This window comes from Canis lupus, chromosome 35, assembly GCF_003254725.2.
Source record: "Canis lupus dingo isolate Sandy chromosome 35, ASM325472v2, whole genome shotgun sequence".
NCBI lineage: Eukaryota > Metazoa > Chordata > Mammalia > Carnivora > Canidae > Canis > Canis lupus.
In genome coordinates, this window is record NC_064277.1 from 8,730,156 (window position 1) to 8,867,438 (window position 137,283).

Genomic DNA, 137,283 nt, shown 5'->3' on the forward strand with positions numbered 1-137,283 from the left:
AAATTACTTACTACAGTTTAATGTGCTCTTTCAAAACAGACAATCCTCCAGTTATCAAACATGCTAGTGTTTTTGAAATTTGCAATTTAATAACTGTTTCTAAGGATCTTTTGGCAGCCAAGGTTTAGATCTATCAAGAGAGTTTGAACATTCATGTCTGAGATCCTTTATAAGCTTTTATTTTACATTTTTTGTCATTTCCTAAGCACAAGGTCTTGACTATTATGTGGAGTTTGAGTCAATCCAAGATAAGTAATATGAGTTGCCTTCAAAATCACCCTCGTGTTATTCTCCTTATACTGGGCCACTGCCATACCCCTCTTTTCTCAGCAAAGGCAGCTGGAGCTAATGCTTCACTGTTGCTCTGGATCTTGTCTTTGTGAGTCAGAACCTCATCTACAATTGCTTCACAAGCATCTATAGAACTCCTCTCTTTAAACATACTCAGTTTCCATTATCCCGAAAGCCAAGCAAAATTCCGTTATCTGATATTGCTCATTACTGTCACCATTATTACTGTCATGGGTGCCATACTTTTTCTGCTTTCTTTTCTTGCCAAATTAAAAAATATTTCACAGCTCATTGATTTACTGGTACATTAATTCTTAGATGTAATCATTTGGTAAGGATGTTTATCAGACCTGATACTGTGTTAGGTCAGTAGAGAAAACCGTGTATGTACATTCCTGTCCTTGCCACCAGGACATGCTAAGAATATAGTAAACGCCAAACAAACATGTTCTTTTACCTACTCACCTCTCACTTTTTCCCCACATTTACCGATTCTCTTCCCTGTTTATTTAAATTTATTTAAGATAGCCAAAGTCATACTTTCTATGTGTAAATGCCACATATGCAAAATATAAGTAAGTTTTAAAAAAATTAGTACCTAGGGGTGCCTGGGTAGTTCAGTTAGTTGAGCATCCAGATATTGATCCTAGGTTTTGATCTCAAGGTCATGAGTTCGAGGCCTGTGTTGGGTGTGGAACTACTTAAAAAGTATAATAAAAAATTTAAAATTATCACTTATAATCAATCATACCATTTAAATACTACTGTTTATTTTTTATCATTTTTTTCCAGGAGTTACTTACATGTATACACACTCTTATGTCACAGTTTTTTTTTTTTAAAGATTTTGTTTATTTATTCCTGAGAGACACAGAAAGAGAAGCAGAGACACAGTCCCTGTGGGGAGCTGGATGTGGGACTGTGGGGAGCCAGATGTGGGACTTGATCCTTGAACCCCAGGATCATGCCCTCCGCTGAAGGCAGATGCTCAACTGCTGAGTCACCCAGGTGTCCCTCATGTCACAGTTTTATGTTGGAATCACTGTGGCCTTATATTCAGCCATGCTGCCTTTTGCTTTATCATTTCCAGAAACTCAAACAAAGAGAATAGTGTATAACACGGAACAAAAAGGAAGTGAAAATCCATCACCCTGAGATATCATCTCAATATTATTTGAAGTGTTCAAACATTTCAAAATCATGGTTGTAATATTTGAAGACATTGTAAATATAAAAATTTCAAGGAACCAAACTTAAATTGAACTTAGTCTAAGTTCCTCCTATTGGGTTGCTACCCAATAGGGCGGCAAGGATCCCATTCAATGTGGATCCTTCTAAGTCTTTTTCAACACAAAAACATATATGAGTAGCTATCCAAGTATTTAACTTTAACAACATAACTGAGATTGTATTAAAAGTATTTTTCTGTAGCCCACTTAGTATTACTTACTGTCTGAATACAATATCATATCAATGAATCTATATGTATTACCTCATTCAGTGTTTTCAATTTATTAGTTTTAAAAAATATTTATTTATTTATTTGGGAGAGAGAGAGAGAGAGAGAGAGAGAACAGGGGGAGGGGAGACGGAGAGAGAGTCTCAAACAGACTCCATACTGAGCATGAAGTCTATGAAGGGCTCCATCTCACGACCCTGAGATCACAAACTGAGCTGAAACCAAGAGTCTGATATTCAACTGATTTCACAACCCAGACACCTCTCCATTTTTATATTTTAACTAAATAATATCCATACATGTTTTTAAAAGCACTTACTAATTTCAATAAGGCTTGAAAATAAAAACAGCAGTTGATGGGCTCAAAGTACTCTAAACTAATGCCTCAGAAATTCTTCTGAACATTTCTTCTACATTCAAATCCACTTTTCAAAATAACACTATAATGCTACTTTAGACTTCCTTATTTTAGACATTGTCTATTGATTCCTTACAACAGAATAAATGCAATTTATTGTTCGTAGGCTCCCCATCCTTTCCCCTTATCCACCTGCTACATTTCAATCATGTTTGTTAGTTCACTAGTCACTCTTTATAGCATTAGGACCATAGTTCATGGTTAAGAAGTGCAAAGCATCACCATTACATTCCTGTTCTATTTTGTATTTTTTTTTTTACTTTCCATCTATATTTATTATTGACTTATCTGCAGATTCTCCGATTGGACTATCTCATCCCTATCAACTTGGTGGAGCTTTCCTGGGAGACAAACCACCTGTGAGCATTTGAGATCTTTCTTTCCTAGAGGCCTAAACTTTTTGAATGATGCATTTTTTAATTGGGTTCTTTTTCATTCCATGAGTTGAGTGCTTCACAGGCCCTTCAACCTGATAATATTTGGGGTTACTTTCTTTGCCAGGAAATTTTTTGCATTATTTCTTGGAATAAATTTTTCCTTCTGTTTTTGTTTTTTGTAACTCCTAGATTGATTCTTTCTGATACAATGTTTCATTTTTATATGTCTATTTTATTGTCTCATAAAGTTCTTCACTTTTATTTTCTCCTTAAATTGCATTTTCAACTTCTCTTGTACTAGTTATTAATTTCCAAGAGTTTTTTCTTTATGAATTTTTCTTTTATTTAATAGTATCCTTCTTTTTTCATAAATCTTTGTATATTGTCTTACTAGGTTATCAATTCCAGGGTTGTTTTGCTGTTTGCTTTTTAGTTTTCCCTTCTTCTATTAATGGTCTTATTTTCTCTGAGTTACTTTTCTCTATTTCCTTTAATCTTTGACTTTCTTGTTGGAAGCTTTAAAAAAATGTTTTATATCTCTGGCTCTCTGCTCATTCTTGAAAATGATGCAGCAATCCACTAGCAGGAAGTTTGAGGTGGTAAGTGGGTAGATTTGTTAACTCTCCGGGAGCTTGGTCTTTGGTTGGAGGCTTTCAAATGCCATTCTATATAGGTATCCTCTCTTGGACTGGGAAATTTTCCCAGAAATAAATTTTCCACTCTGCTGACTGTGAGGCCAGGGCAAGGATGATGTAGAAGACAGAGTGATTTTAGCGTGGCTGCCAGGGCTCTGAAAGCCAAGCAAGGGAAGAGGAGCCTAGGTTCACAGTGTAATATGCACTTTTACTCACTCTCCCCCCTTTGGTGCTTAACTCTAATGTTTCACTTTGTGTGTCTGGGAGCCTTGAGCTCCTCTGATTCAAAATATTTCCAAAGTAAACATCCTACCACCTATAGGGTGACAGAGATGTAGTGCCCTGGTGGAATCAGATAGGAGAGGGTACCTGGGAAGTAGTTACTATTTATGCACACTTATAACCAATCTTTGTCTTTTTTTAAATCCCATCCTATGTTCTTGCCTTCATATGTACCAGTTGCCTCCATTTCTTGAGATATTCTTGAGTAAAGATGGTAATATTTAAGTCTGCTACCACCAAGCTATTTCACTTCATAGTTTCCTAAATATCCTTAAAGTTTCTCCTCTGCTATAATGTGTCCTCTAAAACTTTTTTATTTTGTGGTGTTTTTCTTTTTAATTCATTCATTATTATTTGAATAAAATTTCCTAAGAGAACCAAGATACAGATCTGTGTTCAACTTCCCATTCTATTCCTTTCCCAATGGTAAATCATGGCCTGTTTATCCTTAAATCATTGCTGATTTATGATGTTCATTCTTAATCTTTCTGCAGCATTTAATATCCTTTACTATTTACCTTTGAGTTCCATGACTCTTTTTCTTCCTCCATGACTCTTCATCTGTGGTCTCTTTTGCAGATTTCTCTTCAAATGTCTGTCCTCTCAATATAAGAGTTTTCAGAGGCCCTGTTTATATCCTCCTCACTTTAAGGATTAAATTAGATAATATATATCAGCCACTTATTGTGCTATGTAGCTTTAAACAGGAGCTCAATAAACAAACCTTGGGACCTAATCTCACCTGAATTTTTATTTTATCCTTAAAATGATGTTTACCAAATTTGTTTATCTTTGTGTGTTCAACATTTAGAATCATGAACAACATGTTTGTATCTAAAAACATATAAGATGGTCAGTAGGTATTTGTGGAGGGACAAAGGAGAATTGGTAGAGGCAAAAGAGTGATAATATTTACAAAATTTATAGATTAACTATAATTACTTGTAGTTATTTAAAAAGAATCATGATGGTTTATTTGGCTTGATAAGGAAGAAAAGTGATGAGGTAATAAAATCTTAAAAAGACTTACATCTTAGGGCCACTGTTTCACATAAAGGAGAAGTAATATCAGAGTCTTTATAATGACTTATTGAGAAAAATTTAGCTTCATTCAGATCCAAGATTTCCTTACCTCACTGCTGAAATTGGATTTACTCTTCCAGATTATGTAGTACAACATATGCCACAAACACACACACACACACACAGCCAAAAAAAACCCCAAACTCCAAAATAACTCAAAACTAAAACCTACCAGAAGTAATGCATCTTATTCAGCAAGATTTTAACAAGTCAAATGCATACACAAATAATTAAATAAACTTTCTCATTTAAAATTTCATTAAAAATAAATAAAAATTGCATTGAAATGGCTGACAAAAGAGGATACCATAAGATAATATCCCCAAAACTTAACAGAAGTGGAGGGAGGACTGTAAATTACTGCTACAGGGTAGGGACGGTTAGGGCATGCTCATAAGTATTGTGGACAACAAGTAAGTTGTAGATTTCATGGAGAGAAATTACTCTTCGGTTATTGAAAATGTCAACATAAGATAAACAAATATAGGGCATATTTCATATACCATCTACATCTACCTAAAGCATTTGAGCATTATTGACCTGAATGTGCTCATGCTTTATAGTTATATAAATATATATATAAATATATATATATAAATATATATATATCTTTTTAAAGATTTTGTTGATTTATTCATGAGATATAGAGAGAGGGAGACAGAGGGAGAGGCTTTGCAGGGAGACTGTTGCGTGGCTCAATCCCAAACCCTGGGATCAGGACCAGAGCCAAAGGCAGATGCTCAATGGACTGAGCCACTCAGGCACCCCTACATCTTTTCTCTTTGAGATGCTTCTGAGTAGAATGCTTCTTAGGTGCTAAACAAATACATTAAAAAAAAAAAAAAGATTTACTTGTTTATTTGAGAGAGAAAGAGCAGGGGTGGGGGTTGCAAATTAGAGGGAAAGAGAATCTCAAGCAGACTCTACCCTGCACGCAGAGTCCAACACAGGGCTCGATCTCAAGACCCTGAGATCATGACCTAAGCCAAAATCAAAAGTTGAATGCTTAGCTGACTGCACCACCCAGGCCTCCAGGTGCTAAACAAATACTTAAGAACCCATAAAGATACCCCATTTCATATGCCTCCTTTCTCCTCAGTAGGAATGGCTTGGATATTTCTGTCTAATTTTTGGAATAAAACTTCTGGGAAAGGCAGTTCACAATATCTATCAAAGCAAATGAATTCTGTAAAAGGAGAGATTTGCAAGAATCCTGAAAATCCCTGCAATGTGAGCTCATTGCCAGGACCAGACCTTATTCATTTCTCATGCCACCAACTGACTGTAGCCTAGTGGTGATTTCCTCAGGATGGCGTGGTGGTGCTTTCTTTGTTGACTCTAGAACCATTGTGTAGCCTACATTTGGCAGTTTCAAGGGGTGGTCTTACTGATCCCAGCCATATCATTTTACAATTTTTTAGTCAAAATAGTTCTTTGTATATATAATACCTAGGGTGTTATTTTTCTAAGCAACACCAGAGCACTGAGGAATTAGCTTTAGGATAAATCTTGAACAGCCTTGCTTTTTTTATGATTTAATTCTGAAATTATAGATTAAACTAAACCCTATCCTCAAATAGTTTTCTCAAAAATAGAGAAATACATTTTTTACTTCTGTTTTTCTCTGTGCCTGGTCCTCTGTGACATTCATAGGTACTAAAGAGACATCAGTGAGAAATGGATGTAATTAAGAAAGGAGAAATATTTATACTAATTTTCATAATTATTAAATTGCCAAATTTTGTAGATTGATAAGGGAGCTATGGGTTTAAATGTAGACAGTGTGTTTTGTCTCCTGTTGGTCCAATGGAACATTCCATAATTTTGGATTGGATTGGCAACAACAGATTGTCAGAGTTCGCATCCAATACCAATGAGTACATCCGTTTGGGAAATATAGTAGAAGACCACATATATCCGAAGAAGGGACTCAGAACATTCTCTTCTGAAGAATTCAACTTCATATCAGTAGAGGTAAAGTGGATATAAGAAAAATGCCGTGTCTGTGGAGAGCATTAGGAAAGGTCATATATTTCAAAAAAGAATATTGTTTACAAGGAGTGTTAATAGGTTTCAGGGGAAATGTTAATTTTTTTTTTCCTGGATGAAATAGCTACTGTAAGTTTTTAATGGTTAATCATTCATTCCTGAATTTTTATATTAAGCATTTTATATTACTTTATTGACTTAACTTTTATGCTCTTCTTCATTTTGACAGTAAAGAATGACCAGGCAATACTCTTTGAAAATTGGAGACCATTTGCAGCTGCTCTCTGTTGAGGAAAGTGAATAATAGGGTGCCCTCAAGGAATTTCAAAGGTATCACTCAACAGAAACTTTTGTGTCTGAAGAAAACTAGATCATTTTATCATGGTAGGCATACTGATATGTTTGCTTTAATAAAATGCCATATTTCTGCCTTTAATCTCTTGTCAACCAGCTATTAAAAAGCCCCAAAGTGCATGCGTGCAGCACATGTAAACACTTGTGGTTTTGAGGTTACTACAGAACATACTAATAAAGCATGTAATTTGTGTTTTGTGCACAGACTGTAATAATTTATTGAGTGGTAGAAAGAAGCTCGAAAAGGATTTTCTCTAACTTTAGCCAGCAAGTCAATTTAATTTTAGGGCTCTATGTAAAGGTGTATGTATATGCATGTTCATACAACAAAAACATGTTTAAAAAGCTCCACGAAGCCTTCATAACAAAAGTAGGGCAAACTGTAAATTAATGTCACACACACCAAATATATTTTGTCAAGTAATGTTGTTCCTTTAAGGTAATCAGCTACGAGGGTACACTAATATTCTTTCCCAGACTGTGTGCGCGTGTGTGTGTGTGTGTCACAAGCTGATGCTACCTTGGCAGATGTAGATTGAGCTAATTCAACAAAATGAGGACAAATCACAATAGCAATGATTTCTTACACTTTATGAACAGGGTCTTCATAGCCCCTGAGAAGAGAAGGCAGGGAACGGTTTTGTTTCCCTTTTTTATGTTGAATAACAAAATGCAGGGAGATCAAATCACTTCTACAGAGTCACAGAAGAGCCTAATGTCTGACCACAGCTTTTACCACGCTTATCTGAGAGTTGACTTATCTATTTGTGCATGATCCTTTCACGTAAGGATTGTATGTTACTCATATTTCAAGTCTTGCTTGTTCCCTTATGAGATACTTTGCACACTACAAATAATCAAGATCACTTGAATGGAAAGGTCTTTTTTTTTTTTTTTTTTTTGAATGGAAAGGTCTTGAATGTGTGGAGGAAGTGAGAAGCTCACTCTATATAGGTCATATTTCTGAAAATTTTTGTGAAATTCTATAATTAGGGAATAAAACCATACCTTATTTACTCCAACAAACAAAAGCGTATTCATTTTGGAGAAAATGTCTGTGTTCAGAGGAAATGGGTGTTAGGAATCTTTTTTTTTTTTTTTTTTTTTTTTTGGGTGTTAGGAATCTAAATATGTTCATTCCAAAAGGATGCAAGACTTCTCTCCCAGAAAATGACCTACCATCTTCCATGCTTTTTTGCTTAAAACATATACACATATATTAGTTTTAAATGTGCAGACAAATCTTTGGTGATTCAGAATCTTCTAAATTTGAGGACAGATTGAAATGAATCTTTTATGCCACCTTTAAGTGATAACCCACTTTTTCATTTTATACATTTACTTATATCTAATCAATCAGTTACAATTTACCCTGCTAGGGATTGCAGAGCTTCTTGTGGCCTTTGGAAAGTATAGAGGCATTTTGCAAATCTGTAAGGAGACAAGAGCGAAAAGCACCTGAGATCCTTAGTATTTGAACTAGAATTGAAATTGCACCGTGGTATGCAAGATTGATCAAATCTGCAAAAGGGTTTTCTACAAGGGAGTAAGTCTGATTTCTAGTCTCATGAGAAGGAAGCCATGTACTCGATGGCCATTCTATCATTTCTGTAGTCTGAAGTGCTCCCCCAATTATGTGCTTATAAAGTAAGTTTAGAGGGGGAAAGGAAAGAAGGGGAGAAGGGAGAGAGGAAGAGGACATAGGAAGAAGAAGAAAAAAAAGGAAAAGAACAAAAAAAGCCCTGTGCATCACCAGGGTGGCTCACTGGTTTAAGATTCTTACTCTTCTTGGTTTTGGCTCAGGTCATGATTTACATTACTAGCTGTATTTGGTAGAATGTTATAGTTTATATTTGCTCAACTTTCTTTAGTGTCTACATTTCATATTCGAAATAATTTGAATGAACTTTTAAAAAAATAGTTCTAGGGTCTGTCAGTTTTGGGGCCTGATTCAGAATATCAATAAATTCAAGTGCAAGATCTCCTAAATTCTGGTATTTAAAAAAAACTACATTAATTAATGTATTCATTTACTCATTCATTTCTCTACATACCATTGGGAGGTTCTAGATAAATCATGTGGGATGGAAGAATGAGTGAACCTGAATAAAGTTCCATTCATCTGGGGTGTACACCTTTTATATATGAAATGATCTTTAGTTCTGAATGAACTTTGTTTAAAAAAAAAAAAACACAAAAAACAAAACAAAACAAAAAAAAAACATTCTAGATACTGAAGATTGTGTTAAAACATAATGGATTAAATTTCTTGCCCTCATGGAGATTACATTCTAATGATAAAGTTTCATTTAAAAAAAAGTACTCCCACATGTCAAACTAAACTCTATGACAACTAGGTAAATCCTTTTTTCTTTTTCTTTCTTTCTTTCTTTCTACTTTTTCTTTGTTACTTTCTTTTCTTCCTTTTTTTTTTTTTTTTTTTTTAGAGAGAGATGTGCATGTGGTGGGGGAGTAGCAGGGGGAGAAAGAAGTCCAAACAGACTCCACACTCCGCTCAGAGCCTGAAGCGTGACTAGATCTCACAACCCTGACATCATGGCCTGAGCCAAAACCAAGAGTCAGATGCTTAACTGACTGAGCCACCAAGGCGCCTGTCTTTTTCCCTTTTAGACTGGTAGTTTCCTTTGCCTTTCACTGGAAACAAACTGCCTTAAAATTAGTTGATGCAGTTTTCCAGGTGAAGGCACTTGCTACTACTCTTGACACATGCACTTGCTCATGATGGCATTATTAAGGTATAATCCAGGTCTAATCAAGAAAAAAAGAGATTTCTCCACAGCAGTAGAAAGTTGAAACCAAAGTAAAACACATTCATCAATTGTTTTCCCCAAGCATTCTCGCTAGAAATGTCAACACCTTAGCACATGCCAATGACCATCTGTGTACAGATGTCTATACGAGGCATGTGTGGCGCATGTCTTTGAGATTAGATTAAAGCTGACCAGATAGAAAGGGCAGGAAGCAATCTTTCCCTGGAGCATCTATCACTGCTTCTTCTATATTTTCTGATACAGGAGTAGCAGGTAGGCTGGCTACTTCTTGAAGTCATGTTTTATTTTTCTAGCAAGACCATTTAAAGGGTGCCTGGGTGGCTCAATTGGTTAAGCATCTGCTTTTGGCTCAGGTCATGATCTCAGGGTCCTGGGCTCAGTGGAGCCCCTCCTGCAGCAGGGAGCTTGCTTCTCCCTCTCCCTCTGCTCCTCCCCAACCCCTGCTCATGCTCTCTCTCTATTTCTCTCTAGTGCATGGGCACATAAATAAAATCTTAAAAAAAAGAAAAGAAAGAAAAAAGAAAAGAAAGAAAAGAAAGAAAAGAAAAGAAAAGAAAAGAAAAGAAAAAGAAAAGAAGAAAAGAAAATAACATTTGTTGCCCAGAACTTCTATAGTGAGATTGCAATGACTTTGTCACCAAGAGGAAGGACATCAGGTGTAGTGGGGGCCCAGGATTCAGACGTTGGAGCAGACTCCTGAGTAGCCTTTTTGCTTGAAGTAGGAGGAGAATCTTTCTTACAAAGCTCACCTTCAGATTAAAAGAAATCAAAGCACAAAAGTTGGAGCCAAGGAAAATGACTCATGATCGGAAAGGGTTATTCTAGATCAGAGGAGGCTTTGTCATCCATATTCTCCCTTCTGCCCCCAATTTAACCCTGTGGAATCATGCCTGAGTGTTAGAGAGGGAACTAGGAGGGAGGAAAAAAACAGAAAAAAATTTTCTGTTCTGCAAGAACACTTACAGCATGGCTGTAAGGGCCAGGGAGAGGGTAAGTGCAGTGGGTGGTCACACGGCAGCAGCAGGCTATCCATGGGCAGCAAAAGCTCAGCTCCTAGGTGGCTATTTAGGGGCCTTAGGGAACCCATGCCTGACCCGCATGCATTGGTGTCTGAGGCTGGGATGGTTGTGGAGAGTTTCAAGTCACATGAAGTTAGTACAGGGCAGCTTCAGCCGCAGCAACCACAAGAGAAAACCAGGTTGGCAACACCAGGAAGCTGGAGTAGAATATTGTCTTTACTCATATTTGAGCTCTATGTGCCTAGAAAAATTCTAAGTGTTTTACTTGCATTAACTCTTATAATCCTCAAAACAACTCTGTGAGTTAAGTCTTTTTTATTATTCTCATTTTATAGGCAAGGTAATGGAAGCACAGAGAGGTTAAGTAATTTGCTCAATGTCACACAGCAATAAGTGGCAGAGCTGCTATTTTAATCTGGGTGGAAGGGGAAAATGAATTATTGTTCTAAGATCAGAAAAACATTGCATTGGCTGAGAAGAAGGGATTTTGCTTTGAAGGTGGCATCAAAGGGTGCTAAAATAGCCCGGAAGGATAAGAAACCTATTTTATTTTATTTTATTTTATTTTATTTTATTTTATTTTATTTTATTTTATTTTATTTATTTTATTTTATTTTATTTTATTTATTTTATTTATTTTATTTTATTTATTTATTTTATTTTATTTTATTTTATTTTATTTTATTTAATCTATTTTATTTTATTTTATTTCATTATTTTTTATTTTATTTTATTTATTTTTTATTTTATTTTATTTTACTTATTTTATTTTATTTATTTTTTTAGTTAAATTAAATTACATTTTATTTTTTTAGTCCTAGGTTAAAATGGCCTGACAGCATTGCTCTGGAAGCAATGGAACAGCAAATACCTTTTCCATAATCGCCGTCTTTGGGAGCTGAACTTCAGTTAGCTCTAAGAGAAAAGGAGAGAAGGTTTTGACTAAAATGCCTCTCATGAATCAGGCCCTGGCCCAAGTGTGATACCACTCAGCTGATGCTACAGCAATCCTGCCATGGACCATTTTCATTTCTATTTTGTAGTTTAGGAAACAGGGTCAGAGAAGCTAAGCAAATTTCCCAAAGTCTCACATCCTACAAAACTTCAGAAATGAGTTCAAGGACAGGTCTGAAAAATTCTAAAGGCCATGCCCTTTACAGGGGCATGTCTTGTTCTTCGCCAGAGAAGAAATATATCAGAACGGGGGCGGGGGGGGAGTGGATTTAAAACATTCTTTTGTTTAAAAGAAGAGGTGAAATTCAGCACAAATATTACATGATTAAATTGATGATTCAGGGGAATTAAACTTTCCTCAGAAGCTGGTGGACACAAGGAAATAAAGTCATAAACAGTGTTGCAAAGACTTGAGTTGTTACCCAGAGGTTTTCCACAAATCATTTGTGCTGCTTCTGATTAGGGCAAGGGCACATGCTAACCCAGCTAACTTGTCCCAACACAAGCCCTTTGAAAACCAAACTGTAACGACCTTGTCCAAACTGGTAGAAATCATCAGAACCTCTGCTGCACGAGGGGAACCATCAGAGTCACCCATACAGTCGGTCCCTAAGTGTTTACATTAACCAAGTGGCCTGCTCTGGCTCTAAAGTGTCCCCCTCTTCCTTCTCCCTTAGCCCACACACTATCTTAAACACCAGGTATGACGATGCAAAGAGCAGTTTCTGATTTTCATAACTTATGTTCCAAAAACTGTTTGGAAATCAAATCCCTGGTCTCAGAAAATAATGGTCATAAAAATGGCTAAATATTCCGTTAGCCCACTTACCCCATCTAACCCATAGTGTAGATTGAGAGAGCAAACCAGAAGCAGTCTAGAGGAGAGAAAAGGTTGGTACCATGAGAACAGGAGTAAAAGAGCATCTCTCCTTCTATAAATCATGTTCTGGAAGCCTCCTTTGTAAGTAATAGTGACACAAGCAACCAGGCTCCAGCTCTTTCTCTATGCCACACATGGTTCGGTGTACCGTGCGCATTTATTAATCCTTTTAGTCCCTGAAGGTAAGGATTAAAATTAGTCCCATTTTACCAAAAGAAACATGAGAAACAGAAAAGTTAATTACTTCACCCAAGGTCACACAGCTGGTGAATGGAACCAGAATCTGTAAAATGGGGGAAAATTATACCCATAACCACAGTTTGGAGATTGATTTAAAAGATATATATGAGAGCACTCAGTAAATTCAAAAAGGTGTAGAAAGGGTTGTTTTTTAAGTTCAGAGTTAAAATGCCATTGAGAGTAAGGATGGGGGAGGAAGATTTCCTCCTGTTCTGATGAACACAGGAACAGATCAAAGACAAAATTGATGTGCAGCTTGCATATGGAAATCCCACTTTATTCTTAGCATTCACTTTCTTTTAAAAAAAAAAAAAAAAACTATTTTAGAGGATCCCTGGGAGGCTCAGCGGTTTAGCACCTGCCTTTGGCCCAAGGCATGATCCTGGAGACCAGGGATTGAGTCCCTCATCGGGCTCCCTGCGTGGAGCCTCCTTCTCCCTCTGCCTGTGTCTCTGCCTCTCTCTCTCTCTCTCTCTCTCTCTCTCTCACTGTGTGTGTCTTATAAATAAATAAATAAATAAATAAATAAATAAATAAATAAATAAAATCAATCTAAAAAAAATATTTATTTATTTGACAGAGAGATAGAGAGAGAGCACAAGCAGGGGGAGCAGCAGGCAGAGGGAGAGGGCGAGGGAGAAGCAGGCTCTCGGCTGGGCAAGGAGCCAAATGTGGAATTTGATCCCAGGACTCTGGGATCACGAGCTGAGCTGAAGGTGGACACTTAACCGACTGAGCCACCCAGGCACCCCTAGCATTTCACTTTCCATCCCCTGAGCTTCTTCTGTCCCTCCTCACATTCTTCCTCTGTGCACAAACCTCATCACTGAAGGCCTGTTTGAACTTTGAGGGGAAATGGGGTGATGGGAAGAGAGGGCTAGAACTCATATTTTTCTGATGCTTTGACATCAGTGAGAGAAAAACACCTAATGCACTAGATCCGGGGTGCCTCGGTGGCTCAGTCGGCTAAGCATCTGTCTTCAGCTCAGGTCATGATCCCGGGATCCTGGGATCGAGCCCTGCATGGACCTCCTTACTCATCAGGGACCCTGCTTATCCCACTCCCCTTGCTTGTGCTCTCTCTCTCTCTCTCTCTCTGTGTCAAATAATCAAATAAATAAAAATCTAAAGAAAATAGAAAGATACTAGATCAGTGGCTGATCCTTGGAGTTTTTGCTAGGCAGGTCACAGGAGCACGATGTCCCCGTCCTGCAGCAAGCCTTGTGGGAATGGACTGGTGTTCAGAGAGGTGGTCATTTGGGTTGTTTGTTAGGCTCTTAGTAGTAATATCTCTGACAATTTTTCATAATTAGAATTAAAATATAAACCTCTTCAGACTATTGAGGAAGTCAAATACGAAAACATTTTGAATAAATAAAATTAATTAATAAAATTGCTCTTATTAAAGTTTGATTTTAAAGATTATTTATTTATTTATTTATTTATTTATGAGAGATACAGAGAGAGAGACAGAGACACAGGCAGAGGGAGAAGCAGGCTTCCTGCAGGGATCCCAATAGGAGACTTGATCCCAGGACCCTGGGATCACGACTTGAGCTAAAGGCAGACGCTGAGCACTGAGCTACCTAGGTGGCCCTCTTATTAAAGTTTTAATCTCTTGTAGCTCGTACTGAAACTTGACAGACCAAAGACTTCTAACACTACAGTTTTAACTTCATGGATTCATAATATTAAGGAAGACATAATCCTCTTTCAAACCAAAGTTCAACAAACACAAAATATAATATTTACATATTTCAAACACTATCACATTTCATTTTATATCCTACAGAAATCAAGGTAATTCTGTTGATCGGTGACATGTTAATTACCATTACATGTTGATGGTCCTTTAAGACTAAATTTAATATTTATTTTCTTGCATAACCTCAATTGCTGAAAACAGAAAAGTCAAATAATTTTTCTCTCTAGGTGTTACCAATATCTTTGTGTGTGTGTGTGTGAAAATGTGCATTATTACAAACCACCTTCTCTAATCTTTCCCCAGAGAGAAATGGCTCACTATAAAAGAAGACGCTGGTCTTTTTCTTGGACTCAGTGGTGAACCTTTGAATATCTCAATCCAGTTTCTTTTGAATATGATATTAGTTTTTTTAAAAATGCCACAGATAATGTAGGAAACATGGACCTAAGAATGTTTGCCTCCTTCTTATTTTTGACTGCAATTTTATTTTGGTTATCACCTTGGCAATAATCAAATAGCAAATATGAAAATAATAAAGAGCAAAAGATATTTTCTTTATCGTGAAAGTGGTGAAAAACCAAAGCCTTTAAAAATCTTCAAATATCAATTAATATGTTTAAATAAATAAATTCTGCTTTATTTTTGTTTTTTAGATTTTATTTATTTGAGAGAGAGTGTGTGTGTGTGTGTGTGTGTGTGTGCAGAAGCAGGAGCAGAGGGAGAAGCAGACTGCCTGCTGAGCAAGGAGCTTAATGTAGGATTTGATCCCAGGACCTTGGGATCATGACCTGAGCCAAAGGCAAGCGCCTGACTGAACCACCCAGGCACCCCATAAATTCTGCTTTAAAATGAATAGTCATAACTGTAACTATTACAGTTATGATGTTAAGATGGCTCAGTTAAGATGGCTCAGGCATACCTGAAAATTTGTGAGGCTCTGTGGGGTCACCATAAGTCCACATGCCCTTATAATGTGTTTTTTAGAGAATGAAGACCTTTTAAGGATTAGTAGACATATGAAAACCAATGCTTGTTTGGCTAAGTGAAATTTCTCAGAGATTTTTTGCTGGATGCCAAAGAGGAATGATGACCTGGAACAGAGTGGTCCTAGTCAAATCAATGTCAGGCAGAGGAGGGTATTTGGCAACCAGATGTCCCAATGGCAACGCTTATAACACATTGCAACAGCCTTTAGTGAAAGGCACAAGCTTATGAAGCATCTGTCTATGGTCATCTAGAAGACTCTCCAAATTAAAGGCTGGGGGTGCAGTGGGTTTACTGTCCCATGCTAAGAAAGTCTTAGCAGCTGTGCATGGTAACACAGTAACAGTCTCAGGAGAAAGAACAATGCCTATATCTTCATGGTAAACTTCAGCCTACAAAAATCCTAGGGATTTGGCCATATATTGCTGAGCACAAACCTAGTATGGCATAAGGCTTTGTAACCGATTTCTGCAAATACATTTCAAATGTTTTTCTTCTCCACTAGAACTTTAGGGTTACTCTTTTCCTATCGCATTTCTATGGAAAACAAAAGGGTTGATTCTTATCTTTCACCAGGGAGCCTTTCAGGTCTATAAATAATAGTCATAGCCATGTGTGTTTGATTTATTGCTCAGAACATGGTAGTGTTCTGCATGGCCATTGGTGTTCAAGGCTTAAGGGTTGCCTGTCTCCTAGTGGGACTATTATATTTTAAATACAATTCCTGTAATTCTTTTTTATTCTTCCCCTTATATTTAATCTCAGATTATACCATAAAGATAACCAGCTGTGGAAATGGAAGGGTGCCCAACGTCCTACAGAGTGGATAATCTGAAAAGGGCTGATAAGATCTTCTCAGACTGGGCGGAGCCAGGCCAGAGGGCAGTGTGTGGTTTGCTTTTTGCAGACCAGAGTGCTCTCCTCTGGTTTCGCACCAGAGGCAGGCCTGTTAAATTGAGGACACAGTGTTCTGAAACTAGAGAAACTGTCTCTTTTTAGTTATTATGTGTGAGCAAGCCTATTCTGCTTAATTACAAAAACATGATGATGCCAGAACTCTGATAAACTATCAAGAGATTGAAAATCAGGTTTCGGGCATGTCTATTTCCTCTGATGCATCCAATTCCATTGGAGGAGCATGGTATGGATAGGTTAATCTGGAAATGCCTCTAGGCAAATTCAGCCCTTTGCTGAGGACTTGAAGCACCAGAATCATTTTATACCCATGGATTATTTGTGCAATACTTTTCCTCGGTAAGTTAGTTAATGAAAGTAAAGCCTCTAGAGAAAGTACACTTATATCTTGCTTCTTTATTGATCCATTTAATATCTTTCCCCTTTCTTTTTGGGGGAACTTAATCCAGTGTATGGTGTTTATGTCAGTGACAGTGTGACTAAAATAAATCTCAATTTTGGGGGAGGGACAGAAAGTATCTGGAGATATGTGTCCTTTTCCCATCTCTGCCACTAATTAATTGTATCATTTCAAAGAGGCACCAAGCATTCTCCCTCCATTTCTTTGTTTGAAAGTAGGATCATTCATGTGGCTGAATTTCTAGGAAAGAGGGTAATACTTTACATACGGTTGAGGAAAGATACTTAGCTGTGTAGCCAGCTCACTTTTCCTGCATTGGCTACTTTTATTCCCTATTTTTCTACTCAATGCATTTGTTTATTCTATTCACAAATATTTTTTTTGTGTGCCAGCTATGTACCAAGCCCTGTGCTAGGCACTGGAGATAAGGCATTCCATTTTTCATTGAATTTACATTTTATCAGGGAAGAGAGACAAATAAATGGGGCCGATAATAAAATGATAGGTGCTTTTGTAGGAGAAGTATGGGGTACTTTAGGAGCACATAAAGCCTGTCTAATCCAGTTAAGAGTCTAGGGAAGTCCAGGAAAGGGACATTTAGAAAGAAACCTAAAAAGGTAAGCGAGGGGCATACAGAAAGCAGAGGAATTACCTTATACTGAGGGCATGGGTATTGCATACGTGTCAGGGTGAGAGGTCATGTTTAAGGAAAACACAAGAAATTCAAAGAGCATGGATAATAGAATATGAAAGAGATGGTGCTAAGTAAGAGATGAGGCTGGAGAGGCAGATTCACCATCCCAGTGAGAAGAGTTTTGGAGCCTTGAACTGGGAGCATGTCATCAGTTCCAAGCTTTGAATGATACCTGTGGTCATGGCATGGAGGTGGATTGGGTGAAGCCAGGTGCTTTTAAGGTACTTAATGAATGGTTGCTGGTGCATGGTGTCCTTTGAAACTCGGAGACATAAAAATTTTACTAACCCCCACATGAGTCATTGAAAATGGATTCCTAGTCTAAAGTTTCATCATCTTTCTTGGAAGAGTGTATGCTATATAGAAGAAAAATAGATAAAAATATTTTAATTTCTTCCAAGGCACCAATAAGAGAAAATACTCAAAATGGAAAGCCCACTTCCGTGGGCATATCTATGTTAATTGATTAATTTGTTCGTCACCATTACTGTTATTATCATTACCATCATTATAACCTAGTCATGTAGATGAGAGATAGGGGTAAGCTAAATTTTGGTGACATCCAAGCCATATTACGTTTAGTTATCTTCCTGCCCTTTTTCCTCCTCAATTTAAATATTTGTACCAGGACTCTGTAGCTGAGCACTGCAGATTTAGAAGCCCTTGCATCTTGCACCATTGGGAGTACTTCTTCTGGTTATCTTATCTTCTTTGTAAGCTGATTTATTTTCCACTGCCTTGTATGTCCCACTTGTGTTCACCAGTTTTGATTTACAGTGCATTGCTGATTCTATATTCCCTTTCTGGTTTTCTTTAATTGAAACCCTGGTCCCGATCAGATCATACTCTTTTTATGGTTTGGGACCATGCTGGTCCCTGGTAGTGTCTCATTCTTACCTATCCTCAATCAATGAGGGAACAAAAACCTAAAAGGTTGGAATAACAACATTGAGGAAAGTGGTCTTTCTTCATCGTCCCCTGCCATTCTTATGTTTTCTTTCTCAGCCCTATTTATTTGTGTTCTCTGACATTCTTTTTTTCCAGAAACGGAAGTAGAAGAAACATGGAACCAGTATGTGACTATTTTAAAAATACAAATAGAACAGATTTACATGGGAATAGGACAGGGTTTTTCACAAAAAAGTAACTGTCTTTGAACTCTTCTAGAGTTTATCATAAATGCATTTGCTTATGAACAATACAAGTCTTTGTTTAGGAAATACTCTTGCTTCAACACGACAAAAACTGTAACAGAAAGCTATGAGAAGTAGAAATTATAATCTTGATTTTTGATTGCTTCATTTACTTTCCTAGCCTGAATAACTACATATGTAAATATGTAACTGAATAACTTTCTATATCCACCTATTATCAATCTATCATCTATCTATCTATCTATCTATCTATCTATCTATCTATCTATCTAATCTATTATCTATCTATCATCTATCATCTATCATCATCATCATCTATCTATTATCTATCACATTATATACAAATGACTGATAAAATCCTGAGGTTCAAAATAGAGAAGCTCGGATAATTTCATATATTGCAAAAGGCTTCATTCATCAGTTTCCAGAGTCCTGGACTGAGGGCTTTTTAAATAAAAGAGCACATTTAAGGCATTTAAAATATTTTAATATACTTTACATAACCATTTTACACATATAGGGTCTTAGATTTAGTGGGAAACATTAATATTATTTAGTACACCCATACCAGAAGAATGAGTGCTTTCTATAACATTCATAATAAGAGGTCACTTCATTTTCTCTATATTTCTAGTAATGGGATCAGAACCATCTCCTTTGAAAGTCAGACATAATTTCAGGTGAAATCTTCCTTTCTGTAATTTTCACCTGTTTGGCTTTTGTTGCTTTCCAAGGGTCTCAATGAATTTATCTAACCTTTGTCCCACCTGACAATACTTTAGATATTTAGAAATGACTACTATATTCCTACTCTTTTTCCATTTCCTATTAAATACCCTTAAAATTTTCACCTGTTACTCAGAATTTTGCTGGCCAAAGGTTTATTGAATCCCAACACCCAGACCTGAACACAGTGCCTCCAGGGTAGTCAGAACATGACGGTGGAGAGTCAGAGTCAACTTCTTTACTCTTGAAATAACAACAAAAAGAAGAAAGAAAGAAAAGAAAGAAAGAGAAAGAAAGAAAGAAGAAAGAAAGAAAGAAAGAAAGAAAGAAAGAAAGAAAGAAAGAAAGAAAGGAAGGAAGAAAGGAAGAAAGAGAAAGAAAGAAAGGAAGAAAGAAAGAAAGAGAAAGAAAGAAGGAAAGAAGGAAGGAAGGAAGGAAGGAAGAAAAAAAGAAGAAAGAAAGAAAGAAAGAAAGAAAGAAAGAAAGAAAGAAAGAAAGAAAGAAAGAAGAAAAGTTTTGTTAAAAGTTTTTTTCTGACTAATTTGCAAAAGAAGATATCTATTGGATTAGTAACTGTCCTTATACTTGTGATTTTGTGGTTTCCCATTCTATTCTTGATGAAGATTTGTGTCAAAAAAGACAAATATGATTAAAAAAAACAGACAAAGAAAAAGGAAATCAGAGATAACATCGGATTTTCTTCTTGGGAAAAAGAATACAAATTGTCGCTTAGATTAAAGAGCTTCTTTTTTTAAAAAGATTTTATTTACTTATTCATGAGAGACACGGAGAGGCAGAGACACAGGCAGGGAGAAGCAGATTCCTTGAGGGAAGCCCGATGTGGGACTCGATCCCAGTGCCTGGGGACCACATCCTGAACTGCAGGGAGACATTCAACCGCTGAGCCACCCAGGTGCCCCAATGAAAGAGCTTCTCATAGGAGGTTTCTCTTCAGGTTATCAAATGGAAAATAAGAACTGTAAAATGTACCTCATGACATAAGAATTTCATAAATGGGGGCTCCCCATTATGGCTTAGTCATGTGACTCTTGATCTTGAGGTTGTGAGTTTAAGCCATGTGTTAGGGAAAAGTTTAATATTTCTATAAAATAAAATTTAATTTAAAAAATAATTTCACAATTGTTTTTTCCTATAATTTTGCTATTTCATCTCTGAATACTTTTTATTACTACTTAAATTTAATTTACAGAAGTCAGCATTTAAAAAATATTTTTTTCCCTCAAGCACACCTGAATTCATTTCTTTTTTTTTTTTAATTTTTTATTGGTGTTCAATTTACTAACATACAGAATAACCCCCAGTGCCCGTCACCCATTCACTCCCACCCCCCGCCCTCCTCCCCTTCTACCACCCCTAGTTCGTTTCCCAGAGTTAGCAGTCTTTACGTTCTGTCTCCCTTTCTGATATTTCCCACACATTTCTTCTCCCTTCCCTTATATTCCCTTTCACTATTATTTATATTCCCCAAATGAATGAGAACATATAATGTTTGTCCTTCTCCGACTGACTTACTTCACTCAGCATAATACCCTCCAGTTCCATCCACTGTTGAAGCAAATGGTGGGTATTTGTCATTTCTAATGGCTGAGTAATATTCCATTGTATACATAAACCACATCTTCTTTATCCATTCATCTTTCGTTGGACACTGAGGCTCCTTCCACAGTTTGGCTATCGTGGCCATTGCTGCTATAAACATCGGGGTGCAGGTCCCCCCCGTTAAGATATATTTTTTAAACTCTGAGTTGTAGTATTTCCTTTTTTTTTTTTTTAATATTTCACTTATTTTGGAGGAAGAGGTGCTGAAGGAGAGAAAGAATCCCAAGCAGATTCCCTGCTGAATGTAGAGTCCAATGCAGGGCTCAATTTCACAACCTGGAGATCATGACCTGAGCTGAAACTGATTGCTGGATGCTTAATATAGTGAGACACCAGGCACCCCTGAGTTTTAGTATTTCTAATCCAGAAAACTTGCCTTCCTAACTTTAGATGCAGTGATAAATACCTGTTGTTCTTAAACTCCCACTTGAATATTTTTTTCTTCAATTGTCTTTTCCATTTCTTTCTCCATTCTCTTTCCGGGCATTCTTTCACTTTCAGGATTTATCAATCTCTTTCTTGCCTAATTGTTTTAAATTATATTCTAGTAGATGCAGCACAGATCCAATCTTCTCTGACTTCAGTATGAAATACTTTGCTCTCTTGGTTTATACTTACTTTCTATAGAGAAGGGGAAAAAAAGATAGGGAGGAAATCTATAGTAGGGAGACCGCTTCATGGCAGAAAAATAACTATGCAATAATGTTTACATGCACTGGGTAAATTGATAAGGAAATTGATTTATTAATTTGGACAGTCTTACATATTCTGAGGGCTTTGTACACACAGAATAGGAAAATAAAAATGACTATACACAGATTTACAGTAATTAAAGATAAATAGTAAACTACTCTAACATTGTTATTTATTTTTATTTTTGAGAGAGAGAGAGAGAAATTGAGCATGCAAGTGCAGTAGGGAGGAGCAGAGGGAGAGGGAGAGAGAATCTCAAGCAGGCTCCAGGCCCAGGGCAGAGCCAGACACAGGGCTTGATATCATGACCCTGAGATCATGACCCAAGCCAAAATCAAGAGTCAGTCACTTAACTAAGACACCCAGGTGCCTCCCCCACACTATTTTAATTGAAAAATCATTAAGAGTATTCTTTCACAAATATACATGAAATTTCTATTTTGCCATTCCTTTTGTATTTCTGTTAGTTTTTTTAAAGAATGATTTTATTTATTTATTTGAGAGAGAGTGAGAGTGAGAGAGATCACAGAGGGAGAGGATGAGGGAGAAGCATACTCCCTGCTGAGCAGGGAGCCTGAGCCAAGGCTTGATCCCACGACCCTGAGATCATGACCTGAGCCAAAGGCAGATGCTTAACTGACTGAGTCACTCAGGCGCTCATCCACTAAGCTTTTGATAGACTATGCATTTAAGCATAAATATAATTGTTTCCTATACAAAGAAACTTCAAATTAGTTTTGTGAGTTTGTAAGCAACTTCCCATCTCTTTTAAATTTCCATTCCCTCTTTTTCCATGCTTAAACATCCTTCTAAGAGATTATCTATTCTTTGCACTTACTCAGATTTAGGAGTGGTGTAACTTCATATTTTTTATTGTTTGATCAAAAAACTAATAAAATGTATTTACATCTAAGCTTCAGAAGCTATTGGAAGAGTATAAAGGTTATTTATTTATCCATCAAAACATTAGAAACATGGATTACATATCAACATCATGTACCTCTAATATGATATACTGAGAAGGACGCATCAATTCCATGACATTCTTGCCAAAAATGTGGTCATAAGACATCAAATAAATCCAAACTGAGGGATGTGAGATTAGGATTCATTCTGCAAAATACACTATCAGTACTCTTCAAAAGACTATGTTAATGTCATAAAACATACACACAAAAAGATTGAGAGACTGTTGGACACTGGAAGAGATTAAGGAGAAAAGACCATTAAATACATGATTGGTTCCTGAGACAGAAAAAAAGACAATAGTGGGAAGAGTAGTTAAATCTGAATAAGGGCTGTAGTTCAATGAATATAGTATTGTACCCATGTTAATTTCTTAGTTTTAATCACTTTTTAATGGCCATGCAGTAATATCAGGAAAACCTAGATGAAGAGTTAATGAGAATTCTCCATGCTACTTTTGCAATTTTTCCATCACTCCAAATTTGTATTAAAATAAAATTTTTAAAAATCTTACACTTTTCTGAATGTTCTATAGAGGCACACTTATGCAGGTTTATTTTTCTCCTTATTTGAGGATTGAATTTATTTCATATTATAGATGGTGGCATAAAATCCTAAGTAACTTAGACTTGAAAGGAGGCTGATGATCATGCAATTCAATTTTCCTATTTTATAGACCAGGAAGACAGAGAGCCAGGAAAATTGGCGGCTGAGCCGAGAGACCAGCATTCAGGAAGCCTGACTCTCAGGCTGTGTGTGTGTTTCCACATCATTCTGACTCTAGACTGAGGAGGGCTATTAGCAGAATTTATGATTTAATTACTTTAGACATTTTTTAATTACAAAGAAAAACTTAAATAATTTAAGACCTGCTTTGCACCTATGATCTACTCAGAGCTTAGTTTTTGTTTTTATCCATAAAAGTGTTCACTGGCTTTGTGTTACTAAATGAAATTTAGAACTAGTGATATACAAGCATATTTATCAAAGGCAAATATTATTTTATTTATTAGTGTTCTCTAATGGCATATAATTCAAGTACAATCTATTGAAAAAATAGATTGCTTCTTTTCTATTGATTGTTTCTTTGAATTTTCTGAGGATAATTTATTAACAAAAGTCTATCTTCAGTATTACTTCCAACACATCTATTTATTCATATACTTTTCTCACTAAGTGAAAATGGAACAATTGAAGTTTTTCAAAGTTTTCCATAATTTTTACTTCAGTCTTATTGAAGCAAGCCCATGAAATTGTTATTTCTTTGCATATGTAAATGTGTATGTGTGTTTTTCTTCTTCAAAGTACAAGGCCTTTGGCTCTTTTATAGAATTGAAAGCAAAAATTTAAAAATCCTAGATGTTGCTAATCTGAGCCAGTTACTAGGATGCTAAATAGCAACCGTATTTGGTTCATAGCAGTTTCATATTATACTTAAATAGTTATTCATGATCTTTAATAGTATACTATTAATGTTAATAGAATGTGTCTAGTCTTGAACTCAAGTGTGGAGGAGGCAGTGGTTATTTACTAGTCATAGACATTTACTTAATATGGTGGCATAGTTCTTCTTCTTTAACTTTAGCTTATTATTTTTACTGAAATACTATTAAAACATTTGTGAATGAGTTTGACAGGTTTTTTTTCCTATAGAAGGAAGTTTTCACATGCAATGCTGACTGTAATTCAATGCTATCATCCCTTGGAGGCTGCCTGACATCTGATGACCAGACATACTATTTGTAGAAATGCCCTATAGTGTGGTCAAGGGGAAGGTTTTGCTTAAAAAACTGCTCAGAAGAGGATCAATAAAGTTGATAGCCTCTAGCCAGGCCAAGAAAGAGAGATGACACAAATTATTTTTTTAAAGATTTTATTTATTTATTCATGAGAGACACAGAGAGAGAGAGGCAGAGACACAGGCAGAGGGAGAAGCACATTCCATGAAGGGAGCCTGACGTGGGGCTCGATCCCGGGTCTCCAGGATCACACCCTGGACTGAAGATGGTGCTAAACTGCTGAGCCACCAGGGCTTCCTGACACAAATTATTAATATCAGAATTGTAAGAAGGGAAATCACTATAGATCCCATGGACATTAAAAGGATAGTAAAAGAATACAGTGAACAACTCTATGCCATAAATCTGATAGCATAGATGAAATAGACCAATTCCTTAAAAGACATAATTTATTAAAACTCGCATAAGAAAAAATAGACAATCTGAACAGGCCAATATCTTTCATAAAATTAAATCAGTAACTAATGGCTTTCCAAAAAAGAAAGCATAGATGAGTATAGATGAGGCATAGATGAGTACACTGGTAAGTTCTACCAAACATTTAAGAAAAAAATTATACCAATTCTCCACAGTCTCTTTCAGAATATATAAGCAAGAGAGAATGCTTTCTAACTCATTTTATGAGGCCAATATTACCCTAATATCAAAAATGAAAAATATAATATGAAAAAGAAAATTTACATATCAATGTCTCTCATGAAGATAGAAGCAAAAATCCTCAACAAAATATTAGCAAATTGCCCAGACTAATGTATAAAAATAATTATATGCCATAATAGAGTGGGATATATCTCAGATATGAGAGGCTGATTTGATAAACAAAAATCAATTAATGCAATTCCATCACAGGCTAAAGAAGAAGAATCACATTATTATATCAATAGCTACCAAAAAAAGCATTTGATGAAATCCAACATTCATTTATGACAAAAATAACTCAGCAAACTAGGAAAAGAGAAGATCTTCCTCAACTTGATAAAGAAAATCTACAAATTTTACCATTGACATCATACTTAATGGTGAGAAACTAGAAGCTTTCCAGCTAAGATTAGAATCAAGGCATGTTTATATCCTCCCACCACTCCTTTTTAACACAGTACTAGAAGTACCAGCTAATGTAATAAGATAAGAAAAAGAAATAAGAGGTATACACTTGATAAGGAAGAAATAAAATTGTCTTCATTTTCAAGTGACATGTTATCTATGTAGAAAATCCAAAAGAATCAAGAACAAAAAACCCCTTCCTGGAACTAGTAAGTGATTATAACAATGTCACAGGACACGGGTTAGTATACAAAAGTTAATTATTTTCCTTTACACTGGCAATGAATAGATAAGAATGTGAAATTAAAAACACAATACCATTTTTGTTACCACTCCCAAAAATCAAATACTTAGGATAAATTTTGCAAAATACATACAAGATTTATATGAGGAAGGCTGCAACACTTTGATAAAATAAATTAAAAAAAAGAACTAAGAATGAAGAGGCATTCCATGTTCATGGACAGGAAGACTAAATATTATCAAGATGTCAGTTCTTTCTAACTCGTTCTGTAGATTCGACACAGTTACAATTAAAGTCTTATTATCTTGTAAATATCAAACTTATTTTAAAGTTTGTATGGAAAGGGAAGTCAACATAATATTAAATAAGACAAAGTTGGAGAGCTGACACTACGCATCTTCACTACTGACTATAAAGCTATAGTAATTAAGACAATGTGATATTGGTGAAGACAAGTAAATACAGTGAACTGATCTTTGACAAAGGAGGAAAGGGAATACAATAAAGAAAAGACAGTCTTTTCAATAAATGGTGCAGGTACAATCAGACCTTCATCTGTAAAAAAAAAGTAAATTTAGATACAGACCTGGTACATGACATTACACATTTGTCGAAATCTATTGAATGTAAGACTCTAAGAGTGAATGCTACTGTGAAGTATGGACTTCAGATGATAGTGATATTAATGTAGTTTTATTTATTTATTTATTTAATGCAGTTTTATTTATTGTAACAAATGTGTTACAATATTGTTTTAATGTAGTTTTATTTATTGTAACAAATGTGCCATTTTGGTATAGGATATTGAGAGTGGGTCAAGTTTTGCATATGTAGGGGCAGGAAATATATAAGAGCTCTGTACCTTCTGCTCGATTTTGCTGTGAATCTGAAATTTCTCTAAAAAAGTATTTCTATTTATAAGGGAAAAAGGAAAAGAACGAACTATTAATAATTTAATAATCTGGAAGGATCTCAAGGATGTTATTTCTGAATGGAGAAGGCAATTTTAGAAGGTCATATAAGTTGATATATATGTAGAATTCCATTATAATATTTGCAACATTCTGGAAATAACAAAATTATAGAGATGGAGATTATTGATTGTCAAAGCTTAGATATTGGGGGGAAGGGATATTGGGTGCAACTATAAAGCTGTGGCTGGAAGGACATCTTTGTGGTGATGGGACAGTTTTGTATTTTGATTGCATGGTCGTTATGGCAATGTATACATATGGGAGCATGGAATATAGCACACAAACACATACAGTATACAAATGCCAATTTCCTGGTTTTAATATGGTACTGTAGTTATGTAAGGTGTGCTACCATGCAGAAACTGGGTAATAGTGTACATGGAACCTCTCTGTATTATTTTGCAACTTTGTTGAATCTATAGTCAATTCAAAGCCAAAAATTTAAAAAACAAAACAAAATGAAACGATGCTCTAGGTCTTGACTGGAAGTGACTTGCAGAGGTTTGAGGAGCCCTGGGAGACATTCAAGAGGGGTCTTCATAGAAGAATGACCTGCTGTCCTACATCTTCTATTAATTTAAAGGGAATCTATGTTTGGGTTTATTCTTTCTTCCTTGTGAAGAGGCTAAGTTTTACTCTCCTTTTTCTGAGATAGTCGACTTAGAAGATTCAGCTTATTGGACAATATGATTAAACCTCAGAAGGTAATTGTTTTCTGGTCGGGATTCTCAGAATGGCACAGATCCAGCTTTATATTAAACATTTGGAGAAGAAAAAAAAAAATAGAGCCCAGCACCCATTACTCAGAACGTGAAGCAAAGTGAAGGTGTCTTAAAAACATAATTACTAACTAAAGAAAGAAAGGCTAGAGCAATGCTCAAAGAATTCATGTTTGAAGTAGTGGATAATCCTGTAATTGCCACTTCTCAGAATAGTCCTGTGTAAATGTGGAAGAAAGCCGTTATTTAAATCATGGAACATTACACATCAAAGCTGTTTCTGTCAAGGATGTTTAGCTGCTTTAAACACGTTTAAAAAAAAAATAAAAGGACAAGACTTAGGTCCAAGATGTCAGATGAAGCTGAAGAAAGGAAAGGAAAAGAAACTTTCTTTGTATTTCCAAGTGCATTCTTTTCTAGCACACACACAGACACACAGACACAGACACACACACACAAACATAGTCCTTAGTAATGAGTTAAGATGTAAAAGCAACATTACCTAGTGGCAGCTAACTTTTTTGAATCTGTCTTTTCCTCATTTCTCTGTTCCCAATGTGGGCCCTTTCACATGGCTCTGATAGGCAGTTGGGGATAGGTGAGTAAAGTGTAAATATGATTATGACATTTGCTCCCTTAAAAATTCCACAAATGACTCCACATCATAGATTTTTAACTTTTCAAATATCTTTATGTCAAATAGAATCATCTGTCAAAGTATCTACTCCTATTTCCACCTCTACATCTCTCAAACCTGGTTCTCTACTAGTTGTCAATTCAGTTGTTTGCTCTTTAGGATACCATGCTGTTTCACACAGTGAGGTATTGGACTTGTTTTTCCTTCTTTCTCCATGCTACTCCTCCCCTAAAACACAGGCACTCTTTATTTCCTTGACTAAGCCTGTTGGTGCTGCTCTAACAGAATACCATAGGCTGAGTGACTTATAACCAAACAACAGAAATGTATTTCCCACAGTCCTGAAGTCTAGGGAGTCCAAGATCACAGTGTCAGCACATTCAGTGTCTGCTGGAAGCTTGCTTCTTGGTGCCTGGACCACCATCTTCTCTCTGTGTCCTCATGTGGCAGAAGGGGCAATGGAGATAACTGAGGTCTCTTTTATAAGGGCGCAAGCTCCACTCTCATGACCAAATCACCTCCCAAAGCCCCCACCATCTAATACCATCAGCCTCAGGAATTAATATATGAATTTTCAGGGGGTAGAAATATTCAGTCTGCGACACCAAGGTAACTTTTGCTGGTACTCACACCTGAGTGAGTCATTCTTGAGCCCTCCTGGGTATACCCATGTTCCCAGTACCTCTCATTTAAGGCCCTTACAATGAATGAGAATTACTTATTGATTCATCAATTGCCCCTTTAGACTGAGACTCCGTAAGAGAAAATGCCATATTATCCACATATCTCAACAACTCAGCACTGAGTATACACCTAGTGAATAAAATTAAGTCAAGCTCTCCAGTTGATAGTACCTCCTTTCTTATGCTTTATGGACTCAAGAAGCAGTCGGTTGGTTCCCAGGAAATTTTGGGAGCTGATTAATTTATAATATATTCATATTTTAGATTTCCCCAGGAAACTCTTTGATGTTACTTGTATGATCTCTGTGATGCTCCTTTATTTTTTAAAGGATTTATTTATTTATTTATTTGAGAGGCAGAGAGAGAGCACAAGCAGGGGGAAGGGAGAGTGGGAGCAGGACAAGCAGACTCCTCACTGAACAGGGAACCTGAAGATGGAGCTTGATCCCAGGACCCTGAAATCATGACCTGAGCCAAAGGCAGTTGCTTAGCCAACTGAGCCACCGAGGTGCCCCTGTGATTCTCCTTTAGCAGTAATTGGACTTCACAATGAATTTATATGAGGCCTCTTTTCATAGAAGACTTTTAATTTTTCTGTTAAGAATATAGGTTTTGGCCATCAAGGCATCTCTGGTGTTTATAAACATCCCAAAGTAGTCCACAACATTCTGTACTATGTGCATTTTGTGAAGGAGGCACTCTAACCCTTCCTTGAGAAATTACATGTAGTCTGGAAAGAAGGAAAGAGGAAAAAAAAGGAAGAAGTTATCAAATGGAAGTGAAGGGTAGATGTCTAGGGAATGTAGGAAGAAAGGAGGACAGAAACTCAAAAAGTGTAAAATGGTAAATAAAAAGAAAGTAAATAGGGCCAAGGACAAATCTCACTCAATCAGACTTTGTCCAAATTTAGATGTAGCATTATACTTAACCCCTCTTTTGCGGAATATTTAAGTGTAAGCATAAAGATATTCCCTTTTCCCTGCCAGAGTGAGAAAAGCCAACTTAAAAAGAATATGACACTCAGGAGCTCAGTGTCTGGCTAAATACTAACTTTCTTTCTTTCTTTTTCTTTTTTTAAATACTAACTTTCTAAGTCATGGCATCCAATAACTATCACTAAAGAGAGAGACGTATGCTATTTGTGACATACTTGCTTTTGTTCAAATGTACATACAACATCTAGTACCTGAGCACAATTATCTCCAGAAAAGCTATTTCATGATCAAAAACTGAAGTTAAAATATGGAAAGCTTAATTTCCTTTTGAAATGTCCAAAGATCAGGACAAAATTCAGTATCATTCCAATGACTGGAACCCAGGACTCTACAAGCGTGTTCAGGTGTGATCTGCACAGACATTTATTTTATCCTTGGGGACCTCCACAGATGTGAGAATTTCTGTAGCTATGGAGGAACCAGCCATTGGATTTCAAGTTCCAGAGGAAAGGGGAGAAGTGAAAAAAGATTATCTCAGAACTCTGCCTTAATTAAATTCAATTAATTACAAAACAAACCAAAACTCACCATTGGGAGGAATAATCAAATTAACAGATTTCCAAAATTCTAACTTAAAGAAGGAAATGTATAGCATTCATAAATGAAAGGCAAGACATGTATTCAACCCCAAAACTGCATGGCCTGGAGGCTTTGAGGATGTTCACCAGGCTGCTGTTTGGTTGACTGCAGGTTGAAGACTTTTGACTACAGGATTTAATTTACTAGATTCACAAATGTGTCAGTCACTCAAGTAAGGAGGCCATGTAGAAGTATTTTTAGCAAACATTCCTAGAATGTGCACCTTAATTTGTTGTCTTATAAAGGATCAAGAACAGCAGGGCATGCTTTCAAACAATCCAATTTTACATGCATTTTTAATACAATATGTTTCATAAAAACCTTAGAGAGTAGTTACATTTTGTTAGTAATGGTCCTTCATCCCAAATCCCTGGAGGGTTCTTTATTCTGGGAAAAGAGTATCTAGGCACCCCCTGGGTACTATTTAGGAGGAATGACTGTGTGATCGTCTACTCCCGTGTCAGTTCAAGTTAAAATATTTTATGGCACTGTCAAAATTTGGTCAATAGCAAATAACTTATTGTCATAGTCTATTGCAATAACAAGTAAGTATTTGTCAATAGCAATGCAAAGAATAGCTTATCCATCCTGAGTTTCTGTGTGGGTGATGCTAAATCAAATGTCTACAAAGAGAAGAAGAGAGGAAGATATTCTAAGATTAAATCTGGTTATGGAAGGCATTTGATATGTCCATCAACAGGAAGATTCAGCTCTTAAATAACAGACAAATAGAGCTTTCTGGAATGAAGAAAAATAAGTACTGAAGTGAAGATTTTCTCAAATAGAGCAAAGGAGATTTTTTTAAGAGTTCTCAAGTTGGAAGGGTATTTGAAATATTTTATGGAACAATTTCATATTTATTCTACATATAGACTCTTATAGTGAGGTTACTTTTGTGATGTAAATTTTAATGAAAATGATGATGTTTTGGGGATCCCTGGGTGGCTCAATGGTTAACACCTGCCTTTGGCCCAGGGCATGATCCTAGAGTCCCGGGATCGAGTCCTGTGTCAGGCTCCCTGCATGGAGCCTGCTTCTCCCTCTGCCTGTGCCTCTGCCTGCCCACTCCCTCTCTAGAAAAAAAGAAAAGAAAAGAAAAGAAAAGAAAAGAAAAGAAAAGAAAAGAAAAGAAAAGAAAAGAAAAGAAAAGAAAAGAAAATGATGATGTTTTTGAAGTCACGGTTGCCAGGGATAGACAACGTACAGAATGGGAGAAGATATTTGCAAATGACGTATCAGATAAAGGGCTAGTTTCCAAGATCTATAAAGAACTTATTAAACTCAACAGCAAAGAAACAAACAATCCAATCATGAAATGGGCAAAAGACATGAACAGAAATCTCACAGAGGAAGACATGGACATGGCCAACAAGCACATGAGAAAATGCTCTGCATCACTTGCCATCAGGAAAATACAAATCAAAACCACAATGAGATACCACCTCACACCAGTGAGAATGGGGAAAATTAACAAGGCAGGAAACCACAAATGTTGGAGAGGATGTGGAAAAAGGGGAACCCTCCTGCACTGTTGGTGGGAATGTGAACTGGGGCAGCCACTCTGGAAAACTGTGTGGAGGTTCCTCAAAGAGTTAAAAATAGACCTGCCCTACAACCCAGCAATTGCACTGCTGGGGATTTACCCCAAAGATACAGATGCAATGAAACCCTGGGACACCTGCACCCCGATGTTTCTAGCAGCAATGGCCACAATAGCCAAACTTTGGAAGGAGCCTTGGTGCCCATTGAAAGATGATGGATAAAGAAGATGTGGTCTATGTATACAATGGAATATTACTCAGCCATTAGAAACGACAAATACCCACCATTTGCTTCGACGTGGATGGATTTGGAGTGTATTATGCTGAATGAAATAAGTCAATCGGAGAAGGACAAACATTATATGGTCTCATTCATTTGGGGAATATAAAAAATAGTGAAAGGGAATAAAGGGGAAAGGAGAAAAAAATGAGTGGGAAATATCAGAAAGGGAGACAGAACATGAGAGACTCCTAACTCTGGGAAACGAACTAGAGGTGGTGGAAGGGGAGGTGGGCAGGGGATGGGGATGACTGGGTGACCGTCACTGAGGGGGGCACTTGATGGGACGAGCACTGGGTATTATTCTATATGTTGGCAAATTGAACACCAATAAAAAATAAATGTATATAAAAAAAAGATAGAGGGACACTTTACAGAATTGGAAGCTCTTATTTTGATTTCCATGCACCTTGGTGTCTCCTTGCCCTCTTCACCTTGTGATGGTCCAGGAAGAAAACTTCTGTACCCAAGCCATAGCTGGGATGCTAAGAGATGGAGAAGATATTTGCATGCTCCTTGCCCCTAGCTGTCAAATTCATTTTACAGACTCTCTTCTGAGACTCAACAAAACACTCTAAGGCACTGATTCCCTGAAGCATGGTCATATGGTAAAGTCTGAGCATTCTAATAGGATTTGGGATCATCCAACCTCATACCTCTCCTTAAAATAATACTCTGGACTTCAGCCTGTGTGCTGGCACAGCAAACATTCTCCAGGAACAGAATTGTCTCTTCTTTCTGGGTAGCATTTTCATCGATGCTAATGCTGTGTTGACAAGATGTCTTTCTTTCTATTGGTATTGCTTCCAACCACATCAACTTTTCCACATCACAGCCCTTTAAGATATCTATAAGCTCCCCTCCACGTTTTTCCTCTTTTTCTTTATAATGGCTCCATAGATAGTGTGGTTTCCAGACTTTCCCTCATGTGGTGATCCTCTCCTGTACATAATTCAGTTTTTCACAGTAGCTCTTTGTAGCTAGAGACTTATCTTCCATGAGCATTTTGACCATCGGTGGCCAAGGATCCTCACCTTTACGTATCTAAGCACTGTAAGGGCAACATGAGTTTGTCTTATCTTATTATTAGTTACCTATGACATAGACTTCTGGGGCACTAATGACATGACCTCTAAAAAGAGTGAGCCAGGTCTCTATTTTTTTTAAACAAAAACTGGGGCAGTGGGCATATTATCATTATAGAAATTCTAGAATGTAGCCACAGGCAGAAGACCCACCCATTAGGAGAAGCAGAGCACAAGGGATAAACTTGAGCCAAAGGATCATGCAGAGCCATTACAGAAGAAAGGGAACACTGTGTCAGAGGCTGACTAGTAGAATACTTTATTGAATAAAAATATATTTTTTGAAGAATTTATTTATTTATTATTATTATTTATTTGAGTGAGAGAATTAAAAGGAGGAGCAGAGGGAGAGAATCTCAAGCAGACTCCTTGCTGAGCACAGAGCCCCACTTGGGACTCAATCTCAATACCCTGAGATCATACCTGAGCCAAAATCAAGAGCCGGATGCTTCGCTGACTGTGCTGCCCAGGAACCCCTGAGTAAAAATATAATTTTATTCATAACAACCACCAACTGCTATATGTAAATGTTTCACCTACTTGATTGCTTTTAAATCCTTATCACAATCCTGAGAGGAAGATATCATTATCCTTCTTTGACAAATAAGTCATCTGGAGCCCAGAGTAGTTGTGTCCACAGCCAAGGTTACACAGTGCATCAGTGGTGAAGCTGGGCCCAGGTAGGTCAACCTGATTCCAGAGCACTTGATTAGAACCAAAGTGCACCAAGCCTATTATATATGATTTCCTCATTTTGGGATTAATTAAGGGATCTGGGGGCTTCCCTGATTGTGAAGAACAAGTTGAGTGGATCAGAGCTGGTTAAAAGGACAGAATAGAAGGGACTGGGACTGGTGAAGCCTAAAGTGTACCATTGACCTACAAGGGGATTTACTATCACACTTCTCAAGTGACATTACTGGATTCAGAGAATGACATGAGGTGCCTCAAAGCAGATAATCCATGGTCACTTTGCTGCCTGTCTCATAAAGAAGGTCAGCATTAAATACGGATTGAAAAACAAAATTGTTTCTAAGGAAAATCTGTCCTCTATCCATGCGAAAGGAAGGATCAAATCTGTGTAATTAGAAACACAAAGACTTTAAAATAGGCTGCCCCAAACTGATGACTCAGCCTATTTTGCAAATAACGATTAGAATTATTATTCAAACCAGCAGTTATTATTTGCCTTCCACAGTTTTAAGTGCTTTTCATGAATTTATTGGTTGTTCACAATAACTCAATAAACTAAATGCTAATTATTCTCATTTAAAGCAGGGTAAACTGAAGCACAGATAGGTTTAAGTAATATGTCCAAGTCACATAATTAGTAAGTCACAGAACTGGCCCTTGGACCCAGGTGTCTCTCAAGCTCCCATTCTCTTTGTCCCACATTATAGAGCCCCTCTATTTGGCATGGTAATATTTTTCAATCTCTCGCTAGATTATTTCCTTGGGAAAATGCTCCTAGGAGACATCAAGATAAGCCTGATGAACTTTGCAGCTGAACCCTACCCTGTCACCAGGAACACTCTGGTTCCAGGTTGGGAGTTCTATTTATTTTTTTAAGATTTTATTTATTTATTTATGAGAGACAGAGAGAGAGGCAGAGACACAGGCAGAGGGAGAAGCAGTCTCCCTGCATGGAGAACCTGATATGGAACTCGATCCCAGGAGCCCGAGATCACGACCTGAGCTGAAGGCAGATGCTCAATCACTGAGCCACCCAGGGGCCCCAAGTTGGGAGTTTTAAACTTTGAGTGTTTCTGAGTGATTCCCTTCCTACTTTTTTTTTTTTTTTTTTTTGGTGTGTGTGTGTGTGTGTGCGTGTGTGTGTGTGTTTTTCTTTCAGAGCTTCTTTTTAAAGAAATAGCTGATGTTCACATGGTCTTGCATAGTTCCCAGGAAGTCCATTCTATGGTAACTAACCATCCATGCTATGGCTATTATACAAATTTTTCCTCTATAACCTAGTTAATTTTCTTCATTTCACCTTTTCTTAATTGCCACCTTCTAAAATTTCACCGACCTCAATTCCTGTGAAAAAAAAAAAAAAAAAAACCCTTGCCCTGGAAAAATTATTCCTCCACTTAGGTTTCCTTATTCAAAGAGTACCTTAAGGAATTATCATGATGATCACAATAATTATACACAACAACGAGTTTCAGAAGAAATGAGTAGGCCAGTAGTTTTCACTTTGGTCTCTTTGCTTTTTCTTCTCTTCCTTCTTTGCCTGCGCCTATGTTTATCGAACTCTGTAGAATGCCAAGACAGCATTTGTAAAGGGGGATTTATTTAACTGTGGGTGTGTTGTACAAATGCAATAATGTGGCCCAACTCTTGTTTAATTTTGAAGGCTTTCTCCGAGACAACATTGCTCATAATGGACGGTTCAAGCCAAATTATCCATTATTGTTCGCAAAGTTTACAATTAAACTATCGATCAAAACTGGCAGTGATTCCTCCAGCAGCCTGAGCAGAGAAGCTGCTGAATTGCATCAGAACCTGAGTGTGCGGAGCCAGAAGAAGGTGATGCAGACATACAGATCCCAGACTGACAGACAGACACGCCTTCCACCAATCACCCTGGGATCCAGCCCTGGATAATATTCCTTGAGCCAAGAAACAGGCCACAAGCATGGGTACGTAGTGTGCGTGTATGGTTTTAATAGCCAGAGGTCCCCACAATTTGTGACCCTTATCCCTGGCTGTAAAAATTGGAGTTTAACAGGTTCGGCTCCGTAGGGAACCAACCTCAGCTTTTAGGCTCCTTCAGACACTGCAGAATGCATCTTTTCTGGGGAATTCCACAATAAAATGACTGTTATTTATCATTACAAACCTCTTTATCATTTAGTCAATAAAAGGCCTCTCTTTCTCTCACTTTTTTTCCTGTGGCGTGCTCAGAGTCAGAAATCGGTATTAGTCTCCCCTGGCCTGAAGGCAGGAGATGTCAAAAGCTAAATCATGATCTACCCTGGCTTCCTGGCTAAATTGTGTATGAAGGCCTGAGGCAAAAAGGTGCACATGCTCATTATTTGAAACAGAGATTTTTCCCCCCTTTCTTTTAGTTTTTCTTTCTTTCCCTCTTTCTTCTTTTTACATATTGAGACATATAATAAATACGTGTATGACTCAGAAGACATTGGACATGAAACAAGGCAACAAGAACTTAACGTGTCACCTTCATATATTTTCTGATCAGGAAATAAAAAAGTGGATTGTCATTTAAGCAACAACACAAAAAAGAGCAGTGGATTTCACCTCTTGAACTTTTTGATCATAGTGGGGAGAAGAGGGTGTTGTTTATGCTTGAGTATTGGTAATAGCTGGCTTCAAAATGGAGAACGGAACTCAAGAAAGGCAGATTTTCAGTTAAGCATTGTTGGTGGTATTTTTCTTTGTGCAGAGAAACAGATGCAGAGTTCCTAATGTGGACAGGTAAGAAGGATCCATGGCTTTGCATCTGCAAACAGATTTTTCCTGGAGGATTCCCTCACTTCCGACTGTCCCTTCTGTGGCAGACCTGGGGTCTGAATGGCCAGCATCCCAGAAGGTCCACAGCAATGTGGCCTGTCCAAAGTGTCATTGGACATAATGCTTCTGAGGTACGTCCTGCAAAGCCTGCAAAGCCAGATATCCCGAGTAAGTCTGAAGCATGACACTTTAACATAAAGAACAATTTGGTGGACTAAGACCTCCTTTTCATTGAATTGCTGTGGGTATGTGCTCTCTTCTGATTTTTGCATGTGCTAAATAAAGACAGCACCCCACAGGGGCATGAGTATGTTTGTTCTCCGTTGTCTTATTTATTCAATGCATAATCTGATCTCATCCTATATGGCAGATTCTATATCCATGATGGGAATATGGCTGTGAACAAATAAGGGAGTTATCCAGGACAATGAGATGGACCCAGGACAAACTTTTAATGACTGCAGTTATATAGAGCCATGGCCAGTTAGTTCATTTATCATAGGTCAATTTACAAATGAAGAAATAAGATTTCATGGTATCTCTGATGCTAAAACCTTGATATTTCCCCTTTCTAATTCCTAGAGGAAATAACATGTAGAACTATAGAAACCGATATTTTTAGAGCTGAAAATATTTTAGAGAGACTCTTGTTCAATACTCCTATTTTATAGGGGAAGAAATTAGGGCTTTGGAGATTAAACAACAAACAAAAATTGTACAAACCTTCAACTAGCAAGTGCAGTGTGGGGAGCTGAAATTTGGATTCCTGTCCATATGTCTTTTACGATATCTTCAGCCAGGTTTTTCATATAGCACTTACTGACGATGCATTCAAAGTTTGCTTGACAATGGCAAGAAGACAGAGGGAAAATGTTGTCTCAGTGGTATCGAATGGTTGGATATATTGTCATCATTTGTTCATCTGAGTTCTTAAAGATAAGCAAGAAAGTATGTAGGTATAGGATGTTCTGTTGAGTTCAGTTGAACTACTGAATGTACTTATTTTGGGATATATATATATGTACATATATATGTATATATAAACAATATATATAATATAAAATAAATATATAAAAATACATATTTTTTGCTTCACTTTGCTATTGAGCATGCCCCTAAAAGTAATGAGGCTCACTTATTATCGTTGACGTAATATGGACAAAGATTAAAAGTATCTGTGTTAATTTTGACCTTCTAGCCTTGTTTTGGCCTGTGAGCTGCTTTTTAACATAATCTCTAGTATAGAGCAATTGTATAGGATTCAAATCTCTAAGGCAGAAGAGCCAATCCCAAAATAACTTAGTCTTAAACAGGCCCCTGCTAATCTTTGAGTCTATATCCACAAATTTTCGAGATAAACAGATCATTTTGTAGGAGCCCAAGAGTGTGTACAGCAGAACTTCTATTATGATGAAAAATGATGTGAGGTCAAACTATTTCTCTCCCTCTCACCAGACCATAAGACTGCCCAAAGAAAGTCAAGAACAGTTTGCAATCTTCCAGTTATTAATTTATTTGTATTGGAAACAATGTGGAATATTTAAAAATATTTACCAAAAAAAAAAAAGAAAAGATTGCTTCTAGACTGAAACCTTATATTCTCAGCTCAGGGTGAAATCTTATGACTAGTTACTAACCATTTAAAAATAAGATTGTTTGTGATAAAGATGCATACGGAAGATTTAGCAGCACCTTGTTGCAGACGTTACTAAACCATTTGTCTATTCTTCTGTCCTGAGTATGATGTTTAAATCAAATCTTGCCGTTAAAGCATGCAGGATTAGAAAAGGAAAAGAAAAAAAATATATATATATATTTCTACACCTTTCATCTTTTTTCTTTTTTGTTTTTGATGCTATTAAGAGACTTCAGCTTGTGCCTGCCAGCTCTAACTTGCAAACTACAACAGCCTTAATGTTCTCAGTAATTTTAAAAAGTATTCAAATTGTTTCTCAAAGTTATAATTATGCCTCTTTTATCATCTAATTCTAAATCCACATCTCCTACCTATACCTGTCACACAGGCACAGAACAGTGGCTCTTCCATATAGCCCATAAATAAAAGGACTCTAAGAGTATCCGTGAGTTGATGTAGATGTCTGTTACTTTATATCATAAGCACCTGTTTCTAACTCACATTAATCATTGGCTTCTTCAGCTGCAAGTGGCTTGGTGGTTAAGCATGTGTGATCCAGTTGCCTAATGAAGTAGGCAGATACCTACCTCAGAGTGTCAGACTGGACAGTGGCATTGGAGCACCTTTCTTGAAACTGATGAGTGTATTTATGGTGGGCAGCCATTAAAGTAACATGGTGGCAGGATTCCTGGGTAGCTTAGTCCATTAGGTGTCTGCCTCTTGGTTTCAGCTCAGGTCATGATCCCAGGGTCATGAGATCGAGCCCTACATAGGGTTCTGCACTGGGCATGAAGTGTGCTTAAGATTCTCTCTCTCCCTCTCCTTCTGCCTTACTTCTCCCCTCCCTCCCCACTCTAAATAAATAAACAAATAAAGTAGCATGGTGGTTTTCCGTAGTGGGGAGGAATGCCTCTGCCATCATGTGTGAATGCTGGGATATTCTTCAGTGTGACCAGGGCACCCAGCTCTGCCTTCATGTGCCCTGATTCCCTTCTGAGTGTGAGCTCTTTGAGAAAAGTATATTCAAAAAGTACTTTATGTATTCAGTCAAGTTTGGCATCTTGATGGGCAGGGATAGACTGAATCCTAATTGAGATGCTATTTGGAATATTTTATGTTCAAATTCTAATCCCAATATGTAACTTCATAAAATTGTTGGTGGATTGCACTTTTGAGATTGGTGGACAAGTGTTGTTCATACATAAGTTCCCAAAGATGGTAATACATTTGAAATATTTAAAAAATACCCCGCAGGATTTTGGGTTATTATTCTGGCTAGATACATTTTATACTAGATACACATAAAATGTACATGTGTGTTTTATTGAAAGTTCCCTTAATAATCACTGCAGTTTACACAGTCTGAAAATCCCTTAAAATGGAAGAGTTATAATTCCGGTAGATACTGCCAATATACTCAATGATATTTTCCCTTTCTGTAAAAAGATATGCCCCTGCTCATTGCCACATGACTGTTCGTACCTCCTCGAGGCTCCAGAAGTAGGGTTTGGTCATGTGACTTGCTTTGCCAATGACAAGTGAACGGGTAGTCGTATGACACTTATAGAAATTGGATGAGCCATTGAGTGTTTTTGACAATTCTCTTGCTTTTTCTCTTTCTATGGGAACAGTATGTCCCAAATAGTGTTCCTTCACTCCAGAATTTTAAGTTGTGCAAAGAACCACAAATTCTTCAGTTTGCAACATTTGACACAACTGAAAAATTAACAGTTGTTAAAGGCTACTTAAATTTTAAGGTATGTTTTCAAAGCAAAAATAATGATTATCCTATTATTATTTATTTTCAAAACGATTATTTGGATTTTCAAGACACAGAGATAGAAAGAAGAGATTCATAGAAGAAAAATTAAACAAAAAGGGTCTTTATCGCGGATCTTTGCTAATGTGTATATTTAGTTAGGAAATTCAAGCTGAACAGAAGAAGAGTATATTTTTAATATATAATTTAATTATGATATGGCAATATGTACCTTTTATTGTAGTTCATTAAATATATTATGTGGTGGTTACACATCATTAGCAAATTTGTCCTCATATTTTTATGTGTAGTTTACCTGACATTACTGTGTGGTTAATATTTGAAAGAGAAGAATGATGACAAATGAATATCTTACTGTGTTTATTATTTACTTTTCAAAATTGAGTATGCTGCCACTGTTTATAATGTCTATATTAAGGAAACATGTTTCTCTACGAGAAAATTGAGGCTTATTATCTTGATATTGTTTTAATTTATTTCCTATAAACTAAAATAAATTTCCATTGCACCGTAATAGGAATGACTTTGTTTGCATTCTTCGTTTTGTTTTGGCAGATAATCATTTGAGAATTTGAAGTTGCCCTGACATTTTATTCCGAACAATAGGTTTCTTCAGAGGAATTTCACACCTAACTTTTACATACAAATCTTTGTGGTAGATTTGCAAAGTAATGACAGCAGAAAGTCTTTCCTTTAATTTCTCAATTTTTTTTTATTCTTCATATCCTGCTTGTCAAGGGATATTTAATTGTGAGGGTCCATTTCATTTTCTGCATGCATGTTGCTATATGCATAGAGTACTAACTTTGTAAACCTTTTGTTTTAGAATCACTGAAGACCAGTACTTGGTATTGAGAGGCAAGGGTGATTGAGGATATTCAGAGTGTATGCTTCAGAGCTGGAGCTGGTTTTCAAGCATTCCACATACAAGACATAAATGGATAGATGGATAGATAGGTATTGAGATAGACATGTAAAATAAATGTATATCATAAGTATATTTACATATACTATAAATAAATTAAGAGAGAGTTTGAAAAGTAAAAATACCTATCACATTGTCTTGGACTGTGATCATTCCAGATCTTGTACTTATTTTGAGTGTCATCATAGCTGACAGAAGACTCTTCGAGAGCAGATTATTGTAACTAACATGATATTTACTGCAGTTTTTGCCACTGAAAATGTCTAATTTTTTTTATAGACGTACCATCACTCCAAATTCATTATAACATCTTTGAGGACAAGAGCTACGTCTTTTTCATCTATATATGTACATCTCTTAGCACAGTTCTTGCCTTATAGTGAGGTTTAATTAATAATACATTATAATTATGATAATATGGTATATTATTAATACAGTGGGCCTATCAGAATTACAAAGATATCCAGAAGCTTAATTGCAGGGATAAGCTATCTTATGCCTTGAATAATTGACGAAAAAGAGAAGGATGAAAGTATTGAATTTATTATTTGTTATTTCAGGGAGTAAAACAAAAAGAGATAGAGTTCAGCTCAGTATAAAAAAGTTTTCTGGTCTATAGACTTTCCAAGTAACTTTTCATTGGATGTGCCCAAGCAAAGTTAAGATGCTCATTTATCAGAGATTTCAGAAAGTGGACCTCATACCATGAAGCTGGTTAAACTAAACCACCTGTTTTGAATAATCTTTTCTGACTCAATAGGTCCCATTTTTGGGTAGGAACTGTGTTTTGTGTTTTGTGGTATTACTAGTTTCAAACTTTCTCCTATGTGTCAACTGCTCGATAAATACTGTGGAATGTGATGATAGGACGCTCCTCTGATAAGACAAGATCAAGAATAGCACAAGGCTCACTTGTGGGAATAAGAAGAGATTGGCCTTCAGAAGGAATCTATGCAAAGTGGTGCCTTTCAAAGGGGTGCACGATGGGAGAGAGCCAGGCTAAGGGGAGCAGATTTAGAAAGGAAATTATGGGTTGGATCTTGGACTTGTTGAAATTGCTGTACTGGGAGAAGATAGACAGTAGGAAACTGTGTAATGGGTCTGGAGCTTAGAAGGGAACTCTGGGTTGGGAATCTGTAATTTGGTAGGCCTGAGGTCCAGTCTTGACTCCAACATTGACTAATTCTGTGGCCTTAGACAAGTAATTTTACTACTATAGGTCTCAAGTCCTTATCTGTAAAATGGAAATAAATCATTTTGTTTATGTTTTAGAGTTGCTACAGAGATATTCTCATAGTGCCTCCCACAGAGTATAATTTAATCATGATTTCTTTACTATTATAGTGGTTTTCATGATTCGTTTGAATTCTAGGGAGAACTCTCCCAATAAGGTGAGTGCAGAAGCCATATTACAGTGGTTAAAGCAACTATGATTGTTGACTAATCCTTTTAAGAAATTGAGAAATGAAGAGATAAAATAACTAGATGTGAGCAAAAGAAAACTTTTGTTTAAGGTAAGAGTAATGAGCATTTTTGTATGTTGAGTTGAAGGGCCCAGAAGAGAGGAAAAAGTTGAAGAGAAGAAGGAGTTAAGGGAGCAGTCCATTGCAGGAAGGAAAGAATGAATGAGGAGACAGAGTTCAAAGTAAGTCTATAGGAATGGATTTGGTCTAGCAGGAAAGGTGAAACATTCTGGTGATGGAAGGTGAAGAGGTAGAGGCACAGTGAGTGGGGATGAAAAGATTTCTTAGCTTACACTGTGTTTAAAAAGTGAAAGTAATTAAATGGCTTGCCTTATTAGTATTCCAAATTTGGCTTATTTTTATTACTTTACATGGGGAATTCCTCACTCTTTATTTTTTAGGAGACTTGATCACACTTGATTCTCTAAATAACTTTGGAGCTGAATGGAGGGAAGTTGAAATATCTGCTCTTTTAATTTAGTGAAGAAACAGACCCAGAGAAAGAATGTGACTTATGCCAGATGATGAAGGTTCATGCTAGCTCTGTAACTGGACACAAATCCCACCCACTTCTGTACTATGCACCAGCTTTTCCATTCCATCATCATTTGGCTCTGACCTCACTTTGGAACCTTACTTTTTCACTCCAACTTCTGGGTTTAGCATCTGAATTTCATCTCTCCTCAAAGACCCTTGGCTTTCCCTCACAGCCTTTGCCTGTCTGCCCTTCTGGATTTCACCTATTTGTCTGGTGTAGTAAAGTAACTCTGTATTCAGCCCTACAGTATCAAAACTCAGACCTATCACATGGCTATATCCTTATCAGGCTGGCCTTGGGCCACTGTCCGCTTGGTAGGATCAAGTTGGTTTCAATTTGCAGCTAATTAAAGTCAGAAACTGAATTAAGAATGATGCCTCCTAATCTGACTGGGAGCAGGGACATATATCACTTTAATATATATTTGTAGGTATTTGTATCAGTCAGACTTAAGAGGACAAATACCAAAGGAATGTTCGCCATTTAAAGCTTCTACAATAGGAATAGTACTTGGCTGCTTCTACATGGACAGTGACCTGAATGGTCAGCTGATCTTTCCTGAATTCATTTTGTACCTTCCTATTTCTGAAGATAAATACTCTCTCAATCTGCTTGGATATTGAGATTGCTTTTATTTTGACACCCTTTCTGACATCATTACTTCCACTGTCTGACACATTTTGTATTCATTCAGACTACACATTGCTTTGGAAAGTGTTTGGATGGTTTGGTCTACAGGGTCTCCATCCCACTCTCAGGCCACACTTCCAACCAACTCACATACCATGGGTCCAAAATAGAATCATTTAAATTCTGTTTTGTATTTTCTCTGTGTGCCTGAGAACAGTCTGCTAAATTAAGTAGTATTGAAATTATTAACACACTTAGACAGTATTTGTCTTTAGCAATGGTTGGTTCATTAGGCATCATGAGAAATACGCAAAGAAGTAAAAAGACCCTTGAGTCAAATTTACATCATCTCTTTGTCCAACATGAGATACATCTAAATCCCAAAGGAATGGAGAGGTGAGGCCCAGAATCTATTCTCAAGACAAACTAAAACAATATGCTCTCATGGATAAGTAAACGTAAAGCAAGAGGACCTCAGACTTTCAGAAGTATTGGTACAAAACTTAAGAAACTCTCATTTTGCAGTTACATGATATTCTCAAGTTGCAAAAGTTAGTATTTACTTTGGAATAGAAATTTTCTTATGCTTGCAGATGATGTCTAGATGCCAGGATACCTAATTTCTATTCCAGTTGTTTTCTTGTATTTCAGCTGTGACTTCGGCTAACCAGCTCCCAGTTGTACCAACCATCTGCATTACAGTTACTGTAATAAAATCTGAAAAAAAATCCATTAAAGGTGATTGGAAATACTGCTTAAATTTGTTTTAATCCACTGATGCTTGTTTTATACTTTATGTTTCAGATCTGACTCTGTTCCAAATGTTCTTTTCTGTTCTACAGTTAAAGTCACTTCTTGTTCCTTTCCCAGGCAAGAGGGAACAAACATGACTATATTGTTAAGTGTATTCTTTATTTGACCAAATTTGCAAGATAAATGTTTATAATATTTTTCTGATTAAAAAAGTGTGTTATAGAAAAATGTAAAAACATAGGACAAATTAAAAATAACTCATAATTCCACTTTTTGGAAATAATTTAATGTAAGAATTCTGTTCATAGCATAATGATTAAGATTTGGGGTTTTAGAGTCATGCAGACTTAGATTACATATATGCTCCACCAAATAAACAAACCAAACCAAAACAAAAAAAAAAACCTACCCAAAATCCGATCAATCAAAAAAACAAACCCCACACAAATTATGGAAACAGTCCTCAATCGCAAACTCCCTGAGCTTTAGTTTCATTATCTATAAAATGGAATACTTTGTATTCCAATGGAATAATACTTTGTTTATCCAATGGATAAAATGCAATGCACTTACGTTTATAAATGTATTTCATGAATGCTCCTTTTCAGGATTGCTTAATTATATTACATGTAAAATTTCAATAAATGTTTATAATGAATCTACAAGGTAATATGGTTGAAGTTATTCTATGGTTAATTAATAGTTTTTAGTTTATTTACTTATTTATTTTAAAAAGATTTATTTATTTATTTGAGAGAGAGAGATAGAGATAGTGACAGAGATGGAGAGAGATAGCATCAGATAGAGAGAGATAGCAAATTTGGAGAAACAGGCTCCCCACTGAGCAGAGAGCCCAATGTTGGGCTTGATCCCAGGACCTTGAGATCATAATCTGAGCTGAAGGTAGACCCTTAACTGACTGAGCCACACAGGGGCCCAATAGTCTTTATTTTAAAACATAGAAAATTTAAATTTTATCATGGTTCTATCACCCCAAACCTATGAAATTTGTAAATTAGGGACTCCTTGTTAAATTCCCTTGACACATTATACCACTGTTTTGCTTGACTTCTTATTTGTAACTGTTTGATTGTGTGGCTCTTAGGTAGTTGCCAGATTTAGCAAGTAAGAATCTACAGGCTACCCAGTAAAGTTTGAATTTAGATGCACAACAATTTTGTTAACTATAAATGTCTCTCATGTATACAAAAATATAGTTTTTAATTTGACATTCAAATTTAACTGGGCATTCTGTATTTTATATGGCAACCCTACTCTTGGGATTTCAAATCTTCACCGCAGCAGATCCATTCCAGCTGGTATTTCTTTGCAAAGCCCAGAAGGTGGGCATGGCCCACATGAGCCCTAAGGATGGCAGTTCAGGAGACTCACAGTACTTGCCAAAACACTTCAGTTCTTACCTCGACTTCATGCCGTGAGTTTTGCAGGACTCATTCCCTGAACCTCAATTTCTTTATTTTTCTCTTTCAGGTAAGAGTTGTGCACCAGATGCCATTGACGTGCTCTTCCTGCTTTAGAACTCTCCTCCCCCTTTACTTTATCATCCTGTATAATAGATCTTTTTTGATGACCCTCCTCAGCTTATCTTCAAAGAGTAAACTGGTTAAAAAAGAACATTAAGTAAAATATTTATATATCTACCTCTGCTGCTATATTTCTCTCCTGAGCACACAAAACAGTATGAGGAAAGAAACTGAAAACAAAAGCATTAAGACCTCCCTCTCTGGGAAGTGATGCTCTTCCTGGGAGACCAGAATAATGAGAGAATGACCCATTTTAAGTGAGTATGTTTTCAGATTTTATTCACCACTTGTTCTCTCATAATGAAGGAAGCAAGTCATGCAGATCTTACCAGATCCTCAGTTTCTCAGTGTGCACTTAATCCCATTGATAGCCACATCTCTTGGTGGCATACCAAGACTTTTTCCTAGTTCCACGGTAACACTGTAGCTCTACTTACATCTCAATATCCTGCCATAGCATATTCCCCATATGGAGATTGCGCTCTCCCAGAATAGAGGCCAGAAGAATCTCAGAGTTCAGGGATTATACTGCTGCCCTGACATTCATCCTAAATTAGAACTGTGCCCTACAATTTGAGCCCAGGAAATAATTTAAAGATAAATTCTAACTGCTGTTTTTTGTTTGTTTTCTTTTTAATTACTCCTTTGTCTTTGTTGTCATGCCATGTATATCACATATATTTTGCTTTGGGTTAGAAATCCTTCTTTCTGTCTTGAAGACTTTTTTTTTTTTAATCAAAGACAAAACAGTCATCTCATAAGCAATCAAGAGAAAACAGTATTTAGTAGATGACTTGGTATAAGTGAGGTTGGGTGACTGAGTTTTCTCACTTTTTAGTCAGTTTATTGGCTAATCAAAAAAATTAACTTGATATCCAGGAAGGTCACCAGGAATTTATTAATTCATAAAATGATGAAGAATTCTGAGCCACTTATAGGTAATGGATAAAAAAGAAAAAAAGATGCATCAATTTATAATTTTAGTGGCATTTATTATTTTTTTCTGATGATGTATTTCATACATGTACATTAAAAATACTACGACTATGAATGCCAACTGATAAGTGTAGAAGAAGTAATGAAATTAGAAAACTTCAAAAAAAAAAGAAAAAAAAAAGAAAACTTCTAGTGGGCAACCATTTTCAAAATACTTGATTCAGATCAGGAAATGTCAATGGATGTTAAAACTAGTGGGCCATACTGATGAGAACATGATATTTACATGTCAAATATTTCAAAATATATCAAAATATTTTTCTAGATGACACTTGTTAATTACAAAGGAAAAAAAATAGCAACTTTAGCATGGAGAAACTAGCAGACACCTCCTTAACCAAAGAATTACAGCTGAAGTCACCAGAAATAGGGCAAACTTGGCATCATGTGACTCTTGAGATACTACATTGAGACAGACATAGATAGTATCACAATGATTTTGTATCCTCTTGCTTCTCTAACTTTAGCATGGGTTAGTGAAATGTTCCCACATGAGGATGCACTGTATTTACATTTTGTTCTAGTTTCATTGGTGAAAATGGCATATTTTATTAATTCAATGTAATGTATTTAATGTAAATAACAAGTAATGTCTATTGATTGTATTTATTATTTGTGGTTTGTCTTTTAATGTATTTTGCTTATTTTTCTTTGGAAATGTTAGTGATTTTCCAATTAATTCCTACAAATGATTTTTAGAAATTTGTTGCAAATAAACGAGTTGTGTTCTTGTGGATGCTACTTGGTTTTAATTCTGGTGTGTGTGGCTAATGATTTGCTGAATGAACAATCGCAAGTTCTTTTTTTCTTGCATTTAATGCTGAAAATATACATGAATATACAAACAGTAGCTCCTTTCTTTGGGATTGGCAAATCTACTGATTATAAGCCAATGATGTCTATGCAGTTATCTGAAAGCCACTGAGGAAGGAGACTGGTTTTCAGGTTTAGAGGCTCATTTCCTAAGCCTAGAGACCAAAAAGAAATAAATTAAAAACCAACCAAGGAAGCATAACGATAAACCTCACCACTACGACTGTCTACTTTGTGTTTCTGAGCTGTTTTTTGGCCTCTGTGTGTGTGTGTGTGTGTGTGTGCGCGCGTGTCTTTTGTTTTGGCACTGTATCTTTCATTGTACCTTGTTTTCTTCTTATGTATTGGTAATAGGTGTTTACAAATTGATGAACAGCCTGAAGTAAGTTCCAGGAAGGCCCGAATCTTCTCCTGTTTATTTTTTATTTGTTAATTATTATTATTATTATTATTTAAGATTTTATTTATTTATTTGAGAGAGAGAGAAGAGAGAGAGTGAGCAGGAGCAGGGGTAGGGGGGAGCAGAGGGAGAGGGAGAAACAGGCTCCCCACTGAGACAGTAGCCAGACTCAGGGGCTCAATCCCAGGACCCTGAGATCATGACCTGAGCTGAAGGCAGATGCTTAAATAACTGAGGTATTCAGGTGCCCTCCTCTTCTGTTTACATTTGTGTTCTCAGTACCGAGTGCCTAGCACATTGTAGGCACTGCCTGCGGATTGAATTAATAATCGAAGGCACTCTGACCCCTGGATGATAAAGAAAGACATCTGGGAGAGAAGAGAGTTTGAAAAGAAAGAGGAACTAAAGAGGGATGCAGAAAGGTGACGAAGAGAATCTTGACAATTATGCCTAAAGCCAACTCTACTCTCAAGTTTTAACAAGGTTTTCTTTCACTGCCCAAATTCCTAGAATTCTATTTCTAATATTTTTGTTTTGTGCAAATAGTTTCCACTTGGGAGAGGGAGAAAATTCACTTGAATAACAATGAAGAGACTTTAATAGAAGATAGTTTGGCTCAGGCTTTACTCTGTAATTTATTTACGGCCCCATGGGATCATCCTTATAAATTATTCCATATCTCTCCTCTGTCCTTTTTATAATGTAACTTTTGTCAAAAATACACAGTTTTACAAACTTCACAGATTTCCATCTCAATCAATTTATTTTTATAAAACTGTAGCTCATGCACAGATTATATCAACAGCTATAGAAGGGGCATCTATCATCAAGCACACAGAAGAGGCCAGTCTCATAAAAATAACCTTGGATTGAGGTCACTAAACTTGTTCCTGAGGGAAGGAAGTAAATACTGGTCTGAGAATTAAACAGCTCAGAATCCTTCTTGGGAAGAGAATGTCCCTATTATCTCAGAAAATACCTTACTGGGTGTGATGGTTATGGCAGAAATGGCCTCCCTCCTCCAAAGTTCCATTCCAGGACATTCTGGACAAGAGAAGATAATTTGCTTTGGGTCAGAAAGTGAGAAGAGGTTTTGATAGGGGCTGGGAAGTCTGAAGTCAGCAAAGGACTAGTGAAAGACAAGAAAATGCTACTGAGACCTAAAACCCAGCATTCAGAAAAAACAGGGAACAGACGTGACGGGAGAACACCACGCCTAGCATTCACTTTTACTGTGCTCTAGACATTTTTCTGAACACTCTGAATGCATTGCTAATTTAACCCCCAAATAATCCTATTTGATTAGGATTTGATATCCTATCAAATAGGATATCCTATTTGATATTATTAATAATATTACACAAATCCTATTTGATTTGTGTAATATTATTTCCCTTTTATAGATAAGAAAACTAAAGCACACAAAATTTAAGCAACTTATTTAAATTACACAGCTGTATATGGCATATTACAGATTCAAACACAGTCTGACTCTAGAAACTTGCTTTTAAACCACTGTGCTATATTGCTCTGAGCCATCGACTATAATCTTGGAGAGAACATTAATTCTCCCACTGTGCATGGGATGGTGACTCCAGTTATTTTATTTTATTTTTAAAGGGTTCTATAACTCCAAATGTCTGCAGGGCTGGTGACTGTCCAAAGAGTATGTAATCAGGTTATGGGTAGATTTATCTATTTATTTTTGACTACTAATTAACTGGTACCCTCAACTGTTCTATAAGCTCTGTCCCTATTCTAAAATGAAATCACTGTGAGCCAAATACAGAGACATTCGGTTATTTATTATTCAGTCTTTAATATGGGTAAGGACTGAGAGAAAACTTCGTTGCATGTTTTCTGTGTCTTATAGGTGTCTCTCCCACCCCACCTCAGAAAATGCAACTTAGAGGAAACTCAGGGACCCTAGAAGGTAAGCAAATTGTTTTGGAATGAGTAACAGATGGAATCAAGATCTCTGTGTATTATTTGGCTCTCCTACTGATATTTGACTAATATTCACAATGCCAGTTGCCTCCTTAATGGATTTTTGCAAGTCCTATGCACATAAAATATAAATGCCCACCAACACTTTATGCCCTTGCTCTTCAATATGCTTCTCTTTCTCCATTCCTTCTTCAAATCAAGCACCATCCTCTACCTAATCACCCAAATGAAAACTCTTTAATCCTACTGGCATTACCTCTTGATATTCTCTCAGTGTGTTATCCTGCCTTTATTTCCACTCTCTTTGCTCTTATTCTGTGACTGGGTGACTGCACCAGATTCTGAATTAGACAGCATGACTTCAGACTAGCGCTCTGCAAATCTGACCTCTCCTCCACACCCCTATGCTCTTCTCCTCCATCTACCAAAGGAACAGAAACGGCCCACCCACTTCCATGCCAGACTATCCAGTGTCTGCTATTATGGAGTCTAAGCAACTTACCATGATATCTATAACTTTCCATATTCAAACCCTCTCCATCTGCAGTCATTGTCCTCTTTTTGTTTTATGTTCTAATGCACCAAACTACTTCCACTCCTCAAGCTCTATGCATTTCCTTGCATCCACACCTAAGCTGGTCTCTTTGTATGGGTGTGATATTCCTTTTCTTTTCCTGGTTAGCTTCTCAAGGGCTCCTTTGTTCTATTTCCACAGCATGCTGCAAATTCATCCTAATACCACATCATAAAGAATGTGTCTGAATTGATCTTGTCCACTGTGATAGATGATAAACTTTTCAACTGCAGGGACCTCATCCTGGTCACCTCCTTAGCCCCACGGTGTAACTCCATGTCTCAGACGTGGTAAGTGCTCAAGAAATTGTCATGAATCATTAAGATGAAATGATCATAAATGAGTCACCTCCCCTTCCAGTTCTCATTGGACTAAAAATAAATAAAAAAATTACAGTTATATATGGCAGATAATATTCTGCTTAAGACTGTAAATAATACATCATTTTGAAAATCCTCTATATGTAAGTTTATGTGTTTGAATGTTTAAATAATGAGGTGTATTTGGTACTTTGACCTCATTTTGCTTAAAGTTTAAGTTTTACAAACACAATCTCCAACTCATGTGTGTTTGTATTTAGTTAGTGATATCAAACTCCTCCTTATACTTGGTTTTTGAAAAAGTTTATATTAACTTTCAAATCAAATGATAGTAATGAAGAGCTTAAATCAATATCTTTGAATATGCAACATTGGTTGGCATTTGAGATTTTAAAATGCAATAATATCCTTTTGAAAGCAGTGTTAGAAACCTGTTGCACTCAAATATGCATTAATACCATGAGCTCAGAAAGTTCAGAATCACATTGATTTGGTTAAAATACAGAATCAACCATTTATCATCAAGTTGATTTACACAAGTTACAACCATAAGAAGACATACATTATCCTTATTTTTGAGCTGGAAATAGATACTTCTTTTTCCAGATTATGCTAGGCATTAGAGGTGATTTCTATAAAGTGCATAGCATGGCCCCCAGTAGCTCTACTGTAATGTTTATAATGACACTTGTGATACCAGTGGTGGTGATGCTGCTGTAGCTGCTGCTGGTGGTGGTAGTGATGGTGGTAATGGTGGTGGTGGTGGTGATGGTGGTGGAGATGATGCTGGTAGTAGTGACGATGGTGGTGATGATGGTGGTGGTAGCCTTCCCTACTTTGTGCCTTTGTATTTAGCTTTATCTATATAAAAATCAAGTCCCCCCCTTCCATGGGCTATCACTCCCTTCTCCATCTTCCTTCACCTACCTAAGTCCTACTCTTTAAACATGTGGTCTCTATCTGACATCATGCCCTCAGAAAAGCAGCCGCTGCCCCCTCAAATCAATGAAACACCTCTATTATCATCTTTCTTGGCAAGTACCATGTGCTTTTCTTTCGTAGGGCTTTTTAAAATGTAATCAGTTTATTATTTAAAATATTACCATAAAATCCCCTTCAATGTAACTTGGTCCAGTGTTCTCATCCTATTTCTGTAACCCCATAATTCAGCACTGCCCCTGACCCAATTCTAGTCTCTCAATACCTAACATGAAGTATGAATAACATGGAGACAGGAGGAAAGACAATGACCACCAACTGAAATCATGGTGAAAGGGAAACATGGTGCCTTGAAGTTAATTCAAGAAGTTGAAAAAAGTGACTATTTTGTCTGTAGTTTAAAAAGAATCCCCAAGGTGAAAACTATGTTAAGTATGATACGGACATTTTGCAGAATCTATATAAACAGAGTCTCAGGGCGCCTGGGTGGCTCAGTCAGTAAAGCATCCAATTCTTGATTTCGGTTCATGTCATAATCCTAGGGTCCTAGGATAGAGCCGTACATTGGGCTCCATGCACCGCAGGGAGTCTGCTTAAGGGTTTTCTCCCTGCCCCCTCCCGGTCTCCCTCTCTCTCTCAAATAAATAAATATATTTTTAAAAAGAGTTTCAAATCAAATACATTACTTAAAGGTATGTTGTAAGGAAAAGAAAAAAGGAAAAAAGAGAGAGCAGAGAAATGAAGACAAATAATTAAAAAGAATCATTCTTGATTGTTCTTTTTGTTGTTTTTGGTGGGTTTCCGCAGGTGGAAGTGTCCCCTAGATAATGAGGGTGACTGAGTGACAGTGGGGCATTGTGGGGCATCAACGAATCCCTCGATGCTTTCCTGTCTGAGGCCACAGTCGCTGTGCAGGACAAGAAAGGCCCATAAAGATGACATGTTTGCTTGGCGGCTCCCTGTTGGGGCTCCAATGTATTACCTGGATCTAATTATCTCATCTCCAGCTGACAGAAGGGCTTCCATAGAACCTTTCCATCACTGCTGCCTCAGCCCAGCTTCCAGGGGCCTGTCTAAGAGCTTGATATATTTTTGGATCCCCTGCTCATTGGATGAACAAGCTGAAGCAAATCATGTATTGACCTCAAAGCATTTATAAACTGTAGAACATTATATTCTCATCAGAGCCATAGGGGCAGTAAACTATAGTTTCTCTGCTGTGAAACATGGTTTTGCTTATGCACTGTGTTACTGGGCTCGTACCTAAACAATAATACATCATTTGTGGCACATGTCGCCTTCTTTATTGAAAGGCAAAACAAAGAGTTGAGGACAAAAATCATTACTTCTTTAGCAATTTTTCACAAAATGCTTTTCTTTTGTACTTGACACACAGATGGGACATTGTACTGTGAGGGAAATGATGTATGGCGGCGTGACAAATTTCATTTCCTTTCGAAAACCAGAATCAGAAGGATGCACAAATTTGGAAAAGTTGTGTTTCTTTAAAAAATAATAATAAAATAAGCTTTCAAAAAGGAGTTGGGGCTGCGGGGGGAGGGGGGGGCTTTCATGGGTCTCCCTGAGAAAGCATTTGTATGCTTTAATAGACTTGTCGGGTATTGATCAAGCGCTTAAATGAAAATATTGGTATCAATAAACCAGCTTGTGCAAGAGCTTTTGTATCATCTTGGAAAGATCACCTAGGACTGAGGCTGGAATGAAGAGTGTGCTGCCTTAGGAACTGGATACGCAAAGGCAAGAGACCCAGAATCCACTCCTTTGAGCCCAGGGAAGGTTTTATGCATGAACTTTCTGAGCAGTAGAAGAGATAAGGCAACTGCTCTCAGTTCTTGCTATTCCTTCTCTATCCTTCTTCTCTCTCTCTCTCTCTCTCACTTCATCCTCAAACATTTCTCAAAGCTTGTCTACCTACCACCTGCTTGTAAATCCCTAGGGTGCTCCCTTAAATGCAAGGTTCCAGACACCACAATCATGCTCCTGAATAGGGCCGAGTGGAGGTAGAGTTGGGGATATGCATATTTCATGCATCCCCTGGGTGATGTTTCCATCCTTGCAAGTCTCTGTGGGAATCACTGCCTATATGTCTGGTCCCGGGCAGTTGTGAGAAGCACTCATGATGAATCTCTATAATGCGAAGGCCTAAACTTTTTTTTCTGATTTCCTTCCCTTCAGAGTCCGTTTCCCTCACTGTCTGTACTGTGTGACTTTAAAAAAAAAATATTTATTTATTCATGAAAGACAGAAAGAGAGGCAGAGACACAGATTGAGGGAGAAGGAGGCTCCCTGTGGGGAACCCGATGTGGGACTGGATCCCAGGACCTTGGGAATATGCCCTGAACCGAAGGCAGATGCTCAACTGCTGAGCCACACCAGGTGTCTCTACTGTGTGACTTTCAAAAAGTATTCCTAGCTATGATAATTTATAGCGTCCCTCTTCAGATAACATGGTTGCATTTTATCAGGATCTTTTTGCTCATTAATTCATCGTTTTTCAAATCACGTTAGGCATTGCTTTTTCTTTTCCTTTTTTTTTTTTTAAGATTGTGTTTATTTATTTGAGAGAGTGCATGAGTGAGCAGGAAGAGGAGCAGAGAGAGAGAAAGAAGGAATCTCAAGCAGACTCCATACTGAGCATGGAGCCTGATGTGGGGTTCCATCTCATGACCCTAAGATCATGACCTGAGCTGAAATCGAGAGTCGGACACTTAACTGCCGGAGTCACTCAGGCATCCTATTCAAATAGGTTCAAATAGGTTTAAGAAGTGATGGGTTAAGCTTAGTTAAATTTAGTGAAATATCCCAACCGCAGATCTTGTTAGGGGCTTTAATATAGGTACATATGCCAGGAATATTCAAATCAGCATTTCTTAAATGTATTTGATAGGAAACTTCTTTGTCCTGAAGAATTTCATGAAATTTGAGTTTCAAAGAACAGACTGGAAAATACTGCTTAACTCAAAAGGAACATTAAAGAGTAATTGAGGAGGCATCTCGATGGCTCAGTGGTTGAGCATCTGCCTTTGGCTCAGGGCATGACCCCGGGGTCCCAGGATCGAGTCCCACCTTAGGCTCCCTGCAGGAAGCCTGCTTCTCCCTCTGTCTGTGTCTCTGCCTCTCTATGTCTCTCATAAATAAGATCTTTTTTTAAAAAAAATAAAGGGTAATTGGGAGTTCTGGCAGTATGGGCAGGTGGGCTGTGGCATACGGGATATTTGACGACTCTTAAATGTGACTTTATACACTCATAAGAGTTCTGTTGATGGAGGAAAAACAGTCTGATAACTGAGAAATGAAGCATAAGTGTGTTTTAGTCTGTTCGGATTGCTATAACTAAAATATTATATACTAGGTGGCTTATAAACAACAGGAATTTATTTTTTACTCTTACAGAGGCTGGGAAGCCCAGGATGAAGTCCCTGGCAGATTTGGTGTCCGCTGAGGCCACTCTTTTTGGTTCATGGATGGCTGTTTTCTCCCTGTGTCCTCACATGGCAGAAGGGTTGGGGGAGTTCTCCGGGGTCCTATATAAGGATATATTATATATTAGTGACCTTAAAAGGGCACTAATCCCATTCATGAGATTAGTGAGAAAGCTCCACTTTCAGACCTAATCACCTCCCAAAGATCCCCACTTCCAGATATATCACGTTGGGGTTTAAGTTTCAACTCAGACTTTGGGAGAGACATAAATATTCCGTCTCTAGCAACATGTTTGAGAATTTAATATTTACACCAAACGGATTCACACTACGAGAAAATAGTTTCTGGGCAATGTTGTATTTGTTAAAAACAAAATAGTTGGTGCCATATATCTAAATAATATGTCTATAATATTTAAGCTCCTTTTATTCTTCTAACATTTTATCAGTTACTCAGATTATGAAAAATACAACAAACTTTTAACAAACTTTTTAAACACCCATTTAAACACTGGTGACTTTGAGTGTGTTTAGCCCATCTCTAGGATGCTTCTACAAATCAGGGCCATCGAGATGGTAGTTTCTAACCATCTTGAGGTCATCATGGACTCTTTTGTGATTTCTAATAACAAGGGGATCTCTTCTCCCTAACCTTTACTGATTCAGATGCGAATGAAATTTCCCACTATAGTTTCTAGCGCCCTATGAATCATCTGAAGGAAATTCCAAATGCTGTAAAGACATCTTCCCAGAGGATCTTTGGGCCAGCATCTCTCCCAGAGCCCTTTCTGCAACAATGTTCTGTGATTCTCTAACCTGTCAAAGTCTATGTACTTCCACTCAGATGTCTTCCTTTTTTCTTTCCTTTGTGCAGTTTCTGGTAGCAGCAGCCTGAATCTCTATCTATAAAAGTTCAGTTACGATAACTGGTCAAAACTTCAAGAAGACACTGTAAATCCTTCATATTAGAAAATATAGCATAATTTTTCTACTTATCAAAGTTGCTCTTAGCCATTTCTTCTGGGTAGTTAGGGTTCATAGTTAGGGACTGATTCATGGTGATCTTCCACAATGAAAACATTTTGCAACAATTGATATAGAAAAGCTATTTTTCAGGACTGTCAAAAGTGCATGGAATCAGCAATCCAAGTTAAGAAATATAAGTCACTGTTCTATTTGTGATGCAACCCAATAAAATTGTAAATACTTCATCAAAACTTGAAATGACAAGCTGCTATAACCACATACAGTCATCTGTGCACCATTCCCCCTAATATTTTTTAGTAGATTTTATTTTTTAGAGCAGTTTTAGGCTTACAGAAAAATTAAGCTGAAAATACAGAATTTCCATATACTCCTGACCCCACACACACACAGCTTCCCTCACTATCAAAATCCCACACCAGACTGCTACATTTATCATAATCGGTGAACCTCCGTTGACACATCATAATCACCCAAAGTCCATAGTTTATGTTAGTCTTCACTCTGGTGTCATATATTCTATGGATCTTGGTAAGTGTATAATGACATTCATCCCCCATTATAGTGTCACACACTGTATGTACATTTCACTGTCCTAGGAATCTTCTGTGCTCTATCGACCCCTGGCAACCACTAATCTTTTTTGCCTTTCCCCAGGTGTCATATAGTTGGAATTATACAATATGTAGCCTATTCAGATTGGTTTCCTTCATTTAGCAATAGACACTGAAGTCTCTTCCGTGTCCTTTCATTTCTCTTTAGTGCTGAAAATATTCCGTTGTTTGGATATACCCTAGTTTATTTTACCTATTCACTTACTGAAGGATATCTTGGTTGCTTCCAGGTTTTGAGAATCATGAATAAAGCCACTGTGAACATCTGTGTGCAGATTTTTGTGTGGACATAAGTTTTCAACTCCTTTAGGTAAATTCCAGGGTACACTATAGGGTAAGAGTGTATTTGGTTTTATAAGAATCTGCCAAATTGTCTTCCAAAGTGTACTGTACCATTTCACATTCTCACCAGCAGTGGGTGAGAGTTTCTTTTGCTCTACAACCTCATCAACATGTCATTTTGTCAACGTTTTGGATTTGGTCATTCTAATAGAAGTATAGTGGTATCTCGTTATTTTAATTAGTAATTCCTTAATGCCATATGATGTTGAACATGTTTTCATATGCTTGTTTTCCATTTGTATGTCTTCCTTGGTGAGATGTCTTGTCCAGGACTTTTGCTCATTTTTAATCATTTTTTTTCTACTATTTTATTACTGTTGAGTTTTAAAAGTTCTTTTTATATTTTGGATAGCAGTCTTTTCTCAGATATATCTTTGCAATTATTTTCTCCCAGTCTGCAGCTAGTCTTCTCATTTTCTTGTTCCTCCAACATGTGAATCATGCCATGCTAATGACAATAGAATATTTGTAGTGGTGTTTTGCATTTCTTGATAAGAGTTTGAGACACAGAGAAAGTTATGCTTTATTTTTGTCATTTCAATATTATTTTGAAAAGAATGATTTCAATAAATTAAAACCAAAAATATCATGATTATAATTATATCCAAAGTGTTCTAAAAAAAAAAAAAGAAAACTAAGATCTTAAATAACTTGAGGGATATATCCCAAGTAACCTAAAAAGACTATATTTCTTCCTTTAAAGAGATTATATTTCTCCTTTGACTAAAAAGAGTATGTGTGTGTGTGTGTGTGTAAACACACACACACACACACATATATAGTCTGCAAGGCCCTTTGAAATATGGCTTTGCTCTGCACATCTCCATTAGTTCCTTTTGAAGAAACTCAAATTTTTAAATCCTACCCTGAAATGTGAGATCATGTTCCCAAGTATACTATTAACCTTGGTTTATTACTTTGGAATGAATATTACATATAATCTTTCCTTCTCTTCATTTTAAATAAAGTATATACCGTATGGATAAGGCAAATAAAAAGGATTATGCTAGAATCTTATGGATTGCAATTTATTTTCATATTCCAAGTAGAAGACTGATAGAATGAAATTATTAAACTGATATTCATCCTAATTGGTCATTTTAGCATTGATTCTGCTTTAACTATTTGAAATAAGCTATCTTCTATCCAACAAATCTAAAAACCCAGATGTGGTTTTGGAGTGCCCAGAAAAGATGAGAGTCAATGTTATCAGAGACTGTATTAGCACTTAGTGACCTTCTGATGATTGATTCATGGTCACGGAGGCCTGGCCAGAGCTAACTCAGGAAAACCCTTAACTTGTAGGTAGAACATCTTGATATCAAACAATAATGACAAATAATACTGCATATGTTCTTTTCTGATCTGAGTTTAGAAGAACATTTCAAGGTATGTGGCATACGTTTTAGTGTCAGACATTGCAAATATATTGATCACATAAGCACTTTGCTATGGCTTTTGTAGGATTTCTGGTTCCAGGTGTGCAAAATTTGCCTTCCACATCCATTTATTTTGGTGTCGCAGACCATTGAGGTCAGGTGTCTTGCCTCATCTACTCATCAAAGCTTTTAAGCCTATATCAGAGGAAGTAGGAATGCATTATTTTCTTGGCTCAGTCTCTTGGAAATGCCTCTAGCACCTGAATGGTCAGCTGTGCCAAATTCAGCCTCTCTTTAATTCTTTCATGAAGGTGTCTATAAAGTCATTGGAGCTTTTCTCTCTCTTTTTTTCTCTTTCAAGTTTCTACTTTACTTTTATCTTTGTCACATTTATCCCAGATTTATTGTTTCCAAATGTTGCTCTTGGAATGCCATCATTGATTAAACTAGAAGAAATACCCTGTTTGAGAATATATTAAAGATGAATCTAAAAAATGCATTTAGTATTATTTTTGCTATGGTTAAACAGGTTATATTTATAAAGTAAATGAAAATGCTACGAGCCTTGGCCAGAAAACACATGTCATTTGCACAAGTAGAAAATTCTGTTTTTTTGTTTTTTGGTTTTTTTTTTGGAAATATTACAACGTGAACATATTTTGCCTTATTCATGGTCCAGCTATTGAGCTGCGTATGGTTCAGTTAAGATAAAATGTATACTTATTGTTCTTTTATATATCAGTTAATAAAAAATTAAAGCCATTAAGATTGTAGCATTTAGACAAGAGAGAATGATATTTTTTTAATGTCACACTCAAAACCGCATCTCTTTTAATCAACATCTGTTCTGTGTTAAGCTGCCTATAAAATCTGGTGCCCTGTTGACAGTGGAAGATGAAAACAAACAAACAGGAAAACTACAAAAGGCATGGTATTAACATCAAAGCAGAAAACCCCTGTTCTCTTTCTTTGGCATTTGAAAAACGTCTTTATTTTGACCCTAAACAATTGGATTTTCTCCCTACCAATCTTGATTTTGGAGCTGTGGATTAAGAAGGCTTGCACGTACACTAAAACATAAGAATAGTGGAAACTGACAGTGAACAAGGACCTGTTTGACCACATTCAACCACTTGCAATTGTAAAACCTCCTTTATTGTTTGGGACAATCGGAAAACAGCACCACATTTGTTTGTAGGTTAAACTCGTGCTCTTTAGCTACAGTGACGGGTACCATGCAGAAGGCAAACTGTAGTCTTATAACCCTGCAAATAAAGCAGTTCAAAGGTTTAGGATTATGGAGAATAAAAGAAATATCTCTCGGAATTTTTTTTCTTTTTTTGGTGGATACTGGAGCTTAGGAACCTCTCCTTTTTTCTCTTGTCGAATGGGAATGGAGATCTAGATTTATCTTAATGCTTTATGGCTAGCTATGTCTATACTAAAAACAAAATAAAATTAATGCATGGATTGTCCCATGTTAGAATATTGCTGATTATAGACACATCCGCTGTATAGGGATTATACTTATCAGTGCCTTACGTGGAGTAGTTTGCTATTTGTTTATTAACTTATCACGATGTATTATTAGCTAGGAACTGGGTACAGAGATAAACAAATTTCATCCTCTGACCTCATGGAGCTGGTGCAAGAAAATGAGCTAGCTCCTCACCACCCCCATTTTGGCCAGCAACAATAAAATCCTTTTATTGTACAGGATGTGTACAGGCTGTGAGAAGGTGTTGAGAAGATCCTTCCTTCCAATCATGACTTTTTTCAGAAGATGGTACATTTTTTTTTCTCACGATATAACTGAGGGATTCACATATTAGTGATGGGAGGATAAATTAGGCACTAAAGAGAATAATGCATATTAAGCATTTTTTTAAAAATAAATATTTTAAAAATTAATTTCCTTTTTTGAAAACTTGTGTTTCACTACCCATTGATAAGACTGAATCCAACTGTAAATATTTGCATAACACTCCCCATAAAACTCCACAGAATCATTTATAGGAGGACTCCAAATTTGTTCCTCTTGGGATCATTAAATTCTAAGGCCATTTTTCCTCCTTTTCTAATTTCTTCAAAATCTCTTTTGTAAAGACCTCAAATTGCCAACAGGAAGGTTATGGTGAACTCAAGTTTTTGACATTTTTTTAGTCCAAAGAAATGTGAGAGAGCTTCCTGGAGGAGACCTATGAGTGTCCGTCCATTAAACGTCTGAGCAAGAGCACAGATTTTAGAGTGTCACTTCCAACACTCTTCTCTCCCATAGTTTATGCCTTTTCCTGAGATGAAATTTGTCCTCTTATCTAGTACATATCTATTATAAGCATGAATTTGAGAGAGGACCATGGAAGAAGAGAATTTTTGAGGCCAGTAGCTGTAGTCAGGAAAATCAGCGAAGGACAGAACACCTCCGTGTTTCGTAAGGAAGTTGGAAGGTGGCCCAGAAGGGAATGAAAGGTTAAAGGCATCCTGCATTGTTTCATTCACACATTTCTTGGGTCACTAATGGACTAATGGTATCATTGAACCAGTTTCCCCTTACTGATTCATATTCTCCAGCATTAGCACAGTATGTGGTGAATTTTGGTGCTATGGGAATAGTGGCTGAAGAGGAGAAAGGAGGGGAAGTATTTCACAGACCCTTAAGAGTCACTGGTATGGGACCTATAAAAGTCACCTATTCAAGACCAATAGCTGTAACTGAACTAACTGCACCAACCCTTCGGGACTTTTGAGCTACTTTTTAAAATCACTGACCTCAAAGTTTATTGACTTCCGGGTGCATTGAAGTCAAGCTTCAGCAGCTGCATTTACATTGTTCATGGAGGGTGATTCTGAGAAACCACTCAGCCACACAAAAAGATATTTCTTTGTGAGGTGTTTATTTTCAGATCTTTCACGTAAAGCTCCAAGTCTGAAAACAGAAGAGATTATTTTACTGTGGCTTTTTTTTAATCATAAAAGGAAAGAAATTTAGTCCTGTTAGGACTATAGATACAGGTAAAGATGCAGATAAAAATAGATATAAAGAGAGTATGTATGCTACGTGTGAAAAATACCCAATCTGTGTTCACCTTTTTCACCTGTACAGAAAACCCAGAGTCCTTCCCTCCCATTCTGAAAATTATTCAGATTATCCAATTCCTCACTAATAGAGGTTCAGGAATACTTAAAGTCAGCATGAATAGCAAAAATTCCCTATTGAAACACAAACCACCTACCACTTATTTCTCACTCATGCAACCAATTTAATTTTTAAAACAGCCTATTCCTCCTCACTTGTTTTCCCTGCCTGCTAAATTCCTGTCTCTTCTTCCTTTTCTTAATATCTTTCCGCACTTCTCTTTTTCTTTGTTCTCATTAATTAAACAATGGCTATTAGGCAGCTATGGCTGCACAAAGTCCCATTCCAGCCTCAGGATCCACATGAAGAAGGTATCAACAATAGCAATTTTAATAGGTGAATATTGCAAAAGAAAATGCTACATTGATGCATCACATGTACAGTGTAACAGAATGTATACGTATTGTAGAAATTCTTTCTCATTTGTCTCTCTCTTTCTGTATATTTATATTTATCATTATGTGTATTTTATAATATATTGATAAGCCTGTTCAAGATTATAGCATTCAATGGGTGAGAATACCCAAGAGTTTTTCCCTCTTAATGGTACTCAGATAAGCCCCTTTCTGAGGTAATCCATTTTCCTTCATGCTATTTAAAAATAAAACAAGGTACATTTTTAAATTATGCACATGAAGGCAATATTCAGCAGGCTGCTTAACATTCGGAGGGAATTTCTGTGATCCACCTTGTCACTGCCATTCCTGCCCTCTCTCCACAGTACAAGAAAACACTGTTATTTACCCTGGGACACAGGTGACTGAACTTATAAAAATCACTACAAGACAAGATGTATTGAGGCCTGGCATGGAATGACAAATTCTGGTGAGGTTCACCAAGAAGAGACATATTGATTCTTAAATGATTAATAAGGAGAATATAATTGTATTTCATTAAGATGGATGGGATTTCATTTAGTCTGTCTTCTCCCTTTCCACTTCAGATGCGAGAGGAAATCAAGTCATCATCAATGGCACCTCGTGTTAGCCTGCCATGGCAACAAGCTCATTGATTGAGTAAAAGAACTTTCAGATGCACTAGCTGGTCTTTAATGGGCTGCTGAAGGCACAGATAGCACTGCCGAAAGAGCTGACCGAGTTTCCGTGGATATATAAAGAAAGATTGGAAATTCGCAGTGAGATTTCTCAATGGTTCCTAACAGAGTTAAGCCCTTTTACAAATCTAAGAGTGGAGTGCAAAATGATACCTGCTTCATTCATTTGGTTATAGCTATGAAGGGGGGGCGGGGGGGGAATGGAGGAGGATTTGTCCTGGAGCATGATCAAGTCTGTGGATGAACAGAGCTTTGCATGAGGACTTGATTAAATTACCCTTGTATCATAATAATAGCTAAGGTATTTAGTGTGTCCTGGATTTTCTTTGTCTGTGCATCACCTCTGTTACTTTTCAAAACAGCCTCCAGTGTGGGGAACTGCAAATATACTATTTGCTGATGAGAATGTTGAGGTTCAGAGTGACTTCCCTGTAAAAAGCATCATAGGCAGCTTTGAACCCATTATACTTTGATCCTGTTTTTATTTTTCTATTTATATATACATATTTTAAATTTTTATTTTATTTAAATTTAATTAATTAACATACAGTGTATTATTAATTTCAAGGGTAAACTTTAGTGTTCATGAGTTGCACATAACCCCCAGTGCTCATTACATCACATGTCCTCCTTAATGCCCATCACCCAGTTACCCCATCCCCCTACCTACCCCATTCCAGCAACCCTGTTTGTTTCCTAGAGTTAAGAGTCTCTTATGGTTTGCCTCTCTCTCTGATGTCCTCTTCTTCTATTTTTCACTCCTGTTTTTAAAGTAACTTGGTTTTCTTGCAAGGGCTTTTTGCATGTGGAGAAACCAATCTGAGGTCAGCAATAGTGACTAAGTGTGTATATGCTGAAGCCAGACTCTCTGAGACCAAGTCCAGCTCTACCACTTAACAGCTACATAAACCAGTGAGTTATCTACAGTCCTGTGCCTCCATCTCTTCATCTGTATAATGGGGCTGTTGAGAGGCTTGAATAAGTTAATGTATGTCAAGAGCTGCAGATGCACTGTCTCTAGTAAGGACACCTAGTAAGCAGGACACCTAGTAAGCAGCAAGACACGTGAACACATGCTTGGCTTGGACAGATGCCCAACAGGAAAGTTCCCTGTGACAGCCCCATTTCAAGCCTAACTTTCCCCTGTTCCAAACCAAATTCTGCTGCCAAGCTCAACCTCAACATGCAGGGAAAATACATTCTGTCCATTGTAAGCAGGACAGTGAGAATATTTGCTGAACAATAATCTAGCTATTTGCTCAACTTTACAGGACTTGTTTTGATCTTCCGTGAAAGCAAAAGAGTAATAACGTTCAAGGCATGTGTGACAGACACATGGGGATAAGGCATGTAAATAGCTCAGCTCTGTGCCTGGGATGTGTTAAGTACCCCACGAAAGTTAGCTCATTACTGTTATTACTGCTGTTATTATGGAGGCAGCAAGGTAATAGTAGCAATAGTAAAATAGAACAATCTACTTAATCCAAAATTCTATTTCAAGAGAGAATCACTACATACAGCCCCTACGGTTTCAAAGAGCTTTCAGAGAATTAGCATATGATAAAATATACTCAGTGACAAAACTGAACAGAATATGGTAATTTGACCAGGCACATGATATTTGGAATTCCTCAATTATCACTGTACTTCCCATATTCGAAAGTGTAGCTTGATGGAGATGTTCAGTGCATGAAATGCTGACAAGGCCAGCCTGGTGGTGGAAATAGAGAGTTTTCCAGATTCTCTTAGAATATAGTGTAAAAATAAATACAAGAGTTTTTTGAAGGAAACATTAGGGCAGCACAAAAATAATACTATTATTATTTTTAAAGTATCATAAAACCATTGAAAATGAGACAGAGATAGGGCACCTGAATGGCCCATTGGATCCCCGCCCACCTTTGACTCAGGTCAGGATCCCAGGGTCCTGGGATCAAGTCTCCTATTGGGCTCCCCACAGGGAGCCTGCTTCTCCCTCTGCCTATGTCTCTGCCTCTTTCTGTGTGTCTCTCATGAGTAAATAAATAAAATCTTAAAAAAAAGAAAAAGGAAAAAAGACAGAATGAGAACACAGTATATGGCTTTTTACTAAGAGGGAAACTGAGATACAGAGTGTGGATGATTGTAATTAGTGCTGAAGCCAAACATCCCTTTCCACTTCTGCACTGTAATCCCTATGGCTCAGGGCTTTGAATGTCACCATATCCAGAGGCAGAATCTGTTGGATACTGGATCCTGTATTGTGCTTTATGTACAATTAACTTTGGAGATCCTTGTCCTTAATGAGCCTCTGGGAAAGCAGAGGACTAAGAAACAGAGGAGCTGGGCATTCTAAAACCAGCGCCCTGAGGACTGGAGGAAGGTGCATCTGGCTAGAGATCAGAGGTCTTTAGCATTCACAGTGGCTGGGTATCCCCACAGGAGTCTTAAGGAACTCCTGAGTAACTCACTGGACCAGCAACTGTGAACTTACCTCCCTAAGACGGAATGAATGACACCTGGTATTTATCAGGGAATGAGGGATGTGTCTGTGTTCAAGCGTCTGGCAAAACAAAGAGAAGAGAAGGAGTTCACAATTAGCTCTAAGTTCTTATGTTTGGAAAAGGCATTCACTTATCAAGTGAGATGAAACTGCTCACCAAGAGAAGTTTGTACTAGCATGAAATGCAAATTGTGGTCTGGAATCCCCTGAGGACAGAGTGCTGACACTATCCACCCATTTAAAACCCATTTGGGCAGCAGAATGGGGTTTGTGTCGGACTTCAGGGTGAATTTATATTAGGCAACTGAGAGTGCACTTTTTAATAAAAATAAAATAAAGCTTAAATGGCGCAGGAGTCTCCTTAGATTTAAAATGGTCCTCATAAAGTAACTTTTGATGATCTAATTGGAAATGAATCAGAACATATAGATTAAATTTCCTTGAAAAACACATTGTCTTTTGTATATTTTTTATTACATTTTCATTTCTAATATCCTGAAGTAGGCTCCAGAAAAAATTAAAAAGAAAGGAAGGGTAACAGAAACATGTATTCAGCTCTGAGCATGATGTTGTTTCACAATATTTTCAGGAAAAAAGAGTAATTGAAAAAAAAATTAATCTGATATGAGTCTTGTTATGCAATACATCCTGGAGACTTTGTCCTTGAAAACTGGATGGATTTGGAATATAATAGCAGAACAAAACAAAAACTAGTTAACATATTAAATTCATTTGCAATATTTTTAAAACATATAAATGACCCTTGTCATTAAAGGAATATATTTTCAAGAGATATCTTCATAGAACAGCACTTCTGAATATTATTGTATGATAGATTGAGATATAATTTCAACCTAAAACCAGGGTTTGTAGGATAAATTGATGCTCACTAGAGGAATTTGCCTAATAAAATAATAATCATCAAAGGCCATTAAAAAGAGAGCCTTATGAAAAAGAAAAGGGATGTATCATCAATATTAACAAAATGTTAATTCAATTAAAGAGCACTATCCATTCTATCACATTATCCCATAACAAATATATCATGTTATCTATTGCTATCTCTGTTTCACAGAAATGGAAAGCTAAGTTTATTGAGAGAAAGCAATTTGCCCAAGATTGCATGCTAATTCCCACCTCATGCTGTGACCACCCCAACACATGGTTTTCCTTTCTTGATCTAGTTCCTTTATTTGAGTAGACTACAAGCTCTAGTAGTTTCTTCAGAAAAAAGAGGCATGGAAGTTCAACTATTGAGCTTTCCATGCATGAAAACACTTTTATTTGCCCTACTTGTGATGGATAGTTTACCTGGGTATAGAATTCTAGGTTGGAAACTGTTCTTCAGAATTTTGAAAGTGTTATGCTTTGTTTTCTACCTTCTATTCTGCTACTGAGAGAATTACAGGGCTGCTCTGATTTCTGACCCTTTTTGTGTGACCTTTTATTGCTTCCTCTATGGCAATTTTGGTATTTTATTTTATTCTACTGTTATTACAATTTCATGGCAACACGCCAAATTGCTTATTCTTTTTTATTCTTTGTCTCAGAGACTTTGTAGGCTTTTTTAATCTGAAAATTTGTGCTATCAACTTCTGGAAAACATATTTAACTGTCTTGTTGATGATTTTCTCCTTCCATTTTTTTTTCTTCTGCATGTTTAGAAACTTTATTTTTGGTGATATTGGATTTTCTGATCTGGTTCTCTAATATTTTTGTCTTTTATTCTTGTATTTTTATCTTTTCCCTTTTTTACTACTTCATAGGCATTCTTTCTCTTGTAGTCCTCTTTTTCAATTTTTTTCTTTTGACTAATTTTGTATAGACATGTAAAATTTCTGAGAGTTTTTTTGTTTGTTTTCTCATCATCTCTTCTTAATAGCATTCTATTCTTGTTTCCTTAGATGCCATATCTTTTTGAATTTTTCTAGGGGTATTAACAATAGCTTTTTGGGGGAGTGGATCTCTTCTGCTTGCACAACCTGATTTTCTCTAATTTGTTGTTGCCTTGTTTGTATTCAGTCACTACTTTTATGTCAATGTTTTTTCTCTAATATCTGTTAAACTTTATGCTTTTTAAAATATTTTTTTAAAATGAGGATTAAATTGGAAACTGTGATCACAGGGCTGGAACTTGTTAACTTTCAGAGTCACTCTTTTTGGGTCTTAGATTTCCCAGTGAAGGCTCCTGACTGGATAATACAGGCCTAGCTGCTTCTCTTGAGGGAGAGGGGTACATATATGGTGTGTCTGTGTTCACTTATGGCTCCATGCTTTCAGCTGTCAACTCTCAAATCCACTATCAGTGTGTCTTACTCACCCAAACAGAGAACCACTCTAGAGAATAAATATCCAGTGTTCATCTAGGCTGAAAGGAGGGAGAGAAATCTGACAAAATGTGGTGGAAGAGTGCTATTTGAGGCTGGACTGCTTCTGAAGCAGCATTTTGTCATTTCTCCTTATTTTAAAACAATCTCTACAAATTTATAGAGGTCCTTGGAATCCTAAATCCCTACACACTTAGGTATTCTGCTTTGTAAATTTCATTTGTTCTTACCTTTAATTTTTGCTGGCTTAGGATTCACCTAATTTAAATTATTTATCCTCTGTTTTCCAGCTTTTATGCATGTATACATGCATGCATGTATGTATTATGTAACTGTCTATCTGCCTATTTATCTATTTATTTTTGTTTTTGGTTCTCTCCTATTCTTTCTTTCCTTTTAAAAAAACAACCCCTTTAGTATAATTTTGGTGGAGTTTCATAAGATAGCAAAATTAAATGCATACGTTCATATGTCTTTACCTGTAATCTTGTGAATGGGTATTTTTCTTTTTACAGTTAAAATAATAATAATTCTTTTTAAAAATAATTCTTAAAAATAGAAGTTTCTGTACCAATGTATGTGTCACAGCCTTAAACATATGCTTGTACATATTAGGTACCAAATAAATGCTGAATGTATTGAGTTACATTCTACAAATACTCAGGTAGAGTTTTAGTCTATAATAGTTTAAACTGAGTTTTGATAAGTGATAAAGCTATATTAAATCAATGAATTAAATGTAGTAAAATAAAAATTTTCAAGATATTACATGTATCTTTCTGATACATATTATTTGTGTGAATAAAACACCTAAATATTGCAAAAAGGAAAATTTGATTAGGGTGACATAGTGCTGAAAATTCTATATCATCAAATAAATTGCTTCAGATTCAATATTACACAGTGAGATTATTTTTACAGGTTTGTAGAGCTGCCACACAGATTAACACCTTGCATAGTAATTATCAATTCACACAGCAGTTACCCACTAATCTTTGGGCTTTTCAGATCAGTGACCATATCTTATTCATATTCATAATCCTATCACCCATTTGCTGAGTGAACAAATTGGTACATATGTGTAATCAGTCTTCTGATCAGTAGTTCAATACTTTTCTATAGATAGTGGGTGATCTTTTACAAAGAAGATATACTTAACTCTGATACAGAAATCCCACAGAGAGGGACAGCAAGATACACATTTAAAGTGGCTAAATACCTTTAAAATCCTCCATTTAAGGGATGCCTCGGTGTCTCAGTGGTTGAGCATCTACCTCTGGCTCAGGGCATGATTCTGGGGTCCTGGGATCGAGTCCCACAACAGGCTCTCCTCAGGGAGTCTGCTTCTTCCTCTGCCTTTGTCTCTGCCTGTCTCTGTGCATCTCTCATGAATAAATAAATAAATATTTTTTAAAATTCTCAATTCAAGAAAACTGTGGAGCAATTCATCATAATCTTTCTATAATAAGACTGTTCCATTTGCCTGGGATGAGGAAGGTCCACTCCAATTAGTTCTCATGGTCTACTTCATTGTTGCCATTGAAAGTAGGTAGAACAGACAGCAAAGAAATTATTGTCATTCATTTTCAATGTTCCTGGTTTTTACAATTTTTCTAATGTCTATGGAAGAACAGTTTTCCTATCTTTGCATTTTAAATATTTCAAATATGCAAAGCCATATTGTGAGATAACAAATAAGTGTCATCCCCCTAGGAAAACCTTTATTGCTACATGTATACATGAAAAGGGACAGGTAAAAATGGATAGTGTATCCTTGAAGGAAGAGGTTCTACAGAGTTGTCCTTTCATTTTTCTTTTAATATAGCTCTAAGACGGAACTTATTTACTTTACATATGTTCATAAAATGCTTTAATGATGAGTGAAATGATGATGCTTTATCATTAGAGTGGATCCAGTTTTCACTGAGAACAATTAAAATCTTTAAAGATATATTTACTCTTAAACTGTATGAGGCTTTCCCCCTTCTGTCGCTTAACAGCATTAAGAAAGTACAACATATGGGCTTCAAACAGGGTAACTCTTTGATCTTAGAACTCAGAGACTGGCAAGAGTTAGAGACCAAATCCTCTCCTTTGTTGTTTATCCCTTGCTGAAGATTTTCTTCCAAGTTCAAGTGCTGGAGTAACTAGATCATTTTTCCCTCAGGACTCTCACCACCTCCCCTCTTTGTCTTATATCACAACTCTGGAATTACAAAGGTTTTTAATTAAGGGCAATCGAGTTTATCAAGTGTTACCAAACTGAGATCGTTATGCTAACACTGCAAAAACTATAGATAATTATAAACCAGGAACACCTCCAGGGTCCACTGCTCTCTTGTCCATTTTCTGTTTCCCTAGATCTCGGCATAGCATGTGACACAGTCAGGACTTGATAAATATTTGTTAAACCAATAAATAGGTCTCCAAGAGATTTGGGATTTAAGTAAGATTTAAATAGGAAGAGAAGCACAATGTCCTGTGGGAAGTTAATGGAGTCAGAGCTGCAGATGGTACGGAATGTGCTGAGAAGTCTTTGCAGAAAACTCAAAGCTCATGACAGCCACTTAATTTAGCAATCCCTGATTCCTTTAGACATTAAAAGCACTTGAAGAAAAAAATATTAGATATAAATATTAGGTAATATATTCATCAAGTGCCCAAAGTCTAGCATTTTTAAATTAATTAATTAATCAAAAGCTAGTATTGTAACATAATTGCTTAATGGATGTATTATTATTCAAAGGCATTCCACTCAGAAGTTGCAGATTTATGTCATAAAAAAAAAGAACACAAAACAAAGCAAATAAATCAAATATGATAGAGTCAGTGTCATCTTCAAGTTCTGATCAAGCCCCAGCTGGACTATCAAGTCCTTGAGAACAGGGACACTTTCTATATTTTTCATTATTTTCTTCCAGCCCACAGCACAGTGACTGTCATATGGTGGCCCCTCAATGAAGAAATCCTATCATGTGCATTTACTCTACTAGATGTCCTAGTCAGGCTGCTGTAAGGAGGGTGACTTATAAACAAAAGACATTTGTTTCTCACATTTCTGAAGGGTAGATGTTCAAGATCAAGGTACCAACAGAGTCATGTCTGATAGGAGTCCCCTTTCTGGTGCATAGATGGCTTTCTTTTCCGTGTCCTCACATTGCAGATGAGGCAAGGGAACTTTCTGGGGTCCCTTTTAAAGGGCACTAATCCTGCTCATGAAGGTTCTGCCCTCATGGTCAAATTATTACCCAAAGTCCCACCTCCTAATACAATCACATTGGAGATCAGGTTTCAATATAAGAGCTTGGTACAAAAACATTGAGTCTCTAGCATTACAGCTATAAAACATTTTTACAATCAAAGGTTCTTCTATGAGAGTCCAAATGAACTGAGGACCCAGAGGAAAACCATGAAGTTGGACAAGGAAATATGCAGCCTTTAGGAGTTTTATCAACTCAGTGCAAAATGCCCCAATTAGAGTAAACAGTTACTAAGCTTAACCCTCTCTCTCTTTTAAATAATAATAAGATATTTAAACAGCAAAGAGAGAGGTGAGTAGTGTGACATGAGCCTTTTGTGGGTGTATTATTATTGTATCCTTGGACAAACAGTTGGGTTATATTGTTTCACATTCCCAGAGCCAGGACCCTTTCAGGTGGCTCTTATCCTTAGGTGCATTCATCCTCATAGGCAGCAGAGCATGCATATGTTGCATCAAAAAGGATCAAATATTGTTAGAACTAGCAAATGCATCCTTAGCTCTAATAGCAAATGTGAAAAGTATTTAGCATTCCACAAAGGCCCCAAACAGTGTGTGTTTGCAGGATAAGGATGAATCTGAAGGTGTAGATTAGAATCTTGGCCATGACCTGGACTTGTCAGCCTTTATGTCAGTAATTTATGATTTGATGACCAATGTTTTAATTACCTATGAAATTGTGCAGATACTCTGTGCTCTGTCCATGCTTCAGAGGTGCACAATGAGGTGTAATTATGTGCAAAGTTGCGAATGGGCAGTGGAAAAGGGAGTTTCAATTATTTTTTTAACAACCTGTTTACTGATTCTCTGGTGTTTAGTATTTTTTCGGGCTTATGAGGTTCCTCATTGATGGCTTCAGGCAAGAAATCAACAGAAAATTGATGGAGAGGATCAAGGATACCCTGGAACATGGGCAATATTCTCTCACTCACGAGTGTGATTACAACCTCTGAGTTTTAGAGTTTTTAAACACAGGTGCAGAGCTTTCTGCTTGTCTGAGCAAGGAAAATACCCCATTTGGTAGAAAAATGTGATTCTCATTTGAGTGAGAGTTCTTGGCTTGACATGGCCATGAGTCTCGCTCAAAAGGCACAGAAAAAAAAAATACTATTAAATCACAGTGTAGCCCACTCAGGCAGTCATTAGTCATGCAAATAATTTGTCTATCAGCTTAGACAGAAACAGATTTTATGCTTAAAGAATGCAAATTGTTTTGAACACTTTAATCAGGACCAAAGAGCACCATTTAAAAAAAATAGCAGTTATTTGATGTAGAAGAACAGTATATACATATATTATTATTCCTAGAAATAATACATATGATATTTGAAATGCATATTCAGTTCCCTTTGAAGAAATTTAAAGTGCTTTCCATAGCTTCTTATATTTGTATTTGCCATCTTGGTAAATTTTCTGGGTCATTTAGAGGTATTATTATTTCTAGTTTACAGATGGCAAAATGGAGGGATTGAGTAAGCTCTTGGAAATGATACTATCCGTCAGGAGTCATGGCGCACGTAGGGAATATAGTCTTAGCTACTTGATTCCCAAATGGATGTTCATGTGAATAAATAAAGCACACAAAACTAGTGTTGTATTTTGGCAGCAGCACTAAGAGTATTTTTCTCTTTGTCAGCAGTGAAATGTGTCAGTAGACCAAGCTGGGTTCTAAGGGAGTAGATTATTCTGTTTTTGGATAGTCTAGGTTCTAATGCTTTTCTTCTAGTCTTTCTTTCCCCATCATGTATAACTTTAGGATATATTATGAGATCTCAGCACTTCCACCAAATAGTAGAATTCAAACAGGCTGCATTGTGTGTTAGCAAAGCCTCACTGTGCTTAGCTTTGAATTCTGGCAGGAGCAGTGTTCTGTGCTGCTCTTGAGCTGGAGTCAGAAATTAGCCACATAGCCCGGGTTTCAAGCCTTTTTTTCCAGGGCTGGCTCTTCTCTGTTTCTACTGTCAATCAAGAAGAAAACCATGACACAGGTTCCTAGTACCCTATTGCTTGAGAATAAATGCATGTCTTAATCCTGCTTTGGAGCCCCTCTCTCCATACACACGCTTTCTCTTTAGTCAGTAATCTCTTTTATTGGTTACAGTGCCACTACACTATTTCAAGCTTTTCCACAGCCAAGCACAGCTGCTCATGTAGGCTATTGATTCCATATGTTAGCTCAAAATTGTATAATAGTCTGTTCTAATAGTTGCCTTCGGCTTTTCCTCTCCCCACTCAGAAAAGTGCCCTCTGCCCCTGGCCTGGCATGCCAGTAACTAGAAATGGATCCTAATTATATCAACCATTCTTCACCAAAAAGCCCAAATAGCTGTCACGTGTTGGAATAGCTCACTGTGGTTTTGGTTTATGAAGCTTCGTGCTGCTCTATGGAAAACACTTCAAGAAACCCAAACTAAATTTGTTGGTGGGAAGAAAATACTGCAGCTACAGAAGGTTTAGAGACCTCTAACTACACGGAAATGTTCTGATTAAATTAATATGTAATCATTTAAGCATATTTTCTCTCTAGTTGTCTCCATATCCCTCCACCTGCTTCTCTCTTTCAACTCTGTTACTTTATTTATAAAATAAAGTGAACTACATATTTTAATTGTACCTTTAAGAGTAGCATTTACCCCTAGGAAGACAACTGGAACAGCACATAATAAGCCTCATCTCTGAAAGTTTTGTGGAAGTTGCAGGTTGCTGCATACTGCTGCAGAGGAGCTGCACACAGTCCAGAATGCAGGTTTTGCCTCAGAATCTCTGGGCACCTGAGTGACCCAGAAGCTCATAACCTGCATCACAAAGAGCCTTAATGACATCTCCTTCCAGGGCTCCAACGGCTTCTTGTGTTCAAGTGAGCAGCGAAACTGGTCCCCTCTTGCTCTTTGAGCTGAGGTTGCCAGAAGAACAAGAAATGAAATTTAAGTTGGTTTGGGGTGTGCTGCTCATCAGACATAGAAAACAGAATTCTGGTGTCTCACAGAGGCCTTTCAAAATGCACCTCAAGGAACAAAGCATATGCCACCTTCCTCGGCAGATCCCAGAGCCAACATCAACCAGAAAGAGGTAGAGCATAGAATGAATGCTGTTTTGCAACTGGGGAATCTGCCAGACTTTCAAGAGTGTAGCAAGGTTTAAGCAACAAAGTCCCAAGTCATGGAACTTTGACCTTTTCTTCTGCTTCTGCCTCCAGTATCTGAATCCAAGTCCTGTGGATTCTTCCTCATTGCTTCTCATATATAGGTCTGTGTTATCTCCTATCTACATTACTGACAAATTCCCTGGACATTCTCTGTTTCCAGTCTCATGTCCCCATAGTTAATCATAGTGGTGAGGAATCAGATTAATCTTCCCAAGATATCCCATTGGCCATGCTGCTATTCTGTCAAAAAAAAAACTCATGCTTTTCCATCAGTGGCCATGGAAATTAGACTAGTAGAGTGTGTGTTTGTGTGTATGAACTTTTGGTGGCCCGTTAAAGCAATTGCTCCAAAGAGATTGTGTCAAGTGTAAAACGTCTGTAAGTCTCATATTTTATCAGAATCAGATTAAGTTGGTTAACATTTAAATCCCTAATCTTTGGGTAAAATCCATGTCCCCAGAAACTGTATTATTTATCCTATACCTGCTCAGACTGATCCCCACTCCCGTCTCCTCTCCCTGAACCAAATGTTTAGACTTAGACTTGGAAACAAATCTGCCTCACGTGATGGCCAAAATTTTAGACAAGTTGACCAATGGAGGCAGTCTTTAATCTCGCCATCTGTCACACTTGATAACTCTTGACCATCCCATACAAACTCACACTCTTGCTTGCTCATTTTATTTCCTTGACTCTACAGTTTTATTACTACCATCCACTTAAAAATAAAAACTATCCTAATTACTAAATAAGATGTCTTTTGTCCTTTGACATTTGTTTTCCTAAGAATATTGGCCAAACCCAAAGTGGTGACCAAACACACTCTTAAGTGAACCAGACTTCATGAATTCCTGAGGCATCTATAGATTATCAGCCAGACAAATGCACCGAAATTCTCAATAATTAACATGGATTCAATTACGAAAACACTGTCCACTCCCACTTTAATTCCCATAAACAATTTGTCACACCTTGTTCCTCCCTCAGTTCTGCCATAGTCCATCTAAAACTTCTAGCATTTTTAAATTTTTCTTTGTCTCCCTCATCAACCAGCTCAATGCTTGGCATATGATAGGAGCTTAATAAAGACATTATGGAATATACTGAATGAGTAATAACTATAGTTATAGTCACACGGAGGCACTCTGAAGGCTATAGAATGATTCAAAATTTGGGTGTGTCAAGATCTACCAATTTTTGGAGTCATGAAATTAGAAATTCTCTCCACAAGGAAATTTTATAGTTCAATGAAAAGGAAGGCTATTGTTGATGGAATCAACAAGAGTCAGGTAGCTAGTGGATGCATGACAAATGTGTCAGATTACTAAAAGCAGAAAGGCACCAAAGAGCTCTTGAAAGATTTTTGTGTAAATAAACGATTGGGGTACACTTTCCTAAATATATGTTCAAGAAGAAAAATGCTAATCTTGACCTTTGTAATCCATCATCCTCACTTCTAAAATATAATTTGCTTTGGGTTTATATAGGTTTTTTTTCCACTAGTATGGTAATTAAGAATCCTGCCATTTCAATTTCAGAGAAATTTGAATTAAGCATTTTATGAGACCATGTGGGTACAGTTTGAATCTATGAAAGAAGGAAATTGAACATTAAGCATTAACACCTTGCTCTTGCTCTACCACACCTTCCAAGGGCTCGCATACGGAGAACACTTGTGATGGAGTGCCAACTTTTCGTGCCGCTTTGCATAGCCAGCTTACATTTAGGGCTCCTATTAACTTGAAAGAGAGTTCCAGGTGCATTCAAGTTCTGCTGAAGAAATGGAAATTTGGAAGCTTTATTATTAGCTTAGGCCATTTTCAACTCACGTGAGTAAGAGATGGAGAAAAGTTATTAGAATTTATTTTTTCTCCCTTTTTTTTATAGCTGCTGCTCTTAGGTCTGATGTAAAACCACATACAAATATAGATGCTTAGACAAAAGTGTAGGGGCTTTTTCTTTTTCTGTGACAAAACAGTATGGGTCTCCCATTTCTTCATCAACACAGGCTTCAACATGACTTTAAATAAATGTCCATATAGGCATAAAATTTTAGCTTTTGGCTCCCAAATAACAGAAATGTTTCAGCAATAAGGAGTAGAAAAATATTCTAACAAGTAGAAATGGAGCATTTGTTGGAAATCTACAAAAATAGCTCCCAGAAGCCCAGGATATGATGTGAAAACAAACAGGAAAGTCTCAGGAGCCACACAACTGTTGACCTCTTTGTTCTCTAAATGTGCATTGAGTTCTTTTTTCTCCCTCCACTGGGGAGCTGTTTTCTCAAAAATAATTAAATGTAGCATTAATGTAGCTCATGCCATGGTGTGATGTTCACTAGGTCTCTAAGTCCAAGGGAACAGAAAGATCACTTACTATTCCTTTGCCTCCAATCCAGCCTTAGGCTCTTTTCTATCTTATGCTCTGGGATATATAATGTGATTAGTCAAGTTTGAGTCAAATATCCAGCTCTAGTCAAACATGGGAGAAGCAGGGCCATGTGGAACAAATATGGCTGCAGGAGCTCTTATCTTTCTTCCTGTCTTTTTTTCCTTTAAAGTTTGTGAATGCCTATCCCACCAAGAAATATGTCCTTTGCCTAAACAGGAATGCTGCAGATGTGATCTAAAGTACACTGTGACCCACTGAGGCACCGAAAGGGGCTCCTCCCTCCTCCCAAAGGCCTTTCTTTTCTCCTTTTTTACATCTCCCAGCATCCCTGTGCCTTATCAGACTGTTATCCTCAATCCTTTTCTTGGCTGCTCACCTTCTTATCTCTCCCCTTTCCTTGTCAGGGGAAATAGCATTAGACTAGAGCAGTGATTCTCCAACTTGAGCTGTATCAAGATCCTCTGGAGGGCTGGTTAAAGTGCAGATTTCTGAGCCCCACGCCCGGTTTCTGAGTCAGTAGGTTTGTAGTAAGGACCTGAGAATTTGCATTTCTATCAACTTCTGGATGGCTCTTGTGCTGATGGTCTGGGGACCATACCTAGAGAACTTTTGGACTAGAGAGTAGAAAAGAATTACTGCAATTCAATGTCCTCACTATAGCATCAAGTTCATCATTGAAATGACTTGAGATGGTTGAGAACTACTGTATTAAAGTCAGTAAATCTAAGACATGTTTCCAGTCCTCAGTGATCTAGCTAGAGAAGTAGGGCATAGCTGTCTTTAGATGGTGGCGTAGTTGGGCTATTCTTGTCATTGTCTTAGGAATCGTACTAATATGAGATTACTTCTTTGCTCTCATCTGTAAGCAAGAATGATCACCATCATATCTACTTTGTAGAGCTGTTGGGAAAACTCAAGTAGGCAATACATTTGTAAATTTAAAAGTGCTATAAAATATGAGATATTATGGCTTGTTTTTATTTTTTTAAGAGTCTCCACACTTTTTAATTTTTAAATTAACATACAATGAAATTCATCTTTATTTTTGTGTACAGTTCTATGAATTTTAGCACATGTATGGAGTCAGGTAATCACCAGCATTATAAGGATACATGATCATCCCATCATTGCAAACAGCTCCCTTGTGCTAGCTTTTGGAAGTCATATCCTCTCTTTTTCCCTAATCTTTGGCAACCAAAATTGGTTCTCTATTACTATAGTTTTGTCTTTTTGAGACACAAATGAAATCATGCAGTATGTAATCACTTGAGATTGGCTTTCTTCACTCAGCAGAATGTCTTTGAGATTCATCTGAATTGTTGCATATAACAATAGTATGCTTCTTTTTTCGTTGAGAAGCATTCCATTGAATACATATGGCTTGTTTTTATTTTTTATTTTATTTTATTTTTTTGCTTAAAGATTTTATTTATTTACTCATGAGGGATATATAGAGAGAAATAGAGAGAGAGAGAGGCAGAGACACAGGCAGAGGGAGAAGCAGGCTCCATTCAGGGAGCCCATGTGGGACTCGATTCCAGGTCTCCAGGTTTAGGCCCTGGGCTGAAGGTGGCGCTAAACCGCTGAGCCACCGGGGCTGCCCATATGGCTTGTTTTTAATGTACTTGTAGTGTCCTAGTGTGTGGGCCCCATGAATCTTCCCCCTAAAGATCAGCCCTTAGTTTATCTTCCTGCCTCCCTGGCTATACTTCCTTACAGGAATTTTAGACAATCTATTCACATTTTCCAGAGTTGCTGCGACCTGGATTCTTACTATTTTCACCCCTCTTTCCACTCCTTTAGTCCTCTGAAATCTTGGTCTTGCATGAGTTGTCAATTTTTCTTTTAGACTACTATTCTGTTTTCTCCTTTGAGTTGTCTCGACACAGCAACCAGAACATCTTTCTCTGAAATAAGTGAGGCCATGTTAACCTACTGCTCAAATTCTTTCAAAAGCTCTTCTTTGCTCTTAGATCTATAAGGTCTTGGGTAATTTGGGTCTTGCCTTATTTTTCCAAATTCATTCTAAACCATCTCTTTGCTCCTCATGACCTATATAAGTTTCCCTTCTATTGCCAGAACACAACTGAGCCTTTCTTAGCTCTTTCCTTTACCCGGAAAATTATTTTTCCAACTTTCACCATAGCTAATTTATTCTCTGCCTTTGACACTCAGTTGACTGTTGTTACCTCAGGTGCTTCTTTGTATCATATCTCCATATCCATTTCCTTTATAGCCTCATATAATTTTCTTTTATTTGCTTTCTCTGTTTACTTATTTGCTTTTTAGCTCCCCTGTTAAACTATAAGCAGCCATGAAAGCAGCTACCCATTTGGAAAACTCTTTCAGTGCCCATAGTGGACACTCAGTGCAGAATGAATGAAAGGTTGAGTAATCCTCTCAAAAACTGACATCTAGATAGCCATCTAGATGATCTCCTTGCTCCTGTTTTATTTTTTTCTTCCTCTTCTTTAGGAAAAACAGCCCAACATGGTCAGATGTGCCATTTTTTTAAAGTACTGCTTTTATTGTATTACTTTTCTGTCTAATGAGCCTCTCTCTCTCTCTCTCTCTCAAATAGAATATCAATCTAAACTTGCATGGATTTTTGTTGTATGAAGTGTGACTCTGAAGTTTTAAACTTTTTTACCTGGGGCAGGCCGTATAACCTCTGTAAGCCTAGATTCTTTCTCCACAATGGGTAAAGATTCACAGGTTATAGTGATACTTGAATGAGAGTGACATATGTCAAGTTCTTAACATGCTGCTGCAAGGCACAGGGTGAGAGATAAATGGATATTAGCCACATACCTAGCATACGTATCTGCTCAAAATCAGGTCTTCTTGCCATTCCAGTGTCCGATTACAGTTTCCCCAGATGCACATCACCTCTGCTACACTGGCAGTAGTAACCTTCCTCTTCTGGGATTTTCTAGGTGCTACCATCCTCAAACCACTAACATTTCAAATGCTATCTCTACTCTAAAGCCTACTCTGAGCCCATCGTGATCACCCACTAACTGAAGGGGGACAACAGTTTTGGCCATGGAGAAGGAGAAAGAACTTTAGCAGGCACTGAATTTTTACTTGGTGCTAGGTTCAAGACAAGAAGGTATTTCCATTTATTCTATTTTATGATGCCTCAGTAAATTCTTACAATACTCTGATCTTAGCAGTGTTATTTTCTCTCATTTCTGGATGAGAAAATTGTGTCTCAGGAGAGGAAGGAATTAGCTAAATAAATGGTTCCAGCCAATTTCTAACTTGGTTTTACAATAGATATAAAGAAATCCATCACCTAATTATAAAGTTATTGTAATTAAAAATGAAAGAAAGAAAGAAAGAAAGAAAAGAAAGAAAAGAAAAGAAAAGAAAAAGAAAGAAAGAAAGAAAGAAAGAAAGAAAGAAAGAAAGAAAGAAAGAAAGAAAGAAAGAAAGAAAGAAAGAAAAAGAAAGAGAAAGAAAGAAAGACTAGTCTCCTGGAGAGCCAAAATGCCACACCAAATGCCCAAAAACAAAGAACAATCTGGAGTCAGTTTAGGTCATTAGGCTAGTTGCACACACACACACACACACACACACACACACATACAAATGAGCATATTGGCATCTTGACTGTAGGTGCAGATGCAGCTAACCAAAAATGAAGACAAGAGCACAAGAGTTCTCAAAATTATATTTCTAAGACAAAGTTAGGGCAACAACATGCCAGAGGTAGGAAGCTCAGGCTCCCACACTAGCCTAAGGCAGAAGGATAAAGCAATAGACTGTTTTGGGTGATAATCTCAAAGACTTCAAAACAAAACAAAACAAAAAACAGCCTTGAATTATATCAGTAGATCTCATCCCTGTACATTAGAAATCATGTGAAATCATTAGAAATCATGTGAAAATGTCATTTTCTGAACCCAGCAACAGACACAGAGACTCACTGGACTTAGTCTTGGTTGGGGTCCAAATGTTATAGTTTTAAAGTTCTCTGAGTGATTCTAATGGAAAGCCAGTGAAAACCGGTAGGTTATAGGGAACAGAAGTCCAATGGTTCTCAAAGATTGGTCCTGGAACCAATAGCATCATTAACACCTGTAGACTTGTTAGAAATGCAAATTCCTACCCCCATTCCATGTCTACCAAATCTAGAATCTTTAAGGGGCGGAAGTTTGACAACTGTTTTTTTAGCCAGTGGCCATAGTGTTTAATTAAGTTGTTACTGAACTATAATGTATTTTACATTTAATGAAGGTCAGGGCATTTTTCTTCTCCTCACTTCAAAATTTAATGAAATTCTTCATCTGTAAAAAGTTTTAGATAAGACGTGTCTTGGTGGTTCAACTTTACCACTAACATTTAGAATGGAATGACTAACTATTGGGTAAGAGAGTTATTAAATGTCAAGAGAAGACAATGGTTACTGTGATTAAAAGTCAATTATTTTGTCTGTAGAATCCCTCCCTAAAAACTTCATTTCTTAGGGTCTGCAGTAGCTATATGTGGCTTTATCTCTCTCCACTCAACAAGGAGGTTGTAAGGCAACCATGGTTGCTCCTGCATTTGAGATAGTTATACTGTTACTTAAGCCTTTCAGGTTCTCAATACATATAAACCTAATTAAGCAATTTGCATCTGCTTGGGCATCTCTAGAAAACCTCTAGAAGCCTTCAATTACTCTAAAACCTAGAATCAGCTGTTTTAGAAGGATAAATTTCCCGGATAGAATTTTGTGAGTTCTCGTGATCAAATAATTTTGAAGTGTCACTTCATGTGCTGATTTTGATCACCTCTGGGTCTTTTTATTTTCCTGTTCTCAAAGTTTTTAAGAAATGTAAACAATATTTAATGTATATATCTCTGTTTGAAGTGAGTTGAGCACATATAAATGATCATTTTAGTTTAATGTCTCTTGATGGTTGTGTTTTCACACATAACAACCAATGATTTCTTCCAAATGCTAATGTTTGATGTTTTTTTCCCTGAGACAAACATATCTGAAGTGATTAACTGGTGTCACACAAATTCTATTTTTAAAATGATCTGTATTGTCTTAGATTCTTTAGCAAATACACATATATATATGCAATCCTTATTAATGGTTTCCAGTGGTGAATTTCTTTTAAAAAAAGGCGTATCTCTGGGGTCCCTGAGTGGCGCAGTGCATTAAGTGTCTCACTCTTGGTTTTGGTTATGGTCATGATCTTGGATTTGTGGTATGGAACAACGAGTTGGCCTCTACACTTAGTGAGAAGTCTGCTTCTCTCCCTCTCCATCTGTCCCTCCCCCCGCTCATGTATGCTTTCTCTCTCTGTCAAATAAATAAATCTTTATAAAAAAGAGAAAGGCATATCTCTGTGTTCTGCTCTCTCTTCCTTCTCTACAATACTTAGTTTTATTTTCACTTAGAATAGGCATACAATTTTGCTCTTTAATTTGATTTTCCTTTGAGTTAAAATTGGCAATTCTTTTGAGTTCATAATGTGGAATATTAAGATTTTTTGTTTTGCTTCTTACAATTGGAAAGACAATCTTTAAGACTAAAACATATGGAGTAATATAATGTTCTTATGTAAACCACATAAATTTTTTTAATGAAAAGGCAAGATGAAAGAAAAATATTTCATGGAATAAGATAAATTTTGTATCTTATCTATTAACATAAGAAACGATAAAATGTAAACTTAAAATTGGGCCTGGAAATTGATTCAAATGTTGGGAGAGATGGCAAGTCTGAAGCATGGTTGAGTAGATTGGAAATGTAATACGTTCAGGACTGGATAAATGATTGATTAAACTCTTCTTTCTCTTAGATGTCCCTGTTGATGTTTATTATAATATAGAACTAGGTAGGTTGGTCTTTTGGAAAAAAGTGGGACGATGTACGTAAAAATACAGAGACTTTACTGGATACATGTTGGTTACACAATACATTTTTGTTAAATCTGATTTTGATAAACATAATATTTGCATTTGAAAAAACAACTATTATAGATCAATAAGTTACCTTTATGGTGACCTCATTACTTCCCGTATTCATTTCAACAAATCTCTATTAAACGGTTTCTCAGTGGCAAAGTCTGTGCTAACTTCTCAGTTTCTACTCTTAACTAAAGACAGATATGTAAATCTATAATCTGTCCTTAATTCTTCTTAAGGGCACACCAGACTTCTCATTTCTGTGTGAAGTTCTTCAAATGCCAATATCTAAGAAGCATATTAAAGCCACATCCTGACAAAAGATGTCAAGGACCAATGCCAATCCTCCACTTTAGTGTACCACCAAAAAGAGCAGTCAGGAATTTTCATCTAACCCAAGAAACAATTCTCTCAACACCTTTATTGCTATAGATTAAAAAATATGGCCAGCCCATTCTGAAGCTACTATCTATAGCCATAGAAGTGAGCCCAGGCAAAACTAGTAGGAGAACTGCCAGAAAACCCACAGAATGGTGAGAAAAACCTAAATTCTTGTCATAAGCCTCTAAGTTTGGGGATTGTTTATGTTACTGCTTTATAACAATATCTACTACCGATAAATCCTCACATTTACTTAAAATTGTCATTGTGAAATCAATCCATCCTGGTATAAACCCCCGTATCTTTTGGACTATAGCTGGAAATCACAATTGCTTCTACAGCACCATTCCTGGCAAGAAAAATGGCTAAGAACCAAGGCTTTTTGGGGGATATGTGTGTGCATGCGCATGCATGAACATGTACGCATGAATGTACACATGTGCATAAATGTGCATGTGAGAGGGAGTGATTATGCCATAAATTAGAGAATCTGAGGGGTATGATGAATGTAGAAAGCCCAGCTGGGTTTTGAGTTGACAATGGTTGTGGTCTACTCATCTTCACTACTGCTTCAGGGTTGAAAGCAGCAAATCATTTCCATATCAAGTTAAGTAGACTCTTTGAGAGAAGCATCCAACATTCCAATCTATGTTGATACTGCCAAGGGTCTCAGCCCTATTATTAAAGGCAGGAACAGTAGGATAGAGGAAGACTTGTAAAGCACGTACCATGGCAGCATTCGGTTTCTGTAAAAGGTGAAGTCCATTTACACTCCTCATTTAGCTGAATGAGAATGAGTCATTTGCTTAATGGATAATTTTAACTTGATTTCCAATAAGTGGATTAAGTAATTGAAGAACTTCAACACCCTGTAGAATATTTGTGGCAGCATTTGGAAAAGAAACCAGAGCCAGGTCTGTCAGCAACTTAAGATGGAAAATTCCTATTAGTCCACCTATCAATAAGGCTTCATTATTAAGCAACAATCTAATGGCTTGGCCTCAGTGCTGACATGTTGCAGGCATTTGCAACGTTACACCAAGGTTGCAGGCTATCCTGATAGGCCTCACGCTGTTAGTCCACTTTGTTAAATAGAAGTTGATTTTATATTTAGCTGTGCATGGAGTGTACAGATGAAACAAATCACTTCTATAAGCTCAACAAGATGAATAGTTGCTGTTGAAAACGAGCAAGGAGCTGGATGCAAGATTAATATGCAGTCCCAAGTTCCACTTCCTACAATTTTTATTGATTGTGTGAAAAAGTACTAAAATTCATGATTTCTTAGGTGAGTTAGATTGAAACTCTTGCATAGCTATAGTAGATGTAATTTCTCTGAAATGTACCATTTGTCTACAAATACAGCTTTTCATTTGGGACCACGTGCAATGAATTCTATGATGAGAGCCAAGCCTTTCTGATGGCACCCTTTGCCACAAGTATACCTGGTTCCCAGGCTGGCCTGCTTTCTGCTCTTTGGTCTTTGCCAAATTGCCTCCTTGGGAGGATTTTCTAAATATCCCCTACTGCTGTGGTCCAAATACCAGGACTTATTTGGTCTGTGTGTATGTGTGTGTGCGTGTGTTTTTCCATTTCCATAAACCACAAAAGATTGAATGTTGATGTATCTTAGTGTTTAGATCTTTCTAACATCTGAATGACATTCCAGCTAATTTGACACAGTATTCCATCTTCTTTCAGTAGGCTTGAGGAGGGGAAGAAACTATTAAAGCCTGTCCTTAATTATTTTACTTTTATAGTTGGGATCTACATTTTAATGGAATGAGAGCAAGGTTTAGGTCAATTTGGGCTCAGAGCACATATCCCAGTTCTGTTACTAGTCAGTAATTTTAGAAAATATATTAATACATTTTCAACTAGTGCAATTAGACCTTTTTCTTTCCATTACAACCTATTGCTTTAGTAATTTCTTGAATTCAATTATAATACATCAAAGCTTCACTGTATCCATAAAAGTTCAAATCTGTTAACATATATTGAGCCCCTCAATTCTTCAGACTAATCAAGTCTTGCAGGAAATTTGGGATGTGATTCTATAGAAATGTCTGTTGCCATGTAGTTTGAACCCTGAAGTTCAAACCAACTCTTAGGCTCGAAGTCCAGGTGAAGTATACCCTGACTCAAATTTCAACTTTGCGTAACAAGATCTGACTTCCAAAAGTTTGAGATCTAAATGACTGTAGCCATTATATTTCCTATGCTTTAAGTTCACTTATGTCTTACTTCACATATGACAGTATTTTAAAGCCCTCTAATTATATATCACATTTATGTTTTCTCAGATACCTAGATACCAATGGAAATTTCAAAGCAAGTAATAATGAGTTCTGAAATTGAGATAATACTTTGAAATAAGAGGAAAAGAGAGGCTTTTATTTTTTAAAATTTTAAAAAGATTTTATTTATTTATTCACGAGAGACACATAGAGAGAAGCAGAGACACAGGCAGAGGGAGAAGCAGGTTCCCTGCAGGAAGCCGGATGTGGGACTTGATCCCAGGACCCTGGGATCACAACCTGAGCCGAAGGCAGGTGCTCAACCACAGAGCCACCCAGGCATCCCGAGAATTTTTTTTTTTTTAATCAGTAAATGGTGGGTTGCCTGGGAGGGCTCAGTCTGTTAAGTGTCTGCCTTCTGCTCAGGTCATGATTCCAGCGTCCTGGAATTGAGCCCCACATCAATCTCCCTGCCCAGCCAGGAGTCTGCTTCTCCCTCTCCCTCTGCTCCTCCCCACCACTTGTGTGTACTCTCTCTTTCTCTAAGTAAGTAAATAAAATCCTTAAAAAAATCAAAGAATGGTGCTTTAGCATACTTCCTCATGCCTTGGAAGTATTTGCTGCTTCCTTGGATGTTAGTTGGAGAAGTTATAGGTAGGAGAAACCACTATCAACCCGCAGGAGGGGTAGCAGCTAAAGAGGTTAGCTCCTTAGAGCAGTCCAGCACAGCTACCTAAGAATTTCTAAGCATGGCTGGTCTGCATTTGAAGCTTACTTGCTTTCTTGAATAGAGGATGATTGAACGGAACCCTGAATCTCCTCCAAAGATGGACATCTTCCTCTATTCTAACCATGAGCTGTGTGCATTTGGAACAGAGACTTTTTTGACAGCATTTCTCATACCAACCTCTGCTCTTCTCTACTTTTCTGGTCTCCACATTACAATTTAAAGAATGTGCCTTATATATTAGCCCTCTCATTTCCAAAAGTATTAAAGCTGATTTTTGGACCTAGGCATAGTAAATGTCTAAATATTTACTTTATTTGGTTGAGTTAATGGTTCCATAATTTCCTACCACTGGATATCACTATTTAAACAATAATAACAGAATAGAATTTCATATGATGATTTTTGATACTGAATGTGTGAACATATTCTAATATACTCCTTATATGAGGACCTAATTGTAGTTCAACTGCATGTTGCTGAAAAATACTGCCTCCCCTCTACCTTATATGTTAAATTATGCATTAAAAATAAATTATATATTGGGGGGATTTTCACTTGTCCACCTGGAGATCTGAAAATCACTGGGCAGAGTACAAATCATGTAAAACATTGCTTATTTCCCATATTGTCTCCTGTAATGTATTGCTATGTGGAGTTTTAAATGAGTTGTCCAAGTGGGCCCCAAGTTTATACGGTGAGAAGATGAATCATGTTGGTTTAGGCACACATTTATAGAAATAAAAAGGCACTTGTATGCACATAATAGGTGTGCTTTTGCTGCAGATACATAACACAAATATAAATGCACAAGGAAAATCAGCCCTAAGAGAACACTAATATTCCCCCAAATACATTTACGCGGTAATATTACATTGAAAGCTCTCCACTGGCAATATCTTGTTAATGTCGTTATCAAAAACATGTTACTTTGTTAATCCATTAAACTAAGATTACTGCTTTTAGTTGCTTATATATTTATATGCTTATATTAATGTTATAGCACAATAGAGAACACATTTTAACAGTATGCTGGTGATAGAATATACTTGATTAATCCTGGGCCTATCATACCATTGAAAATATAGGCAAATAGAAAACATTCCCTGGAAAATATTTTCATATGTAAATTCTAAGCTACATCCTATTAAAGAGGAATCTACTGCAAATGGAATTGCTTTCTATCACTCTCCTTCCCACTTTGCTTCTTTCTACAACATTTGGTATTATGGGAACATCACAGAAAATGAAAAATAAATGTGACCACCTGTAAGTCCAACAATGTTACCTTGTAATTATCATGAGGGGGATGTTGGGCAAATCTGTGCCACTCTATCTCAATCTGGGTTGGAGGACTGTGGCACTAAGAAGGTTGATTCAGACCCCATTTAGAATTGCCTGATGACTAATGGCACACACACATACACACACACACAGACACACACACACAGAGGGAGGAAGAGGCCAGTGGAGACAGATCAAGCTTGAGCCCTTCTGCTACATAAAATGAGGAGCCATTTCACAAATAATTGCTTTATTTTAGAAGCTTGTTCTAATTAAACATTAGTCACACACTCTCTCTTGACCTGCTTCCTGTGTTAAAAATCACCATCCTAAAAAGCTTACTTTATGCATTCCATAATTACAAAAAGTTCCCAGAAGAATGCAATATTTTATTGTTGCTTTTGAAAAGGGGGGAAAACCCATATACATATATCTATGTGTGTATATATGAAGATATATGCATACATTTCTATATGCAAAGAGACATGATTGTATTTCATAAATTTTTTGCAAAAAGCATGAGGGAGATGAGAGAATATGGGTGATGCTGGGGGAAGAGAAGCTGGATAAAGGAAAACAATAGGTACAAATTTCTACCAGTTTCCTCAGGCATCCATAGCAGCTGCTTAATGATACATGTATCATTATATCCTGGAGTAGTTGGAGGGCAGAAGCAGACTTGATTACACTACAGACAATTGTTTCACAATAATTCTGGCCCATTTTTCATTAGCTGTCTCCCCTCACAGCAAAACACGGGGTAATTTTTTTAAGGAACAAAACAAAACAAAACACACTTATACTGCAAGAAGGGTGTCCAGCAGTTAAAGATTTTTAATAATTCATCATGCGAAACATTTTAGGCTAAATGCTAAATTTCTCAACTATGACAACAAAGATGAGTGGGGGGAAAAGCAGAGCTTAACTTGATTTTATAAAAACAACAGGATAAAAAATCACATGTTCGCTTTTCATGGTTACACTATCCAGTTTTTTTGTTTTGTTTTGTTTTGTTTTGTTTTGTTTTGTTTTTAATTACCTCGCTTTGTTTGACAGGCTTTGTCACTAGCAGATGGAGTATAAGGAGTTTGTTTTGGGGAAATTGATTAAGATGAGGATTTCTTTTTTCAAGATACATAGAAATCTATCCCCTGGTCATCACTTAAGGATTTTCACCTATCAACTGACTGGATCCAGTCTAAGCCCCCTTTTAAGTTTTCTTTCTAAGGAAGACAGAGAATTTCAGTCACTCTGCATGTCTTTCAAAGAGTAGCATTAGATACATTAGGACTTTATTTTTCCTTCAGATGATAATGGTAACTATTGGTTGAAGGGAGCTGTGTCTCAAGCAACTCTTCAGAGTACTTGATAAATATTAGTTTATCTAATCACCAAAACCACCCTATGAGGAAGGAACCCTTGTTATTTCCATGTAACAGACAACCACCTTATGCATGGTCCCCTTACGCAGCCTGGGGAGGCGCTCAGCACCCTTTTGAGAACCATCCTTTAAATGTATACAATAAAATATAGAGGCTTACCAAGGAAGCCAGTTACATTAAAATCATTAACAAAATATTTTAAAATTATCATATGGTTATATGTATGCTTTGTCATCAATGCATTTAATAAAAACACCTATGGGGGAAATCTATAAAGATAATTTCAAAGCAGTGATGAGCATAAGGAATATTCTAAGGTAACCTCAGTTAAGTCTGATGGAATAGACTCCCTGTGATTTTTATTGGTGAGACACAGTCACAGGACTGCTAATACTATTGAGATTTGTTGCCTACCTTCATAATCTATGGGAACCCTAACTTTCCATTAAAGATGAGTGAAAAATAAATTTATGCATTTTTTCCATGCAAGGTCATGGGTCTCCACATTACAAACTGTTGACAGTTTCATTTCATATCCCACTTTGTAACAAACTCAAAGATATACTAAATTAAACATGAGATTGATTTGAAAAAGCATGACAGGGACACCTGGCTGGCTCAGTGGTTGAGCATCTGTCTGCCTTTGGCTTAGGTCCTGATCCTCCTTGTCCTGGGATCAAGTCCCACATCAGGTTCCCTGCATGGAGCCTGTTTCTCCCTCTGCTTGTGTCTCTACCTCTCTCTCTGTATCTCTCATGAATAAATAAATAAAATATTTAAAGAAAAGAAAAAAGCATGACAGAAAGTGTCAAGTAAACAAGTTAACAGAACTGGGGACTATTTTTATAAAAATGTAGCAACCAATCTAAGCAATTGCTGCTGTGGTAGCTTTCAGGTTTTAATAAAAAACATGTGGTTTTGTTCCCGTGCATTCTTTTAGGCTTCATAATTCGGGATTTTTTTATGATAATAGAAGAACAGGAAAGGTACAAATGCCGAAGGTCAAAGGGCCAATGTTGACTGGAAAAGTTTTCATCTGGAATTTGACTGCTCTCTTTGAGTGCAAGAGATTGAGACTTGTACTGTTCTTTTCAAGCTGGCTGATTCCCTGAGCAGTGCCCTTGGATTCAACATGTCCCTTCTTACTGCTGGAGCTTCCTACATCCCTTATATTGGTCTCATGTGCTCCTCAAAGTTTTCTTTGACAATCCCGTTTTCCCTTCATCCTCTGCTTTCCCCCACATTATTCTCACTGTTTGGAGCATGCACTTTGTACTCGATGAGTTGTCTTGTACTTTTTGGCCAGTGGCTTGAAGCCTTTTTGAAGTTGTCACTCATATTATGGATGGTCCCAACTTAGAATGAATGGTTCAGCTTTATGGTGGTGCAAAAGCTATACCTGTTTAGTGGAAAGTGTACTTTGAGTTTTGAAATTTGCTCTTTCCCTGGGCAAGTAATATGCAGTCTGATCCTCTCTCTTGATGCTTAGGCAAACCATAGCTCCCAGTCAGCCATGTGATTGGGAGGGTAAGCAACCAATACACTTACGACCACATGTACCCATACAGCCATTCTGTTTTTCGCTTTCAGTAGTCGATAAATTACATGAGATGTTCAACGCTTTCTCATAAAATAGGCTTTGTGTTAGATGATTTTGTCTGACTGTTGCCTAATATAAATATCCTGAGCATATTTAAGGTAGGCTACCTAAGCTATGATGTTTGATAGGCTAAGTGTATTAAATGTTATTTCTGACTTAGGATATCTTTAATTTAGGATTGCTTTATCAATTTCAGATCACTCCAGAAGTATAATGTCAGCCCAATTCCCAAATATTTTATTGAAAGTGCAAATTTTATTTCTCTACTCTTCTTTTTGACAATATATTTTAATTTTTTCTGCTTTTTCAATAAAACATTTTATTTATTAATTTATTTGAGAGAGAAAATGCACATGCATAAGAAATGAGGAGTGGCAGAGGGAGAGGGAGAAAGACACTCTTTACTGAGGAGGGAACACAAAGCCAGGCTGGATCCTGGGATCCCGGGATAATGACCTGAGCTGAAGGCAGATGCTTAACCTACTGAGCCCCCCAGGAATCCCTGTTTTCTGCTTTTTTATCTTTTGAACTTTGTAGAAAACTTCATTAGCTCTATCCAAAATCCACACCTTGGTGACATGTATTTTTATACTTCTGTGACGAATCATGTTAGGGTCTTGGATTGATGTAGCAGCAGGAACATGCTGTCTACAATTCAGCTTCCTGCCTGTTTTCACCAGTATTTGTGTGACACTGCTCATGGTGCTGGGCTTTCACACTGTCTTCAAGAACAAGATGATCCTCTTGAATGGGAGGGGTTCAAGGAACAAGAACCGTTCCTGGGGTGCATGTATCTGGATATCCAAATGAAAAGACCTGATGTGTTAAAAATTATTTTGACTATTTCAGGTTGAAATTGGGCATGATGTACTGTTGACGTTCAATACGTATCTGTAGAATGAGTAAATTAATAGGTACAAAGCTCTGTTTTGACACATGTTCTTTGGTGTTGATTGTCAATTTTTCCAGGAAAGAAAAAAAAAATATTGTAGGTATCAGAATCCACATTTAAAAAATGTCAGGGGTTGGGTGTGATGATGAGTTTCTTAGTTGTATTGATGGTGGAATTTCCTTTGGTGTTGGACGCTGTTGAAAACACTCAGTTCTTGTTGTTAAGAGAGCCTACAAGGGGCAATGGATATGAAAACAGATTGATATAGCCCACAGTAATGTCTGTTACCGAGGAAGGCAACAGAAAAGAGATGGTTTAACACTGATATTATATACATATAATATATAGTATAAATAAAAAACTTTTAAAAAATGAAATAACATGTTTAAATGTAAAAAAAGAAGAAGAAGAAGAAGAAGAAGAAGAAGAAGAAGAAGAAGAAGAAGAAGAAGAAGAAGAAGAAGAAGGAGAAGAAGAAGAAGGTGGCAACCAAGGCTTAGCTGGGAAGTGGCAACCTCTCTGTGAAAAAGAAATGCTCAGTGGAACATGGGAGAACAGGGAGATGCTGAAAGAGATACATCTGTAGAAGGAACCTGAGGCGAGACTTTGAAGTGCTTTACTGGCCATGCAAGTGTTTGGACTTTCTTCTACTAAAAACAGAGACCTAATAGAAATCTTTATAAGCTGGAGACTGAAATAATCAACTCTGCTTTATGAAATGACTTTAAAAGACTCTGTATTTAAGCATTTAGAAAAGTATATCTCAGGCACATTTTCCCCACTTTTTCAAGTCAAACTTATTCTACTTTTCTTTGCCTGACACCATCCTCTTCATTTTCTTCAATTCACCATGGCAGCAGCAACCCAAATACCACAACAAAGGCAAGGTCATTACCTTGTCACAGAAGGGCAATTTTCTATTGTCCTTGCCTCTGTGCCCTCTGCTTTTTTTACTCTACGAATTATGGCCCACGATTGGGTCAGCAGATGTCAGCTGAACAAATGGCGCCTCCATCTATTTTGTGTAGCCTGATATTGTCTGAGAAACCTTCAAGGTTTGGCTAATAGTTGTGAATGGAATATGGAGAAACTCAGGAAACCAGAGACAATCTCAATGTTTCCAAATAAAGTCCTTGGAAACTCATTCTTCACAAAAGATAAGTGGTAAATCTTCATGCCAAGAGATTGAAGAGGAAAAGGCTCCCAGAAAAGCAGTTTTTAAAGGCTTTGATATGAATATCCAATTTGTAAAGAACTAAAGAAAGCTAAGGTAGAGGATTTGGAATGTAAGAGATGACAGGATAAGAGAAATAAACATCTTTCATAACATTATTCATTAATTGATGGCATATTTACCCACATGCTTCAGATTTTGAGTCTGATTTCTTTCAAAGCAAAATTTTAAAATATTGAAACCATTTAAACCAAGAAATTGTTCAAACCAAGAAATGTAGACCAAGAAGTTGTTCAGAATACTTGACTAGATATACTAGCGATAGTAGAATACAAAGGTTAAGAATAATTGGTCTTCAATTTACCTCAAAATATTTGTAAATAATGGACATTGCTTCCATCTGGACTCAAAAAAGACAACAGATGATCAGGAGGGGGAGGAAGCCCAAGCGGTCAGTCTATCTTCTTTAATGGTAATACAGTCCAGATTTAGAATGGCTCTGATAGTCAGTCTCTCCCCTTTGAGAGTTTTCCCTCCTTATCCCTGCAAGAGCAGAGTCTTTGCCCTGAGAAGGGTAGGTCAAGTGGCCAGAGGACCAAAGCAACTTGACCTCTCAGAATTCTACCCCTGTGGAATAAATCTTAGAGGCTCTCCTACAAGAAATGAGAATCCTAAGAGTAGTCATGTAATGAACAGAGGTAGAGTGAAGAGATTAAAGAGTTAACATCTCAGGGTACTTACTAGCAAGGCTCAGAGTAAGAGCCAGAATCCTTGAACTAAGAACAAAGTGTGGCAAGTTAGAGAGAACACTGAAGTGAACACCATGTTTTATCAGCCCACAAGCCTATTTTGAAGCCAAAGCTCAGGCTTTGAAGGATGCCACTCTTCACCCTGGATATGACATACCTAATAACATCATCTCATATCTACTTGGGTCTGGGTTTCTGGAATAGAAGAAGGGGATATCAGGATCTCTATTCAGTGTAGCCAAAGTTCTTGATGAAGCTTCTGCAATAAGAGCAGTATGGATTCTTTGTATGGTGCCTGGGAAAATTTCAAGTTCCCTACAAGAAATGAAATGGATCTTGTGTGAGAATGTTCAGGAGACGGAGTGTGTAGATCTCTTGAGGAGGGTATCACTTTTCACTTGACCAAGCCCTGACCCAGACACCAGGAAAAATTGTTTTAATAGGCAGGCCAACAGGTTACCACATTCTTCTCAATTTGCAAGTGTGAATGTGAACTCTCTAAAGTCAAGGGGAAAGGTAAACATGATTACAATATCCCGCAACAGGAAATGAAGCCATCTGACACATGTTGAGCTGAGGTGATTCGCGAGCCACTCTCAAGAAACCAGATCCCTCTTCTCTCATTTTATGGGCGTGCTTCATCATCTTCAGCCAGTCTACTTCAGTGTCTTCTGACATGTCACCTCATTTAGCACCAAAGAAGCTCACTGATACCTCGGAGCACTTCACAAAAGAAGGGAGACACAGGCTAGCTGCCTCATGTTCTGTCCCTTAACTGAAGCTGCGCCCTCAGAGTCCTAGCAATGAGAAGGTGCAAGGTACTCTTTTTCCCTAAGAGTTGTATCTTTTATAGCCCAACTGACTCCACACACACACATACACACACACACACCTAGCAGGGTGCCCGAAGTTAACAAATACAAATATGGGACACTCAGTCTGTTAAATTTAAATTGCAGATAAACAGGAAATTTTTAAAATTTAAATATATCTAAAAATTGCATGGACAGATTTCAGGGATTTTTGCTTATGCACATGGTATGCCTCACCAAGCAGGACACTACACAGGGGACAATGTCTCAGCATTGTCTCAGAAGGATGGGAGTGAGTAATATTAGAAAGAGTGGCTGGCCTCGTGGTCAGCTCTGTCAGCCTTATGATCTCGGGCAGGTGATTTATCCTTTCTAAGGTCCAGTGTCCTCAACTGTAAAGTGGGGATAATTCTAGTAATAACAACCAACATTTTCTGAGCACAATCTAAGCAGTAGACACTGTTCTTTACAAAATAAAATAAAATAAAATAATAAAATAAAATAAAATAAATAAAATAAAATAATAAAATAAAATAAATCTGTTTTTTTTCCTTATGTTGGTACTATGAGATAGATATAATTATCAGTATTCTCTGCATTTTATGTCTGGAGATCAACAGCATTGATAGGCCGGGTAAGTCGCCCAGGAACAGAATTACTCAGCAGCGAAGCTGGGATGGATTGGAATTCAGGAAGAAAGGTTAACTCCATAGTGTCAAGAAATAAGGTGTGTATGGCACCAGCCCAGTGACAGGTGTGTACTCAGCACTTAATCCACGCTGTTGCCAACCTTATCAGAGGCAGTTATACCTGGCCCTTAAAGAAGGCAGGCTACCACACGTGAGGAAATAGCCCCAAAGAAGAGTTAGAGATCCCTCCCAGCAGGAGCAAGTGCCTAAAACCCAACAGGAGGTCCCTGTGACTGTCTTCCACCCAGCTTCCCTCATCAGTTTTGATGAAGCCAAGCGAAAAAGTTAGAGGTTTTGCTGAAATCATTCTGACCTGAGAAGACCTTATATAATCACAGCTGGCTCTAGCCTGGATCCCTTCCACAGCCATGAGACTCGAGGGTATGTGCTGTCAGCAAGACTGCAAGGACCTGCCCGTTAGCATGTGGGCTTTACCTTTTTGTTGTTATTTGTCCGTTCATTTCCACCAAAGTGTTTATTGAGGTCCTTCTTTTTAAAAAAAAAGATTTCATTTCTTTATTTGACAGAGAGAGAGACAGAGCACAAGTGGGGGGAGCTGCAGGCAGAGGGAGAGGGAGAAGCAGACTCTCCACTGAGCAGGGAGCCAGATGCAGGGCCTTGATTCCAGGACCCTTGAATCATGACCTGAGCCAAAGGCAGATGCTTAATTGACTGAGTCACTCAGGCACCCCTATTGGGTTCCTTCTATATTAGATCAGTTGCATGTTGGGCTAGGTTCTCTGAGTACCAATATTAATACACAATCATGCCATCTTGGGGAGACAGATCTTTAAAGAGAAGATTTCGGTTGGAGAGTGATGCACACAGCAACAGCAGAGGTGGCTCAGAGCTCAGAGACAGCAGGCTACTGAAGGCAGAGAGGGTAGAGAGGGACCGTGGGGAGACCAGAAAAGCCTCCATAGAGGCAATGATGATGGATTTGGACTTGAGGGAGGATTCTTATAGCCATTTGTTGAGTTCCTACTATGTGTCTGGGATTTCTTACCTGTTTTAATTTACTTCATAAGAAAGGCACTACTATTATCCTCATTTTACAGATGAAGAGAAATACAGACACAGAAAACCAAGCTCCAATAACTTGCCCCCAATTACACAACTATTATGCAGCTAAGCTCGGGTTTGAACCCAGACATCGAGCTTCAGAGTCCATGCCTTCTACAACTAGGCTCTTCTAGTCGAACACAGGGTTTCCTGGTTAGGAAGGAGGACAGGTATCACAGCCAGTGACTAACAAATTCAGAGAAGCATCCATTGCGATGTATGGGGAGAGAGATGGCAGGAGCAGGACATGAACCTGGAGAGCCGAGCTGGGCAGGACCCCTCTACTATGATGGTCTTTTGGATTTTCTTTGTAAATTATGAGAAATCCTGGAGGGATTTGAAGCAATGGAACAAGGATCAACTTTGCATTTTTAGAAAGATCACTCTGAAATAGGGAGGACACATTGGATGAGAATTTTGCTGCGGGCTGAGAGATCAATTAGAAGACTCTTGCGGTGATCCAACTCAGGGAACTCTTGTCTGCCTGTGAGGTAGCCTCTCATTGTAGTTTTAACTTGTATTTCCCTGATGATGATGAGGGATGTGGAGCATCTTTTCCGGTGTCTGTTGGCCATCTGATGTCTTCTTTGTGAAAATGTCTGCTCCTGTCTTCTACCTATTGTTTAATTGGATTATTCATCTTTGGGGTGTTGAGTGTCATAAGTTCTTTATATATTTTGGATACTAACCCTTTATAGGGTATGTCATTTGGAAATATCTTCTTGCATTCTGCAGGTTGCCTTTTAGTTTTGATTGTTTCCTTTGCTGTCCAGATGCTTTCTATTTTGATGAAGTCTTGGTAGTTTATTTTTGCTTTTGTTTCCCTTGCCTCAGGAGACATATTCTGTCTAGAAAGAAGTTACTATGGAGAGGTCGCTACCAGTGTTCACCTCTAGGATTTTTATGTATGTTAACTAACTGGAATTTAAATAAAAACTTAAAAAAAAAAAGACTCACATCCTTTTTTTTTTTTTTTGGAATACTGTGGTACTCCAGCAGTATACCTAGTATGCAGGGATCTTTCAGAGAATTAATGTTATTTGAAAAGGATAATAAAATAGCTGGGAATATATCTGCGCACTTTATCCAAGAATCCTACCTCCAGGTACAATAAGGTAATTAATTGTAAGGCAAGATGATCCAATCATTGAAAATGGGTGTTGTAGTTTGACCCCAGTAAACTATAAACCCTATAATCCTTTCTAAATGTAACTGCAAATCTTCTTTGTTTTTCAATAAATATTTAGGAACAGGACTGCAGAAGGTGACTGTATTTCAAAACTCCTAATTGCTCTAAGGAAAGCATCTGTAGACTGAGGTATTAACACACCTAACTGCTGGTAAGATGCATTTATCACCCAAGATGATCAACCAAGATGCAAGCAATGACTCTTCTAATCTTTGAGTGAGTAGGGGTGGAAAATTGATAGCTGCATTGGCTCTCCCTGAGCTATTTTACATCTTGCACTTTTTAGATCCAATTTGTCTTTTATTGATAGTCTGTGTAATACAATCCCATTCTGTTTCACTACTACAGTGTATAATTTTACCTTTGTTCCTGTATTTTATTTTTAGATATTCACTCTTCTCTATTCCACATGCACTCAGTTTTTAAAGTCAAAGTATCTACTGATACCTTGTCCTCAGCTGTTTTGTTTTGTTATTTTTCTTCTACTCAACTAATTTATTCAACAGGTATGTATCGAGCATCTGTTTGGGGCCAGGCATTACACTCATCTCTCTGAAAAGCAGTGAACCAAACAGATAAAGTCACTCCTGCCATCAGACTTGGACTAGTGTGGAGAAGACAGACGGCATACTAATCAAACACATAAAAATATTGGAGTCGAATCACGCTGATGGATCGAGCTAAAGGTTTTGGATTGTAATTTGGAGCTTAATGGACTTAAAATGCACTTACCCTTATATTGATATGTCTCTAGATATCTGATAATCCTCTAGATTTTACTCAATAACAAAGTATGAATGGTCTAGAATTGACAACAGGGCCTTGGGACACAGCATCGGACAGGAAGTCAAAGGACTCATTCTTGACTTCTTTGCCAACAATTCTAATTTATTGGAAAATAACTATTGTTATTTTTTGGGAAATAAATATATTTTTATAACTTTCCTACACCCCATCTAGATGAGAACCACCGCAGGACTTAGGTTTCTGTAATGCCTAAAACAGCAACTAATGTGTTCACAGAAACAATCAATTTTTCCAGAGAAACTCTCATGACTCAAAGTTAATCTGTTCCAAGGAAAGGAACTGGAATTGGTTACTGACATGCAATCATTCATTTCTTATTTTACCAACAGTAATTAAATTGCCCGGAACTGTTGTCATTTAACAGCCTATTAATTGACTAATGTGCATTACTTGCATTCAGAGTATAGGTAAAATCCAGGGATTAAGCAACAAGGAAAAGAGATTTGCAAACTCTGCCTGTCATCCCAAAAGGGGTAAATGTACCGCCGATTGCAAGGTAATTTTTAAATGCACAAAGAGTATGTGTTTCCAAAGAGGGGCTTATGTCAATCTGGAATAACAGCAGCAACAGTAGCCTGTAGCCTTCCTGGGAGAGCCCAGTTTGATCTCCTGAAACCCTGCTCATGAATAGAAGGACCCTGCTCATGTGAAGGACCCATCACAAAGATGCCTCCTCTGCTCTAACCTCTTTTCCCATGAATGATTGCATTCACTTTTGCCAATTCATCCCCAGATTGCTTTTAGGACTTGTTCTTTTACATTCTTAGTAGGAGCATTCCTATTTTTCTAATGCTTATGTAGCACTTTGCTATGCGCCCATGCTCTATTTTCTTTTCCAATTGCAGAATTCTAAACATAAGTGGTTTAAACATAAATGGAACATTGTGGCATATTCTGAGGGTCTGGACTGGTACATTTGTCCTAGCCTGAGGTTTCCTGAGATTTCTGCAACTTTGAGTTTCCAGTATATCAAATAGGCCTGGAACATGGAAGATGTCAAATGATGTTCTGTGAATTGGATTGGAATAAGAAATAATGTACTATTAATAAGGTCAAAATGAAGTGACAAAATTGGCATTCACCAGCATTATTAAAAGTTGCAGTTCTGGAATCTCATCATGTTAAATTGCTAGTAACCCAAAGGCAAGCATCTCTTTCACTCATAAAATTTTCTTCAAAGTATATTATCCCCAAACAACATTTCTATTGAATTACTCTCAGAACTACTACGGGTCCATGTCTCCTTTCTGAAGCCAGAAGATTTCCTTTTCTTAGACTTCCGGCAGAAAGTCTCTATTAAGGTCACATCACCCTTGCCAGGAAACCTTTTTGTCTAGACTCACTATGGTCCCAGTAAGCACTTAAACTTCCTTCTGTTTCTGAGTAGTGTGTTCTGCTGACCTTGCCTGTGTAGTCTCCCTAGAGGCAAATGCTTTTACTGCTCAATGCCTCAGTTTACTGTCTGTAAAATGGAGATAATAGTACCTCCTAACTTCCTGATGCATGAGCAAGTTGGAGAATTACTTTGACAGGGAACTGGAAGTATGGAGGGGGCTGAATAAAGTCAGATGGCAGAGTTCTTCTGTCCACTTGGGATCCTTGATAACCCATTTTCTCTTGCTTCTCTTCCATCAGGAATGACAGTAAGTAGTCTCACATTTCTCCAATAGAATTGACCCACAGAAATAAGAACATTGGTTCTTTGTATAAATAATATAAATGTAAAATATTTGTATAATTATGCATTTATAAAGTATCAATAAAATACAAGGTATAAGATTAAGTAGTGCACCCTTAAACATAAATTCCTAATTAACTCGTCTACTCTTAGCTAATTGCTGACAAAGAGGCCTTCCTTGTAAGTGGGCAACGTGGATGATTTTGTAGGTATGAATGAATTAGTGCAAGACGAGATTATAAGTGTCTCTGTGCCCACTTAGGCTGATGTGTGACCGTTGTTAAGTCTGAACCTCTCTTTTCTCATCCATGAAATGTCACGTTGAAACAGGTGGCTTCTAAGGTATTCTTCCAAGAGTCTTTGTAAATTAAAGAAAACTGACTGCGTTAATGGAAAGGGGATCCAATTAGGCTTTGTGTATTTGTCTGAAATTAAGACCAGCTCTAATCAAACTTTTCTAAGGAGAGTCAAATATATTTTGTTTTTCTTTGTGGATTCTGTGCAAGACAATTTAATACTCCAATCATTTTAATACTCCAACCATTTCCTCCAACCAATCTAGCCATAACATTACCAGGTTCCCTGTCAATGATTTTAAGATCAAATTTCTGTTACAATGTAAAATCCATAGTATCTGTTTGTGAATGGCTGCTAGAAGAGAATAATGACTAACTAGTCCATCCTGAATCCCTTCAAATCATCTTCTATCAGAAATCAGAACTATGATGCCCAAATACATGTAGATTTCCTGTGGCACATCACTAGAGTTCCCATAGAGTAACATCTTCCCTCCGAGCAATACTTTCTAAATACAGACCTTCAACCAACATGGATGCACCTGTCTATATCTACTCTTTAATTCTGCAAGATAATTTGATTCAGTGCTTACTACTATATATACAGAATATTACACCAAAGCACTTGTCTCTGCTCAAGGTTCAGGGTAGCGGCTCTGGGTCCTTTCTCCACATTACTTCCAAGATACCATGAGAAGTTCCCGTCCATACATTTCCATCTTAGAGGCATGTGATTCTAAGCCTTATTTCTAATTATGGACTGAAAAGTCTCATTTCATAATAAAGAGATGGCTGACATCAGGAGAGACTCGAGGAGTTTTGGGAAGGCTGAGGGATGCCTCCTAATGTGCTGTATTAAGTAGAATAGATTCACTCCTTTGCCAAAGGCCAAACAGCATCTAACACAGGAGAGTATTGCCTGGCACAGTGCAACCCCATTAAAAGCAATAAATAAACACATTCAGCTTATATCTGGATGGTGTTCCCAAATTTGAATTCAAATAACTACACGATGCATTTTAATAACAAATTGCTGATCTGAGATTTTCCTAGGAGCATCCATTGTGTTTCATAAATTGATGGTTCAAGTAATCCCTCTGTAGAAATCTGTAGACTGAGCAGCCGGACTGTCTGGATTATAAATTGCAACATTATTTTTTCCTAAATCCCCAACATTCATGATTTCGTTTCAGTAAAACAGTAATTTAAACAATGACTAAATGTGTAAGAAAAAAATACATTGAAGGCTATAGAACAATTTATTAATAATGGTAGGACATTTTCTGCAGTACTTTTAATGCATCACTCAGGACTGTATTGATTCGGCATCAAAGTTCTTGGAAACAAGCCTCTTACCAATATCAAAGATCCTGATGTTGTAATTGAACTAGAAAATGTAAGATTTCTACTGTTCCTGCTGAGAATTCTTCCCAATAAATGTGTGTTTTCCACTGGGGCTAAAACCATTGCTACTTGTGTTTTTAATTTTTCCTCCTGTTTCTTTTTCATATTATTCAGTTTTCTTTTTTTCTTCTTTTACCAGAAAAAAAACAGACATATGAGACACTATTTATTCCTCTAAGACAACTTGCACTTTAGGGGGCCATTTGAATGATAAACTTTGTTATAACTTATAGCCAGAAAATCACCAGTGTGCAGCGTGAAAGAACTGGAAAATGTATTAATGTTTAACTCTATAAAGGTGGTTGGGTGGAATTTTTAGTGGAGATGAGCTTTCACTATTTTTCCCATTGCTTTACACGTTTTCCTATAAAAATATTTAAGAAATATCTCCATTTGCAGCCTCGTTGAGGACACAGGACATACACCTCTGAACTTAATGAGTTACATATTAATGCATTAGCGCCACAGCATCATTTTCTGGGAAGACATAGAACACTCAACTAATGTTATGGTTCCAATTCTAGTGCTTAGTAGACATATGACTTTGGGGAAGTTGTGTTGTGTCTTTGAGCATCTGAAAGTGAAGGGATTGGGTGAGGCCATCTCTAAGGACCTCCCACTGATGTAAACTACCTTGTCTGAGTGTTTTCATTTTTTTTTTTTTTTAAGATAAATAAGTTTATTCATGAGAGACACAGAGAGAGGGAGAGAGAGAGAGGCAGAGACACAGGCAAAGGGAGAAGCAGGCTCCATGCCGGGAGCCTGACATGGGACTCGATCCTGGGACTCCAGGATCACGCCCTGGGCTGAAGGCAGGCGCTAAACTGCTCAGCCACCCAGGGATCCCATCTGAGTGTTTTCAGAAGCTTGCAGAAAGTAAAAAAGAGCTACTTGAGGAAATCTCACTCGAACTTTCAGCATTAGGAGACTTGAGCCCTTTCCAGTGGAATGGAATCATTCTAATAAGAGGAGTTCTTAGGAAAAACATTATGATGAGTTTCATTGGGGGTGGGAATGGACTTAGCTCACTCACAGCCATAGAACCAGTATCTCCTCACCATAGTACTGGGACTGTAGAACCTGGATGTAGTAAATGCTATGGTGTGCTACTTAGTTGCCCCCTTCAGGACTGAGACATCTGTTCATCAATGACCTTGGAATGTTGGTTTCTGATGTCTCAGTCACATTCCTCCCTGGGAATTACTCTCAGCTGAAGAGAATTGTTAATCTTCTTCTCCTGGGAGAAGTTATCTCCTCTTAATCAAAGTTATCCTCTCTTCCTGGGAATACTCTGCTTCTTTTTCTTTTTTTTTTTTTTAAGATTTTATTTATTTATTTGAGAGAGAGTGAGCATGAGCAATGGGGAGGGCCAGAGGGAGAGGGAGAAGCAGGCTCCCCAGTAAGCAGAAAGCCTGACTCAGGGTGCAGGATCAATTCCAGGACCTGGAGATCATGACCGGAGCCAAAGGTGGACACTTAACCATCTGAGCCACCCAAGTGCCCCAGGAGTAGTCTGCTTCTATTGGTCATTCAGTGCAGGGAGTGTACAAAGGTTTAATTCCTTTGCCACAATTTGAGACAACCCTGAAGGGTCATCACAGCTCAGGGTGCCGCATAATATTGCAGGATCTTCTGAGTTCTCTGCCAAATTTTGCTTCCCTTGTTTCCTTCTGGATGATGGATACAAGAGCAACCCCCAGGAAACTTCCTATTCAGGAGATGGAAAATGAAAGCTTAAGTGTTAAAAACCCATTGGGTGAATTTGAGGACTGTAATGATCCATTATCTTTGGCCAAGGAGCAAAGCTGTATGATGAAATACCCTATAGGCTTCTCTGGATTCTATTTACATGTCCCTTGCACTGTGCACAGAAATCCTTATTCTCCTTGCTAGTCAGTATCAATAACAAAGGACAAGAATATGACTAGCATTATGCTTTAGCTTTTGCATAGCTTAAGAGTTTAAAATGTCTGAAATGTCTTAGTTACAGACTCTAACATAGAAGCATTGTCTTATGTCAAATAGGATCCATACAACAAAAATAGATGAATAGGCATAAAAGACCCTAGAATTGTATAGTAAATTTATGTTTGTTTCAACAAATAACTATTTTTTCTTTTTAAATAGCTTTTGACATCCAACTAACTGGGTCCTGTTGGAGATTGAACAACTGATCTTGGGATACCAAGTAACCAGGCAATCTGAGTTGACTAGTAAGACCTAGATGTTATATACTCGATTTGTTCACAAATTCACTTCTTTCCAGAACCATTCTGTCATTAACCAAAGGGATTTATATGTATTGGAAGTGAGCTGGCCAGGAAGACACAAGGAAATTTCATATGCATGTTGTTCACAGTCCCAGAACATCTACTCCTATCACAATTCTACACTCTCTTAAATAACTGATGGCCTACTGGGCAGCCTCCTGGGAGCCTCAAAATATTTTGAGTTCAACAGATAGGCAGTGGTATTGTCTCTGTACAAAATGTCAGTATAGTATTTTAGCCACATTCAGAAGTGACCCAAGATGATTGTGGAGAAGGGAAATATATTGAACAGAATGTCAATGATTACATCTCAGCCACTTTATCTGCAGAAAGAGAGAGATCACTTGGGGATTAGCTTCTGCATTGGTTCATTGACAGTAACTAATGGTTTCACCTGGTATTCTAGAACAAAATTGAAAAACTAACAACAAGGATCTAAAAGTAAAGCTATGGGAGTCGACCTCTCAGAGTGGGTCCAAAAATTGAAAATATTGATATCTTCTGCTAGTATTAAAAAATCCCCTAAAGTAAAGGGACTTAAATAAATATGGGGCCTATCCTATATGGTCTTGTCAATTCCCTTCTCCAGCCATTTCAATGTTTATATCATGAACAAAGGGACATGGTGGCATTGTTAGAGGCTAGACATGGGCTCAATGATACAAATTGTAAACTTAACCAACATGATTACTCTATCTCCCTGTGTAATCTGCAACAAGCAATATCAGAGCCAAAGGTCCTTCTTGGATACCCCCCCTCCAGGGTAATCAGTAGCACATTGATTTTATCTAATCCTATTCTCTTTTCCTTTGTCCTTCCAAGAATATAGATTTTTGTGGATTTAAATTTGTATTCCCTCCCATTTCCCTGTAACAACATCACCGATGAACCTACTGAGCACCTACCTTGTACACAATCATAAAATATAGGTTGTGTACCTGTAAACAACATCACCCATGAACCTGCTGAGTACCTACCTCGTACACAACCATAAAATATAGAATTCCAGGCAGGAACTCACTTTATAGTCAAAGAACTGGAGCAATGGGATGATGCTCATGGAATTCAGGGTCTTAAGACATCATCAACCAGAAGTAGATGGCCGTAGAATGGTGACGGGATCTACCAAAGACTCAGTTAGAGTCTCTGTAGGGAGAAAGCTGCTTCTCAACTTGGAGTCTAGTCTCATAAAATGAAGTATATATTCTGACATTGTCAATAGTATGCAGTACTATTTTTCCATGAGTAGGAATATAGATTTGCAAAATCTGAAGGATAAAAAGTGCTGATATTCACTCTGAAGGAATGAATCTGTTTAGAGAACTTTTCATTGGACTTTCTCAGCTTTTCCAAATTTAGAGACTTTAGTAATCATGAAAGAACTTCTTCCACTGACATAACACAATGCTTTCAAGTTAGAAACTGTAACTAAGACATTTCAGACATTTTGATTCCCATACCAGTCCTGGTCCATGGCTATTAGTCGTACTTTGCATTTAGTGATTAAAGGATGTCCATTAGGCATGTGACATTCTGGACACTTGTCACTCCATTAAAATTAGGAAATGCACATATGAATGGTAATATTACAAGACATAGAGAAGTTTGTCATTAAAATGTTGTTCAGAAGTGCTGCCTTTCTCCTTGATTTATTTCTCCTTATTTGGGAGTGGTGGCAAGAAGGTAGCATGAGTTTCTAGTTCCACATTTTTCTTCTCCAAAATTATTGAACTCTCTTTTCCTTTTCTTTTCTAGTTTTATTGAGAAATAATTGGCAAATATAATTGTATATATCTAAAGTATACAATGTGATGATTTGCTACACATGTGTATTTTGATATGATTACCAAGATAGTTAACACATTTATCACTTCACATTAACTTTGCGTGTGTGCGTGTGTGTTTGTATGTGTGTCTGTCTCTGAATGCTTAAGATCTACTCTGAACAAATTTTAAGTATACAATACTGTATTATTAACTATAAGAGGGATGCCTGGGTGGCTCAGTGGTTGAGTGTCTGCCTTTGGCTCGGTGCATGATCTTGGAGTCCTGGGATTGAGTCCTGCATCAGACTCCCTGCATGGAGCCTGCTTCACCTTGCCTGTGTCTCTGCCACTCTCTCTCTCTCTCTTTGTGTCTCTCATGAATAAATAAATAAAATTTTTTTAAAAATCTATAAGATATTTTAAATGTTTTTTTTTTTTTTTTTTTTTTTTTTTTACTGAAGTGTGGTTGACATACAACATTATATTAGTTTCAGGTATACAACATAGTGATTTGACAATTATATAATTATGAAAGTCTCACCAGAGTTAAGTCTAGTTACCATCTGCCACCATACAAAGCATAATATTATTGACTATATTCCCTATGCTGTATTTTCCATTCCAGTGACTTATTTATTTTGTAGTTGGGAGTTTGTACCCCTTCATCTTTCTCACTTACTTTGCCCATCCCCCTACCTCTCCTCCCCTCTGGCAACCACCAGTTGTTCCCTGTATTTATGGGTTTGTTTCTGTTTGTTTTATTTGTTCATTTTATTCTTTAGGCTCCATATATAAATGAAATCATATGATGTTTGTCTTTGTCTGACTTACTTCACTTGACATAATGCCCTCTAAGTCCAACCAAGTTGTTGTAAATGGCAAGATTTCCTTCTTTTTTATGGCTAGGTAATATGTATTCCATTATAGATGTTATACACATATATATATATATATCACTATATACAGTGGTCACTATACATTTATATATATGTGTGTGTGTGCAATATGTAGATAGATGTGCATATGTCATCATGTTATACATTAGATCCTCAAAACTTATTCATCTTATAACTGCAAGTTGTAACCTTTGCCCTGTGTCTCCCCCTATATCTGCACTCCCGTGTTCACTGTGGCATTCAGAATAGCTGAGGTATATGGAAAGATCCTAGATGTCAACCAATGAATGAATGGATAAAGAAAATGTGATACATATTTAATTATATGTTTCTATATAATTAATATTATATAAATATGGAATATTATTTCGCAGGAAAAATAAGAAAATCCTGCCATGTACAACAATGTGATTAAACCTAGAGGGCTTTTTGCTAAGTGAGGAAAGCCAAAAGAAAGACAAATACTGTATGGCATCTCTTGTATGTGAACTCTCTTTCCTTATCACACCAACCCATTGTTGGCAATTTGCCTTTGCTTAGAGGGAGCTATCACAATATTGCTTACAGTGGACCTATTGTATATACCCATTAAACAGATTTTAAATAATCTAAATCACACAAGTCCAATAATAATTGAACGTATTGAATGATTGAATGTATATATAGGATATCTCCTACTCATTTTTGCTCTTGGGGCATGTTAGGATTTTTTTGATTACAGATATGGACATATTCAAGGATCTGGGCCATTAACACTGGCTTCCTTCTTCAGTGGAGAATCATCATATAAGATAAGATGTTTTTTCAGGCAAATACTTTTCATGAGGTTTAGGGTTTCAAGATGCTTTTCAAATTCTAGGCATTCTGTTCATCCCTAATCAATGACCTTATTACTTATTTATTTATTTTATGTTTATTTTTTTGAGAGAGAGGGATGGGGTGGGGCAAAGGGAGAGTGAGAGAGAGAATCTTAAGTAGCCTCTACCCTCATACAGGGCTTAACCTCACAACCTTGAGATCATGATCTGGGCCAAAATCAAGAGTCAGACAACTAACTGAGCCACTCAGATGTCCCATAATGCCCTCATTTTTACTGAGAAATTCTAAGTGTGGGAATTCAACTGTCATTTTGATTGAGCAACCAACAGAGTAGAACTTTGAATTTGATACTAGAAATATCAGGGATGTAGTCACAAAATATAGAATAGTTTGGTAAACTGTATGCATTTGCAAGAAGTATGAAGATTTGAAATTGTTATTTTTCTCCCTTTAAGCTATCAAATGCTGTTAAGCAGCCACTTTACCTTTTGTTCTTAAACTCTTAGACTTTCTTCTTTTTTTGTAGCTCTTTGCACTATGTGGTGTCTCAAAGTTTCATCTGTAGGCAATTTGATTCCAAGTTATGTATTGAGAATCACTGGCTTCCATATTACTATCCTGTAATATTGAGAAGACTTTGACTGCCCTTTGCCTCAGCTAGGAGATGGACAGATGACCAATGTCTTACTTTTCACATGTTTCTGAAGTTCTGTTTTCTACAACTCATGCCCTGGTTTTATGAGTGTTAGCAACAGAATGTGACTATACTAAGTCTGAAAACTAACTTGTTAGGACATTACGTAGTAGCTCATATAGATCATTGAAAGGCCCATAAAACTAGCAGGCAACAAAAAACGCTTAGTGGTAGAAACAAAAGTGTTATACTAAAGAAACAATCTGGTCAGGATGTTACTCTTGGCACTTTTTTTTTTTTAACCACTATTTCTGGACATTACAGCGACCACCACTCAAAACTGTACTGCCACTTTTACTGCTATATGCTGATACTATTATTGGATTCTAACTCTCACTTCATCTTAATATCACTAATTCTAGTTTCAACGTTCTTTCTGGAAACATCTAAGTGTTCTATTCTAGGTCACATGCCTGCAGCTTAACTCTCAGTATGAGGAGATGGAGCATTTGGCCCCATTTTTCATCTACATAGGAAAGCATGACTTCTTCCACAAATAGTCTCACAATGAAGATTCTTTCAAGATTGGGATGAGTTAATGTGCTGGGAAGACCAAAATGACAGAAGTCCACTTCATGCACAAATGCAGCCATAGAGCTAAGTGAATTAGTTACTTTACTTCCAAATTAACTCTAACAAATACATTTTAGTAGTTAACCACTGAGTAGCTGTAGGCAACTTATTATAACTTTGCTACAAGTATGTCCATCTCATGACAATTAGGCACAACCAGGTCCTGAATCTGTTCTATGTTCTGTCTCCATCTGTCTTCATTGGGTGAGGTTGTTTGTTTTATTTGTTTTTAACTTTCCTGGAGAGTACAGAGAGGGCTGGTAGCTTAGAATGCTAATCAATGTCTGTCTCAACTGTCTCCCTCTTCTGACTGTGATTTGGGCTGTTTTAGGGGCTGTTGGAAGGTCATCCTCTTGGCTCGCATATGGACCCTACTGGGGTGAATACAAGATCATTTTGTAGGAGCTGCTGACACCCACTTTTTATTTTTATTTTTTTTTAATTATTTATTTATTTATGATAGTCACAGAGAGAGAGAGAGAGAGAGAGAGAGGCAGAGACACAGGCAGAGGGAGAAGCAGGCTCCATGCACCAGGAGCCCGACGTGGGATTCGATCCCGGGTCTCCAGGATCGCGCCCTGGGCCAAAGGCAGGCGCTAAACCGCTGCGCCACCCAGGGATCCCGACACCCACTTTTTAGAACCCCAAATTGAAGGTCTGCACCTCATACATGGTTTTAACTTGACCTTCCTCCATTCTTCCAAGATACAGAGCTGTGATGGAAACCTCCATGTGATGAGAGAATGGCAATGATTTATTTCGTTGCAAGTCCATCAAGATTGGAGGGTAGGGGAGAAGCTTTGAAAGCAAATTCCTATAGTGGGAAAGAGTAGGTACCATAAAAATTCAATTTTACCAAGGGCTAAATAGGGTTGTGTTTTTTCCCCCTTGTTCTGAATTAAGTTTGTTCTGAAATAGAAATCCTTTTCTTTTTCCTTTTACTTCACTTCCATTCTCAGCTCTTGTCTAGGGACCCTATTTAGGATTAAAATAAATGGACCATTTCAGCATAAATGTAGCAGTGCAGGAAAGAGTGTGGAAAGTGCTTACTGCATAAAACACATCCCTTTCTGATTCATTACATCCCCTTTCTGCTGTGTATAAGTGGACACCTTTCACTAACTCACTACAGGGTAGCTGTGCACATGTATTTTGAAAGGGGGAGGAATCCTCTTCCAAAATACATAGGCCTAAGCCATAAATCAAACTGACTTATCAAAATCAATCAATTAACAAAAAAAGCCTTTGAAAACTTGTCTCAGCCAAGCTTGAAACCTTATTTTCCTGTTAAGTGAAGTTTTCATAGAGAATAAGCATTCTTCATATTCAAAAGATGCCCTGATTAGAAAATAGTTTATACAGAAAAAACCAGGCTTTGATAATAATTAGTTCCCCAAAGGGTAAAAAAAATTTTTTAGAATAAAATTTTTTTAAAAAGCAAACTAAAAATTGAAGTATAAGGTAGGGCTGAATTAAGTGAGGCAACCATAAATGACACATTTGTTATCTGCATTTTCAAGCCTGGAGAGTTTTCAAAATATCTTTGGGTGTAGGTAGAAAGAAAGCTCTCAGTAGAAGCATTGATGAATTGCTAATATTAAATTATTGAGGGCAACCCGGGTGGCTCAGTGGTTTAGCGCTGCCTTCAGCCCAGGATGTGATCTTGGAGACCCAGGATCGAGTCCCACATCGGGCTCCCTGCGTGGAGCCTGCTTCTCTCTCTGCCTGTGTCTCTGTGTCTCTTATGAATAAATAAATAAATAAATAAATAAATAAATAAATAAATAAATAATAAATAAATAAAATCTTTTATTTTATTATTTTTTTTAATAAAATCTTTTAAAAATATTATTGAAGAATTTTAAGGAAAGAGTAATACTGGCCTCGTCTAATTTTTACTGACGATGGAAGAATAAACTAATGTGAAAGCACAGGGCCAAGATGATGCTAATGGAAATGCGTATAATGCTCTACGGTCCTCAAATATACATTATCCTATATTATATCCTGTGCTTTTCCCTGGAAACAGTGAGCTAACAGTGAGCAGCAGTGTAACAGTGACTTACAGCAAGCCGAATTTGCATTTTTCCAGGAAGGGAGATGCAGGAAACCAGGAGTGAACATATTTAACTCTCAACTAGTCAATAGAGTACATTTAGAAATAGATTCATTTGCAGTTAGCAGTCTTACCTGTAACTCATAAGGAACAAAGCTAGCACGTATGCGGGAATCATTGAAAACTTGCAGTATTGTGCTAGCACACCTGAGCAATCTAGGTTTCAAGAACACAGCACTGATGCTTACTTTGAAAAGTAGGACAGAGATAGCACAAATGTCCTTTTGAATAGGAGTTTGCTCTGCTGCTAGTCCCAAACTTGGGACAAATGTTCTCAATTTATATGGTCCTTAACATTTTTAATGGCTCCCGTGGCTATACAAATTGGCTGTAACGGATTCTGTACCTCTCTTCAAATCACAGACCCCACGTGGAGAGCGTAACTCATTCTTACAGGACAATACCCCTGGCGTCATCTTCAGAGCTTTAGAAGCTTCACTTGTGGATCAAACTTCCTCATCCTCACGAATCAGAACTTAGAATATCTTCAAGAATATGTGTCTCTTTCCTGATGTCTCCAAATATCAGCAACCCTTGAAGAGTGGGTAAGTACAGGGCATCCGAAATATTTCAATCTTAATATATTTCTACCATTAGCACTGTTTCCTCGTTAGCATAAATTCTACAAAAGCTCCACCCTCTAAAACTGTACTACTGCCTTGTGCATCTTTATTTCCTAGTGATAGTAAAATTCTTGGTTCTACTTTACTTTAAAAAGCAATGAATACTTGAGCTAAAATACTTTATTTTTAATGAAACTTGCTATTTATATATTTACACACATACACACGCGTGCACACACACACACAAAAAAACAAAAATAGATATTACAGCTTAATAAAATTACAACTGAGCACTGTGGGCCGGTGGTGGGACACCCACCCAACAGCAACTCCCACCCCACCCCCCGGCTGTGCCATGTAGGGGTTGGGGGACAGGACAGCAGGAGGGAGGTAGCCTGGAGTAATCAACTAGTTCATCTTTCTGTACCCAGACATCCTGGACTTTAGACAGATCCTACAATAATAGATTACTCTTGCCTGATATGATGCCAGACTTAGACCAACTATCCTACAATCGTAGATTATTCTTCCTTGCTATGAGTACTATGAGTACTAAATGCTGTTATTTATCATTTTTAAAAATCATTTTTACATGTGCTGTCATTTGTTGCACTTCTTATAATTGATATTACTTATGTATAGTTATTTTAAACTATCTTTTTGTATATTTGTATATCTGTATATCTCATATTTCATTAACTAAGGAAACAGACTAGTTCTATATAGAGCTCAATCTTATACTCCTCTACAGTGGGTTGAATTATATCTCCTCCCTAAAAATAGGCTGAAGTCTTAACCCCAGTATCTCTGAGTGTTACCTTATCTGGAAAACAGATCTGGTTTTCGTAAATGTAATTAAGTAAGTGAAGTTATACTTGATTAGGATGGGCCCTAATCCAATATGACTGGTGTCTCTGTAAGAGCAGAATGCCACATAAAGTCACACAATTGATAATGCCATGTACCAACAGACGCAGATACTGGAGAAATGCAACTACAAACCTAGCACACCAAGGATTTGCGGCCACCACCAGAAGCTAAGAAAAAGGGGGATCCCTGGGTGGCGCAGCGGTTTAGCGCCTGTCTTTGGCCCAGGGCGCGATCCTGGAGACCCGGGATCTAATCCCACATCAGGGTCCCGGTGCATGGAGCCTGCTTCTCCCTCTGCCTGTGTCTCTGCCTCTCTCTCTCTCTCTCTCTCTGTGTGTGTGACTATCATAAATAAATAAAAATTAGAAAAAAAAAAAGAAAAAGGCTGGGAAGGCTTCTACCTAGAGTCTTAGAGGGAGCATGGCCCTGCTGACATCCTGATTTTGGATTTCCAGCCTCCACAACTGTGACAGAATGAATTTCTGTTGTCTTAAGGCGCCACGTTGGTGGTAATTTGTTTTAGCAGCCCTAGGACACTAATACACCATGCAAGTCACAGTTCGTAATAGGCACTCAATTAAAACTTGTTAAATGAATTCATGAGTGAGTGAATGAGTGAATGAATATAATTATACAATGCACTGTAGGAAAGTATCAGTACATGTATATGTGAATGAGTTCATGTACAAGAGAATGTTGAGCTACTTGTTTGGGGATAAAGCAGGGCTAAGCACAAGCACAACTGGCCTCTTTACAGTACTTCTTCTACATTCAAATAAGAGCAGTGGATCATAATCTTTGGCTAATCAAAATGTAATTATGAAATTACATAATCATTGTGATATCACATAATATCTCAAACTCAAGAAATAGAAATAAATATGAAATACAGACGAATATGTACTGTCCTCCATTTGATGGTATGAGAATATCAGACACAAAACCGGCATCAGAGTGGCAAATGCTTTGTCAGTATTTTACACTTGCCTGTGATGCTTAATAAAAATTCCATTGTACAAACTACTAAGGAATTCTTTAGAGTATTTATCTCCATTTCATTTTATTTTTATTTAAAGATTTATTTATTTGTTTTAGAAACAGAGAGCACAGGTGGGAGGGGCAGAAAGAAAGAGAGAAATTTAACCAGGCTCCACATTGAGCAGGGAGCCTGATGTGGGGCTTGATCTCATGACACTGAGACCCTGATCTGAGCCAAAACCAAGAGTCAGACCCCTAACCAACTGTGCCACCCAGGCGCCCCTATTTCCAGTTTATAGGTAATACAACCAAGGCATTCTGGGAACTAAAAATAGGAGCTAAAAATGTCAAAACTAGGTCACATTTGTCTTCTCACTTTAACCCCCATACCACATAGAGAGACTGGCTTGACAAAAACCATTGTATTCAGATTCATCGTATCTCCTTAAACCACATTTTTAATGAGTCAATCAGCTTCATTATGCATTTTTAGCACAAACTCGCTCTCCCAGAAGGAGAGATGAGACCCAAAGACAAATCAATTTAAAGAAATACAGAAATACAGACATTATTTGTGTTTTATATTTTATGTACACACATATAGATACATGAAGATAATTTAAGATGGAAACTACATACATATCTTGGCTGGAGAAAACAAGTTTCTGGGAAACATGGCCTATTCTGAAATTTTAACTCCTAAAATACACTGTCAGAGGTGTTGAGCTTCCTGAGTGCCATTTAGGGATGATAATCTATTGATACTCGTATCTCCTTATATCTGTTTACTCTCTTTGGACCACAGTTGATTTACTGGTGAGAGGTAAAAACCTGCATACTTGGAGGTATTATGTGTCTATTTTTCTGTTATTGCAATAAGCATAAGAAGTCTACTTTATAAATAAACTCTAGAAATTTCCCAGTGGGGCAATAGAAACTCTACAGCTTGTTTCCTTGCATGATAGCCTTTGAAAATAAGTTCCCCTAAAAGGTAGTGTTATTTTGGCAATAAGTACAATGGATAATGAGGGGCTGGCACTGACATTTCCTGAGGAATGGGGACATCGGTGATCTGTAGTTTGCAGTTATTTGTATGGACTTTACGAAAAGCTTATTCTTACTAATGTGCAAATATTTACAGGTACATTTTTACTTGGAAATTTGGTCTTTGTGAATTTTATATGTACCTATTAAGTAATCAAAGCTATTTGATTACTGATAAAAAAAACAATAAGCACCTGTTATATCTGTGGGAATGTTTAAAAACCTTGTCTATTGTAGGCAGCAGTTGGTAATCTCTGATCAGTACAGTTTCTCTAAGGAAGGATCCCCAGTATAGAACGCCAAGGCGAGGAAAGATCTTACATTTGCTTGTGTCCATTGGCTAGAGCACCTTGTGTCTCCTTCTCGGAGCATCTCTCTTCTCTGCAAAATACCCTGACATTCTCAACTCAGGGCAAACTCCTTCTCACTGGTACTTAAATTTCATAACAAATCAGCAATTTGTGCAGTATTATAGCCAACTGTTATTTTTATGATTCTATATAGGTAGCTTGACCTCAACTATGCCTCTGACCAATCTTCCATAAAACGGCAATACTAATGGTCATCCCAATTCTTAATTCTATCATTCCTGTGGTCAGCCATATTGTGGTGATCAAATACTATCACATAAAGTGCTCTTTAAAAATGTAAAATATGTTAGAAATGCAAAACTGAGTTTGTTTCAAAAATGTGAATGCTTTATTAGATCTAGCAGTATAACTATTTGTATCTCTCTAAGTGCATCGATATAACTGTCTCGCTTTGGACATGTATTTATATATATATGACTAACTTTTCTGTTTGTTGCTCCTGGCGTATCTCACCATTCCCACCAGATTATAAGCCCCATGGGCAGTGGTTTATATTTAAATGTCTCATGTCCTTCTACATACGTAGCACAGTTATGGTCACACTCTATAAATTTCCATTCATGACTGACTTACGACCGTATTCATTTCCTTGCCATCAAAGATTTTTCTCAGAAGCCACTATTGTTTTGTGGTAGCTTTGGGCAACTTGTTCTGGCTGTTAGTGGTCCACTGGCATGTGCAAAGTGATAGAGCATTGTGATCCCAGAACCCAAGGAATCCGAAAACATAAAGGACTCCAATTGGTTTAAAATTTATTGGCTGCATTGCCCTCATTTATGTTCGATGTGTGGCAAAACTAATAATATTTCTTTTAAGTGTGCTTGAAGGCAATACCGGTTTAAGGAAAACATTCCCTACCATGTTTCATCTGCTGCCCTCTACGTAGAAGGTAAAAGCAACAGTTTTATTATTGACGGATATAAATGGCTTGCCCCTTTGCCTGCCTGTGTGCAAACATGGAGCATACAGAGTCTTGATTGCACTGGAGCCCACTCTGCCACAGTGCTCTGCTCGGAGCAGAGGGAGTTAAAAAGCTTTGGTTTTCCCTCAGTAACCGTTTAGAAGTACACAATGCAAGTCAACCATCGTTTAATTTATTTTGCTTTGTTAGATGGTGGCGTTAATTAATTTTGCTTTGTCGCCTCGCTTTCCTCTTGATAACATCATTCTTTTTAATAGCAATGGAACCTTGCAAATGTCAAGCAGCCTGCCCCAATCACAACAGGCTGCAACATAAAAACACATTAGTTTGGAGGCACCACAAGTAACTACTTTAGGAAAAAAATGTAATAGCTGTAATTATGTTTGTGCCTGCCAGTGAGCTGCCCTCCTCCTTCCTCTCTTTCTCTTTCCCCGTGTCCTTAATGGATTTTTGTTGTACAAAAAATCAGCATCTCTTGGCAAATTCTCAGTGGCCTCTGCCTTTTGGCCGGTCGGCTCTTGGGGTCTAAGTTGACCCACCTGCCCGTGGTGATGTTCTCTGATGCTCTCTGTACTTAGATGTTACATGTTGGGTCTATTTGATTGAACTGCTTCTTGCACCATTTTGTACAGTCTCCATAATTTCAAAGTTATTTGTTTTCTGTTATTAGATTAAAGGCTACTTGTATCTCCAAATCTATACCCCATGGCCTAAGATCAATAGCAGGGCTAATATGCCTTTTTTTTTTTTTTTCCTAGCAGGGACTCTCCTAGATCCTCCTGCTCCTGGCAAGGCTGAGTCCTAAGCTTGTCACCAGGAAGAGAAGACCTTCATACCTTAGTCTCCAGAGATTTCAACCCATTCCCCTACTTCATGCAAACTGGTCTATCTTTGTAGCCCTGGAGCGTGTAAGAGGTGAAAAGAAACTTAAATCAGTAAAGAGAGTTATGCGTCTCTGAGATATCAGTGTGGTGCTTGCAGAGTGATAGTTCCTGTGGGCTTCCTGTTGAGTGTTGGCAAATTAAAACGGTCACTGTGATAACACAGAATGGAAAAGAAGACTCGCTTTCCATTTTCAAGCATGAAATTAGGTAAGTGAGGATGCAGGGGTAAAAGGATGTGTGTGTATGCGTGTGTGTGTGTGCGTGCGTGCATGTAAGTTCATGCGCTGTGTCTATAATCTTGTATAAGGGTCCTGGCTTTAAGAGACCATCTCTGGATTTCATAGACTGATGTACAGAATCATCAAGTATTAAACTAGGAGATTGTCTGGAAGGACCTCAAATCTGTAATAGTTATTTAAGTATGAGGAGCTGAGACTAAGATAGGAGAATCCTTCCTTCTGCACGCTGCCAGCCACCACAGGAAGTGGTAGCCTGGCATGCTATAGAGAGTACAAGTCGCTTCTGCATCACATAGACTTGGGGATCACTTAGCAGACAGTTGAGTGACCTTGGATGAGGTTCTTAAATTCTCTGATGCTCGGCTTCTTTATCTGTAAACTGAGACACTTTTATGGGGCCCTTCTGAGGGTAAAAAATAATAAATCCTAAAGTAAATTAATTTAGCTATCATAACTCTGAGCAGTTGGTTGTTCATTCATTATTTATTACATATGTGTGTGTGGTGTGTGTATGTATATATGTATATGTGTGTGTGTCTATACCTATGTCGCTGATTACGTATCAGGCCAGTCACTGGGACTATACTAATGGTGACCGACACAAACTTAGCCCCCTGCCCTTCCAGATCTTCTCATCTAGCAAGAGTGACTTAATAAGTTTCATGAAAGGATTTGATGCATTTAGTATCTATGTTGCTCAGGCATTTGATAGAAATGGCCAGGAATGGAGGAAATACCTGGTGGGAGGAATGGCACAAGCTAAGAATCACCAATTAGAAAGTCAAGGTGTGCTGGAGCAGCGAAATAGAGAACCTGCTCCGTATACAGGGAGTTTATGTCCACAGGAGCTACTGAGTGAGATTTGGGTCTATTTGAGGATCTTAACCGTCACGTGAAAGGGTTTTTTGCACTTTCCTCTAGGTAATGGGAAGCAGGAAGCCATTCAAAGATTTTGAGTGGTGGACACAGCAGTTTAGGAAGAATAATCTGGAGTCAGGAGAAATACATATTAAAGGGGAAACTGTTCAAAATAGTGAAAGGCAGAGCAGTTGTGCTATGAGTCCAGTGAAGAAGAGGCAGGGAGTCACTCTGAAAGAGGAGGCTGTTTGGGGGAGTGTCCTGATAACCAGGAGTAGCAGCAATTAAGAGGCCATCTGTTTATAACAGAAGGGATTGCAGTCTTCAAATTCAGACCAAAGTGCAATCAAATCCCTGCTCTATCTTTTGCGCGCTCTGTGAAGCTAAGGAAGGTAACTTGCGCTGCCCATCCTCCCCGCCCTACTTACCTGGAAGCGCTTCAGGGAAGGCTTGAGAAGAACATTCTCAGCCTGGGCAGTGCTCAGCACAGCACTCACTGCACATGAAGCAGCAAACCGGGGCTGGCTGCTATTATTTTACAGGGTTTTACCAGGCTCAGACTCTCACTTGCATCTTTGCATTTCATCATCAGGACATTCCTTTTACTTTTTTCTTGACTTTTGTAAAAGGAAACTAAAGCAGAGAAGGGGGGGGTAACCTCTTCACCCTCTTTACTCCTACATTAGTAATTTCTGATATCCAGGATTAAACCCAGGTTTTCACAATTTTCCAAAGGCCAACACTGCCTCTCTGTTTCAAAGAAGAAACGACCGATGTGTGGTCGAAGGCTGGCACTCAAAAGATAAAGAGAAAAATCATGCATGGGGAAGAGACAAGTAAAATCCTGGTTTCGCATAGACAGTAGAAAGGAATACCAAGCTAAAGGGGGTGCCAGTAGTAAATAATTTATGGGTGTTAGCATTCCATGTAGGATCTAATCATCCCGCCCTCTCTGCCAGAACAAGCCTTGGAAAGGACTGCTTTCATCCTGTCAGCAACGAACTGGAGAATCTTCAGTGACTCTCCACCGCCTTAGGACAAAACCCCATCACCTTAATGCACCTTTTGAAGTCTTCACGGCCCTGGCCTATATTTATATCTTCTGATCAATTCCTTGACACCTGATTTGTACTGGACCATTTATTCCAACGCTGAAATCTTCCTAGCACGTGTGTTTATGCTTCTCCATGGTCTTTCTGCTTCTCTGAGCCCATGCAAGCCCTGTGAGGTGACCAAAAGGGAAGGCTCTGGAACCTGACTTCTGAACGTTTCATCCTGGCTCTACGCTGCCTGGCTTGGGACAGCAGCCAAGGGACTGAACCACTCTGTAATTCAGTTTTCTCATCTACAGAATGGGGACATGAACCATGCAATCTCAAAGTGTTATCTTCAGGATTAAAAGACACAGTTCCTGGACAGCACTTAGAAGCATTCCAGAGACAGAGTAGAAGGTCACAAAACATTTGCTTGTACTATTATCTTGGGCCTTCTTTCCAAAGTCTAGGACAAAAATTCCTTCATTTGAAAGGCCATCTTTGACCATTACAACCCAGTAAATTCTTTCCACCTCTTCTGAGGTCCTGATTTTTACAACAGTTATTTGGCATTTGCATGTCTAATGTTATTATCTGATGAATGTACTTTCTCTCTCTCTTTCTCTCTGCATGTGTCTATGTGTGTGTGTGTGTGTGTGTGAGAGAGAGAGAGAGAGAGAGAGAGTTTTCTTAATTAGACTAAACTACTTGGGGGGCAAAATGCTATGAAATCATTTTCTCTAACTCTTAGTGTATCTAATAGACTCCTTGTCAAATAATAGGTTCTCAATGAGTATTTACTGAATAGGGCAATAAAAAGTCTTCTCGTAGATGGTCCCAGCAATATTCCCAATGATTTTTTTCAGCTATAAGCAAAAGTAATAAATAACTGATCCAGAAAATCCGAGGGAAGAAATTCACTAGTCAATTAAGAAAGCATTTTCAATTTGGCCCATATCTACATGGGTCTGTTGTTTGAGTAGCAGCCTCAGATCACACAAAGAACATGCTAGGCAGGGCAGAGATAGATCCTACATTGGTTTGACAATTGCCGCGTCCTGAATAAACTTTTGAGGTCATTCTACTCCATATCTTCCTCTACTCACCTTTTTAATATCCTAAAGAAATCTATTCTTAATAATCAATTGGAATTACAGAAGAGCACAGACGTTTCAAATTAAATATCTTAATTAAATGCACATCTGAGAACCTTAATTTAATATATTACCTAAAGCTCCATGCTCTCAAGACATCTTAATTTACATTGAGTATAATCGCACCTTACTCTCACTTCAGGCAGGAAATGGCACAGGTAGTTCTTTATACTCCTTAATGGAGATTAAAACATCTATTATAAAACAATATCTCACATGCAAACAGCCTTTATTTATTTTTAAATATTAATTATTTATCTAGACAGGTCATTAAGATTTTTTTCCCAAAAATTTGAGGTACTCGAGCTCAGAATTTATAAACAAAAAGAATCGAGGAAGAGTATGTATTAAAATTTTCGATTCTATGATAATTAATAATGACTTAGCTTAATTGAGGTTAAATCAACCTTAAAACTCCAGTAAAAATTTTTTAAAAATCGTATTTCCTCTGAGAATTAAAGCCTGCCAGAAATATGGGTAATAGAAAGATATATCATAGGAAAACATGTACTAAATTCCACATTTTCTGTTTTCTGTAGAGTTAGCTTTATATTAACATGCTAATTTTTAAAAGAAAAAAACCACACCCTTTATATGTGATTTTTTAAAAAATTATTTATTTTAGAGAGGGTGAGTGGGGGGAGGGACAAAGGGAGAGAATCTTCAAGCAGATTCGGCACTGAATGCAAACTCCCAGGTGGGGCTTGCTGTGAGGCTGGATCCCACGACCTTGAGGTCACAACCTGAGCCGAAGTAAGACTTGGACACAACCTACTGAGCCACCCAGGTACCCTGTGATTTTTTTTTAATTGCAGGGTTTGAGGGAATCCCTGAGTGGCTCAGTGGTTTAGCACCTGCCTTCAGCCCAGGGCGTGATCCTGGAGTCCCAGGATCGAGTCCCACATCGGGCTCCCTGCATGGAGCCTGCTTCTCCCTCTGCCTGTGTCCTGTGTCTCTGCCTCTCTCTCTCTGTGTCTATCATGAATGAATAAATAAATAAAATCTTTAAAAAAAATAATTACAGGGTTTGCTTCCTATTGTCTAAAATAAGACCTCCACAAATAAAATAAAATAAATAAAATAAAATAAAATAAAATAAATAAAATAAAAAGACTTCCACACTTCAAATAAATACACTAAATAGTTGTTCCTCTAATAAGTGTTCATTCCTCTTCCTTCCTTCCTTCCTTCCTTCCTTCCTTCCTTCCTTCCTTCCTTCCTTCCTTTCCACCTTGAGAATTACTAATTTTAGAAATAATTCAGTACATTATATCATTATAATTGCTATTGCTTTGGCAATAGGATATTTTACTTTACCTTTTTATTGGAAATAGTTACATAAAATAGAATTAGGAAGGACAGAAGTTAAAGGTTATGATCAAACAGAACACAAGAAGCTGGAGGATTTGGAAGAACACAGTGAAACCTGACTGTGCCATCTTCATTGGGCCAGTAAGACATTCTTCAATGTCTTGATTTAGAACAGCAGGAAATGATAAGAAGCGATGGAAAAAACTCTTGGGCCTTGTCATAGGAAAACGTGTTAAAATAACAACAACAAAACACTCAAATTTAAAAAATATTTGGAAGCATGAGTTCTCGCATAGTGAATGTCATCTCTGACATCATTGCAGAGATATTTTATACTTGGTATAAAAATGATAAAGCCTGCATAAGATTTGAGAACTTGAAGATACAGGATGGAAACAACAGAGAATAACAAGGCTTAAATCAAAACATGGAAACCATTTCCACCTACTTTAAATCTTATCTCTTTTTTCTTCCAATGTCATGCCATACAATTCCTTTAGATAGACTGGTTTATCTGATTTATATGCAGCTGTTGTATTTATGGGTGATGGGGAAATTTTTCCCCAGTGTTACAATGAGCCTTTAAAAAGGATTATATTCTACTGGCAAGCTAAGAATGATGTTTAAACATGGCTTTCTCAGCATTTATCTCTGAATGATTGAATTTGAGTGTCTCCTAGGAGTAAAATATTTGATTAGGAAACTTTTGGATTGCACTTCAAATGCCACTGCATAAACATTTCTCCCAGCCTATGTGAACGGCTAAATTGCCCCAAAAAGGTTCATGGTGACTTTGAGGAGAATACATTTTACTTGTAGTCAAAATATCCCTTCATGCCAAAATCAGGAGATGTTGATGGTTAAGAGGGAGATGTTAGGGGCTGACTAGGCTGGGCTAGTTTCTGAGGCCTGTCTTTGAAGTCCTTCATGTGGTTTCTGGAATATTTGCCAACCTTACACCCCTCTGCTTGACTTCCTTGAGGACAAGAACAGCCTAGTGTTATCTGAAACAGAAAACTAATACTTTTTGAAAGTGACTGATGAATTCTATCTTTTATTAGGCCAAGAATAATCAGCGGGGCACGAGATGTGCTGGGTAAAGAGATGGTTGCCCGTGGGGATGCCAAAATGACCCTACATCGGAGCCATCAGGATGAGGAGTGCAGCCAAAGCTACCAAGTCCTCTTCAGCAACAAATTAAGTGGTACTGGTCCACATTTCTCAAATAAAAATCATTCTCTATCATTTAACATCAACTCCTATTGTGATTTAGGTTGTTATTTCTCTAGCACAAAGCATCACGCAAAACAACTGCTCTTTGTCATACATGATGACTATTTCCTACATAAAAGAAGATCTAGTTGTCTCTGAAAATTCCAAGACATTTTTCCATTTAAGAGGGTATGCCAGACTAATTTGTGCGAGGATGAGGTCATTGGTCTTGGGCTTCAGCTCACTTTTTATTTCTCATCTTTAATCTCATTCTCTTCGTTCTCTTTATTACCGAGAGGGAAGCAAACTCACAAAAACCTGTTATCTATTATCCTTGTTCCAAATTTTGCTGGTTCTCAGTCCCTGGGGTTCAAAGTCAATATGTTTGGTAATGACTTTTTACAAAGAAAAAAGAAAAGGAACAGAGATTGGATTTCAAGTGTTATGATAGATGCATATCTGAATTTTCAGCTGAGTTTGGCTTCAAGAACTCTGCATCAGTTGTGAGAGAAGGCATATCTTCTGAGAAACCGAGAACTGACTGATCACTAAATTAAATGCCATATTCTCTCTGTATGTGTCTCTGTGTGTGTGTGTGTGTGTGTGTGTGTGTGTGTCTTTCTCTCTCTCTCTCTCATCAATACCTCCTTCTCCCTCTCTCTTTCCACACATACAGACACAGGCACACAGACACACACACATTCATCTCTAATGCTGCTAAAAACTCAGGGAACTACTTCTTCATGGTATAAACAGAAAAGAGTCAATAACTGAGTTTCCCATCAGTTCGAGAAGCCAGAGTTTATACCACCCAAGTCTTTTTTTCCCCTTGAATTGACTTAGTAATTGGCTCCAAATTAGCTTTATTGCTAGCATTATGGTGACTTTTCAGGGTAAAAATATATGGTGAGTGTTCTTTTTTTTTTAATGCTAAAATATGTTGGAAACCCCATCAGCAAAAGGAATTCCAAATGCAATGTGTTTCAGAAACACACAATCCAAGATGAATAGAAATTTATTTTGTGTAAATCCTGTGTGATATGGGGGTTCAACCAACAGTATTTCTTTGAAGAAAAAAATAAAACAAAAACTTTATGAAAATGTCAGTTTCACCAGTCCCTACCTGTAAAGAATGTAGCTTTCTGGCTTACCATGGAAAATTCAGGAAATATTGTTACATTTTTGAAATTAAAATGTGAGCCATTTTGTTTTTCTTCAGAGAATGTTCCTTAATTTATTCTTTCTTTTATCAAGGATTGTAGAGGCAAAAAAAGATATGTGTGTGTGTATGTGTGTGTGTGTGTGCATGCCTGTACATGGGTATGTGTGTGTGTGTGATTATGTGCCTCCGCGGGATTTCCATAATTGGAAACCAAGATCCTGATAGTTGAAACCAGCTTGGGTCTTGACATCTTTAGTGCCTGATCAAACCCAAAAAGTTTAGGTCACAGCAGAAAATTTTCATCTTGGTTGTGTTACATTTTTACCCCCAGTCCAGAAAGCACAGTTCTCTCTAGGAATGTACAGATAAAGGGACACCTGGAGTGGCTAGCCTAGCTCTTAAGGGACATAATCCTTAGCAACCTGGTTGCCTGGTGCCTCCAATGCTTTGGGGCATTCCTGAGGCATCCCTTAGCAATGGAGATCATGAGATTCTGAATTGGAGAGTGAGAGGAAAGAAGATGAGGGGTGGCTGTTTTTCCATCCAAGTTAGTTTTTTGCCCCAATAGGCTAGACTTTCCATGCTAGGCAGTTCTGTCACCCAAAACTGACACCTGACGAGGCTGTACCCATAAACTGCAGTGTGTTTCTCATGCAGGTGTTCAGCTGTGCAAGCTCTGAGAGTGTGCAACATCTGTCAGTTTGTCCCACGGATCCGACTGTTCCTGCTTCCTTGGGAATACTTGGGGAGGGTCTAGGCACAGCTGGATGCGTACCCTGACAAAGTAGTTCAGATCACAGAAAAACAAAAATCGTCTTAAACTTCCAGACACACTTGAGAAGCAGAAGCAAAGTGCCATTTCAGCCAAGCATTTGCCAGATGTCTTTGCTCCAATCTGAAGGCAAACTGGAGCAGAGCTCTGACACTCAGGGCCCTGAAGCTCCTGTAGATTTGTTATTAATTAAAAATTCAGCAAGGGAAATCTCAAGTTCTTGAAAGGAATGCTTTATCTATTTCCCCATATGAGGATGAACTCTTATAAATTCTATTTTATGATACTCATATTGATGGTTTGGGAGAACGAATTAATTGTTGGGGGAACAAAGCGGGTGAGTGAACACAGAAAAAAAGTCTTACCAAAAGAACAATTAAATGAGATAGGTCATATGATCAGGGTTGAATATACTCCTGATGATTCTCCAGGTTCCTTTCTTTCTGTATAAGGGGACTCAGAGAAAGCATTACTTTCCCAAGGACTATTATTTAAGTCTACAAGTGTATTGAAAAGCTTAAGGTCTGGAAATCAAAATCTGAGTGATGATTAGAGAATTAAGAGTTCCTTCAAATTGCCCTTATCATAACTGAAATCACATCCTGGCTCTAGTACTCGAAATTCCAGTAATATTCTCTCCCTCACTTCCCCCCTTAATTTGGTTCTGTGGTCTAAGGTACATTTTTCAATGCTAGAGATTTTGGTGGTATAATGAAGGGAACTGAAAGACTCAAAGCAACAATAAAATAAATTAGTAATATTTATAATAGAGTCACTACTATAGCAAAATGACTTTTCCCATTATCCATAAAGCATCAGGAGTTCTGGCATTTTTTCTTTTGTCCAAGTTGGGTAACCTTTACAATTTTGGCCAACTCTTTTACTGACATAATCATGATGTCTTAAATGTCAGGCTATCAAGTTATAGCTTTTCAGTAATGAACAAGTTTTCTCTGGTGCCGGCTTAACTCTAGAACCCTGGCCTGCCTGTGGCATACACCCAGGACTCATCATGTTTACAAAGTTGTGTCTACATAGTATTATTTTTACACATGGAAGTTTTTATGAAGTATGAGTGAAATAGTAACCGGTCTCCACTTGCACTTGGAGACACTCAGAGTAATTAGTGCACACCATGACTCACATGGAGACATTCTCTGCATGTGGCCAACACTTGGACATACCTGCTAGAGAGAAAAGGCATGTGTCAAAGAAGGTACAGGTGTGAAATTATGACACATGTCCTCACGGCAAGAAAAAGAGAGTGAGATCTTAGGATCTTAGAGATGACTTGAGAGATGGGGCAGCAAGTTGTTGCAGGATGTGAAGGAGGAGAGCCTGTGGCACATTCTAGCCTTGGAGGATGGAGGAAAGCTGATAGCACAGATAAAGAAGGCATGCTTAGCAGAAGTGATGGACTGTGTTTTCAAGTATTGACAGTGTGGACCTGAAAGACAAGTGGTAAGGAGTGAAATCTCTTTCTCAATTGCTCTGATAATAATCATGAACACAAAGCCACTGCTAACAGATGAAACTTTCTACAGTCATTTATCAAAAAGTCATCAAAATATTATGTAACCCAGTTGCAGCTTCATGGCCCTGGAATTCAGCTAGTATATATTATTGCAGTTATGTCTACTGCCTCTCCATTCCAGCCACACAGTTTCCTTCTCCTTGGGCAAATAGTGTCAGGTATTTTTTTGGTGTGTGTTTTAGACATCGTCTATACGTGTATAAGTAATTATGTTGTCTCATTTTCCACAATAATTGTAGCATACTATTTTGTAGCTGGATTTCTTTATTTATACTCTCTCTCTTTCTCCCACTCTTCCTCTCTCCTTATGTTTATAGGCATTTGTTATATATTTTATAGAATACTGCAAATCTTTCCTAAGGTAAGATATTAATTTACCTAATCTCTGATAGTAAATTTTCAGAAATCCCAGCATCAGATTAGAAAAAAATACATTCAGTACTCATTCACCTTATATTGAGTGTCTAATCACCCCATCTTGAATGATTACCCATAGGCTAAAGCAGAAACAGGGCAGTGGTTGAGAATATGGACTCCAGAGTAGGAGAGCCATTGCTGGACGTGCTGCCCAGACCTCCCTCTGACAGAACTTGCTGTGAGGAGTATAGTTCGCTGACACTCTCCAGCAGCAGTGGGTTCGGGACTGCAGGACAGTCAAGCTCAGCCATGCTTTCCCTGGGCAGCTATCAGCCAATGACCAAATATAGCTGTACACTAGCACCTGAACATTTGTGCTTCATGCAGGACCCCTCTATGAGCCATCTCATTGGGAGGTTCCAGTAGGCTGAGTTCTTCTCTGACTTATATCATACTATGAGTCTTCTCTTTCATCCTTTTTATTACCTATCTTCCTTTCACAGATATCAGAACATTTTCTGAAGACTGTCTCCACTGCTCCTGTTCTCTCTCTACCATTCATGAGAACCACCCCCAATAAGTCTCTTGAATTTTACTCTATTCTGACAACCACTTTCCAAAGGACAAAGATTGACACATATGATTTACATTGGATCTTCTTACATATTCTAGTTTTATGAGTGTTGGGAATTTACTTAATTTCTCTCTTTCCCATTGCTCGTTTTTAATGATTATAGAAGTAATGCACACAGATGAAAAGTTAAATGATCAAAGATTCTTGCCCATTTTGCCAGAGAAATTCCCCAATTAATTTCTCTAAAATAGAACAGAAAGGGGTAAAATTCTGAGTTTTCACATTTTGGAAAAAGTCTTTGCTTTTATTTTGCATTCAGTAATTAGTTCCTCTGACTACACAGTTTTGAGTACAAATTTATTCTATTTTCCTAAAAATTTGAAGGCATGACTTTCTAGTAACTAGTGTCATTGTTGAAAAACCTAATGGTAACTTGAAACCTAATCTCCTGTAAGTAAACTATATTTAGTCTTTAGAAGTTTTTTATTTTTTTATATACTCTTGGTGTTTGAAGATTTTACTGGCTTATTTCCAGATACAGGTCTGCTTTCATTTATCATGCTGACTACTCAGAGAACTTGTTTACTTTTAAGGCTGATTCCTAGTTGTCTTCAGTTCTGGGAAATTTTCTTCTATTATTTCTTTGATTATTTCCACCACTTCAGTTTCTTTCTATTCTCTTTCTGGTAGCTCTATTCCAGAGTGTTAAACTTCTTGATTGCTAGTCTATGTCTATTTCTCTCACATTTTTGCAAAAGTTTTTTTTTTTAATTATTTTATGTTATGCATGTCTTCAATGTCTTCTATGGATTTTTTTGCATATATATTTCTAATTTATAATAATTCTGTTTTATTTTACCTCTGATCATTTTTTTTTTCATTATAAGTTTGTGTGGGTTTCATAGATATAATGGTCTACCTTAACAGGAAATTGTGAGATAGGTAAGTTAGTGGATATATCTGGGCTGAAATACTTTTTATTATTACTGATTGGACTCAATGCTTTCCTATCACTTTTGTTAAACTTCTTTCTTAGTCTTAAAAATTCATAGCTTGACAGAATTTATTTAAAATTAAAAGTTCAACTCTTCCAGGGTTCCCTGGAAGTACACATTTAACTTGGATTTCATTTGCTGGTTAAGTTTATATTTCTCTCCCCACACCTATAACTCTGTGCATACAAATCTACTTATATTTTAATAGCCCAAGATAATGTTTCCTTAAAAACTTCACCCACTCAGTGCTCATTTTTCCAGAAATGATTAATGATGATAATTTATATAGAGTCTTCTACTGAAAATCACATTAAATAACATTGCCAGTACAGGCTCATATCTCATTACACTGAAGAGCAATACATAGAATAAAAGCTGCTACTTTAACCAGTTGCAAATCTTCAAAGCTGCATCTGTGAAGAAATGGAATAGTTACAAGAAATTATTCTAATAGATATGCATGTTGGCCATGTTATACCTATTCACAGAGGCAGTATCCTGGAGTCATTTAAAGTTCACTGGGTTCGGATCCGAATTCAACTGTATGCTATTGGACAAACTAACTTTTCTGAGCCTGTTTCTTCATACTGTTGGTGTGAGGATGAACAAATATAATGTATGTGATGTATTTAGTATAGTGCCCAACACACTGCAAGCATTCAAAAATATTAGTTATTATGATCAATTAACAGATGATCTCTCAGAGGAAAATTATTGTATCCATTTTTTCCAAAAGTGATTGCATCTTTTTATTTCTTGTTACCTCATTGCATTTTGTTTTACTTCTAGAATAGCCCTTGTTTACTCTCACTTTGAAGAGTTATTATTCTGCTTCTCCAACTATACTTTTAGAATCAGGCAGCTAGAGATTGGCACCTCATCTCCTTCAGCATCACTAGCAGGCACTTTGTGTGTTCCACTTCATCGATGAAAAAGAAAAGGTGATGGCTCAGTGGAATGGGGATCCAGTGTGACCCCTAGAATCTCTGTGAAAAAAAATGTTTTCAAATTACAAACTCAAACATTTGGGAGGGTAGAATCTAACAAAATCTTCTATGAGGAAAAGAGAGATACTTATAAATAAATGAAGAAAAAGTTCAAAAATAAGTAGGCTCTAATCATGAGTGAAAAGTGAAAAGGAAGTGCTCCCTGTAGATTGGGTAAATGAGGTTAGGCATGTCAAGGGTGTGAAGACTCTTAGGTAAGTAATATGTGCTCTAAGATAGTAATATCTTTGAACATAAGAGAGTGAGGGGGAAAAGGTTAGGGAATGGGTGTGTACTGTGAAGAGCTCTGAAAGTGTATTAAGGATATCACCCTGAATCTTTACTCCTGGCAACTAACTGCATCAAATGGTGAGCCCCATTCATGAAATAATGCCTATCTTCACTAGGAGTATGGGCCCATCCAGTGGAGCAGGTACATGATGGCCACTAATACCTCCTTTTCAACCCTATGGCTAAGATCCTGGGCTGCCACTAATCAATTTGGTGAAACACATCCAGTGGAGTCTGAATACACTTACTTGGTAGAAGAACAGAGGGGAAGACTGAGGTCTGGCAGTTATATGCATGAAAGATCTACAGACAGCTCTACGTTATTACTGATCTACAGCTTCCTTGCCATGTGTTTAGTCCATTTCTAGATCCTGAGAATCAGCCAGCACTACCCCTGGTCTTTAATATATTCCTGATCCAGCCTCTCTCAGATGTCCAGGTTATGGCCATTCAGACACTCATTAGCACTTCCATCAAAGAAAGAAAATGGAAAACAAAATGAGTGCAGCCTGAATCCAACAATTTTAACATATCTTGATGTGTTTGGCAGAGGGAAAAGGTAAAGCTCTGGACTACATAGTTCTCAAAATTTTGCATTTGGGGAGTCTAGGTGGTTCAGTTAGTTAAGTTTCTGTCTTTGACTCAGGTCATGATCTCAGGGTCCTGGGAAGGAGCCCCATGTCTGGCCCTGTGCTCAGCTGGGAGCCTGCTTCTCCCTGTCTGCCCTGCTTCTGCTCTCTCTCTCTCTCTCTCAAATAAATAAATAAATATCTAAATTTTTTTTGCATGTATTCAAAGGCTTTCACAAAGAAATAAGATAAAAATTAACCTTTAATGTTTTATTCTACTTTCGAAGGCTTAATCTTTGTTGTTATAAATTCACTCTAACACCTCTCTTGTTTACTGCTTTTGCTAACAGCTAGAGTTCCTTGAGGTTTAGAAATAGCCATATCCCAACTCTGATTCCCACTTCCTGCATCCAAGGTAAATTTGGCAGTGGGTTGCTGCTGCTCTTGGTGTGTGGAGCCTAAGGATCTCTCTGTGGGAGGCTTGGGAGGGTGTGAAGCTTGGATAGCAAGAGAAGGAGCCTAGTAATGTATCACAAAACTCCTTCCTTCCTTCTTGGCAGGAGTTGTTGCTTAGAGCCAGCAGGTGCTTAATGCTGTTAAATTTATGAGTAGTGAAAGCTGTTGGATTTCTTAACATCTGGGTAACATAAATTATCAGATTTTTTTTTGGCTCGACATACTTGGAAAGTGATTTTTGAAATCCATGGAAAGCCATTAAGTAACCTTTACTGGAATATGTTTATTTCTGAACATTTACCTCTGTGTCTGCAGGCTGTCCCTAGATGAGCTGATGGACCCTGGCCTGCCAGGAAGTGACAGAGTCAAGAAAAGCTAAGCCATAACACTTTCCTCTGGAGATCCTTGGGTAGGACACACAGTACTTCTAATTTATTCATTTATAGTTTTTGTTTTGTATTTTTCTCACTAGAAATTATCAGTAAGTTAAATGTAGAACCAAACTATCAATTTGTGAATGACTTCCATGGGTTATTTTTGATTTTAAACTAAGTATGATATTGAGAGATGCTTCTTGATCTCCCTTTCATCCCCTCGTCTCTACTCCTTTGTTACAACAAATAATAACTTCAACAGAATTTAAAAATTAGAGTAAAGTAGGGAGAAAGGAATTGGCCTTTTCTTTCCTATAACAGGTTATCCACAAAGCATTATCTATCTATGCTGCTGTTGCCTACCAGGACTGCTGATTACAAAGAGGAATTTCTTAAACTTTTAGCCATTGTTGATTTTAAGTGGTAGTGTCCATAAAAAGCTCACACTAGCATTTCAATTTTCTGAAAAAGACCATTCAAGCTTGCAGTGTTTTGAGTGGTTATTTAGTGTCTTGAGAGATTATTTTCCTATCCATATTTTACTTTCTAACATAAATTGTTGTGGCTGTATATAACATTGGTTTAAAATATTGCTATGTTTCATATTCCACATATTGACTGTATAACTGAATTTACTAGATTTTTTTTTTTTTTTAGATTTTATTTATTTATTTGAAGGAGAGAAAGTAAGAGCAGGAGTGAAGGGAGGGGTAGAGGAAGAAGGAGTGGGAAAAGCAGACTCCCTGTTGTGGGCAGAGCCTGACACAGAGCTTGGTCCCAGGACTTGATCCCAGAACCCTGAGATCATGACCTGAGCCAAAGTTAGATACTTAACCAACTGAGCCACCGAGGCATTCCTGAATTTACTGGATTAAAAAAACAAACAAAACAAAACAAAACAAAACAAAACACAATACCACACAAAATGTGGTAGCATATTTTCACATGATGCAATGGAAAGAGTAATGTATTCATGAGAACTACCAAAAGGAGACTCAAACTCCAAAGTTTTCTTACTCTGTGATCATGTGCAAAGTATGTCAAAATTCAGAGTCATTGTTTTCCTTCTGTGAGCTAAGATTTGTAGGGAACACTGTCCACAACAGGCCAGAAACCCCCGCATCTTTGCCCTACTGCTTAGCTTTAAAATAGTTTGGGAAATTGCTGTAAGGTGAGGCGAGAATTTGGTGGCCCTTAGACTTACTCTATCCTTTTAGCTGGTGATTTTTTTCAGTAATGAGTATGTGACCTAATTCTTGTCAATGAAATAAAACAAAATGTTTTCTGGAGACTTCCAAGACCGTTGTTGCAATACTTAAGAGAAAGTCACCAGAAGCCTCTCCATTCGTATATAAATCTAGAAGCATGTTGTTCCAGGTGCTACCCTAGCCATCTGTGACTTTTGAAGGAAGACAGCCAGAAGACAAAGCTGAAGTTTAATGAAGATAGATTTGAGTGGGTGATAGAGAAAAGATTCAAGATCAAATCTCCCCTGGATCCTACACTCAATTTGTGGACTTACAATTACCTGAGCCAATTCAATTGTGCATTGTTTACAGAACAGGTAAGGTGGGTTATACTACTTTTGGCTGAAAAGATCACAACTGATACAGGAAGGATTCCATAGAGCCATCAGGGTTATTTTGAGGGCTAAATGAAGAACCCATGTGGAATAACCTTGTGGATTTTAAGTACCCATTAAAGACGGTTCCCTCTTTCATTTGTAGTTCTTGCATCTCATACCAAAAGGCATTGGAATAAGAGGTTGAAATAGTTGAGAAAATAACTGGAGGAACAGATTAAGTTCCACTGTTATATGGATAAGAGTATTAAAATGTAAGCCATGGAGTTGTGAAATAGATTAATGTTTTAAGACTATTATGCTATGGTATATACTATACACTATTATATTAGTATATGCTACTAATAATATACTATTATATATATCATAATATATATAGTCTTAGGACATGAATCTATTTTATATATGTTTATTATATATATAACATACGTGTGTGTGTGTACGTGTGTGTATTCGTGTTTTAAAGCATTACAGATCACAATCAAACAAACCCAATACAATAGATTCACCTGGGCTATTATATATAATATTTTGTGGTTTCCAAGAAAAGATGTAGTCTTTCCAAAAAATGTGTTTAAGTAATATTTTACCTTACTTTGAAACTTCAGTTCTTCCAGACTTTTCATATTGACTTCTCAGGAAAACATACTCTTTGAAAAAAATGTATGTTTTTAGCACAACACTTGCTCAAAAATGTATAGATGTTTGCTCTGAATTGTATTCATTTACAGGAATATTTTAGGATGTTTTCATCAGAGGAAAACAAAACCCAAGGCTTTTGGATAGGACTTATAATAATGCTTCACAACTGAAGACAGTTTTCTTGGGGTTTTCGCTCCTTCTAAAAAAGAACAATAATGTGCCAGAGACCCCAAAGGGAAATATATTGTTAATGGAAAAAATTGCCTTCATTCACTCTTTCTATTTAAGGGAGCTCTTGCCGCCAGGTTATAATGAAAACATAAAGGTCTAATACAAAACTGATCAAGGAGAAGGAGGTAGAAGAAAGAAACCCAGAAAATGCAGCATATAATCCAGATGTTAGCATTGGTGGGTGGTTTCTGTGAAAGATAGCTAGCTAAATTTATCCTCCTCAACCTTTCTGAGATCTGTACTCCAGGGTCAAATAAAAAACAAACCTTATTTTTCAGGTTTTGAGATTTTTTTATGTAATTTAGTTAAGTTGTATTTACTAATAAGAAAATCATAATAATGAAACAAGTTAATTATGGTGTTTGCTCAAAGTCATCTAAAGTTATAGAAAAAGATAGAAGCAATAACAAGATGGTTTTGTTCAAACCTGAAAATCACCTAAAATTCTGTTTTTTATTATCTTTTATTAAAATAAATGTTTTCTTGAATTGATTTTTGGTTAGGGATAAATCATTAGGATTAAAAAAAGGGGGGGCTCATGTGTGACTTAGGGAATGATGGCTTACTAGTCCATTTGGAATGGAGGAGGAAGAGCTTTTTAAAAGGAAAAAACAAATTAATCTGTAAGAAATCCAGGCAGACTTAATAATTAAATAAAATAATGCTTAGTGACAAATACTAAAGGAACATACATCACAGAAGTGAATAATCTTTTGAACCATCTGTCTTCACCTTTTTCATAACCTTTGGGAATGCATTTTGGGTAAAGCAGTCATAAAGCTTCACAGAATTATAAATTCTTCTTATGACAACTGCTTTGTATATTCTGTAACTCCAGGACCTTCTGGGAAGTCACAAAGCATTATGCTCATGCTCACTTTTCTGCACGTGGAAAAGAGACAATACTAGCAGAACTATTGTTTAGCCTCTCCTACGGATGGCTGATATGCCTCCCTCAACCTGGCAGTGTTTATATGAGCATTTTACTACATAATTTGCTAGATGGCATTGTTAAAACTAAGTATTTGCTTGAAATTGCATGTCAAGTAATATTACTAAGTAGTCACAGGTTTTAATTTCACAAATATATTAATGTAAAACTTATCAAATTTTTAAGTTGTTTGGATTATAGCATAGTAATACATTCCATTTTTGTTTTAGAATTTTCTCTTAATTACGACTCCCTTTGAAATAGACTCTGAGCCAAGGCTTGGAGTGCAAGTAATTGATCTGAAAACTGCAGGAAATGTCAGTATGTGTGGGTGAGGAGGGATGCAGGAAAGGGAACACAGTCAATGAAGGGCATGGTGGGAGACTGGGGGTTATTTGGAGGAGAAAGTCTGGAAATCAAGGTAAAACACTTGCTTAAGAATTATCTCAAAAAAAAAAAAAAGAATTATCTCACCTGAGAGGTGAGGAGTTATACATCTACTCCTGCCGGTTCTTAGTTGAAAGCTGCATCCAGTTGTTAACTCTCTTGCACGTCCAGCCTGCTGCACATTAGGCAGAGTAGTACCAAGAAATCTGAAAAAAAAAAAAAAAAAAGAAAGAAAGAAATCTGCAGTGATAAAGTGGTAATTAACACAAGATTATCCAGAAATCATTTAACATTACTAAAGTTCTTTTCAAAATTATATAGCATAATCCAAATCAATGAGCAAAGCACAGAACATTAACAATTACTACCAATACAGAAGCAGATCACCAGTAATACTAGTGAGTTAACATGTATAGCCCATATGATATATACATGAAGGGATAAGGGATTTTTGTTTTCTGTATACTTTTCTGTATTTTGATATTTTAATACATGCATCATATATTATTTGAATATGAAAGTCACTTTAAATATTATGAAAATGTATCATTTTTATATAGTTTATTGCATTATTACATTAGCTTTTTACAGAAAATATCTATAATACTGATTCAATTTAGAACATGAGAAAATTGGAAGAATTATCCAATGTTTTTTATTTACAAAAATAAATAAAAATTAAAAAAAAAAAAAAGGTAAACTCCACAGGTCCGAGTTTACCAAAGGATTAAACAAATAGAAGCTTCTTAAGGAATCAATCTAGGTGAGACAAGACAAAAAATTTCTTTCCATTGGAATCATTTATATATTTTGCTTTTGAAATTCTATAACAATCGCCTCTACCATAAATTTGGTTTTGATACGGATTTTGAATTTCTTTTGCACTAAAAATAAAGAAAATATTAACCTGCAAATTAAAAATACAAACAGCCCAACTCTAGAGAGACAGGATCTCAATCTGCTATCATTATATTTTGTGGTCTATGGTTTACTAAATTTCAAAAGAAAGGTAATAAAATAAATACTTAAACAAAGTGTGAGGAGGTAGGCTGTATAATACCATTCAGCAAGTTAATAAATATGATAATCACAAGGAATTTGAACAGGATAGTAATATTTAACTTATATTTGGAAAATGCCTTTTTATTATTAATTAATTACTAATTTATAGACAAAAATGAAAACAACTTATGAGAACAAGATTTTTGCCCCTTTCACATTCCTAAACCATAAGTGCAAATCTTGCATGGTTCAAAAGTGAATACCAGTTTGTATTATTACTACAAATTCTGTCTTTACTAGCCTCAACAAAGAAGCAAATAAACTCTAAAGCTAACTTAGGTTATACACACATAATTTTATTTATTTATTCTCTAAATCACTGCTAGTAAAGCAAGAATAAATAAAATGTGTTCATTTTATTTTACATTTACAAAATAAGTCATTAAGAATTACCCAAAAGCAAATGTGACAAAAGCAGAAATCAAAGCAGTATGGTTCTGTTTTGACACAGAGATCAATGAAACAGAAGAGAGAGCTCAGAAAGAAATCCATGATCAATTAATTTATGACAAGAGAGCCAAGAATATACAATGAGGAATGGACAGTTTTTTTCAATAGATGATGTTGGAAAATCAGACAGTCCCATGCAAAAGAGTAAAACTGAACTGTTATCTCAACATGATACACAAAAATTAACTCAAAATGAAATAAAGACTTGGAATATAATACTTGGAATGGAATGGAATATAAAACCTAAAACCTTAAAACTCCTAGAATAAAACAGGTGGTAAGGTTCTTTGAGATTGGCCTCGACAATGTTTTTTTTGTTTGTTTTTTGTTTTTGTTTTTGTTTTGGACACCAAAAGCAAAGGCAACAAGATAAAAAATAAACCAGTGGTACTACATCAAGCTAAAAAGCTTCTGCCCAGCAAAGAAACCATCACAAAATAGGAAAGCAGCTTATCGAGTGGGAGAAAATAATTGTAAATCGTATATGTGAGAAGGGATTAATATCCAAAATATATCAGGAATCCATACAACTCAGTAGAAGATAAAAATCTGGTTAAAAATGAGCAGAGGATCTCAATAGTCCTTTTTCCTAAGAAGACATACAGATGGCCAACAGGTATATTAAACAATGTTCAGCATCCTTCATTATTAGGGAAATACAAATCAAGACTATAAGGAAATCACCCCAAATCTGTTAGAATTGGCCATTAACAAAAAGAGAAGACACAACAAGTGTTGGTGAGGATGTGGATGAGAAAGAACCCATGTGCACTGCTGGTGGGCACATAAATCAGGGCAGTCACTTTGGAAAACAGTGGAGTTTCCTCAAAAAATAAAAAATATAACTACCCATATGATCCAGCAATTCCACTACTAGGTATCCAACCAAAGAAAATGAAAACACTAACTCAAAAGATATGTACGCTCCTATGTTCATTGCAGCATGATTTATAATAGCTGAGATGTGTGAGCAACCTCAATATCCATCCTATAAATGGATGAATAGATAAAAAAATGTAGAGGATCCCTGGGTGGCTCAGCAGTTTAGTGCCTGCCTTCGGTTCAGGGTGTGATCCTGGAGACTGGGGATTGAGTCCCACATCCAGCTCCCTGCATGAAGCCTGTTTCTCTCTCTGCCTGTGTCTCTGCCTCTCTCTCTCTCTTTCTCTCTCTGGATAAATAATAAAATCTCTCATGAATAAATAAATAAATAAAATCTTTAAAGAAAAAAAGAAAATGTAATGTGTGAGTATGTGTGTGAATGAGTATTATTCAGCCATGAAAAAAGAATGCAATCTTGCCATTTGTGACAACATGGATGAACCCTGAGGGTGTTATGTGAAATGAAATAAGTCATAGAAAAACAAACACCATATGATCTTGCTTATGTGGCAAAGGTTGAGTCATAGGCAAAGGGAAAAGGGGACCAAAAGTTACAAACTTCCAGCATAAAATAAGTAAGTCCTGCGGATGTAATGTACAGCATGGTGACCATAGTTAGTAATACCGTATCGAATATTTGCAAGTTGCTAAGAGACTAAACCTTAAAAAGTCTCAGAAGAAGAAAAAAAATGTAACTAGGTATGGCAATGGGTGTTATAAACCTTAAAAGGTCTCAGAAGAAGAAAAAAAATGTAACTAGGTATGGCAATGGGTGTCAACTTACTGTTGTGATTGGAGATATTTTGCAATATATACAAGCATCAAGTCATTGTGCTGTATACCTGAAACTAATGTAATGTTACATGCCAATTATATTCAATTTTTTAAAAAAAATTCTAAGAAAGAAAAAACCTCTGCAAACACCAGGCAAGAAGAAAAAGCTTATTTCTTAAACAGTGGTTCTTGGCACTGGCTATGCATTAAAATCAACGGGTGAGGCTTTAAAAAATACCAGTGTTTGGGCTCCATCCTTAGAGATTCTGAGTTAATTATTCTAGGATGGAGCCTAGGCATTTCCATTTGAAAAAAATCTCCCTTAGTGATTTGACTGTGCAGCCATGGTTGAGAACCATGGTCCAAAGTAAGAAAAGCCGTAGACTTCTCCAGAGAGCCAAAAAGCAGCAGGAAATGAAGACTGGTTTCCAAGCAGGGGAGAAAAATAATGTATTTAGTCAGGAGGTCATTTGTAGGAAAAACCAATATTCTTCTACAAGCGAGCGCTCAGAAAGGATTGCACTCCCAGTTTAGAGATATAATCCATCTATTCTAGAGATGGATCAGAATAAAGAACTTGAGAGTGAGGATATCAGAATAAAGAAATCATAGGAAGCAATGGGAACCACTTAAAATCTGTAATGGATGAAGATCTAGAGAATAGGATCTATCTATATAAAGATCATCTAAAATACAATTACTATCATCTTGGAAATAAAATTTAAAATAAGGCCTACTTCTCAATTACCTTTTCACTAAGACCTCTGATTGCTGCACTGGTATCTCTTTGCTGATTTTCCCTCGTAAGAGGATCCTCATTTTTTTTTTTCCTCCCCAGGAGAAGAATGGCATCTTTTAGGCTGTCTTGCAATCAGACGTGCTCATGTCATTCAATACATATTGTCCAGTGACATGGAAGATGATACA

General features: G+C 37.2%; 2 long non-coding RNA genes across 5 annotated transcripts; one reads left to right on the forward strand and one right to left on the reverse strand.

The window, feature by feature from the left end:
• Positions 1-50,619: 50,619 nt before the first annotated feature.
• On the reverse strand, positions 50,620-73,712 carry LOC112659901 (uncharacterized). The gene is made up of 5 exons (XR_003136573.3): positions 73,580-73,712; positions 61,477-61,633; positions 56,205-56,291; positions 55,358-55,490; positions 50,620-51,057 (listed from the first exon to the last, which is right to left on the reverse strand). It is a non-coding gene; the product is annotated as an uncharacterized LOC112659901 (long non-coding RNA).
• An 83-nt stretch (positions 73,713-73,795) lies between these two features.
• On the forward strand, positions 73,796-121,359 carry LOC112658505 (uncharacterized). Of its 4 annotated transcripts, none has more exons than XR_007408459.1 (7): positions 73,796-74,211; positions 79,438-79,613; positions 96,645-96,802; positions 102,899-102,984; positions 110,269-110,450; positions 115,412-115,744; positions 121,195-121,359. It is a non-coding gene; the product is annotated as an uncharacterized LOC112658505 (long non-coding RNA). The 4 variants fall into 4 exon arrangements; XR_007408461.1 differs by having other exon boundaries at positions 73,796-74,034; XR_007408460.1 differs by lacking the exon at positions 73,796-74,211 and adding an exon at positions 75,770-75,939.
• The last annotated feature ends 15,924 nt before the right edge of the window (positions 121,360-137,283 follow it).